This window comes from Lepeophtheirus salmonis, chromosome 4 (genome assembly GCF_016086655.4).
Source record: "Lepeophtheirus salmonis chromosome 4, UVic_Lsal_1.4, whole genome shotgun sequence".
NCBI classification, from domain to species: domain Eukaryota; kingdom Metazoa; phylum Arthropoda; class Copepoda; order Siphonostomatoida; family Caligidae; genus Lepeophtheirus; species Lepeophtheirus salmonis.
The window spans coordinates 48,387,429-48,531,607 of NC_052134.2; the positions used below are offsets into that span (position 1 = coordinate 48,387,429).

Below are 144,179 nucleotides of genomic sequence, written 5' to 3' on the forward strand. Positions count from 1 at the left end.
TTTTGTCAATAAAAAAACAGAAAAACTCAAACATGTCCATTTTCAATTTCACTCAAATTTTTATACGTTAATTTTGTAATATATGCATTTAATTCCATTTAATTACTAAATGCTAAAAACCTAGCATATATATTGCAAAAAAACTTGAGTATAATATTCAGTATATATATTCAGAAATTTGCTCTACCTATGCAGACATTTTCATCTGTAGTATTTAAATGGAATCGAATGCATCTCTAAAAACTATTTTTAAGTTATTAATTTGGCTTTGAATGATCTTAAAACAAACGTTAGAAGTATCTCACATACATACATCTAACTGAGAGGAATATCATTTACAACAAACATTTAAGGCAAAGACATGTTTTCCTAATTCCAACCCACATTACTTGGAATTTTGTTTGTATTAAGTCCAAACACACTCACTTTCTTACACAGGAATATATATTTAAAACAGACCTTACAGGAACACATAATATATATTCTTGTAGAAGGAATTCCAAACAATTACATTAAAGGCAACGTCTTATTAGTGATAATGAAGATTATATTTGTAACATGACATACTACTTATAATACATAATATTATTATATAATAATTCAGGTAATTACATATTTAATGAAGAAAAAAATGATAGAGCGTTTTCCTTCACGTGACAAATGACGTTGTCATAAGTGGAAATCAACGGCATCTTGGTGCTTCGTAGTTGACACTTTTACGGTGAAATAATAAGGATACATTTCTATACCACAGTGATAATTGAATTTGAAAAAATATCTAAGTAATGGAAATTCATCAGAAATTGCTTTATTCTTAGAATAAATTATGTTCCAGATGGATTAGGGATGAATGAATTAGGATAATTCAAGGAATACACTATAAATGGAACAGATACTCTTTTCTTTGACCAACTAATGACTATTTTTTATAATGTTCTAGGTTTTAACTAAAAGAGAAAATAGAATGGGGCAATACCCTTGTTTACCCATAATATTATTTAATTAAAAATAACAATACAATATAAGGTTAGACCATTGTGTAATAAGTCTTCCTAGAATCTTCAATTTGATGTACCGTAACAACTGCTGGGCAAGACTGACATATTTTGACGTCATAGAGTATAACAATGGTATATTAAGAGCATATAATACTAGAAATTATTTGATTAATAGTAAGAATATATACTCTTTGACGCCATCATTAAAAGGTGTCGTGTAAGTCAAACATCAGTCCAAAAAGCGTTCTGGTATAACCTTGTATTTATATTACCCTTGAAATAACTTATTTTACTCACACATACCGGCCTAACCTCCCTAACTCAAAAGTACTCTATATATTTTGTTATCCGCTGGCGACCTCCTCTTCTCAATACATATGTTCCGTTTCTAATAGGACATGAATACAACCTCTTGTTGATCCCTAGTGCTATATATATAAATATATTGGGCATCTTATTATTTCTATGAATTTTTTTGGTTGTCATACACAAATAGACACAAGTATAGCCACTCTTTTAATCAAATATTACCAAGCAATATCGTGGTATTGTATCGAATTAAATACTAATAATAGAACAGTGATAATCGGGGTGTACTTAAGAAATAAAATCAGTATTTAAGTTCATACTGTAGTATAATATCAGTTAATAATATCTTATTAAAAGTGTTAGCGTTACATTTCTATTTAAACTTTTCGGCTAACTACCACATGATATCGGCCCTTTCTTCTATATCTTTTTTGGAAGAAAGGTTGTGTGATACTATAAAGGGAACGATGTGAAAGAAATAGGGTCGTGCAAATTCTTCTGAGAATATTATTCTACAATTTTTATTTTAAACAAGCTACTGACTCTCAAACCACTTTGCGGATCGTTTGCATTTTTTTTTGTAGTTTGCTCAAGCCCTATTAAAACAATCGTATAAGAAATATTTTCGGGATTTAACAGATTTTTCTTTTATTAATTATTAATTTCTATAAGGTACAATAAATATATTAACCACCATGTTTATAAGATTTCCTAATACACAATTTTTTTCAATTGAATTTCCACCTTTATTTCATAACTATTCTACTCTTTAAAAAAAGGCCTTAGGTTAGTCCAAAAAAGTGGGGTTTCCATGTAAAGAGTGCTCCTTGGATAATTGGGGGAAAGATAACTGATCTTTGCAAATGTTGTAAGTAATTTATTGTCTATACTATGTAAATATGATCATACAATGCTAATATAAGTTATTGGTAATCACTATTAGGGTAGGTATGTTAACTAATTTAAAAAAAAATAGATTAAAAGGTAATAATTAGAGTCATTTGTTTGACAGGAATTCTGACGTCCTTTTCTCCATCTCTATCATTCTATCGTATGATTTTTTGGCATATAATATTGCATACACGGCCATTGTCAAATGATATTTTAGTACGTGAAAAAATTTCAAAAGAATATAACACTTTAAAAAATGAAGTCCTACATGATATTATATCAATCTTGAAATTTTACGAGTAAAATTTCCCTCTCACTCAACACTTTAAAATGTTAGAAGCGCCTTTTTTGTTGTTAATAGACTTATGTATTTTAGAATATCCGAATATATAATAAAGCTAGACATTGGGGAGATATTTTGACTTTAGACTGTAAAGGTTTTTAGTTCTTTCATTGGTGAGTCCCATTTTGACATTCAAATACCATTGTCATAAGAAAGAAATAGAGTTACGATGTGAGGAAGAAGTTGACGCCTTTGTAGTTGACCAAAAAACATTCAAATGATACTAGAAAATACATAGTTCAATGTTAACAACATAGAGGGCGCTTCAAATATTTGAATGTTCGTTCCTCACTGTATTTTACGTCTGATTATATATTTCTTTATGGAACTCTTCAGCTTTTATAGAAGTATAGAATCAGATTCCCTACAATATCTTGAGTGATTGATTTATAAATAATTATATTTTCTATTATTTTGGTCAACTAACTTTCGGCTTCAAAAAATGTATCTTGCATTTGCTCAGTGTAAGTACAAGGAGCGTCCGTAGGATTATATTTTTGAAGGGTTATTCGTTTTTTTTTTGTTTGTTTTTTTGAAATTTTTTCGACAAAAATTTCAAAATCTAAATTTCCAGAGTTTACAACTATTCTTGTTTTTTTTTTTTGTAGAAAAGAATCAATAATTGAAATTTTGTCAAAAACCAAAAAATGTTAACAAAAAAATCAATAATTTTTGAAAAAATTTTTGTCAAAAACCATAAAAAAAAAACCTTTGTTAACAAATATTGAATTATTAGAAAAAAAAAAATTTTCAAATATTATTTTTTTAGCTATTAACAAAAAAACATTTCTGTGAAAAAAAATTCAAAATTTTACGGCTATTTTTTGTTGAAAAAAATTCGAAAATGGAATTAAAAAAAAATCAAAAAACCATAGCTGTTAACAAAAAAATTTCTAATATTAAGTTAGAAAAAAAAGATCAAATATTACAGTTTTTCATTCTCACTCAAAAAAATTATAGTCCTGAGCGAAAATTCCTTGCTTTCTTTGGGGGGTACAGCACCTTCAGCCCACACCCTGTAGACGCCCCTGAGCACTCTTTGTATTTTATCCCTATGTTAAATAAGCGGCAATTACTAGTTCACCCCGATTTCACTTAATCTGACTAAAAAAATGAGTTAAAGTTTTTTAGACCCCTTTTCCAAGAAGGCCGACAACAATGCTGACGTCACATGAAGAAAACGCTCTACATTAATATAATGGAGGGATGATGATGGGCATATATAGAGAAATAGATTTAATGATGACACATTTCATTGATTCGTTTAAAAAATATATATATTAATAATGGATGGGTCATCTTGGATCATCTTGGACTGGTCAAATGATGATGATGCTGATTTTGGGAGTGGTGAAGATTATGTATGCTCTGCTGTTGTTGTTGTTGTGTAGAAGAGAGGCTGTTTGTGCTACTGGCTATTGACTCATTGGTTCTTGGAGATGAGCTGGTATTGTAGTCATATGATCTTGTAGCAGTCGGACCGTATAAATTACCGATTTCTTCACCAGTTGATCCAAAGTTCGAATAATACATGGCGTTACTCCCATTGACACCTCCTGTAGTAGCCGCAGCAGCAGCAATAGATGAAGAGAGATGAGACGGTCTTGGATATGGAGATGTACGAGATGATTTGGAAGAGGAGTATCCCCCACTTGTGCTGTAGTTATACATTGGACCATAGTTCAAATCCGAAGAACTGTAATTTTGATGGTGGTGGTGGCTGTGGTGAGGGTTGTGGGGGTGATGGACATGTGGTAGGGCATGATTGGAGGAGGGTTGATATGGATGATGGAGTCCAGTGGATTGATTGGTTGATGAGATTTGAGCTATTGGAAGATAAAATAAGGGAATTATTTTGACTGGTGGACCATGAAAATAATGCTAAAAATTATTTCCAAAAGTTGATTTACGACTAGTAAGTCCTTATTTAGGACCGAGGATCACAGTTCAGTCCCACTTGTTGTTATTAAGGGTTTATTTCCGAATGTTATGAGAATAGGGAACACTTAACCAAGGCCTGCTTTTAAACATGACTCAGACTTGCCTCGGTCTCGGAAAATATGGGCTTGAATATAGCCCATACTTATTGTTCCTTCGTCCGGGATAAATCCAAGTCATTTATGGTCTGAATTATGAGGCTAAATCCATAGAAAAATATTTTGGGTCATTTTTTGACCTCAGGTGCTCTCCCTTGCCAGCTTTTTATGTTATTTTTGAACATTGAATTATATCTTGTACAACATAATATTAACACGTACCTGCATGGCCCAAATTGACCACTGAGGAAGGGAATCCCATTGCTGTTCCTCCAGGGCCATTTGAAAACAATCTAGACATGGCTGCCAAACTTGAATCGAATGAAGAGTAACCAGTTTCTGGATTCAATATTTCATGACCTATAAATTACATTATGACATTTAATTTTAGGTTTTAATATGTAAATCTATAGAAAGTAGAGGGAATAAGTATTTTATCCCTTACACATTTTCTTAGTTTGTCCACAGATAAAGAAAGAAACAGTCTATAATTTAGATTATATATTATTTTAATAGTGAGTAAAATTTAATGAGCAAAGGAAAAGTGTTTGGCGGTAGAAAAATACTGAGTGTAACCCTCTCAGAACAGCAAAACCCGTTGGCAATAAAGACCCATTACACCACCTATATTCATTATTTTATGTTGTTGTGGTAAAGTCGACCTTATCCACTGGAAGTGGATACATTATGTTTTGAGGGTATGTCTCCGATAAAGAGAAAGATAATTTTATTTTACCGAAAGTAAGATAGACGATGAGGATCCCCATCCTCCAGAAATCTTGGGGGAGACAACCTCCTTTCCTGAGGATAGGGTATTTAAAATGGGTCATGTCATAGGTCCTCCAGAACAACAATGACTCAAAACATACGGACAAAGGGGTGGCTAAAAAGAAGCAGATTAAGGTCATATAGATGCCTTGCCCGTCTCCGGACCTTAATCCCGTAGAAAATCTTTATCAGTGGGCACATTACAAAATTTGCAAGGGATCAAACAACTATTAAATAAATATATATATAAGTACTATTAATATCTCTCCACATGAATTATTTATGTAATTACAACATTCGTCATATTAATTACCAACTATTAGTCGATGCTTTTAATCTATTAAACTTGCATAGTTAATCAATATTCAGCAGTAGTATAACTCTCGACATTAGAACTTTATAACGTGCCAGAGAATACTTGACTATCAATTAGTCATTTTCACAAAAGTAGTCAAAAGACGATTAATGTATCAATCATTTAAGGGGCCAGTGGTTCTTAAACTATGGTACGTAAAGGAGTAAATATGGAGAGTTTTACATCTATTTATATAAGGTCATTAAGTCTTTTTCTTTTGTTAAAAAAAAAGGTCATACCACAAAAACCAAAATTCTTATAATTAATATCAAAAAATTTCGAATTACAAAAGTTTTTAATTAAGCGTAATAGATGGAAATCTTGATATTATATCTGATGGTACGTAATGTCAAACGTTTGAGAACCACTGCTATAAGGAATATTCAATTATGATTATTGTATTGTCCCACATTTAAAATGATTCATTATATTTTTTGCTTCTTGTAACTTGGTCAAAAAATGGCTTCCACATATACAAACATTTAATTGCATTTAAAGAACAAGTGATATTAATGGTTCTACATCATAATTAATGATGTGTAAAAGTCATCAATTAAATATATACATATGTTCAATGTACAGGGTGAGAAGGTGACAATGTCCAAATCGTTAAAAAAAAAAAAAATAGGTGCCAATCTGATTGATAACATTATTTATTAACAAAACATTCGAAATCTTTTTTTTCGGAAGATTGATCAAAATTTGACTAGTAAAAATGAGTTAACAGCAAAGACATAGAACAAGTTTCTTCACACCATATATTTGAGTCAGCAGTGGTATTGTATCGGTCCTTCTTTAGAACCAAGGACCGTGGTCTAGTCCGGTCACATCTAGTCCAGCTCACTTTTTGGTCCTTAAGACCGTATAGACACTATTGAACATCTTTGTGAGGTTCTTCCAATGCAAATAGGAGCTAATTTATTTTACCTTGTTTAAGGATATTTAAGGACGCCAATTTCAAGAGTTTTTTCAACTTTGGCAACTTCGTGGGTGGATCTCCTATACTGGAGTTCCCAGCTGTCATATTGACAGGGTATTTGATTATTTTCAATTGCCTATTTGCAACAAATTCGCACTTTTTCACTATAAATATAAAAAACTCGACGTCTCAAGCTGACAAAAAATAATGGTGTGTTTTTTTTTTCATAAGTCTTCAATGAACAATTTTCTGTAGTAAATAATTATTAAAAAATATATTCAAGTGATATGATACTGGCAAGGATAGTTTTAAGAGTCAAAATTTAAAAAAAAACAGTTATTCGGACAAATTTTCCAAAAAAGTTGATATGGTATTTATAAAAAATAATTATGTAATAAATTTGTCAAAAATTCTAGTCACAGTCCTGATTAAACATCTTAAAATGCTGGAATAGTAGGAACTGAGATAGTCCAATCAACAAAATCCGCTTATTACATTCTAAGAATTGATCAAATATCAGAAGAAGACAGTCACTCGTTTAGCCTTGTACCACCAGGCTTAGGCCCAGAGTTAAGGTTGTAATCAAGGCATTCTACATTATAACTCATAGAAATAGAACAAATGCGTCCGTTGCAAAAATTTTTCAGGCATTGTATCAAGGACAGAGATATATAGAACTTTAATTATTGAATAAAAAGTGTTCAAAATTAAGTTGTGTTTTGGGTATGATATATTAAATATAATTTCAATTTTGTTCCAGTTTATATATAAGGGTTTCTGTAAAAAGAAATATTATATACAAAATTTCATTGCGCCTATTAAATAAAAAAAAAGGTGAGATTTTTATCAAACTGAACATTTTTGCAGGGGCACCTTGTATGAACAGACATGATAATAATGGAAATTTGAGTCATTTTGAACAATTTCCAAACATGAATTATGTAATATATATATTTTTTCCCCCTTCTTGAGGAAAAAGAAAGATTAAATAAAAATAAAAAAAACGAATAAACAATTAAGAATGTAATTATTCTAGTCTACATAGGTGATATGTTAATAATTTTTTTCCCCAAAAATAATAGGCAGTACAGGCAGCACTAGTGCCTTGTATACAAACCTTAGAATGTATCAGAATGGCTGTTACTATGATTTGGATCTATGTCAGCTATTATAACTCAATATTATTCATGAGATGTGTCAAATTGGGTACTTTCTATATGATTACCCCTAGTGTTGGGTAGCTCCATTATTTGTCTAAGTCGATCATGTGATCAACTCACTCGGTCTGTCTAAAAAAAGGAATCGATAATAAAAGCCTAGTAATGTGATTCTGTACTACATCGGTCTGCAGACTGAAGACGTACAGGGTGCAGCTTTACAATTAAGAATTTTCGAGACCAGGACATAAACATTTTTATTTCTTAAAATAGTTGAGATATTTTGAATTCCATTTATATACAAACGTAGGGACCCTCCATGGACTTAATCATTCAATCCAACCACTCTCAGCCTCAACCACAGTCTCCAATCTAGTGCACAACTTGTTGGTGCCTTGATCAGGTGATCGCTATTCATATTGCTAACAGCCTCAATAACGGAGGCTCTCAGACAAGCCAAATTGTTGTGAGCACGCATGTTGGACTCCCTCTCTAAGACTCCCCACACGAAATAGTCCAAAGGAGTGCAGTCCGGGGATCTAGGGGCCACATTTCCTTAGACCAGAGTATATCCAACTTCTTCGAAAGCCAATTTTGTAAGCAGATTGATCTGCCTTCTTGCTTGCTGGCCTTCCCATCCCTCCAGAGTCCTTGAACTCCTTTGTGACTTTGTACACGACAACTTGAGAAAGTCGATGATCTCTTTGGGGACACGACCAGCACGGAGGGCGACAATGAGTGCTGCACAACGAGTAACATCAGAGGACATTTTCAACACTTTGTAAACAGAACTTATACGAAATTGTCAGCTAAATCTGATAAACTAGTTTTTAAAGCTGTACAACTAAGGGTTCCCAAGAAAAACCGGTTTGAAAAAAATTATTAGTCGTAAAACTGCACCCTGTAGACCACAAAAAGAAACCTTTAAAATTATAAACCGGCCTGGGGAAACATAGGAATGTCCTTTTGGAAATAGGAACTAAATGAATTATCATAATTCATATATATCTTATTTGAAAAAAGTGAGTGACGTCAAATGATTTCTTTTTCTAATTTTCTAAATAGTCGGTCCGGTTCATTCAGTCCAGATCGACCTAACACTATTTACCCACACACAATACTTTCTCTATCCATCTTTGTAATTGGAGACCGCTATAGCGGAAAGTTAAAGTTAAATGATTGCAACCCTTTAAAAGAATTAGAATATAAATTCGCCAGATAAACGAAGCGACGACACAATGCCAAGAAAATAAGGAGGAGAGGGACTTTCGGAGGATCCTGAAAGACGATGGAAGGTCTCATTAGTTGGAGGAAGTTGTAAGTTTGTCACTTAGTTATGGGAGTATCTACGACGGGCGAAGAACTTTTTCTTATTACACATAGAGGTTGCGATAGTTGAACTTTAAATTTCCGCTCTCGCGGACTTCAACTTCAAGATAGAAAGAGAAAATCGGGACGTTGCGGTAAAAATTTATAGAATGTATTTGTCAAATTGTCGAAAAGACAACGTTTATCGTTAAAAATTAAATTTGTTTGTTTATATATATATATATAATTTGAAATAAACAATATTCATTGTAGTCAGGCTTAATTTTTAAATTTGTCTTTTATGAAAAATATTCTATAGTGTTAAAATTTTGTTATATCCAAAAGAAAAATCCTAGTAACTTTTTTAAAAAGAGTGGATTGGTCTAAAAGATTTGTACATCATGCGAATATGAAGACACCATTTAAGAGCATTTATAAGCTCTTCATAAATTGGTTCACCGATTATTACAATTTAAAATTATAGAAAAGCTGGGGCTTAAATTGACTGATTAATATTTTATAACAAAACTGAATAAGAAAGATATTTCTAAAATCAAAAATTCCCCTAAATTCCAGCTGTGAGTATATCGCAAATGTTGTTACGAGTTATATTAAGAGGAAACTGCAAATATTTCCTCATATTTTTAACCAACTTTTACAATTTAAAAACGAATGAAACTTGAATTAATGTTAAACCATTGTTATTTTATAAAAATACTAAATAGGAATTATACTTCTAAAGTAAAAATGCCTTTAAAATTCAGTTGTCAGTATATCTCCTAGATTATTGCGAAGTTAAGAGGTAAATGTGGACATTTCCTTAATTTTTGAACCAATTATTACGATTTAAAGTTGAATAAAAGTGTGAATTTATGTTGAATCAATGTTATTTTATAACATAACTGAATAGAATAGATATTTTGACACTAATAATGTCCTCAAAATTCAGTTGTCAATATCCAGTCTATGATTTTACGAGGTACATTAAGAGGAAAATTGGGATATTTTCTTAATTTGTTAACCAATTATTACAATACAAAAATTTAATATTCTGTTAATTGGTATAGATTTTTGAAATTAAAAAAAAAAAAAATTTATTAGAATTTTTTTTCCGAAAAAATTTCATTTTTTGTAGACAGCTGTGGATTTTAGAAATTTTTTTTCAAAAAAAAATTTTATTACAAATTTATTTTCCGAAAAAATTTCATTTTTTGTAGACATCTGTGGAATTTAGAAATTTTTTGAGAATAGCTGTGATTTTTGAAAATTTTTTGTGAATAGCTATAGATTTTTTGTTAATAGTTTAGATTTTTGAATTTTTTTTCCAGAAAATGTATATTTTTGTGAATAGCAGGGGGTTTTTGCAATTTTTATACAAGAAATTCAAGAGTTGAAATTTTTTCCAAAAAAATTAATTCTTCAATTTCTTTTTCCAAAAAATTATAAAAGCCAGGCCTCCCCCTAAAAATATCGTTATTATGAGGAAGATGCAAATATGTTTGGCGATAACATAAAAGCAAGATGGGATTTTTTTTGATGAATCAGAGATACACGCATTATAAGTTTTTTACTTCAATAAAAAACCGAAGAGGATTTTTGAAAGAGTCAAATACAATATTAAACCCCTGAAACACTGTTCAACAAGTTATAAATATGATTGATATTTGTTTAAATGTTTATTTGAACATATTATATACAAATTCAGTCAATTTGATCGTGCGCTATTTGAACTTTAAGCCAAATTTTGATATCATCAGTATGATCAATTTCAGTTGGTGAGACATGGTCTGAACAAGTTAATCCCTTTCTAATTTTTGTTATTCTCGCAACTTATATACGCTTCATTCAATATAATTTTTACGTCATGACGTCACAGTGTCTTTTATGATAAGGTTTACCAATTAACCGATGTCTATGAGGTTCAGTTAACCTTAAAAACTTCGGCTCCGAAGGACTTTATCACTTTTTTAAATTAAGATATATTATAGTACTCATATCAACGGATACATTTATCATACTCTCGCAATATTGAGGACAAGTATCCCTGCTTGCTTTTATGTTATCCCCACACATAGTTCCTTTATTTGCAATTCAAAATTGAGTACATTCTGAAAGAGTCTAATGTTTACCCTGAGGTACAATTGGGAGAAAGGTAAGCACTGATAGAACTCAAAGAGAAAGGAATAGAGAAAGGAGAGGCACTCGCTGTACTAACGTATAATAGGCGTACTTTTAAGATCTTGTTTGGACACCTCACTCTCTCCCGCTAGTACATTCCCTCCTCCCGCCGATCCGCTTAATAAATTTGACGTCGCCTCATTGCTGTTGTTTGTCACGGAGGAGGGAGATAGCGGAAGAATGCTTCTGCTTGAGCCCGAAGAGCAAGTTGTTGATGACGGAGAGGATGAATGGCGGTTGGAAGAGGGATGGAGAGGTGTGTTGGAGGGACTTTGATTGTTATTGATATTAGAGCTATGGTTATGATGATGCTTCACAGAGATGTTGTCTGGATAACTGCTTGGGCCAACACTGAAAAAAGAAAAAGAAAAAATGAATTTATGTTTACGTTATGATTATATTTGGGCTTGGTTTTTGGAATTTTTTAGTATTTTTTTTTTTAAACCTTACTACCTTTACAATCCAATATTTCATAGACTTATTTTGGTCAGTTATAATAGGCTTGTTTGGATATGAGTTGAGAGAATACACAAGCAGAATGTTAGCTTTACGCCCCTTTGTTTGATTTATGATACTTAATTTGTAAGTCCACTCCTAGAGCTTGGTATGATCCATTGCCAACGTTCATGGCATGCTGGATATTACAAACGGTGCTTATATGAACTCCAACGATGGTTTTTATAAGCTATATTGGGTAGGCTTCAGAAATTTGTAGGAGAGCTTGAACCCCACAACCCTTCAAAAAAAAAAAGGGGCAAGTGACGCAAATCATTCCGTCAAAATTGTTACATGTGATGCTTAATCGGCTCTATGAATTCATTTCGACGACTAAGGTATAAATAAATGATGGTTTTTTACCATTATCAGTAGACAAAAACTATTGTCGGAGTCAATGTGAGCAGAATTTGTAACATTGAGCATGTCAAGAACCTTGTAAAAGTGAAGTACAGAGCTCCAGATAGTGGGGTTACAAATTAAGTATTCTCATATTACCTTTCAAATACATCAATTACATTTTCTTTAATTTTGGCGAATAACTTTACCAAGGCATATGTGTAGTTTTGGGTATTAACAGGGGCGGTCGCGGTGTGTGTGCTGAAGGGACTCTATCCCCTCTCCAACTTAAGGATTTTTTTCTTTTTACAAGAAAATTTAAAATTTTAATTTTTTTTTTCTAAAAAGTTAAATTTTTTATGAATAGCTATGAGTTTTTAAAAATTTTCCACCAAAAATGTAATATTTTAAATTTTTTTCAAAAAATTTTTACATTTGAAATATAATTTTTGCAATTTTTTTCAGAAAAATTTAATTTTTCTATAAACAACTGTGAATTTTTTAAATTTTGTATAAAAGCTGCAAATTTTTGACAAAAACGTTTAATTTTTGTACATAACTGTAAATTTTTTGAAAAAATTTAATATTGGAAATTTAATTTTTGAAAAAAAAATTCAAAAAATTATTTTTTTAAATTATTTTCCGAAAAATTTCTAATTTTTTTTCTTACAAAGTGTTAATTTTTTGATTTATTTTCTAAAAAGTTTTAATATTTTGATTTTTTTATAAAAAATCCAATAGCCAAGACTTTCTAAAGTATAAACCTGCAGACACCCCTGATTAAACAGTATGTTGCGTCAGTAAAGGATACAATTGCACCAAATCCGGGCTCACTTTTAAGAACAATTATTCTGGATTATTTCTGTGTTTACAGGCTACATAGGGCATACACAAACTAACAAATATTTATTTTTTGCAAGTTGGTGCAGTGATCCTGATAGTAAACAAGCAAATGGGTAAACAAACTACTAAACTTGCTGTGTTTCATTTCATAGCTGCAAGATGGCACAAAAATTGTATGTAAACAATCAACTTACTATTGAATAAGGCTAAGACTATTGAATGGACTATTGTACGGCTGTTTACTTGTGTTGTTCAATATATATATGTTATTTGTTTATCAGTGTCAAAAGTGCCACTAGCCTCTTGGTAGGGGGCCTCAAGCCCTTTTAAAAGTTTCTCTTAAGATGTTGCTTCATTTTTTTTATCATGTGATTTTGTCATAAATAAGCTTAGTTTTGATGGAATAACCCAATAAATGAGTGAACAGGAGTCAAAAATCATCGTGTATCCGACTTGCTTGACGCACATAGAGATAAAAAAAAACATCGCTGCCGTTGCTCGTGGGGGTCAATGTGAGGACTGTCCGCAATATCTAGCATTCCAGGAATGTTGGCAAAGGGACGTACAGAGCTCCAGCATTGGAGTACTACAACTAAAACTGATTTTCGTGTCCAAGGACATGTGGCCTTCGTCAATCTCTGACTTGAACCCCCTTTAATAATTTTGGTGGGTCGCCAAAGAGGGCATCTTAAATGCAACTTCTCACCAAAATGTGGATGATATGAAGTCTTTCATCTACAAGATTTGGGCCGACTACTTTGAGGACAAAATTGTCAATCTCTGTACCAGCTTCAGGGACCATATTGAGTCTATTATTGCTTCTAATGGAAGCCATATGTAATAAGATGAAGCCACTGCGATTTGCCAACAGCTTTTGTAAATATATTTTATTTCAAATCAGTTCATAAGATTTTGATTTTGCTCACCGGATTTTTTTTCATTTGCTACCTGTATATATATGTAACTTATTTATAGTTGAGTTACTTTAGTATTGATAATTTTAAGCCTCCACCCCATGACGAAACTAGCACCGCTTCAAAACAGTACTTTCTTCATTAATAAAGCCAAGTTTGTCTGTATGCACATATGTATATATACTCTTGGGTATGTATTAAAGCATCAACTCTTGCATCCATCAATCTAAAACGGTGTCGATGTTCCATTAATGGAATTAAGGAATTGCATTATGTTAATATAATACACAATTTGTGTATTGGGTGAGTCGATATAATATGACTGGATTGAGTAGTTTTTTTGTAAAAAAAAAAATCGTCCCATTTGTTGTGCAAAAGTCTTTAAAAAGTAATTAAAGGCGTTTTACATGTAGTATGGAGCGTGCGGTTAATATTCAAAAAAAGAAAATGAGTATATTATATAAATTATAAAATAATGAATGTGACTATGGATGACGTTTAGCGAAGAGCGTGTGTAGCTAAAGCTGAGCCAGGTAGCGCTCATGAGACTAAAGTACTCTCTCACTCATCATGGGGTGAGAACACCAAAGTTTTGAGTGGCTAATTACGAGTGTGCTCATTAAAAACGGGGGATTTGTTGGGGAGATATCTTTTATATTATTAAAGCAAAGCTTTTCAAGACTTAATAACTTCGAGCAATGTCGGGTAGTGCTGTTAGAACTTAATAACTATCCTTATTTTATTTTTGAAAAAAGATATTTATTGATCTTTAAAAAAATGAAGTTAAATCTCTGAGCTAATTAAGTACCCACCCCCACCCAAATCTACACAAAAATCCTACCAACACATCTATTAGGGCATATGTTTGTCTGTTCGTCCCTTAATAATATTTCTGTTGTATATTGTTCATCGGAAAAGTACCAAAACGTAATGAATTACTGAGTACAACTTTGATACCATATCCACGTTTGGTAATGCATTCCAGCCCCTACCCCGGCAAGTATGTAATTCAAATAAAACTCGTAATTAAAGAACAAATAACCCCAAACATAATTACAGAACTCGTATGTCGAGGTTATATTGAGTAACAATAATAATCAAAGCTATAAATTAAGTGGCAAAACTATAAGTGTTAGTAGATTCTTTGTCTGCGTATAGTCTATTCCCTCTGCAAGATGCCGCTTTGTAAGATACTCCAGATGAAGAAAGTAAATTCTTTTTTTCTTTTCTCTCATGACGTATGCAACATTTTATATCCTTCTATTTAATTTACCAGGTTAATATTCAATTAAAAGAGGCTGCTTGGTTAATTATTTATAGTGTAATATTCATAGCTAGGCCTGCGAATTTTGTTGAGATGAGTGAGCACGCCTGCAATTATTATGTAGGATGCTAAGAGGCACTCGATAATAAAAGTTAGTCATATTTATCTAGCATCTGTAGACAGTAACTCACAAATGTTTTCAATCAAACGACTGTTACAAGATAGTTGTTTTTGACCAAAATATAACATCCTTTTAATGATCTCTTTCTACGTATATCTGTTTTTACTCTCTTCTCCCTCTGTCTCCTTTCTTCTACCTCCATTCTTTGTTTCTATTCCCCTCTATTCAGCCCTGCAATGCAGATACCATACGCTAATATATATAAACAACGTATTTATACTATATAATAATATTTCGGTGTTGATAATTTTTGGGTCTTTTTTTAGTCACCTCTATTAGGATCACATGGTCATGGTTTCAACACACGATTTATAGCTTTGATAATTATTAGCAAATGAAAATAAAAAACCTTACCATTCCTCAGGATCGCAGTCCCGAAATCCTTTAGCAAAGGGATTGCTGGCAATTTTTAATTGTGTGATCTGTAATATGTAAATATATATATAATTAGGAATCATTATTTGAGCGTATACATTAATAAATCAATTTACAAGGAAATACAAATTGTTTACATATTATGTGGTGGACATTTTGATGTTGTGTTTATATAAGAAAACGAGTAATGTGTGTGTGTGTGTATTGGGAAGCTTAAGAAGAATTCCTAAGATAAATAAATAAATAATGGAACTTTAAACTCTTCACATCATCTTCTTTATCTTTAGTTCCAACTTCAAGTTCTTGAAAATCATCATGAAATCATAATGATTGCAAAAATGTAAGCGTTGAAAAAAGACTCGCTGACGTTTATATCATTTTAAAACGATATCATTGTACCGGGCGTCAAATAACTATAGGGTTTTGAATGGAATAAAAGTAGCTGCCTCTATTTTTTATTAACTCAAAAATTGTATTATTACATATGGTTTTGATTTGTCTATTAATTTATATTTATCATTAGATTCGTTTAGAATTTGCGTCATTTTCAACTCAGTCATAGATTCTCATCTTGATAAAACTATCAATATAATGCGCATACCGTTATTATTTACGTATCTGCGTGGAGCGTGCAAAAAAGATCCCGAACTACCTCAAGGGAACCTGTAGACTCATTCTGATCTTTTTTGATGAGAAGACCTTTACCATTGATCCTGTCTTCAACATGCAGAATGATCGTATAGTGACATTTGGGGATGTGGCAGAGGAGAACAGAAATGTATCCACCATCAAACACTCTGCTTCAGTGATGATGTTAGATCTGGTTACATCCAACGGGAAGGCCATGAATCCCATGTGGTTCCCTTTAGGATACAAGATGAAGGCTGATTTGTACGTCAAAACAGCTGGACACCAGAGTTATCCATGGATCTAATTCAATGTTGGTAATTCCCTCTGGGTATTCCAACAAGATGGAGCATCTGCCCTCGCCGCAAAGAAACCCCAAGACTGGCTCCAGACCAATAAGCACTTCTGGGAAAAGGGCTTCTGTCCGCCAAAGAACACATACTTCAACCCCCTAGACTATGTCATTTAGGTGTACGTGGAGTCCACAACAGGAGTTCCCGTCCCCTGAAGAACTCTGTCAACATAATTTGGGGTTCCATGAGAGCCGAGTACATACAGAGTGTCTGCAGGAGCTTTCACCACCACTAGGAGCTCACCATCATTTATGAGGCCGGGTACATTGACTAAAACATGTTCTTTGGCTTTCAATTAATAATTAATAGTAAATAAACATGTTTCCTAATGCACCCAGGATCCTCCTATGGACTTTAAAACTTTGTCTGTTAAAATGGGTAAATAATAACGGTTGGCCCCCTACAAAATAATTAAAAGTTGACAACTTTATATTTTGTAAAAAATGTCATTTTCCTTCTGACAGTCGAGGTTGCAAGAAATAATTAATAAGTTAATTGTTTTGGTCAACTAACTTTGGGCAAAACAAAAAACATCCCTTGTTTTTACTCAGCGTACGCATTCTATGTGTTTTATATCTACGGTATTCTCTGATTGACAATCATAGACTTTACCAAGTTCCAGCTAGAACACATTCCTTGCAACTGTCACATGCTATATGTATATCATATATTTACTTAAAAGTTTGCTCCCCATAATTGCGAACTTAATTTGGACAGCTTCAGCCTTGATAATGACAGATACTGAAGGAGATGTAGGCCCTCCTCGCAATGACCTTTTCACTACTTACATTAATGGATACTCTGAGAGCATTGGTATTCGGCTGAAGCTTGCAATAGGCCTTGCTCTCAACATGCGAACGTAAAAGTGGTATTAGGGAAAAATGTTTGTCACATAGTCTTGTTCCAAAAAGGAAATGGCATCGACAAGGAAGCCTTGGGTGACATTGAAAAGTATAAGGAGATGATTGTAGCGTGATTGGGGCCTAGGCTAAAGTTAAATGAGCGAGGCCATCTTTTTTTTAAATATGATTATTTTCACCTGAAATATTTTCCCTTTGTAGCAAATTAAATGTGGACTCTTTCCATTATTTCAAATGAAAGAAAAAATGTCCTTTTTTGAAAGGGCCCAACCTTCTTTAAGTCTTTTTTAATAAATTGTGGCTATATTTAATTTAATGACTTTTTTTTAGAAATTTGTATTCCTTTCAACTTTTAACTTTTAAAACAGCCTTTTTTATTATTAAAAAAAAAAAATCAATCATTTGCCTTCTTATAAACACAATTTATTATGTTTATATTCAAATTTTCGTCGAGTTACATTCAATGCAAGTCCTCCATTCAAGAATTGGTCCTGTGGTTGCGAATTTCTCCTCCACAAAACCGGCACAAGAAGTTGTATAATGAACACTTTCTTCCTTCGAGTTACACCCGAAGTTATAAGAACAAATCAGTCATTGTTCATTGAATGTAGCGTAATTGTTATATTTATCACAATATAACTTTTTAGACTTGTTTAAAAAAAGAAAATGTCAAAATGTTCGAAAGAATGTTAACTCTATTTTTTTTCCTTTGAGGCCAGTTCATGTCGATCTTCTCTATAGGACTGAATTAGTTCGGTCTATTAACAATTTTGATGGTCTCAGACCGGTTTAGGAGATAAAAACGAAGTGACTTGCTAACAAAAACTTATCTAGTACATTTTGTTGTCAGCTGTCGATGTTAGTGCTTATTCAGGTTGATACTTGGTTGAACTTGTATTACTTCTCATTAAAGACTTTGAGTAATTCCCAATAATTAAGGATTAAGAATTGTTTAACTACCAACAGATTTTGGGAATTTTGTATGTTACTTCTCGGTATGAAAGGTTAAGTAATACAATAAAAGCAACGGCTTGATCTAGACAAAAAATTCTTGGAGATCGTTCCAGGTCAAAGTTCGTTAAAGGACGGAATTAGTTCGATCTACATGGACCGGTCTAGAAGGTAACTACTAATTTTTTGTTAAAAGAAACATATATATCCAATGGTCAACTGGCGATTTTGGGTTTCTTTTCTACTTATCTGTAAACTAAACGTTGATTGGTTGAATTATAATTAGCTTTCTTAGGGTCTGAACAATTCACAACAATTATTGAATGCTAATTTCATAGTTGGAAAGAATTGTCTAACTACTACTACTAAATGATTCAACTTTTCAATTCATGGTAAAATTGTTCTAATGAACTCACGGAATTTCGATAAATAGCTTTTTAATATAAAATGGCTATAAATAGCCGTTTAAAACCCGGTGTACAAAAGAAAGAATTATACTCGAGTTCTTTTTTTATAAAAATATAAAGTCAAAAAAATTATATTTATTCATGTATGAACAGCTGTTTTTTTGTTTCTCATTTTCGTTTCTAAAATAAATATGAATATCTATTAAACAAATACACACACACACATTCATGGAAAATATCTGTTTGGAATCAAATCTATGATTTATGATGTAATTTTGATTATTGCAAGAAACACACATTAACTATAAACATTAATGTATGTCTACTAAGTAGGGCTTGTATCTGTAGGCATAGGAGCCGGAACAGGGTGTTGGGGTCTATGTACTGAGTTTAGTATTGTAATATTATACGTGCTAGATAATTTCATTCTATGTAAACTTATTTTCTGTCAAATTTATCCCCGTAAAATTAATTCCCACTTTAAAGATGGATATTTAGAGATGTCAGACGGTGTTTATCAAGAGCTGAACTTACAGGAGATGAGAGGTAGTGATTTGGGAGGAGGTAGTGAGGGGCCAAGCAAACTTTGTTATTATTAAAGAAGGGATATCTGTTAAGAAAAAACTAAGTTTCCGATTAGAATAGGAGAAACGGTTGATGCGTGTGATCTTTCTTCTTTTTTGTTTCATTATTTGATGGGTCGTAGAGGTGGTATTAACATCTCCCTCTAAAAGAAGAATTCTCGCCTATCTATGGTGTAAATTGATTTAAAAATGCTTAATCAAATAAATATATATAAATTCCAATGTAATCGTAATAGTTTCTCTTCGGTTATGTTTCAAATATATAGAACGTTATCGTCTTTGTAGGAGGAATTTATTTTCTACCTCCACAATCATAAAACAGGTAGCTGAAATTAACAAAGGTCTTAATTCAGGAGTAACACCTTCCCCTCGTGCTCTTAAAGAAATTCCATCTCTACCTACTATTAATAGAGATGGGATTTGAATTTTTCTTTTAGAGAGAACACGCTCAACTGTTTGTCCTTTGCTTATCACTATACTTCGTTTTTTCTTTACACGGATCCCTTGAACAATAATAAGCAATTTTTATGATTTTTATCGGAGCAAACTAATTTTGGTCCTTTAAAGATGTTTGGTCAAAACTAATTTTATAGACTAATTGTAGATGACGTCAGTTGTGTTTCAAAATTGGGGAATGAGAAAACTTAGTACGCACTTTATAAGGAGAGTGTGTCAAATAAATGTGAACATCGAAAAACCGGGTTGCAAAAATGAAAAAAAAAACTTACATACATACTTTGTGCATGGCACCTTATGCTTGTGGCCACTGGCCACTACTACAAAAAATATTAATATTAGCACGACGTAGCTCAATGTACAACAAGGTCAAGAAGAATTTATTCTCTTGAAATCAATATGCGTAAATTTCCGTCACTGTGGTTCATCAAGAAGGAAATTGTCTTAATGTATGTCCCCTTACATGACAATTTCTAAGTCAAATGGAGTAAATCTAATACTATAATTTTTAATTATACTTCATTAGTGTAACACCATCGGACCAATTAAAGGAACATTAAAAAAAAAGAAGATATATATATGAATCTTACTCGTTGATTTTGATATGCAGTTACGGCTGTAAACCTTGTTTCAGGGAAAATAAAGGTTTTGAAAGTCTGGGTGGATTCCTGGTCTCCATTCCCTCCACAGCAAACATGTAAACGGGGCTGATAGCGATGCATGGAGTTCAATATCAGCTGTAACATATTAAAATGAGACTACATTTTTTTTAAATAAATAATTATAGAGCGTTTTAACTTATGTCACAAATGAACTTAGTTCAACAATATCTACTACATATTGCAAATAAAAAATATCCACCTATGTGACACTGTCCATACATTGTGACGTCGCGTGAAAATGCTCTATAATCAACCAAAGTAAGGAACTTACATGTCCATTATTGTCTAATTGATGATTGGTGAGCTTTAATTTATCAAAACTAACAACTTGTTTCATCCATTGTGAGCCTTTAGCCGATGAATCCGGATGGACATGCATACGTGGGGGGAGAATTAGGATCCGCTTTTCCAGCTACGATCCAATGGGATGAATGAAAGGCATATCTATAGCGTTTATCATCCACTGGTACAAAGTCCATGACTAAATTGTAATCTTCTAAGGGATCCATTCCGTATAATCGTACTTGAAAGGTTGGAAACATTCGCCTGAGGAAAGAAGAAGAAATAATTAAGAGACTCTCATTGAATATATGGGAGTATAAAGACATAATAACAAAGAACATTCAAGAGTGTAATAAATGTTGTAATGTAACTAAATTACCAGGTATGTACGCAGTGAATGAATAAAGGAACTTTTGCTTTGATCTAGGAAAACTGGGCAAGGATTTATTTTCTCAAAAAATATCATTTGATTAAATTTTGCAACGGAGCAATTTAAAAAAAAAATTGCTGGAAAATGTGAGCATAAATATATGACCTCGTTTTTATTAAACTCCCCTCGGCTCCCACCTTTTGAATTGGTACGAGAGACCCTGGTAATAAGTGAGATTCCAGGAGGGAAACAATTTATAATTATAAGTAACGTTATCGATAGTATTTCTTGCTACTGAGTTTGAAGGTCGGATATTGACAAAAAACTTAAGTACACATCCAAATACTTATTTTTAAATTCTGCTAAGAGGCCTGTTTTTTTTTTGTTTCTTTTCTATTTTGGTATTAAGTAGTGTTGTGTCGACCCCTATTTAGGAACAAGGATCATGTTAAATAATAGAATAAATTATATAGCTAAGTAAAAATAAATTATGTTCGTATTATATTGCATTATAATGAAAACATGAATATTTTTTGCAAGATATGTGCACTGATTGTAATAAATATCTCTTTGGCGTAACAAATCATTGAATTTTTTTGGAAAAATTCCAAAGAACAATAAATTGGTGTGCTTGTGATAAGAACAAACAGTCTTAAAGACCGATAGGACCTGTCTTAAAACTGAACCGAATAAGTTAAAACTGACACAACACGGGTCTTAAGTGATTTTTACCCCAAATTCAAAAATTTTAAACGTTTCTAAGCAATTTTTTTTTGTATCTTCTTTAAAAAAGCGTCATTTTTGACAGTCAATTTATATTTTTTAATGCTTCTTTGATTGGGCAGATGGAGTTGCACTGATTAGGTAAAAGTAAACATGATGTAATTACAATTACCCCCAAAGACCTAGGAATGGTCTTTCATCTCCATATACATAATCCGGGAATTCTAAACAAATGGAATAATCTCGGATGTATCTTAGTTTGTTTTTCTTAATCTCCCCTCTTGAAGGACATAAAGTGAAATATGGCACAGACTCTTTTTTTCCTTTTTTTCAACCAATAAATCCTTTTATATTTTCCTCATGTGGGAATTTTAAAAAATACGCGATTATTTCCTGTCTCTAGAATTCCATGACATAATCTACATATATCCTCTTGTAGGAATGGCCGCATATTGAACTTCCACACATGGAGATCAAGAAAAGTATTTCTCCCGCGTGCGTTGTCCATTGAGCTACCATCGTTCCATACTCAAATGCATTTTTTTAATAAAAAAAATGACGTCCTATCAAATCAAGAGACAATCATATAATTTGTATACGGAATGTAACTACAAAATCCGTCCAGACCGAAGTGGGAGCATGAACATTGTTTACTTATTATAGATTGTAAACAAAACGACAGGGAGTGGCGCCACCTTGTGGCAAAAGTTATACAACTCCCAGAGTGATATTATTGTTTTAAATAAAAAGAGATGTATTTTACTCACAGAGAGAGCCCTGTACAAATTCGTATGAGACTGCACCCTTTTTTAAACGACAAGTTACAGACTCTCATACAAACTTGTGAATTATATGTATTTTTTTAGTTTACCCTATTTTTAAAATTTTAACAATCATTGACCAGATTTCCAGAACGAATCACAACACTAGTAATTACCTCCAAGGTAGTCATTTATGTGGATAGTATACTGGTATTTTTTTTACTTTGATCTTCAAAATACAAGTCCAAGGATCCGGATATTTTCCGGACTCATCCCTAGTCATAATCGTTAATGATATGCTACTATTTTTGTGAAATATCATTTAAAGTCATTATGTTTTATAATTTATTTCTTTATGAGGTGTTGATGAATAAGGAAATAACGTTCCAATTCCCCTATTTTTTCTCCGTCTCTCTCCCTTCACTTCATCTCTTTCTAACACATCATAAAATATCCTTCAAAATCAACCTCATAAAGTATCATTGTAACGACTTTTATAAGATTTTATATAATACATAACATCACTAGGGTTGTCTTCAAATAGAAACTCGCCCTGTCTAAAGCTCACAACTTCCTCAAAATGACAATAGTGTTGTTACAATACCAATATTTTCGAACCAGTACTAAGAATGATGTTCGTATTCAGTGTTGGAGACAGGGGGAACTTTTTCCCTGGGCCATCAATGCTCTAAATGGGAGCTCTTGAGCAAGGAAAAACACACACCCACAAAAGAAAATACCCTTCACACCTAGAAAGATACCAGTGTTCCAAAAGAATTCAAATGTGAACAACGTTTGATGTATTCATTAGAACTAAGCTGTACTTTAAACATAGATGTCTTAATGTTTAAACAAACATATAATTGATTACTAAATCATTTTGACTGGAAATACAAAAGATATAACAATTTAAAGTTGACATTTTTTTTTACACGTGTCAAAATGATATCATTCAGTAGCCAAAAAAAAAAGTTATAACTAACGTTTAATGAATCATTATGAAATAATGATTATTATATTTTTGTTTTAAAAACTAGGAGAGTAATCAATATTAAATTTTATGGGACACTAGGATCCCCTAGGTAGGAAAGGGCTTAGGTATCTTGTCCATTTAAAAGATGTTACTAAAAAATATTCAACAAATGAAATAACATAGTTAGTTACTACTTCATTTCAGTTGTTATGGTTACAATACAAGACTGATAAGGGCCGGATCTAGGACTGACAAAATTTTATTCAGGACCTGACTGGAGTTTTTTTAGTTTTTTCAGAGCGATCCAACACTTTTGAGTATCAAGACAAGGCCAGTCCGCACATCTTTGATGACGAACCAGAAGATCTAGGAGCTAGGATGGAATGTTTTTATCGATCAACACGAACTTTAGTCCGGACCTTGCAGCAAGTAACCTGCTTAGGGTTAACGCGCTTGAAGGTACAAAATTTGACATCAATATAGGGCTGTGAAAATTGTTTTTTTCTTTGCCAATAGGGGCAAAGGCTTCTACATGAAGGCATTATCAATTTGGATTCTCGTTGGCAACAAGTTATCCAAGAGAACGGGGCATATGTAGGCTAGACTTAAGATAAAACATTGAAATAAGTCGAAAAAAATGAAATTACTTGTTACCCAATCTAATATTTAAAAAATTAAAATCCTTCAATACCTTCCAGCTTTGGTAACAATCATCTCCGTTCCAAGTTCATTGAACTCATCCCAAAGAGACTTCATTTCTAATTGAGCAACAACGGACACCAGTTTGGGATGAAGGACTTTTTTATTCAATGTTTCATTATTATTGGAAGACGTTGAAGAAGTGGACGTTGTTCCACTCCGTTGCCCTTTTCGTACTTTGGTAGACTCTTTGTCCTCACTGGAGGAAGAGCCACTCCCTTCCGATCCGGGGGATAATTGACAATTCGGACTGGAATTGGGTGCATCGTGAACTGTATGCTGTTGCTGTTGTCCATTGCTACTATTTGGGGATGGGAGACAACCTAAAAGAAAAGAAAGATGGCAGGTTAGGCATGATTTAACGAAGAAACAAAGGAGAGTTCATTATTTTGTGTCGTATACGAAGTAGAAAGAACACACACGCGCAAAAGTGACAGTTTCAATTAGCAGATTTTTATTTAACATAAATTTTAAACAAAAAATGTACAACATTTTTTTTCCTTCTCTTTCAAGTCAAGGGGTCAGTTCACTATGCACAGGGTGCGGTTCATAAAGTGACAACAAAATGACATTAATCTCTGACACACTTTAATTAACTAGTTACTCATAATTATAGAAAATTTTATAAATATATATTTCAAATAACTACACTAATAATTACATTTTGGCCGTCTACACATTTGTCTAAATATTATTTCTTTTGGATCAATTAAGGCCGGCGATTCCCATTAAATGGAGGCTTTGAAAGCTTCAACATTTGGATGACTTGTTGCACAATCTCTGCTCTGGACAAAGCTCTAAAATAATAATCCAGACGGTTTAATTCTGAAGATCATGGAAGCCAGGATAATCTGTTGTTTATATTCCAAAAACATCCAAACAATATTCTTCGGTATCTATCTCCATCTGTTTTTATTTCTTCCTTTAATTTGTCGATAAGGTTGTACGGATTAAGTATAAATAAATATTATAGTATTACAATACTTCCGTCTGACCTAAGAATCTTCTTTCAAGTCCATACACATAAGGTACACTTCCTTGTCTAGGAACGACCGAAGGGCGAACCTACGCACTATTTAGCTACGTCGTTCCATTTAATTATATTCATAATTGATGCATGAAGAATCTGTTTTTTCCAAAAACATCTAAGGATTATATTTTAGATTTTTATATAAGGAAATTCATATTTTTCGTCGGAATAGGTCTTCCGGATCAAAGAAACAAACATATCTCGGAGTACACCAATGTACACCACAGAATTGACCTCTGGACCGTTTACCGGAAAGAAATAAGGGGGCATCACCTTCCTACCGTTCCCAGCATGGCTACAATTTCCCTTAGGGAGCATGTTATACAAAACTTCCCACTTTCCAGGCCCAAATTCTCATTGGATCCGAAAAATTGGGGTTAACGACGACTAGTGTTGTGTTAGGCCTTATTTATTTGGTCCAGTCCATTCTTAGGACCGGTCCTTCAGACTGTCAGTACTAGAACTGATTGATAAAAAGAAGAAATAAAGTTAATTGACGTCATCAAGGACAGAACATTACAAGTTTATAAGACTGATATCCAGAACTGAACTGTACGTTACTGCGGTCTTCAGTCCTAAATAAAGATTAACACAACACTACGGAGGACCACTTTCATCGTCGTAAAATGAAACTGTATGTGTACGGAGTAAATAAAGGACTCTTTGATTGTGTTGCTTCGGTATCAAACGTGTAATCGCCACTATAAAAGACTCTTCGATTTGGGGCAATTGTTTTGTTTGACCAATAGATAATCAATAATTAAGGATATAAATTTGCTGTCATTTTATGAACCGCACCCAGTATATGTCTAACGCATTAAACAACTAAAACTTTTAATTCTTATAACAGGAGCATAACTCCCTAGAAAAGCTACTATTATTTATGAGATATCTCAAGAGAAAAGATGTTGGGTTAGTGAGAAAATAAGGGTAGGGAAGTTATTTTCATTGCCCAAATATTGGAGTGACAAAAATATTTAAATTAATTCAAATAATAGGAATATAATTAATGAAAATTCAAATTGTTCTTGAGAATAAAGATATTATGAAAGTATAGAAACACTATTGTAGGGGAGACCGTGGTCATTTGATAACCACTTTTTGGTAGTGGCTCCCCTACTTGGAGTTGGATTGAGCCCAAAAGATATCAATATCTCAACGTTACCTCAGGAACCCAAAAATTTACATCGTATTTTGTTGTCACCTCTCAATATTTCAGCTTCTTTTTCTCTAACAAGTGTTCTAAAAATTGATTGGTTGAATTCAAATGATCCGCTGTTAAGCTCTGAATAATTTTCAACAATTGGTTGACCCAGCACAAAAACATACAAACTGGCAAAAAAATACCAAACAGAGGTTAATACCTTTTGTAGGTAATCATTGATGGAAATTATACTTCTTCATATTTTTTTCCCCCCAAAAATAAATATGTTCTTATATTTAAAAAGTGAAAATAAGCTCAGGGCCATGTACGATGAATTTATTCAGTGCAAAACACTGCTACGTAATTTTAACATACAGTGAGTGGAAACTTATCAGTTTCAAAAGCTATACTGTCTTGCATGTGTAGAGATGAATTGCTCAACAAGAAAGCTCCAATTTCCCAGATTTTAAAATGACATAAATTGTGACTATTGATTACGGACACTTAGCTATGATAAGAAATAAGTTTGAATCTACTAGCTTCAATATTAGAGAGGATATAGTACCCAAAATATTAAAAGTTAAATATCTTAGTTCTAGCTTTTGTCCAAAATGAAGGATTTATACTAGAGTTAACATTTTTGAGTATCTCAATTCGTCCCATAAATTAAGAAACAACGCTTATAATTGTGGTTTTTTTATGTTTGAGAGCAAAGGTAGATTCAACTGTGCCCATTTTCCTTCAATTTGTGTTTTGTGGGTCCTTAGTTATTTGGTCTAGTCCAGTCCAGTTTTAGGACTGGTTTTATCGGTCATTGGGACCGTGGGTCCTTCAGACTAGTGTTGTGTTGGTCCCTATATATTCGATCCTGTGCAGTCTAGTCTTAGAAAAAGTCCTATTAGTCCTTGGGAATTATCATTAAGACTCTCAGTTCCTGGGATTCATTAAAAAAAGAAGAAAATGAAGTGAGTGACGTCATCAATGCCCGAGCTTTATAAGTTTTTAGGACAGATATGCAGGAGTGAACTGGACGAGACGGCAGTTTTTAGTACGAAATAAGGACCAAGGAAACACTACTTATTAATGTTGTGTAAGTCTTTATTTATTCGGTTTGGTTCTAAAATGTATTCAGTCTTCAGACCTAAATAATGATCCAACCAACACTACTTTGGACTGTGAGTCCTAGAACTAATTAAAACAAGAATAAATAAAGTTCAGTAACATACTCATTTGCATGACTAAATTGGACTGGACCCAGACTGAAATGTCTCCTATCCAAAAACAGGACCGACACAAGACTCCTCCCACATATGTCATGTATGTCACCATGGCTTTTCATACATTTCACACGATTAAATGGCCCATCTGTAACAGCATCTTTTCTCTTCATTACCCCCTTCATCCCAGTTATACTCTCAAAGAATATAATGGAGAACACACAAGGAAAAACATAAATTGGGGAGTAAGACATTATTCTTCTTACAAGACACATAGATGTATGTATATATGTAAATATATACATCCTTTAATAATAACATCAAATTTGATAAATCGACTACAAGTCAAACATCACGTGAAAATACGGATGAACTTATTATAAAAGGTGCAATTCCCATTAATTTTTTACAAACTACAAGTGACAGAAATAATGGATGAGGCTCAATCAGGGAGATTCATGGAGGTAAATTATGTGTGGCAGGGGTAGAACTCCAGTCCGGATTTGAGTCATTAGTTCTTGGACGACTCGGAGCTGTTGTGTCATCAGACGACTATTAATACATATGTTGTTTTTTAACATAAAAACAAATTAAAGAAATAGAAAATCAAGAAAAGGAGAAAATCCTAATTAATTTTTTTACTTGATACAGCCCAATATTCCATGGACTTATTTGAGTCAATAATAGGTTTATATGGCTGAAAATTGTTAACTTAAGGGACTCTTGTACCGTAGCAAATAGGATGCTACAAGTTAAAAGTTGTATAAAGATATATTGATAAAGGAGTGAGAAACTACAAGTCATTGAGCAGCACATTAAACTATTAAAAATATTCTGTATCAGGTATTTTGACTGATAAACTGTAATATTAAAAGGACAATTTTAGATTCATAGCGCCATATTTGAGTCAGTTCAAGAGGCCTACAAAAGACCAAATTCGAATAAAAAAATCCATTAAAATGGCTTGAGAAGTTTCAACCTTTTGCCTGAGTCAATTTTTAGATAAATCCTAGCAGGAAAGGATATATCAGGGAGGTCATAAAATAATAACACAAAGCGAAGTTAATACGAGGCTTACATTGCCAGAGATGAAAAAAATATGATAATAAGTTATTTTTGTAGTTGTAAAACTGTTGTCATTAATTATTCTTTATAAACTATTTTGCCTAAGGACATTTTACCTTGAACCATATCTACTTAGAACATTTTGCCTCAAGGATATTTCGGCTTAATATATAAATAAATGAGTTATATACGTTGTTATTGTTTATTGTTGGTTGAAAACAAAATATTCCATATTTATTCGTATAAAATGCATTCAATGTTAGTTTTCTGATAGAATAATAATGGAATCTGGTCTCATACTATACTTGTTGGTCAATCCTTGAGTCTTTTCTAATATGAATAATCCATCATGGCTAATGATAATTTATTGATTACGGAGAAGTGATTACCACTTCTCCTATTCGAACCGTTTCTTATTATACGAACTTTATTACATATTTTGTCTCTGGTTCAAATTAATTACATAGTGAGATTTTGTTGGTCTATATATTGGCCTTTTGACAGAGGACTCCATCATTTTTCCAACAAACAACAACCATTTAATGCATTATTGATTAAAAAATTCCAAGAAACATCAATTTGAACTAAAAATGACCTATAAATATCATTTACTTATATATAAAGACTAAATATTATTGAGGCAAAATGGCTGTAAGGCTAAATTTCCTATGGCAAAATTACCTAGCGGCGTCTATCCATAGCTAGATAAAATGAAGTTCTGTGTGTATTTCTTTCATCCCATATCTGATTGCAGCTGATCTAATGAAACGCCCTGACAGCTAAGGTGGTCATCTCCCAAACATTTTTCATATTGTTCAAATTCCGGTGGTTTTTTTTTAGCATACCGGAAGATCATATAATTTACATCTATGCACACTACACATCATACATAGGTGCTGAGTAGGAGAGGGGGTGGAAGGTCAGATATACTTCTACATATACACAGACATTGATACATTTATACAAATAATAGTGTTGAGAACTCGATCCAAGACCCCTGTTTTCTCCAGGTTAATATTCCCGTTCAAACCGTCCTCCCAGACTCTAGACACAAATTTCCTCATTTTCAAATAGTATACAGATTGTTTTTGGACTCAAAATGTTTTTCGATCTTGATCGATGAGTCAATTTCTTCCCTTATCCTGATGTATTACAAATATGATTTATGTAACGCATTTAAATTCATATGACGTTATTGTTTGTGAATGGTCACAATTTTGAGGCACAACTGACGTCATGTACAATTCATCTAAAAAATAAATCTACTTCCAACTTTAAATAAGACCCTTCCAGAAATGACTTCTTCAAAGGACCGAATTAATTTGCTCCAATAATAAAACATAGCGTTCTCAGACCGGTTTAGGATTTTCAAACCAAGACCCAACACTAATATATCAATGAGTCCAGATATTTATTTTTCTTCTTCGAATGTTTACTTTACATCATTGTTTATAACAAAACATATTTCAAAGAGAAACTTCACACCACAGATACTCTCTCACTCTTTATACTTCTCCCCCTGGTGTAGAAAAGCAACAACAAACAAGCATATTATAGTATATATCGTGAATAAAGACACATCTTGAAGGACAAATTGGATGCAGTAATTAATTATAAAATATAATGTATCAAATCAAATAGAAAATATGGGGGATGTCAAAATAGAAAAAGTAAGCAAGGATGAACCCATTAATAGCCATAATTTTTGAATAATTCATTAAAACTTGTCAAATTAAATTTTATCTACGAAGCCAGTGGTTCCCAACCTTTTCATCAATCCACAGTTTAGGGACCTAAATACCCAAGTTTTATAACAATGAAAATCCTTTTTTTCATTCCCTCAGTTTGTGAAACATCTTAATTTTGACGTAGTCAATAAATTTGATTTAAACATTCACCCAAATATTAAGCAACTTTTATTTCTTGATACACAGTTGAAATGGACTCAAAATTACGCTAATTATTCTGAGGAACATGAGATGTAGGGATCCATAAGATATACTTTGTGATTATTATAATTTCATTTTCGATTAATACTTCTATAAAATATAAATTTAATTAAAAGCCTGTGGTAATAAAAATGTACTCCTTAACTTTGATGAAATTGAATGTTATATATGGAATAACAGCTGATATTACATTTGTAGCGATAGTTATGCCTTAAATTCAAAGAAGCAAGGATAATGTAGTAGTTTGTATTGTGAGTGATAACAGTCTATAGGGGGCATTGAATAGTGATGGGATGTTTAATCAGAATCGGAGAATTGGATGTTTTTTCTGGAATCAAAATAGTGTTAAATTGGCAATTCCAATTCTTATTTATTGCTGGTATTTAACTATTTATTACTTTGTTAAGTTATGAAAAAAAAAAAAAAAATCAGGATTTTTTCCTTCTTTTCAAGAAAATTTAATATGTGAAATTTAAATTAAATTTTTAAATTATTTTCCATAAATAAAATTTTCTGTGAATAACTATGTATTTTTGAAATTTTTCTCAAAAAAAAAAAATAATATTTGTAGTTTTTTTTTCATGTTTTTTAATGTATTATAAATTTCATTATTCAAACTTTCCGCCAAAAAGTCTATTTTTTTTTGTAAATAGCTGGGGATTTTTGAAATTTTTTGAGAATAGCCATGGGTTTAAAAAAAAAGTTCCAAAAAATATAACTTTTAGTGAATAGCTATGGATTTTTGGAAAAATTTAAATATCCAATTGTATATTACAATATTATTTTCCAAGAAATTTAATATTTAAAATAAAATTTTTCACAAAAATTTCAAAAAAAAAAATTATTTTTGGATTTTTTTTTTATCAAAAAAAATCCATAAGCCCCGTCCCAATATAATTCTGTGGACGCCCCAGATAGCAAAATTGTATTTTTTAGTTATTTTTTAAAATAGTTTAGTATCTGAATCGGCATCAGGAATTTTTACTAGAATTGCATCGGAATTGGCATCGGATTTTTTTAAACCTTCCCATCACCAGCATTGATGTCCAAAAATAGGAACCCCACGCAAAATGGCGTCTCCTTCAATGATCACATCAGTCAAAACCCTCTACATTGGATTTCTAAATATTTTTTTATAAATATATTATTCCAGATTGTTTTAATATTGACACCCCACAAATATAGGCAAAATGTAAATTATAAAGGGGGAGGGGGTATAAAGGGGGGACAACAACAAAAATAATAAATAATCAGGCAAGACCCTGCTGCTTTCGTGTTAGAATTGCACTTTTCTAAGTGTATCTTCTTCCTCGTATTTTATACGAGAAAGGGGTAAGTGATGTGTATTTATGAGTCTTTCTTGGGCCACCCAAGAAGGAACAACACTTCTTTCTTTCCTTTTTGTCCCCTAAAATATTCTAAATATTTCTTAACCCCTCATTGATTAAGGTAGAGAGATGAGTCTTTCTCTTCCATCACAAGAGATGGTAAAATCGTTTACAAACTCAAAAACCCTAGCTAAAAAAAAATGGAAGGGGAAGCGAAAAAAAGATGAAGAACAAAATGTCTGCAGATCAAATATATCACAGAATTTTGTACTTATTATTTCTATCAAACTTGGGAGAAAAATAATTTAATTAATAAATGACTATTTTTGCATTCTGTGGATCAGTGGTTCCCAAACTTTTTTGAGTTAGACCCTCAATATACGTAGTTAGATAATGTGATGCCCCTACACCTCTCACTGAAATATGAATTTCATGCATTTTATGAAGATAAATCACCTGGTTTTTGGAATTCTTACGAAAAAATTTCAGAAATTTGAATTTTTCCTCTCCTGCAAAATTTGAGCCAAATCAAGCTTAATAGAAATACAAGGCTAGACCATTATGTCATCGGGCTTGCTAGAATTTTCAATTTGATGTATCGTACCGACTGCTGATCTAGAAAGACAGACTTTGACAAAACACGCAACCACTCATACACGTCAATATTTAAAAGCATGGTGGAAGTCAAACATTAGTCGTTTATACGCGTTATAAGCTTACATTTGTATTAACTTTGAGACGAATGACTTTTTTTTAGAGAATAAATCCTCAAAAAAAATTTTACCTCTATTTTGCCGTAAAAATGTTTCATCCTGACAAAAAAAAAGTTATGTCATAATACAATTTTTTTTTTTTTCAATTATGTTGCGACCTTTCTGTTGTTTCCCAAGACCCCCACTTTGGAAACCACTGCTGTAGATCAGTGGTTCCAAACCTTTCAAATATAGAGACCCATTTTAGAGTAAATAATCAGAAAACGACCCCACTTTTTAAAATATCTAATGTCTATATATATGCTTACAGTCATTAATTTTGTGGAAGAAACTGCTAAAATATTTCGATTATCAATTAATTATAGATTATTTATTCGTGAAGCGACAATACTTTCCGTAAATGTTTCATCGGAGATGAAAATCACGCACTCACCATGATGTTTGAGGTAATTAATAAGAATCCTACAACGGTTCATACGGAATTCTTGATACTTTTTATTAAAGAATGTTCTCCTAAGAAAACCTTTTTGACTTCCTACCAGGCGCTTTGGCCACCATTGACACGGTATTTTTATTGTGTATTACAAAAAACCCAGCCACTAAGTGAAATACAAAATAAAACAGATGCTGTCAAATTTGGCCAATCTAGTCCAAAATGGATTATTTTGACAATACTGATAGGAAAATCAACAGCGGTGGCGCGACCAAAATAAAACATAAGCCAAGCATGTTCAATACTGGGCCAAACGTTGTGTTAAGAGACTAAGTTACATTTAATTTCACAGTATGAATTGATAAAAGTGTCTAAATATGTTTTTTACCGTCTTTTGTATAATACACACATTCGGGATTAAAATCAATTAACGCCCACTGACATTGGTTTGAAGACCCCATTTGGGGTCAAGGCCCACCACAGGTTGAGAAACAATACTGATTAACTGATAAATGCATCTACTGAAAGCTGTACCATAAAGATTAAAGAAAAAATAGGTTGCTTTTTTCCCCCGACTTTTTTTTTTTTTTTTTTTTGGAAGAAAAATGTCTAATTCGACGGCTCATTAGTACTTGATTTCTCCCTTTCGATCTATCCGTACTACATATACTCCTATGTAAAAGTATCAAATTTCAACAATTACTGTATCATTTTTTCCCCAGTATTTTTTTTTTTTTAAGGTTTGGTTGTACGATCAAATAAGGGTAACGACGTAATGAACCATTTTTATTACTTATAATCTATATAAATAAAGCAAAATGTGTCTGAATGCATATATATGAAAACAAGTCACCGTGGTGCACTTTATATAGTTCTCCACGACGTATATCATATACATAATTTGTGTATAAGAAATTATAAAATGTGTATTTATGAAATATTCCAAAGACAACTGTTTCCATTTTTTTTTGTTATTGATCTCCAATGAATAGCAAAATTTATGAGCTTTTACAGTACATGTTAAAATTTGAATTAAATATGAACCCTGATATGTTAAAATGAAATTTGTTTGTTTCTAGTAGTGAGCAGTCTAAAGTCTAAAGTATTCATCAAAACATATTAAAATAATTCTCTAACTATTATTATTTATTCCTTGAGGACATAACAACTGTAAACTGAAATTTAATCATTTTCAAATCGTGAAGGAACTTCTTTAGGCTCAATTAGTGTTGTATCAGTACTTATGTAGGACCGAGGACCCTGGTCCAGTCCAACTTGTCGGTCCTAAAAGAAGATAAGATCTATCCATCATGACGTAGTTGAGTGTGTATTTTATTTTTTAAATGTTCATAAAATCAATTATATAACTAAATTTAAATAAAATATATGATGGCTAAATCATATATAGTGTTGAAACTCGGTCCGAGACCGATTTTTTCCATTTTGATATTTAGTTATTATTTCTAGATAAATATACACCAAAATTTCGGTCGTGACTACTGTCACAAACTGTGTAATTTGACATTATTAAAACACAAAAAATAAAAGGACTTTTAAAATCTGCACCCCTGAATCGGGACCAACCTAGGGGAAATTTACAAAGAAATCGATCCAGACCGAACTAGAACCGAATTAGTACGTTCTTACAAAATTTATTACATACTAGGATTTACAAACAGAAAACCAACAATGTTCACAGCGTTATTTTAATTGTAATATATCTCAAAACCTTTCCTCAAAAAAAAACAAAAAAACAGAGAATAGACCCAAAAATCAGTTGATAGCGTGTTTCAACAACTAAAAAAGAGGTCATTACACCTATTCAACAAATCAATGCTCAGAAAACTTATTTGGGGAAGTCAAATGATAGCTGAAAACAGAATATATTGCTAATTTGGTTGTTAGTAAATAACAGCTCGCTTTTTGAAATAAACAAAGATACTCTAATGTATTTTCTTTGTTAGCTATTTTTTTCATTTTCAAACAAGTTGACTCTTGTATGATAAAAAAAGAAGATGACTCTGTGTCTTGTGAACTCAAAAAGGAATTACATAAGATTTAGAACTTTATAATAACATTTATCAATCAAGGGGTTTCGTTTAGAATTCGTGTCATTTTATACTCTGTGGTTTGTAAGATTATCTATTCAATTGATATTTTTATTAAGAACTCAGGGGCGTCCGCAGGATTATATATATATATTATTATTTTTTTTTTTTTTTTGGGGGGTTGCATTTTTGGGACAAAAAAAACAAAAATAAAACTTTTTGGAAAAAAAAATTGAAGAATCCAGTTAATTACAAAATGATACATTTTTTGGAAAAAAATGTAAAAAAATTAAACTTTTTGGAAAAAAATGTAAAAAATTAAACTTTTTGGGAAAAAAATTGAAAAATCCTGTTAATCTCATAATAATATATGTTTTGGAAAAAAATATAAAAAATTAAACTTTTTGGAAAAAATGTAAAAATGTAACTTTTTGGAAAAAAAATTGAAAAATCCTGTTAATCATAAAATAATACATTTTTTGGAAAAAAATTTAATAAATGTAACTTTTTGGAAAAAAAATTGAAAAATCCTGTTAATCACAAAATAATACATTTTTTGGAAAAAAATGTAAAAAATTAAACTTTTTGGAAAAAAATGTAAAAAATTTAACTTTTTGGAAAAAATGAAAAAAATTAAACTTTTTGGAAAAAATTTCAAATATTAAATTGTTGGAGAAAAATTTAATTAGTACCATTTTTTCCCCCAAATAATGTAGTTTTTTTGCAAATAGCTATGGATGTTTGAAAAAAAAATAATTTATTGTTAATCCCTACGGATTTTTCAATTTTTTTGTATTCGAATAGCTATTGACAGAAGATTCAACTTTTTGTTAAAATATTCCAAAAATCCAGTTATTCATAGAAAAAAACAAAAATTTAGAAAAAAATTTTTTTTTGAAAAGAAAACGTCAAATATTAAATTTTTTACCCTGCTGTATATTAAAATTTTTTTTTAAAGTAATAAGCAAAAATTCTTTAATTGGGGAGTGGGCTTCAATCCCTCCAGCCCACCCCTGCAGACGCCCGTGGAAGTATTCTTTAAATAACAGCTGCCTGGCCATATGTGCTTTTTTTTTTCAAAACTTTCCTTTCCCCTTAGACCTCGAGGTTGAGAGTGGATAAAAAGTGCTATTCATGATGAGTATTCCAATTGTCTATGGTGTATTATTTACATATATGACGTCACTTACAGAATTTATAAACAAACAAAATGATCTCTTTTTTTTTAACAAACCAGTGACGTATTTAGTAGAAGAAGTCATTTTTAGGTCATTTGTATGATTTATGGATGTTTTTTTCCCTCCTTGAAACAGAAGCAAAGCATATTTATATATAAGTATAAACCCACAAAATGATTATGTGAGTGACGAAATAAACATTATAAATCTTCTTAATGGACTTGATTTATTTTTTTGTATTCTCAAACACATTTTTTTTCTTCTTGTTCTTCACATTTAGTCAATTCATAATTATTTTAAAGCCAGCTTTGGATATCATATAATATATGTATGTGGCCTTCCAGCACAAAAACAGGCTAGAAGTAATTTTCTTAAAATAGATTCTGAATTACATTTGTACTCATTGACAAATTATCGTATTTTCGTATTGCCTTGGGTTGTGTCGCAAATTGCATTTAATAAATACCAAAAGTTGATCATCACATTAAAAGAATGAAAAATGGATACATTTTATTTGAAAAGGACCATATTGGGTCCAATATAAGTATCATAAATCAAATACAAACTTCAAACTATAGCTGAAATTCTTGTGTACTTTAGCTTCTTCCACAAATTTGAATAATAAGGCTATAATTGACTCGAATAGGTCTATGAAATATTAACATGTTTATATATGTTTATTAGGTTACGAAAAAATTTTATTTTATATTTCCCGCCTTTTTTTAACTAAGTATATCGTTTCCATTATTGTTAATGTTGGATCATGCAATAAGACATTGTAAAGGTGTGGGTGAATACTTCAAACCCTTTTTTTACAGTATTGCACTTGTCCGGTTCAGTCGTGAATTATCGTGCAAAAGTATTAAGGTTTCAAAAGAAGAAATTCCCCATATTTTACATATTTACTACCTGACAAGGAAAAACGTGTCGAAAGCAACCAAGAAAGATTGCAATGTATACGAGGCCGATATTCTTTCGCTTCGTGTTATACAACAGTGATTCGAGCAATTTTTTTCTGTTAAAGTGGAGGTGAATGATACTCCACACAATGGCAGGTCTGTTGTAGAAAATGTTGATAAAATCATGGACAATATCGAGATAGACCGGCATGATGGCAGGCGTAGCATCGCCCATGAGCTGAAAATTGATCGTAAAACCGTTTTGAACCATTTGAAAAAGGCTTGATACAAAAAGAACCCCAAATAAGAGAGAACCCGATTTTCATCAAGACAATGCCATAGTACACACATCTTTGATGACGCGCTAGAAGCTCTGGGAGCTTGGATAGGAAGTTCTTATGCATATATCCTAAAGTCCGGACCTAGCACCTCTTCCTCTATGGCCAGCGTGCTTAGGTTTAAAAATATGGGCTCAATAGAGGTCTGTAAAAATTGGATATCCGTGCTTTTTTGCCAATAGGGGCAAGGGCTTCTACGAAAAGGACAATATGAAGTTGGATTCGCGTTTGCAATAAGTTATTAAACAGAACAGGGCATACTCGGCTTAAATTGGATGATTGTAACACTTTTTATGAAGCATTGAAATGAATCGAAAAATACGAAATTACTTTTTCCCCAACCTAATTTGGACTTTCTTCTAATATTAATTTATGTTCCTGATTGTTTTTAGGTTGACAGACCACATATGTATGCTGATATATATTATGTATTTTCCACTCAAATTTATGTTAATATAAACAATTGCAAAATCAATTGCCACAAACTCATGACGTATTCAATTTGTTTTATTTTTATGTTTGTTATTGAGACGATTGCTCAGTCCTTGAACTTAACGATGATTGAAACTCGGTTTGAGATCTTTTTTTTTCCCGGTTCGGTCTCCTCGATTTCATATTTTTAGACCAATCCGGATTTTTATTTTGATCCAGACTCAAATTCAAGTTATGAACAGAAATTAGACGTACAAAAATGACGTCGGACCCGACGGAATCAAGACCGAATTAGTTAAAGCTATTTCGGTATCCAACAAGTCATGGATTTACAGACTGGATATTTTATAAACTTTTTGGTCAAAAGGTGAGTCTAAAAACTTTCAATGTAATAGTTTTAAAAATGAAGAGGTTCCGTGACTTAAAATGTATATTGTTGGCTGGAAATGAAAATTAAGTTTTAGAAGCACGAAATGAATAACGTGTTTATGTATAAATGTATCTCTTCATGGCATTTTCTATCTTCAAACAAGAAACATTTTGAACTTCTTTATTTTGAAGAGGATAATCGTCCAGGTTTCAAAAATATGACTTTATTTGCAAATTTGTTATTGTACACGATATTTTGGTCCGGACCGTAGTCTCAAATAGTGGGCCGATGTATTTTTAAGCAAATGTCCTATAGATGAGTGATTCTTAACTGGAAAAAGGGAGAATCCCCCTCCCGAGTGGGAAATTTGAAACATTCTAGGAGGGAATTAAAAGTATCGTATAGTACGCCATCTAGGTAAAAAATAAGATACTAATATATTTAACAAATAAATTATTTTGGGGAAAAATTAAATAATTTTGTTGTTAAAATATTTGGCTATTTTTGAAAGAAAGTCATTTAATTATTTGACTTTTATGAATAAAAAAGTTCATTAAATTTCTAAGCAAAAATCTGGGAGGGAATGCATGACTTTATTGAGATTCTGTTGATGGTTACTTCAGGTAATAAGTTCAAGAAACACTCTTCTAAAGTGAGAGTTTTACAACAACGAGCTAATAATAATTATAACATTATCAGATCGGTGAAAGAGTGACTATTTACAACATATTGTTACAAGTGAAAGGTTCCGTGAGTTATTTAGCTATTTTTAATTAATATAATACGTGATCATAAATGCCTCATTGTACAATTATATAAATATAAGAAGGTTTGTTTTTTTTTGATTAATTTTGATTGTAAAGGCAACTCTTTACTAATTGAGTATTACATGCACAAATATTTACCTTCCATGACTAAGTGAATTGATGATATGACCTCTGTCCCATAGGCTTATAAATTGTTATTATTAATAATTATGAGTACTCGTGACAAAATCACACTTCTGATATCCTGGGTGTGAAGAAAGAGTTAACACTTAAAATTTTATTATTTCGGCCAATAATTCTATGATATAAAAACGTTGAGCACTTAAAAACAAGAAAAAAGTATTGCACAAACACTAAACACTTGATAAGATATTTATCGAAATTTGACAAATTTTTTGTTTCATTATGTTGATGAAATTGGGAAAACTCTCTCAGGAGACTATAGCTCACTCTTCATTGACACGTTCGTTAAATCCTTTAAAGTGTGATAAAAAGCATGCTTTAATAATACTTATGTGAAGATATTTTTTTGTTATTTTTGTTTTTTCGCCGCATCGCGCGCGCGATGGGGGGAAAAATTATATATAATATAATTTTCCGCCGTTTCTCAGCTTTCAATCTTCACTCTACGTACAAATATATCGATATATATTTCCCGCTGACGATTGATTTCTTCAATTCCCAAGAATTCTTTTTATTCTTGCAATAAGTTGATGAAAATTATTATAGTTATGATTTTTAATAATAATATATGATTTTCAATGTCAACTAAGTGCAGTATTTTAGTCTCCAGCATTGTCAAAGGAAATATGTATTTCATAGTCCATCACTCAAACAAGTCCCTGACAATATAATTTAAATACAAAATGTGTTGCCGCTCTTGACCAATGAAAGCCTCTAAAGAGCCGGGGGAAATATCTATATAAGCCATTTTATGAGGAAAATGTATATATAGGGCTTTTCAAAAATGATGCTTATGAAACGAGTAGAGGTTGCGTGAGAAATATCCAAATGAAGTCCATATTATATTTGTGTAAAAAGTGTAGTTCTCAAGTGGTCTTTAAATTTAAAGTAGAAGGCTTAATATTCAACTATTATCAATGATCGAGGCCGTTTTTATAGAGTAAGAATTAGTTGTTTTCCTTGCAATAGATCGGCATTTGGATCTTGAATGGCAACTCCGGTCATCTACACAACCAGGCCAAGAAATATGGCCTTTTGATGAAGATGTGTGGGTCTGAATTTGCAGTCAGAGTGACGGTGATTGTCCTTTCTGCAACCGAAACATCTAACATAGGGTGAAAGTCCTGGCCTTAACAAAGAACATACGTATTTTCTCGTTCAAATTAGCTTTTTTTAATTATCATTCTTATTCACTCTATGGAGCGGAGTCTGCATAATACTTTTCAAGCCATTCAAAGCTTGAATGGTACTGTTTTCCATAAAATTCAAACACAAAATTATTTTTCTTCCATTGCTTTGGAAAAAACAAAAGTAAGTTCATATTTAGCAAAATAATTCACAAACTAAAGAACATACTGTGATAAAAATTTAGACAGCTGTCTTTCGAAGGTTGGTACTAACTGAAAATGGAGAGATTTTTATTTAAAATAAATGGAGCCATTTATGTTTGATGCTCGGGACTTGTCCCGCAATTTGTTAAGTCCTACATTATTCTCTTTTCTGTATTTCTCTTTACGACCACCTTGGAACCACCATCTGATTTTTTTGGTGGAATAGACATTTTGTAGAATTGAATGGAATCTAGTCGAAGAGCAGGTCAAACTATCGAATGCACCATGTACTATTTATTAATTAGTAATATTAACATAATAAGCTTCTGTGAATGAAAAAAAAAAGGATTAATCTTATTGCTCGTCACCTTTCCACCATATACTATACAGTAATACTGTTACAAACGAATTAAATTCGATCTTGGAAAGAGATCGTTAATCTAAAAATTCATGTGTTAGACAACAATTTTTTTTTTTTTTTTTTTTTTTAAATTAGTTGAAGAGACTCTCATATCAGGTTACGTTAGTCCTTATTTATTCAATCCAGTCCAGTTCACTTATAGGACCAATCCCATCGGCCCTTAGGACTGGCGGGCATTGTCATCTCTCTGCAACTCTTGGTGTTTGGAATTTTTCACAAAAATATCGATGATTTATTGAGCCAAATAAGATATATCAAATATATATTAATATTATTGAACATACCTTGCAAAAAATATAATTTTTTTTTCATTATAATCAGAGCACATTATGTTATTACTTAGTTATATAATATATTATAACGGAGTATTTCAAAAAAGGAAAAAAACAGCCTCATTCACGTCACTAGAGATCGATTTTACGTTCTTTAAGAACAGTCAAGTGGGACCAGACTGAACTACACCACGGTCCTCGGTCCTAGATCAACACAACAAGTATCGTCCCATTGCCAATTCTCGACCAGCCCGTATCTTAAAAAATCCTATGTTTGGATACTCATATCTAAGGTATAATTGTATATCATTAAAGACATACCTCCCAGGGGAGGTATGAGGGGTTCTTACTCTCTACTGGATTATAGAAATAGGGACTCTGTACTGGGTAGATTTTTAAACAATAGAAGAATAGTCTTCCATTTAAAAAATAACATTCATTTTTCAAGCAAACAAAAAAAGTCATCATAAATATTCAGTTTCTTAAAAATATTAAAAAAAAAAAGTCTTTAAATTAGAGTCCTTCGTCATTTTTTTATATTTTTTTAAAGCAAGGATTCGAAATTAATGTCAAATTTATAACGTAAAGAAAATAATTTTAATTATTATCTACACAGTAACGTTTAAACCGTTTGAATTTATTGGAATGTCTAAGCCATGAGCTCATTTACTAACAGTGGTTTTATCCATGAAATTGTCTTTAGTAACTGACCCTTTAATTAATTTATTAGATTTTTTTCCTATTTTGCCTTATTTCTAGTTTAGAGAGCAATTTTAAATGATTTATCATTTGTTCAATAATGAAGAAAAAAAAGATGGAAATATATTGAAAAGAAAAAGATTTTTCTTCTCATTGAAAATAAAGATTATTTTCGTTAAACCTCCATTTATTAATTCAGTACAAAAAATTGAAATCTACATATTCTCCAATCTATTAATGTTATTTCCCCTTTTATGTACTATTTTTTTTTGGAAAAACGTATTAATATTTTCGAAAGATTATATGTTCACCTCAATTACTTATTTACTAATTACTTTTCAAATACATCTTTAAAAAACAGACTTATTTGCATTTATATTTTATTTAATATGAGCAATCACTTTGTAAAACGTTCCAATGCTTTGTTCTTTGTATGTTGGGATCATGACGTCATAAGGGTGTCAATAATTATTATGGTCACAATGTATCACTTACGATAATAGCGATAATTTCAAAGCAATGTACATCTATAATATGTAGTTTTATGCTCTTCCAATAATACATGAAAATGATTAATTTAAATGATGTCATATAAATACAAATGATGCCTACTTACTCATTTAAAAAAAAAAAATTACGTCACAAGAATTTATGATAGAGACAAGAGTCACATAAATCTATAATACATATAGACCAAGAGTTGTAAAACATATTACCTGTAGGGTTGTTAAAAAAAATTATACCGATAATCAACATGGCGATGATTTGAAGAAGGTTTTAGAGGTGAGTAGTTTAGCTGTCATGACGTTTTATTAGATCCCCTGCAAGCTGCCAAGAGAGGAAAGGAATCAACACAAATCTCACTCCTTATTACCAATGATACAGGATGGAATTACTTCGACGCCGATTTTCAATTCTACTCCGTGTCAAATAGGGTCTTACACTTATAACTAACCAATAAAAAATCTTGTATCTTTCAAGAATACACATACTTAATGCTTATATGTATTCTCCTCAGAATAGCTCTGAAAAATTTGAAAGAATTTGACTACGTCACTCAACTGTATTTCTTCATTTTTGAATCCGTTCTAGTATTGACAGACCAAAGGACCGGTCCTAAGATTTGACGGAATAAATAAGGATTGACACAACATTTTGTTGAAGAAAATATGATTTCCCAGTATATTTTTTTTTTAAAACAAACATTGACCGTGATAATCTAAACTATTTGAAGAATGTTTGAGTGGAGAGCTGCTTAGCTGTTATCCTGTTTCATTAAATTATCTGCGAGCACCTATGAGATGAAAGAAATGAATAGAAAGCCCACTCATTATCCAGCAATGATACAGGCAGAAATAACTCTTATGTGGATCCTCAATTCTACTCCGAGTCCTACAAGAACTTGCACTTATAACTGCTAAACAAATCATCGTGCTACTCTGTATTTTATACTTGGATGACCCTCCTCAAGAATGAAAAATAAGGATAGCAGCTTTGGAAAATAAAATAAAACAGTATATGGTATGCAACACCATAAAGTATCGAACACGTTTTAGGTCATACTTTTTACAACACTAACTCTTTACATGTTTTCATCATTTGTGACTTAGGAAGAAATAAATATAATTAATAGAATATAAATGATATTATATTAAATGCATAGCACATTCGGTACATGTAAAGACATTACTTGATAACAATGTTAAACTGACAACCGACGTTACCAACAAATTTAATAACTAACCTCCCCCCCCCCTCCTTCCAACACAAAAACCTAGAGACGCCTCAGGGATTGCATGTAAATCAGGCATAAGGGTTATTTACTTATATTTGTTTGTAAACAAAGCAACTGAGAGTGGCACCGTAGAGTAGCAAAATAATACAACTCCCAGAATCAAAACAACAACTACAAACTGACACACAACCTTGCAGAAATTATATGCATCTTTTTAGTTTGATCAAGCTCAAGGTCAAAAAAAATATAAGGTTAGACCATTATGTAATCGGGATTACAAAAATTTTCAATTAGATGTATCGTACCGACTGCTGGGCAAGAACGACAGATTTTGACACAATATGCAACCAATCATAGTCTATGACGTCACTATTCCTAGAATTTGCAATTCGATGTATCGTACAGACTGCTAGGCAAAAAGACATACTTTTGACAAAACACGCAACCACTAATTCACTATGACGTCAAATTTAAAAAGCGTGGTAGAAGTCAAACATCAGACGTACACGCGTTATGGTATAACATTGTATTTCTATTAACCTTGGATCATACCCTATTATTGAGACATGAACCAGTAGCACTATTTTGTCCGGGGATTTAGGATGTTTAATTTTAATTTTTTTTTTATAAAGTGAGCCTTACAGAAATAGGTAGAAATTGGTTCTTTCCGGCATATATATGTGCATTAGAACCCTGAGACTAAACGCCAGCTACTTTTGGAAGGATTGTCAAGGAGCAGTGTTAATTTTATCTTTTTTCGTTCAGTTTTCGTTACGTTTGGTAAAGAAAAATAAATATTGTTTTAGTCACATGAAATATTCAGAAAATTGACCATTTCGCCTTTGTCTTGTAATCGTCATGCAAAAAACATTCGTTATTGAATACATTTATTCTAGTCATAGCTGACGAAAGAAACAATCAATTTTGCCTATACAAAAAATATCTCAAAACGGGTTTTACACTAACGTTGCCTTTTTAACAAAAGTTGTTTACCTTTCTTTGGATCCATGGTTTTTGTCTGCAACAGAACAAAGAATCAAGAAAATACATCAACAGATTGGATTACAGCCTAAAAAAATAGTACATATTTAGAACTGATCTCTGATACATAATTGATTCAATTCGGCGGTCAGTATAGTGTGTCTGATCGTTTGAGTATTTGAAGTAGTTTGTTATACAATTTAAAATTTCCAAAACAATTCAGTCCCGTTTAAAAATTTTGTTTCGGCTATTTTTTTTTTATCGTTTGCCCAGAAAAATCAACAATTTTTAAGTATCATACATATTTTTTCTAAAAAAATCAAAATTCCGTACCTCTGTTTTGATGTATATGCATTAACTACAAAAAAATGTTTTATCTTTTTTAAAGCGGAAGAAAAAAGATAAAGATTTGCTTTGAGGGGTATTTGGCGGAAAATAATTTCCCATTAATATCTTGAAGGCTTGAAAAAAGCTGCACTGTTTCTTCAAAATGAAAAATCAGGATTATATTCTTCTGTATCACTTGAGAAATGATTTTTTATGAAACTTTTGAAATTCAGTAACATATCTTTCATTTAAACCCTCTAAATCTTTTTATAGATAGAAAATGTAGTTAAAAAAAAGGATCATTTTCAAATGGCTATACAGTGTTTGCGAATAAATCCTCAATAATGATGTTAGAGATGTTAAATTGTGGCCTGCAGATCTAATGTCCTTTTTTTTTTTTTTTAATCAGTAGGGTTTGTTGAAATCGGCTAATTAAAACGAATTATCCGATAAAAACCAACATTTTTAAGACCTTTGAAAAATAACCAATAACTAATTATTTTTTCAGCTAATGATCTAAAATGTTAAATTAAAGTTTGTTGTTAATTAAATATTCATTTTTTTTTGTATAAAATAGTTATCCTTCTAAAACCTCTCAATGAAAAGTTTTTTTAACGAGAAACAAAATCACGGAGTAGTAAAATACTGAAGTTCCATGTATTGACAATGGGATACGTCACCTATCGAATATGATTTTCAAAACTAATTAAACAAAACTTTATATGTGCTCTATCATCGTAAATTAAAAATAAAACTTTTCTGATTTATGTCACTTGTATTATTGACTTTTGCAAAAAGGAAGTTATATTTTCGCACCCTGTAGATTGCTTGGGTACAAAGTCCAAAACGTTGGAGAGGAAGAAGGGCTCTGTCAAAAAGGCCAAACTGGACCCGGAGAAGTTAAATAAAACAGTCTAGGCCAATCCCATTAAGTCCATGAGGGCCCATGCAAGAGATATTGGCGTTTCACACCAGACTGTCAAGTGAGGTATCAAATACGTGGTTAGAAAGAGCCTTAGAGGGTGAAAAGGCCGCTTTTGACACTAGCAGTGAAAGAAACTTATCTCCTCCGTTGCAAGACTCTTTTGAATGAGTCTTATGAGTTCTGTTCAACTATTTTTGGACACTTTGGGCTCCTCTACATCCCTGATGCCAATCCCCTCGACTACATCTTTTGGGTACATGTCGAGAGGAAGACCTACAGCATTCGACAACCAAACACTGAGGCCCTCAATGGCACTGTCAGTCAGTAGTGGACATCATGACATAGGACTACATCTGCAGTGGGGGTCAGGCCTTCTGCCACCGTCTGAAAGCCATCATTGACCCTAAGAGAGGCTACATTAATGAGTAAGATATCTGAGATACACATCTATTTTAGTATTAATTTTGTGGGAATTCTTCTGTTAATTAATAAATAGTATCTTGTTGAAGTCTAAGTTTAAAGTGGTCAGATTTTAATGGATCACTCGGTAACGCCAAAACTGAGGTAGGAAGTAACATGTAAAACTATTTTTACAAATTAGTACAAACAAACATAAATTTCCAGACAAGTGTGAAGTATATTGTAGTGAATAGTTAATGGACTTTCCTAGGCAGATATGCATAATCATAAATTTAGCAGGGAGTCTGTGATGTAATTACAGATAAGCACATTTTACATAAATGCAGCCAATCCTTTTATTTGTTTACTTCAGGAATTTTGCCCAAAATTAAAGAGTCATCTTGTAGGGGAGACCGGGATGGTTTTGTTTATTAGACAAAACTTTGTGCCCTGTCCATTCTTGTGGGTATAACTATTGAGCTAATAGCTAAACAATAAATTGAAAAACTTTGCCTCCCTTTCTGGTTCTATATGTAGGAACGATTGCCTCATACAACAAAACTAACGAATTATTCTACAATAGCCAATAAAACATGAGCAAACTAATAAAACGTGTATTGCCGCCAGATGGCACAGAGATAAACAAACTATAAAATAAAGAATATTAATACTTTCTACTCAATTATGTATCAAAATGTCCTAAAAACGAGAGCGGTTTTATATAGTTAGAAAACTCATCAGGTTTATTTTTTAATTTCCAAGGCTTCTATAATTATTATTCAATTCTTAATCAAGTAATATCTAAGTATAAAGTTATCACGAGTGCTTTGCTCAAGGTAGGATTAAGGATATACATCGGAGTAATTCCATCCTATATGTCCGTAGTGAGATATGTGCATATTTCCTTCCCCTGGTGACTACTAGAAGCTGATCACCTAAAAGGGTATGATTAGTAATGAAAATCGTGTGTATAATGGGCATGTTAATAAAAAGCGAACATTAACATGACACGATTAACCCAGACAATTTGAGGAATGTTGTGCATGAAATCTGCTACAATCAACTGTGACCATGGAGGGGGGAGAAGGGAATGAACAATGATATTGACAAGAATGACTCAGAAGTCAGTCAATCCTCTATTCTACTCAGAGTCCAACAAGGATTTAGAATTATAACTCTGCAACAAATCCCCAAGGTTACTTCTAGCTGCCTTTTATCACCACAAACAAATGTTCAATCAGGTATTATTTATTACAAACGTAGCTATATATTCAAATGTCATTCTATCATACTAGAAAAATACACATACAAATTCGTTCAAAGAGCCTATAAGTCATTTGTTAGTGTTCTCATAACTTGGCTTGATACATTGGAAGTATGAATTCACAGTCTTAGATAAACAACTTTAAGAATTAGAGTCATTTAGTTAACTACGTAGTGATGCCTATTTCGTTCTCTTTGTACAAGAAAGCAGGTTTATGAAGAGACAAAGACCAATGCAATTTCAGATTGCTCCTACTCTACTTAGCTGTACAGTTTTCCTTGCAGTCTCCAACTACTCTTCATTTGACTAAAGGACTCTAGGCTAAGAGTGGACACTCAGGGCATGAAAGGTAGGATTTAGTAGTTCTCAATTCTGATTGGTTTATAATTAGAAGCTGCTACATGTTCCTCCAGGCACGCAGTCAGTTTGAACATGCCATCTCCCTCTAGTGAAAAGAGAAGTATAAGAGCAACCACGTCACAACAATAACACGACATTATAGGTCGGTGTTAGGATCATAGTCTTCCTTGTTTTTAGATTGAATTGTTTATTTTTCCCTTAACCACTCTTTCCCTAGAGTCCTTTAACTTTGACTACCTGCCCGAATCCTCTCAGTGGGTTGTCACGCCACAGCCAACCACCTCTTCTTCTGACACATCCTGGATCATAACGTAAAGGAAATCGCTTCTCTTGCCTTGTATAATGCAAATGCTGGTTCGTCAATCCAATAGTATTGTCCAATATGAATAATCTATCATGTCTAATGATATTATAATTGATAACTGGGAATTAAGTGATGAGAACTCATCCCATTCTATCGTGCTTGTTTATTTTTCGTAATATATTATATTGGTGATAGGCAAGGTTAATAGAAATACAAGGTTATACCATAACGCGTGTACGACTGATGTTAACCTTCCACTACGCTTTTTAATTTTGACGTCATAGTGTATGAGTGGTTGCGTGTTTTGTCAAAATCTGTTGTTGTTTTTTTGTCCAGCAGTCGGTACGATACATTAATTTGAAAGTTATAGCAATAGTGACGTCAGAAACTATGAGTTTTCTGACTGTTTTTCCAAGCAGTTGGTACAATATATCAAATTGAATATTCTAGCCAGCCCAATTACATGATGGTCTAACCTTGTATTTCTATAAACCTTGGGTTATAGATATTACATCAGTTTAAAAGAATCTTCCCATTACTTTTTCTTTTTTTTCTACGGCCATTTTTTCCTTCACACTTTTTCCGTTGCCATTCTCTTCCAAAATCAGCCCCTCCAGCATCCCCCTCTCCTGGGAACGCCCAGACCAGACCAGAATACTTTTTAAAATGATGCAGAAGAGACTTATAAAAAATATGTACATTTATCATTATTATTTAAGTGTTGATGGAAAAATTAAAATTTTATTCTTCTTTTTTTATAAATCATGTTGCGACCACTCCGTTGTTTTCCGAGACTGTCACTTTGGGAAACTCTGTGTTAGTGGACTACCGAAAATAATCATTTGAAGAATGATTTAAAACGGAAAATAATTCCTTCACATCTCCCTTTGTTTTATGAATATATCCATATGCATGTGTTTTCTTCAAGACAGAGTCAAAAAGAAATTTGAATGTGTTTCTCCCTTAAATATATTTATTTTGATGAAAGATGAAAAATGATTTTCTTTTTGTTTAAGCGTATAATACTCGAACAACATGAGCCATTATTCTTGTTATTTGTTTTTCTTTCTAATAAAAGCAAAAAAGAAAACAATCTCCTCCATTAGAATATATATTTTGCTACTAATGATTCAACTTCTTAAAACAATAGAAACATACAACAATAACAAATCATAGCATAACTAAATATTGCCTCTAGTTGGGTATATTGTTGTAGAGAAAAGGATCTGTTTAAACTATTCTGTTCGGAGCTATGGAAGGAGGCAGGGAGGCGTCCATAGTAAGAAGTTTATTAGCTTCAATTAAAAAGTCAATAATGATGAATAAAGTGGATGGATGTACGAGGCCTTATGAGCCGCTGAAAGGTTGCCTGGATATTTTAATGAAGGAGTTTGGTTCCTAATTGACAACTCAATTTTACAAAGCTTCTTAAAAACCCATAATCTGGTTCGAAGAACTACAGAAGAAACACAGAATCATCCCAAAATATCTTATATAAAAATGGCTGACACATTGAGATTAATAAAAAAAAAAAGTATCGACATAAAACTTAATAGGATTTTAAACGATAGTTATGACCGAAAACATTTATGAAATGTGAAAAATTTAAGCTCAAGGCAAAGCAAGAAACACAAGAAAATGATGGCACGGAGTAAGATAAAACTTTTCAAGCCTTTGAAGGGTATTTTTTCCTTTCAAGAAGGTGTGTAAAATTAAAAAATGATTTTGTATATCCATTGTATTGGAAATAACAAAAGTTGGGTCACGCTTAGCACAATAACTAACAAACAAATGAACAGATTGTCATGAAATTTTTAAAGTTGTCTAAAGTTGGTTTCCCTCTCCAAAGTGCCCAATATAGAAAAGTCCAGTGGGGCCAAATCTGGTGAGAAATGAGGCCATATCTCTTTGGACCAGAATCGAACCATGTTATCTGTGCAGAACTTTTGAGATTTGGCGGACGTGTGAGAGGGGGAGCCGCCTTGAGTCCACACATAGTTACCTTTGGGGTGGGTGGTCTTCAGCCATGGTAAGATGGTGTACCTAAGTACCTTATTTTAGGTCTCCTGGCCGATTTTCAGTAAAACCTTGAAAAAAAAAAAAAAAAAAAAAACCAGAGGCATCTTCTTTCCATCAGAGACCACAATGGCAAGTACCATTGTTTGGGCTAGATATTTGGTTTGGTACATCCCTTAGACCTCTTCTTTTGCTTCTACAAGCGAGCGGTCGTTCCACTGGTTGTGGAATAGATCAACTGTGAAAATCTTTTTTATTTTTCCGAGAAAATTTTCAAAATTTACCCATTTGCCTTGATCTATGTGAGGATTTCTTCCTTTCTCTACTAGAAGGTGGCTTGGAGTCCTAGTGAAAAAAAAAAAGACCCACATTGTGCTTTATAGCCCTCCTGATGGTCCTAGGAGCCACAGGGAAGTGTTGGCGAGGCGATTCATCGACTTAATGGGGATCTTCCTTTATATTCTTCTCCAAACATAACAAGAACTTTATATCCCTCTTTAAATTATGCTTTGCACTTTCTGACATCTCGGAGAGGTCTTCTACATTTTTTTCTTCTTGGCGAACAAAAACCAGGCTCCTAAAACACTTAACAATGTCCATAATCTTCATCATATCAACTTCAGCATCTAGGAGATCGGAGATACGCTGCCTTTTTGCTTGTTGCTCGCTCATGATGATGAAATCACTCAATCACGGCAGAAAGAGAATATCAAAAAATAATCCCTAAACCTTTTCGTAGTAATGAGTAATATTAACAGTCTATGTTTTGCTTACCTACCCTGTACATTTTTGTGTTTCTAACTATTGTGTAAAAAAAGGCAACATAAAAACGGATCGATTCCTTTTCATTATTTGAAAAAATTATTGATGCTCCTTCCGGAACAAATTCGAGCGTAGTTCCGGGATTTTACTGTACATTCCCTAAGCCTTTAAAAACTCTTGAATATACATTAGTCAATTGTGAATTGAATTTATCTTTAAAATAATTATCTCATGTTTTGAATCTTGAGACAACATAGAAACGCTTTGTTACTTTCATTTTTTACGTCTTATTTATTTATTTTACTTCTCAATGGCTTTATTTTTCTTTCTCAAAGGTTTCTAGTTACTAATATATTAATTTTCGTTTACATACACACGTCTTTACTAAAGGAGTGCTTCATATTTTCTCTATTGCCTTGAGAAAAAATATTAACATATGAATATTTTTTCATGAAACACCAGAGTGTCTAATTCCTTACAATCTCAAAACTACACGTATTTGTTTAAATCATTTACAGCTTTTTATATAAAGTGTTATAAAAAGTATCTGACAATTAGGGCGTTTTTACATGACGTCATCATACGGTAAGTCGGCCATCTTGGACTGAGGCATTTACAACCAAAGTTTTTATAATTATATTACTCCATTTTGATAAAGAGAATAGCGAAATACTAAATGATATGATATGATACTGATATGATATTTTTTCAGGAAAATCTTTGTTTTCTTAATTATTTAGCTCATTTCATTATATCACAGAAAATAGGGCATTTGCTCGTAACTGGAGGGGTAGAGTATTATCCCCCCACCCCTAAACGTCTATTGATTATTGAATTTGGTTTTCGTATTTTGCTCCGGTAATTTTAATTCAAAGATACACCAAACTCTGGAAGGCAAATTGTCGAAAATGTGGATAAAATAATGGAAATTGTGGACACCGAATGTCATGTACACACTGTTTTGATTTTTAAAGAAGATAAGTATTAATGTAAAAAAAAAATCCATAAAAAAAATGGGTTTCTTTAAAAACCCCTTTCAATGTACATCTATTCTGTATGGAGATCCGATGCCACTACGAACCGCAACTTGTTCAAATTGTGCAACTTGTTGCAAGTTGTTCAAATGGCAATTTCTTCATCTCAAAATGCATTATTTAATTACAAGTTTGGTCATTCTAATTGCCAACATTTAATTGCAACTATCATTTCATTTTGATCTATTAAAATGTCATGGTTATTATGTGTTTATGAGTAATATAATTCTGGACATTTGCACTTTATAATGTGCAATATTGAAAATTTATATTGAATGCTGATTTATGAAGAATTTGCCAAAATAATCGACGCATCAGTTATAAAATTATAGTTTTTTGACAGATTAATTATTAACTAATATTGATTTTTAACATTCCAAAATGAGTCTTTAAGCCTTTTAAGTATAAAAATTTACAAGTTATTGTTTTTAAATTACGTATCTACTAGGCTGGTATGGTACAGGGTTTTACTGCGGTTTGGTTTCGTACGTATATAATATATATAATTACATATTAAATATTTTGATGATAAAAAAAATTTGTAATTTTTTTGAAATAATTCTGTATTACATATATAAATAAAACGGACGAATTACGTTCGTCATTACATTTTACTAATTCGAACATGTATTTTGACTAATAAATATATATTGTCCCTTAAATATTGATATGATACCTTCGAATCTGAGTCAAACGAAATAAACCATTATCCAAAATAAATAGAAAAAAAGATAATTACTAAAAAAACATAAAATGCATCCCAATTGACAAAAACCAGTGGTATGGTGGAAGTATAATTGAAATAAATTTCCCAATTCCATATGAATTGGCGCAAGAGAACCTCTTGGATCGAATAAAGGTTTACAACTCTTTGACGAAACGTAACAAAATCGATCTGTTTTCAAGCGTATGATGACTGGCGATGAAAAATGTACATATTATTTGAATCTATGGACATGTGCACCTTTAAACTACGACCACTCCGGTATTGCTTCAAGGAAGTTCAGTAATATATGTGGGATACTGCTTGGGGCCTTTCATTTGATCAAGTAATTCAGATGATGTAAAAAAAACAATGAATATTATTAATGTAGAAAAGCTTAAGCTCGTTCTTAAACCCGAGGACAACCTTTATGTACCGTCTGTAGGAGGTGCATTAATTCAAACTATGCTTTATTTTCAATAATATGTCCTTCTGCCTTCCAATGCCAAACTGCTACATGAGATAGCGATGTACTATGTAGTGAAACTCAGACTGAACGAATCCGATCTGTAAATGATATTCTTCTAGTTAAATAGTAATATAATATCCTCGACGAATAGCTAATTTTGCTTAATATTTTGTCTAGAATTTGGTATAAAAATGTTTAAACCTTTATATTCAGAAAATACACTTTTTGTGAAATTTTGATGAGGATTTTTTTATGAAATATATTTCTTGATAACCTCACTGAGCCCTACGTAGACGATGCACCCTAGAGCCCAGAATGAGAATCACCATTGATACTAATCTGGAGAATTTTGGACATGTTAAAAAAACGAAACCAAAGATGAACATGGTAACCCTGGCAATTGTAAGAATGTTTTTAAGGAGAGCAGCTTAGCTTACTTAACGTTTTATTAGATTAGCTACAAGTTGCTGTGACGAGGGGGAGGGAAGAAGGAAATGTACGAGAATATAGTCAAGAATTACTTCGATGTCGATCCTTAATTCTCCTCTGATTCCAGCAAGGACTTACAATTATAACTCTGCAACAAATCCTCAGGGTTACTCTCCGTTATTTATAAGCTCATGCAAATGTTCCATCCGGTTTTATAAAAATTGTATTGAGTAAAAAAAGGGAGATCACTCCTCGGAAATTCAATAATAATGACAACAGCTTGGGAAAAGAAAATTCACTCTTTAGTTTCCCAACTTCTAAAAAAAATGGAGGAGCTAAAAAATGCAAGTCATTTTCATCACTAGGAATCCCTGTCCTAAGGTGACACTGACCATATTTTGATTTCCAAAAGAGAATACTAAGCTTGGGCAGTTAATACTTACGCTTTTTGGACAATATTGCGTATGGCCGGTTCAGTCCTGAATTATCGTGAGTCGATTATAGAGGCCTCAAAGGAAGAAATTCCCCATATTTTACATTTTTCCTACCTCAAAATGAAATACGCGACCAAGAAAATTTGGGATGTATACGGGGCCGGTACTCTTTCGGTTCGTATTGCACATTTTCCCCACGCTCAATTCTGCCCTCTACTGTGAACAACTCGACCGTTTGAAGCTGGAGATCGAATAGAAGCGGCAAGAATTGGTTAATTGGAGGTAACAAGACATCATCAAGACAACAGCAGGCTTTCCATATCTTTGATGGGACGCCAGAAGCTCCACGAGTTTGGATGGGAAGTTCTTATGCATCCATCCTACATCCAGACCTGTCATAAAGTGTATATGGCCAAGATGGGTGGGGGTACAAATAGTTTGCCCTTAATAGAGGGCTGTGAAAATTAGTTCTCCGATTTTTTAGCCAAAACGGACAAGAGCTTCTAAGAAAAAGGCATTATGAAGTAGGATTCTCGTTTGCAAACAAGTTATCGAACAGAACGGAGCATACTTGGCTTAAATGGGATGATTGCTACACTTGTTATAGTTATATAGCATTAAAATATAGCGAAAGATACGAAATTACTTTTTCTCGAACCTATTATTTCCAAATTTTAAGTCGATTTTTAACGTGTACAGTTTATTCTTCATAAAACCGAACACTTAATGAATAAATAAAAACATCCCCCGGACAGGATGTAAAAAGATAACTTGACGTCCGGGGGAAAAGAACAGTAGGTCACCCTATTATATTCTTTTAAAGATGAGTTAATATCACGCGGATATGGTCAATTTCCCATATATAAAAGATCTCTAAGCGTTAAAGTATATATCAATCAATCTTATTGTGAAAATCTCACAGATTGATTCATGTCATCAGTGAGTATCATCAAGTGATGACAAAGAGAAATTAACAATACCGACATACAAAATGATATGGAGCAAGATAAGCCTTTATATTTTTCGTTTTTTTGATTAATAAGGAATCGATAAGCGAGTTTCTAAGGCTATAACAATAAGAACCACAAGGGAATAAACAAATTTTCGGCAGACGTGGCATGCTCCACTTCAGTTATTAAGGGATAATGACGTCCATTGGCAGCACAAATTGTTTCACTCACTTCAAGAAGAATTCAAAAGAAGGAAGAGAAGAGTCGCTTCGTGTCCAGGGATTTTAGGTGAGCTTTTTTGACATTTTTATATATAATATTGATTATTTCGTTGTCCATGGATGATGAAGCAAATTTTATTTAAATACGGGATTGGGATGTCTAAAAGGTTGAGTGTATCTTCTATTCGAAAACAAAGTTGCTTCTTCAACACATGATTGCCATGTTGTTAGTTGAAGAGTCACCCAGTTGTACGTAATAATTCTTATGACTTCCCCCTGTTTCTGTATCTAGTATATACCTTTGCTAAGCGATTGGAATAGTTGCCTATAAATAATTTTTTAGGCAAATGTTACTCTTTTTTTTTTTACTTCATTATTATTCTAAGTCATAAATTCTTCTTTCTAGGTGTGAAATGAAGTTTGAGACGCAAATATTAAAAAAAATATTTTACTTTTTTAAATTGCCGAAGTTATATTTTTTTTTTACTTTTTACAGGTTATTAAGTTTATAATATCATTGATGCCTACTCAGGATATGTAATTGATTTAAATTAATGTCATATACTAAGAAAAGATTATGTAGAAATAGAGTCATACCTCGTGATTCGACCATAATTAGTTCGTTCTTGAATGATTGTGGATTGTGGAGAAACGACAACACTATACTTAAATCCTTCATTTTATATCTCTATATTCATGGTTCAAATAGGAAATGAGGCGATAGTGTTCGACGATCATTTTGCACTTAATTTTCTTGATTCAATTGTGAATGATTCGGTTTTAAAACATTGATGGCTTTGTGCCGTGAGTCTTTTAATTTTTAATCTTAAGGACACTTGAGCTCCTTATTTCTACATTCAAATGCAGAAGGCACTTGTCTGAAGTGGCCCATTTTTGAAATCAAAATTATGTGGAAGTCACACTACAAAGTGATCCAGATAAATTGGGAAAATATTTAAGGGCTTATAACGAACAAACTAGAGGGGATAAAACCATAATTATATTATTATTTGAAAGCTACATTTAATGACATTCAATGGTTTATAATGATATCCGTCTTGATAACCTTGGCCACACATCGCCGGATGCATTGGCAGGCACGGGTGTCTGTGCGCATCCAGCTTTGTCATTTTGCAGATAATGGACTTCTTCAGGGCCTTCACAGACGAATGATACTTGGCACAGGCCTCATTGCTCATTTAGTTCGTTCGTTATAAGCCTTGAAAGTGTTCCCAATTTATCTGGACCACCTTGTAGTACTACTGTATTCCATTTTGATCTAAATATCTATATCAGATCTGTCTCTGTAATATTTTTGTTTTGAATGGGTCCCCATGAAAAATACAATACAATGTTCAAGCACATTGTTCAAGTATATTTTACTAAATTCTTACCCCACTACTAATTATTTATATCCATTTAAAAAATGTAATTTTATTATTGTTATATAGTTTCAATACAACTTGTATTGAGCGTTTTCGCGTGACGTCAGTATTGTTGATGTCGGTATTTTGTGGGACTTAACATCCTAGTTTTATAGCAATGAAAATCCTTTTATTATTTATATGAAGGAAATAGTAAACTATTGAATGTCAAAGTGGGATCAACAAATATATGGACAGTCCCTTACTGTCTATAAATTTTTTAACGCTGAATTCCCTTGTTTTTATTATATATCTGACTCTTAAATGGTTTCAAAATATCTTATTACATCGTTATACAACCTTATTTCTGTGTTGTAGATACAAATTAACTATTTTAATAGGATATTTTCCTCTACTTATCCAACTTTTCTCGTCCCTCATAGATCACGAAATAGTAATAATTGTATAAATCTACCTATTTTGATGGGATTTTCAGTACATATTACTTCGATTCAATTCAAATATCACTCTTTATCATTGGCATCAAGTAGTATCCAATGCAAGTGTTTTGTCTTATTTTATTCATTAAGTCATTTGATGGATTTTTATCAAGATTTATTGGAAATTTGTCCATTTTATCTAGTAAACATTTCAACTTTGAGCCCTCAAAATGGTGTCTCCTTCAATTGTGATGTCAGTGAAAATACTCTATTTCTTCTTATGATAATTTTCTATTTTTTAGGGTTTAAATATATCTATATAGATTTTGTTAACATAAAAACAATCTTGAACAAAATTCAATGGAAAGTGCATATTAGTTTTTTTTACTTCGTTTATTATATATACAGCTCAAAATCCTTTGGCATATTTCGATCAGTTATGATGATTTTATTCAACTGTCTGGGATAAATTGGGATACTCAAGTGTGTTTTCTATAGTTTAGAATCTGTATATAATTTGTAACACTTTATTTAGGCCCGATATGGGATTTTTTGAATTTGTGATGGTAAATTTTTTCCCTCTTTTAACTGTAATTTGGATTGATTAAAATAATACTTTTTGATAGAGAGGAGCGATTCATGTGAAATTCATCAACCTTCTTGTTGACGTAAGACTATGAAACCCAGCACAATTTATTGAAATTACTTTCCATTTTTTAAATATCTAAGAGGATCTTTGATATACATATTTATTACCTACGCTACAAACAAAGAAGTCCATGGGTGAGTTCTAGTAAGCTTGAATGTTCAATCCGACTTAGAATTTAATTGAATGTAGTAGTAAAGAAGTTCATTACCAGGAATGTCAATTCGGTGAATTTTTAGGCTGGTCCGTTTTTTTTAGAATTGGTAATCTGAAGAATGAATTTTCTTTTCCTTGGTATTTGACATTATTATTTAATTCCTGAGTAGTGAACATCCTTTCCTAAATACATTCAATTATATTCAAAACCTGATTGAACATTCGTGGGTGCTCATAAAAGATGGAGCGTAACCCTGAGGATTTACTGCGGAGTTTTGAGATACGAATTGTACACAGGACTTTCATCACTGTTCATTACTCAGGAGTTAAATTACTAATTCCAAAAAAGCGGATCAACTAAGAAATACGCACAATTTAAATTAATAATGATGGATAAGAGATTCCATAGGAAATTTAAAAATGCAATAAGGCTCAGTAGTGTTAAAAAGGCTGAGAAACACTGCTCTAGACATTGATTAAGTGTATTTTTAAATGCTTTTCTGACACATAATTATTTATTTACATGTATTTGAAAAATGAAATGATTGTTGTAGAATTTCAATGCAACTTGTATTCTTATCATAAGTTGTGTGTTTGTTTTACATAATGTTATTGTATATAATCTGATAAGCACTACTTACTTATTTCTTTAGAAGAAGAAAATAATTTTTTTCATTGTTCTAAAAAGATCTCAATCGAAAAAATATGCTACATACTTAGATTAATTGTTACAGATAATGAAACTACATTATAATATTTATTATTTTGTACTTGAAGGGTTAGAACGGCACTTATTGATGGATGTAATACGTATACTCATTAGGCTGACCCGTTTTTGGGTCAATATATTTTTTTTTTACCTTTGTTCTACTTCAACTTTTCTTAATCATCTATATATATAAGTGTTAGCTTTCAGTCTGGAATTCCTAAACCGATCTGAGACTGCTATATTTTTTGTGCGATCGAATTAGTTCGGTCCAACAAAAAGCTTGGTCTGGACCGGTCTTATATAAAAATTCGGTCTAGACCGGTCCAAAGGAAAAATTTGGCATAGTTCGTTCCCCAAAAAAGGAGGCTGAAACTTTGCATGGGTGCCTCAATTGAACCTGGTAAGGCTAAGGCGGTGATGCCAATCTTTGGGGATGCGATAAAAATAAATAATTTTTTTTTTTTTTGGCTCAAGGAGACTAAATAGGGGGCAAGTTAAAAATTAAATTGTGACTGACATTTCAAAAGTAATAATACTAATCAGAGCTTTTTCTAAATTTATTCAAAATCGAAAAAGTTATTGAAAAGAAAATAAATTGGTGAAAATTGCAGTTTTTTTTTGTTTTGTTTTTCATGTGCAAAAAAAATAAAATTATTTTCAATGAAATATTGGATTCGTAGATAGGAATATAAATTTATCTGGAGATTTATTTGCATATAAATTAAACACTTAAAAATTGATATTTAAATGACATATTAGTCATTTTCTGAATAATTTTTCAATTGTTTTCTCTTTTTTTCATCAAAACTCAATTTTCAATATTAAAAAGAAATGCCACCAAAATGATGCATTTTGGACATCAAATTTAAATATTAACAGATATAGTATTGCCAATTTACGGAATATAGTAATAAATAATTTCTTCAATATTTGAAAAATTGAACCAGTTATTATTGAGGACTATTTTTTCGACATTCTTCTCCTTAACTTTTTTATTTTTGCCAGTACGAGAAATTTTTTCTTGGTAGTTTTGTGTTCTTTTTTACAATGCCAATAAATGCTATCAATTACTCGTGTTTGTTTTTTTCAACATTAGTGCAATATAGGTTTTTTGCAAATTTCTTTTTATAAATTTTTTGAAAAAAACATAACTAGACTACTTTTCCTGACAAATTTGTTCATGTACATATGTTGATATGTTATAACACTTTTTTAAATTAAGTCAATCGCATTGAGCATTGTCAATGTGATTACCCGCTCCTTCCTTGGCCAGAGCAACGCGTGGTAACCCTTTGCTACTACAATATAAAATTTCCTTCCATAATTTTTTTTTTATTAAATCATGGAATTATAAATCTAATTCATACCACAAATCTTATATACAAAATATCAACTAGTTAGGGAGTCCCGTACTTTTAAATTTATAAAGATACACGCTATTTATATTATGATACATTCTGAGAAAAAATGTTCCGGGATCTCTTTTTTAATTTCAAAGAAAAACCATTGTCTGTCCTAAAGTCCAGTCTTTTACAATTTATGGCATGCGATATTCCCCTAACAAAAGCCCTTCCGCCCATTGATTCCCATTTGTTGTTTACTGATCTCATATATTGTATTTTTGTAGATTAGAGGACCTGTAATTTCTGAATCTGTCAATTTTTCAGTTCCCTTATCAAATTCAAAAAAATATCCCTTGGTCCAATCTCCCTTCTATGTACAGTTATGTTTTTAAGAACTCTCTTGATCTCTAATTCCTGTAGATAGGTTTTCATTGAATTAATTAATATTATTGCTGTTCATGTACAAAAAAAATTGCCTACTGGTTGCAATCAGAAAAGGGACAGCCAATATTTGAGGCTTCTCAATCCATTTTCATCGGGGTACAAGTTTTGTTAAGTAGTCGGGTTTAATTTGTCTTAGGATTGGTACATTAGGACTGTTAGATCTCCTCCAAATCTGGTAGTAGTCCTCGGTATCAACTTTTTCCTAGTAATCCAAGAAATATGGGTCAATCTTCTCGAGGTCAAACTCTGTCCGGGCCATTACTATGATATTTTTCATTTGGGGTTTTTAGCACATATGAGACTTCCCAGGCCATCTTCATCAGGCTACAAGCCTGATTAAATTTGCAGAGAAATTGCAGAAAAGGGTTTTCTGCCCAAAAATGAAACAGTCTAATGTGAACCGTGTGGTTTATTGAAATCTGAATACTTACTATTCAATCATTATTGAAGGCTAAGATATTGAAAATAGTTCATCTTTCAAGAAATTAAGGCATAAACAGTTAGCTACTAAACAAGACACACCTGAGATGTCCAGCTTACGTACAAGTCAAGATAATGACTCTTGAACTTGATCTACGAATTTCCATTTGTGCACTCCAAGCAATCGGGGGTCTCCGGGACCACTGTCTGCGGCGTCTGCAAGTTCGAAACGTTGGAGAGGAAGAACGGCTCTGTCAAAAAGGCCAAACTGGATCCGTAGGAGTTCAAGAATACAGACCAGACCAATTTCGTTTAGTCCAAGAGGGTCTATGCAAGATATCTTTGGATTTCACACCATTATGTCTTGAGAGCTTTGAAAAAAGTTGGTGGAAAGAGCCTTGTGAGGGTAGAGAGGCACCTTTTGACACCAGCAATGAAAGAAATCCATGTCCTCAAAAGAGTCTTTTGAGTTTGTTTTTTAACTCTTTTTTGACACTTTTGGCTCCCTACAACCCTGATCCCAACCCCTTCGACTACAGCTTCGGGGCGTATGTCGAGGGAAGGACTACAGTATCCGTCATCGCTACGAAATCGAACGCCACTGACTGAAAACCAGATTGGAACAGTAGGTGCAAGGCCTTCAGCAGCCGCTTGTAAGCCATCATTGCCGCTAAGAGCGGCTACATTAATGATTTGATTAAGAGAACTCAGACCCACATTTATTTTAGTATTAATTTTGTTGAAATTCTATTGTTAATTAATACATTATATCTTGTTGAAGGTTAAAATTCATAGTGTTCAGATTTTAATGGACCACTCTGTATTCCCCATAATTATATATTTTGTTGTATTTTTTTCAAAAATGATATTTTCGTGTTTTTTCTTCCTATTTCTATAGCCCCGTTTACTATTTTAGTACGCGGAGGTTATATCTTTCAACACCATCCCCAACGATATATATTTACAATCTGTGTTTCTTCTCCGTCTCTCCCCCAAGTAAGCTTTAAAGAATTCTTTCTTTCTTCCTTCCTTCCTTCCTCCTCCTTCGTTTGTCTCTAGATGTTGAAGAAGATGGCTTGAAACTGATATAATATGTATATCCGCTTGTTTTCAAACATTATATTATGAATATCGTTTTAGCTCCTTCCCCTTGTGTCTTTTACTTCCTCAAAGCAAGGAGGATTATCAGTAAAGATAATATTAGCATTATGATCGTAGGATGGATGTAATTTGAGAAGTTCCCATCGGGGGGAAATGATAATTATTTTGTTAAAGTGAAGGAATTCATAATTCATACTGAGATAAATTCAATTTAACATTCTGTCAAACCATCATCATTTTTGTTATGTATACATCTTTTTACCTCATAAAAGATGTATATTTTGACGTTATTAATGTTTGATTATTAATCACCTCCAATACCGGGTGCCAGGGATAGTCAGATTATGACTATATTATGTATTGCAGAGCTGGGGAAAAGTCATTCTAATACAAGTCAAACGGAGTACTACTCAAAGTTGCAGTCCTTGAATATATTCATTGAGTTCAGTTTGAGTTCTCTGATTTCTTCTGGGCTCATTTCAAGTCCATGGTTACAATCAATTTTAATTGATAATCTGAAGAATAAATTTTATTTTCCTTAGCAGTTGTGATTGTTATTCAATTCCCCGAGTAGTGAACCTCCATTCCTAAATAGGTTCAATTATGTAAATTCAAAACCTGATTGAACCTTCGTGTGTGCTCATAAAAGATGGAGCGTAATCCTCAGGATTTGTTGTGGAGTTATAATTGTAAGTGCTTGTTGGAGATCGACATCGGAGCAAATGTCCTTTTTTATATCCTTCCTCTCCTGTCACAGCTGATTGTAGCTGATCTAATGAAACGTCATGAGTATTATTCTTTATCTCCTCCCAACCATTCTTTGAATTATCAGGGTTACCATGTGGTTTTTCGGTTTCTTTTCTTTTAACATGCCCATTGCACATAGGATTTTCATCACTAGTTGTAATATTTATAGGGCTTACAGTCTTTCTTTAGTTCAGTATAACATTCCCTCAAGTATTTACTTATAAGTTACTCGAATATTTTTATCGCGTTGCGAGTCTTTGAATTATGGATCCAACCTGGGTATGAGAGGTTTGAACGGGATGGTTATTTTATACAAAAAGGTACATAATTTATTTTGCAAGATATCTTATTTTATACTTGCGGATGATCAGTTGATTAGGTAATTTGTAAACTCAGGATTTTTGTACGATTTTTTTGACCAAAATGAAAAAAAAAAGAATCCTAAAATTATGAAAAATGAGCACCCAAAATATCAAAATTGAGCAATTTATATTGAAAGAAAAATACAATTGTAGAAACTTAATTTAAAGTGACTAGTGTTGTTTCATAATTATATTTTATTTTGCATTTATAGAAGATCAGGACATCGGAATTTGGTGCAAAAATTTTCTCCTTTGTGGCAAGATTCAAGGGGTATTGTTCAACAGTCAATTTTGCTCCAAATTTCACGTTTGTCTAATTGGCTGTTCTCGGAATAAGTCTCCTTCACATATTCAATCACGTAATCATAACCCTAACTGCATCATGTACATAGTTTTACCTCCAAAAAGAGATGTTTTTCACTCGAAAAACATCATTAGTATGCAAACTATCTTTATTTATTTCATACCAGTTTAGAAAAATTAGCAATTTTTCCAAAAAGTTCAAAGTGAGCAATTGATTGAGGGATCACTCACAAATCCTAAGTCTAGTAATTAGTTATTGACGATTATTCAAAGGTCTTACAAATGTTGGTTTCTCCATAATAAATCCAGTTTCAATTACTCAATTTTACAAATTACATTTAAAAAATTGTAAAGATGAGATATCAGTAGATTATATTTGATGAATGTCCATTTGATTGGAACTACAAAAAAGTCCCATATATCAAATGAAGGCTTTAAAGCAGGGATGCCATACCCGTGGCCCTCTTAATTTTTAAGTACGATCCACTACTCATTCTCACTTCAAGTAGTATTTTGTAGCAAAATTGTCACAATATCATTCAAAGGCGTACAAGCATTGAAAAATATTTCCTAAATGAAGGAACTTTTGAAAAATTATCCCTCTGGGGAATTTTTTTAAGGATGTATTTTCTGCAAAAAAGGGCATTGGATCAAATTATCCAGTGAAGCTAAATTTAAATACAAAAAAAAAAAAAAAATAACCAAGCCCCCCCAAAAATATATTCTTGTACATATCCTCTGAACGGGCTAGTCAGATTGGCCTTTTTTGAAGCAGTTTGGCCTACAAAAATTAGATTTGGCCTTTTATATTTGGTTTAAATTTGAAATAAAAATATTCTTTTATGAAGCCATTTTTCATGAAATTTAATTTAATAGGTTCTTTGGCCCATTAAAATATTTATAGTGGCAATGCAGTCCACTATATTAAAAGGTTGGACATCCCTGCTTTAAACTATAGTTAAATTTCTTGGGTATATCAATCCATCCCAGGGATTAGGATATAAAGGCCATATTTGATCGTAATAAGTAACATATTTATGAAATTATTTTATACATTTCGTCTAATATACCACGAATATACTCTTCGTAATTCACGTATTTACCCCTCAACACAAATATTTGGAACCAACTTTAAATTGATTTTCTCATTTCCAACTTCACTAAATGCGAATTAAGTCTCCATGAAAAACTAGTCTATCGTTGGAGATATTTGTAGCATTCAAATATATATTTAAATATCTTTTGGGAATAAATCAAACTAAATAATAATATGTTTTTTAAATGTGTTAAAGGGAAGCTTCTCAGCTTTCCTGTTCCGCGTTTATCGCACCTCCTTGCTTTGCTCCACCTCCTTTGAGCGTAAACTAACCGTTCTTTATCGTCAGCGATAAATGTTTCTTACGTAGAATTTATTTTAAAAGCGGTGTGGATATCTTTTTGGAAGGTTTTTTGTATTCCTTGGGAAAGGTCACGCCGTTATCTCTCTACCGAGTGGTTCAATAAAATCTAAACACTTTGAATTTAAAACAAGATATAATTTGTTAATTAACAATAAAATTTCAACAAAATTAATACTATAAGTAGATGTGTGTCTGAGCTCTCTTAATCATTAATGTAGCCACCCTCAGCGGCTATGATGGCTTCCAGGTGGGGGCGGAAGACCTGGTACACGTCATGGCGTCACAGTGCTGGCTGAAAGTAGCTTTGAGGGCCTTGGTATTTAGACACTGCAGGCCTTTCCCCCGACATGCACACAAAAGGTATAGTCAAAGGGGCTGTAGGTGGGCCAAGTGTCAAAAAGAGTTGAGTACAAAATACATTTCGAGTTGAGAGTCTTAGCTAATGAATTCAAATCAAGTCTGTAGTCTTTGATTCTGAGGTGAATGGAAGTCTTAAGTCTTACAAATATGGACTTAAGTCCACTTTCCTACCTCTTGTTACGAGACACAATGTGTTAAGAGCATTGTTTACTTATGTTAGTTTGTAAACAAAGCGACAGAGAGTCCCCGTCTTGCACCAAAATAATAACTCCTTGAATGATAATATTAGGTCGGAGAAAAAGTAATTGTGTATTTCCCGCCCTTTTTTGAATGACTAAGTATATTTTGTTCATTATTGGCTTCATAGGATAAGGCGTTGTAAAGATGTCATTGTATACTACAAACGCTTTTTGGTCAGTATTGTGCTTGGCTGGTTGAGTCGTGAATTATAGTGCGTCGAGTATTGAGGTCTCAAAGGAAGAAATTAGACATATTTCACAAATATTTACTAGCGAAAAGGGGAAAACGCATCGAAAGCGACCAAGAAAATTTAAGATGTATACGGGGCTGATACTCGTTCGGTTCGTGTTGCCCAACAGTGGTTCGAGCGAAAAAAATATTTACCTGCTAAATTCTGCCCTCTACTGTGGACAACTTCACCCTTTGAAGCTGCTGATCGAATGAAAGTGGCCAGCATTGGTGATAAGGAGATATCAAGACAACGCCAGACCGCACACATCATTGATGACGCGCCAGAAGATGTAGGTGTGCGAATGGGAAGTTAGTATGGATCCACCCAACAGTACGAACTTGGTAATAAGTCACCTATTCCTGTCTATGGCCACCGTGCTCAGGGGTACAAATTTGGCCACAATAGAGTCCCTTGAAAATTGAGTGTCTTAAGAGTTTTTTGCCAATAGGGGCAAGGGTTTCTACAAGAAGGACATTTTGAAGTTGGATTCTCGTTACCAACAGTTATCAAACAGAACGGGGCATACTTGGCTTAAATCGGATGATTATAACACTTCTTATAAGGCATAGAAACAAACTGAAAAATATGAAATTTATTTTTCCCCCCCCCAACTTAGTATTATTTTATATAAATATAGCTCGATTTTAATCACATAGAGGGCGCTCTGATAATTATTTTAAGTATATGCTTTTTTTTATAAAAAAAGATCTATTTTTTTATCATGCTTATGAAGAAGTTTAATAGTTAGGGAATGAAACAAACTCTTTCTTCTGCAATTAAGATTCTGGAGGACTGCCCTAATTAATGTTTGTAGTTCATTCATTTTTATGTCTATGTCATTTTCTTAATCATATTGAACCTATTAAAATAAAAAATAAATTAGAATTTAAGTCATTATTTGATGTTTTGTTTTTTTTCCTAAGCTGCTTAGAATTCCGGTGTGAAATGATTTTTATGTGTTTTTTCTTCTTTTCAAAGATACATTTTACTTCTTTTCAAAGATACATTTTACTTCTTTTCAAAGATACATTTTACTTATTTATGATATTGCTCGTCTGATAGTCATTAAAAAAAAGAGTCGAAATTCCAATTACTTTTTTATGTACAGTGTTGTTATAAATAATCACCGTCCAATCGATTATAGACCTTTTCTATCTACTCCTAATTATTTTCGAGATAGCGTTAATAAAAAAGCGTAAGAACATCAAGAAAAAATACAAGAAAAAACTTGCTGTGCGGGTTTAATATGCATTATTAGATCTACCGAGTGGTCCATTGAAATCTGGTCACTTACTAATTCAATCATTAATGAAGATTGAGTGATTGAAAGTAATATATTAAAGCATAAATAATTATTTACAAAAAGAAACAAACCTGAGCTCTCTAGGTTACGTACAAGTTGAGAAAATGATACTTTGAACGGAATTGACGAATTTCCATTCGCGCACACAATGTAGTTGAGTGTCTCCAGGACCACCGTCTACGCCGACAGCAAGTTTGAACAGACTGTCCAGAAAGCTATAAAAAAGGAAGGTGAAAAGAGCCTCGTGAGGGTGGAGAGGCCACTTTTGACACCAGTAATGAAGGAAACCCATGGCCTTTGTTGCAAGACTTTTTTCAATTCAGTCTTTTGAATTCTTTTTCGGAACTTTTGTCCCCATCCCCTACAGCCCGATGCCAACCTCCTCTACAAGACTTTTTAGGTGGTTGTCGAGGGAAAGGCCAGCAGTGTCCCGTCATCCAAACACCGAGGCCCTCAAAGTCACTGTCAGCCAGCACTGGGATTCCATGACAGAGGACTACACCAGCGTGTGAGAGTCTTGCAACAGAGGAGATGGGTTTCTTGCAGAGCCCTTCTTCCTCGGCAACATTTAATACTTGTTGACAGCGTAGACAGTGAGCTTGGAGTACGCAAATGATAATTCGTCGATCACGTTCAAGAGTCATTTTCTCGACTTGTACGTAAGTTAGAGAACTCAGTTCTACTTTGTATTGTAACTAATTGTGTATGGCTTAATAAATGGAAATATGAATTAATTTCCATCCCTGAATCTTCATGATTGAATTAGTAAGTGTTCAGATTTCAATGGACTACCCAGTAATCATATATATTTAATAAACTTTCTGTCATTCTTAATCCAGAGCAAATATTGATTGAACAGCCATTTTTTTTTTACACCCATGTTTATTGATTTATAAATGAACAATGATTCTAATTAATTAATATTATTATTACAATTATATAGAAAATGCTGGATCATGATGTTGATGCAGAAGCCATTCTCAACGAAGTTGGGAATTTTGGAACATATCAAATCATCCACTCCATACTGTACTTCTTCCCTGTTACGTTTACTTCGAGCTTCATTTTATCTATGGCCTTTACTGCAGCCGTCCCGGACTTCAAATGTTACTCTGATGATGTCTATGCTAATGTATTTAATTCCACGACCATGAATTGGAGCCCATGTCATTGTAAAGAGGATTGGTTTGTATTTAATCAAAATGTGTATAAATCCACAATTGCTTCTGAGTGGAACCTTGTGTGCAATAAGAGTCATTGGTTGCCCATTGCTCAGTCCATGGTATTTGGTGGAGTTCTTGTGGGAGGGTTTTCATTTGGAGTAATCGCTTCTACTTTTGGTAGAAAATTAGCTTGTGTTCTGTCCATCTCTATTTTGGGAATATGTGGGACACTCTCCGCTTTCGTATCAAATTTTTATCTGTATTTGGTTTTCCAGTTCTTGGCTGGCATTGGGGAGTCTGGATTATTTCAGGTTAGATCTAGGGACAAACAGGGCTGGTTTTAGCATGAGGGGGTCCTTTTTATTTATTTCCTTCTTTTAAAAAACATTGCGGGGACCTTTTTTTTATTTTTTTCAAAGAAAACTTATATTCGCAGACACTCTTTTTTAATAATTTGTGTGCTTATTTATAGATTACTTAAGATCAGGATAGACAATAGACATGCAACCTCGTTGATAGACCTTTGTAAATAACTAATAAATAATTATTCCATAAAATAACAATTGTAGAACATGGCTTTACCTCGCTAACATAGAAATACCTTATTTATTTTGTTATCAGCTGTCAATTCACACATCTCACTGGCTACGTCATGGCTATTTCATAATGTATTCTTTTTTTAAAATAAAGGACGTAATAAGCTATTTTATAATTAAGCTCCGTTTCCAAAAGGACAGGAATATAATTTCTTTTTGGTCACTCGTCATGTACATATCATATATAAATTGGCAATTTTATTATTTATATGAATAAATTTTGGCTATCATATACAAATAAAAATGTATAGATACGTTTTTTTAATCATTGTATTATACAGTATCGAATAAAATACTATTTAGGATTGTAACATTATGAATATATGTAATCCATTTCAAAAATTGTGGATAGCTAGTATGACAATGATAGTCCAGAGGACTTAAAAGATAAATAACAGTTGGCATGGTTGACCTAGTTGACTAACTACCAGATGATTTTGGGCCTTTTCTTTTTGGGGCTAAGTTTTGTGATACAATAAAGTTAAGGACGTGAGAAGGGATGAATTAATTTTTGTTAAAAAGTGATGAATCATGAACGCAGTCTTATCCCATCCTCCATTGAAAACCTTCATTATTGATAAAATCAATTAATCATTGAGCTATAGAAAGCTGAAAGATTTTATCCAAAAAAGGATTTAATTATTTTGAAGAAAGAGCTAATTTTTTATTTAGAGTTTTCTTATATTCCTTACAAATCTAACTTCAATCCCATATTTCCTTTATTAGTGAGTATGGAAGAAGGACTTCTTATTAAATTTCGTCGTACAAATACATTTTTTGGGGGAGTATCCATAACATAGTTATCATTATTGTTGTGTGAGTCCTTATTTAGAACTTAAGACTGCAATCATGTCAAGTTTAGTTCTGCATATCAGTCCTAAAAACTTATAAAGTTCGTTCCATGATGACGTCCCTCAACTTTTTTATTTTATTTTTCACAATCAATTATAGTACTGACAGTTCGAAGGATGAAAAATTTTAATATCCGGACCCAAGGACTGATAGGACCGGTCCTAAGACTGGACTGATACAACACTTATTATTATCATCTATAGATTACTTTAAATTAAGTGATTCATATTTCACCTATACGGTAAAATAAAATAATTCATTGAATGGAAGTACTAATGGTTATAATTGAGAGGTTGCGTGATTTATTTTATCCATATGTTACGTAATTCTTTACTTATTTCATAAAATGACGGGTTTTTTTTAAAAATAATTACTTATTTACTTTTTTTAGGGGTCCATAGTAAAGAGCGAGCTTCAAGTTTTTGTCCCCCAAAAATCGGCCCTGAGCACAATTGCCCTTTTATTTTATGGCTTTACTTATTTTTTTATAGACATCACACGTTCTCACTGTTGAAAATGTTGGAAAGAATCATCGTGTCTTTGTGGCAGTTTTGCTTAACATGTTCCTTGCCTTAGGATTTTGTAATTTAGCAGGAACGGCTTGGTGGTTGCGTGATTGGAAACTCATAGTGATAGCTACTGCTGTGCCCCCATTAATAACCCTGGTATACTTCCCATTTTTAGATGAAAGCTTTAGGTGGTTGCTATCAAAGAAGAGATATGAAGAAGCCGAAATAATTTTGCGTAAAATAGCCCGGGTGAATGGTCGGACTTTTCCTGAGAATTTGTCCCAGTTTAAAATAATTCATCTGGAGGAATCACATGCTTCTACAAAGGAGGACTCCTTCTGGGATTTACTTTATAGCCCTTCATTGAGATTTCGCTCAATTGTCTTATACTACTCTTGGTTTGTGGCTTCATTATTATACTATGGAATTACCTTGCACTCAACTGCCTTATATGGAGACGTCTATCTAAATTTTTTCTTAGCCTCCCTTGCAGAATTTCCAGGGAATATTTTCTCATATGTGGGTATGTATACATTCTTGATTACACTAAATAACAAAGTTTCAACTTTTTTTTAACCCTTGGATTGAGATGTTCCGGATTGCTTTTACTCTGAGAAACATGAAAATAATCTGTATAAACCGAATTATGCACTCCAGGGTGTGATTTTTTTATCATTTTTTTTTTACATGCATTATGGTGGTCTAATTTGACTTGAATAATTGTCTTTATCTGGTCCAGTCTTAAAAACCGGTGTTATCGGTCCTTAACTGTCGGGCCCTTGGAATTTTTCATAAGAATGTTGATGGTTTATTAAGATAGATTAGATATGTATTCAGAGCATTTGCAGATATCTTGCAAAAATATTCATTTATTCATTATAATGCAAATATATATTATTTTTCGTGACGGTTAGTGTTGGATCGGTCTAAAAGGATTGCAGTCCTAATAAAATTTGACAAACTAATATAGCTTGGTTTTTAGAATTTTTTTTGAAAAATAATCCAAAAATTAAATTTCAAATATCGACTATTTTGAAGAAAAAAAAGTAAAAAATCCATAGCTATTCTCAAATAATTAAATATTTTGGAAAAAAAATCAAAATCCATAGTTGTGCACAAAAAATTACTTTTTTTTGGAAAAAAAAAAAAATCAAAAACTAAATTTTAATAGATAATTTTCTGAAAAAAAATTTCATAAATCTATAGGTTTTCACAGCAAATTAATTTTTTTTGGAAAAAAAAATCAAAAATCCCCAATTATTCTCAATTAGTTAAATTTTTGAATAAAAAAATTCCAATCCATAGTTGTTTACAAAAAATTAATTTTTGTGGGATAAAGTAAAGGCCGTCCAGCCCATCCCCTGCGAACCCCTGCGTAATGAAAGGTTGATCTCTGTAGGCCCTGTATTCTCAACAGTTTTTGAGATGAATAAATAATATCACGGGCCACACTAATGAACCATTGGCTATAATTTTAATTGCAAATCAAATAATATAAACATAAAAGTCATCGACGTTTGAATATTTTTATTTGTAAAACTGTAAAATTTGTCATTTACTCAATTTCTACGTGTAAACTTATTCGAGGAATTGTGATCGATTGAGTCGAGATCTCTTTTCTCCTACTCGAATAATATATTATTTGCTTTACAATGTTATTTCCTTACTATCAAAAGCTTGCAATAATTGTATTACAACCATCCGCTGTCTCTAATTTTAAGATAGAAAGATAATGCATGAGGTATAAGGTCAAACTTATACAATGTACCTTCAGGAAACACACTAACTCAATCCTGAAGCAAAACGATGTTGACTAGTATTATTATATATTTATTCCTCCGTTTAACTGATTAATTATACTTGAAGGAATGAAAACAATTGGTCGAAAATGGACGGTCTGCCTTTCATATTCCTTTATGGGCATTGCGTGTCTGGTTCAAACAGTGGATCTGGAGAATTATTACTTAACAATAGCCATGACATTTATTGGTAAAATGTGTGGTGCTTCAGCCTTTGGGACTATTTACTTATATACCATCGAACTTTTCCCAACGTCAATACGAACATCCGCTGTTGGGGTATGCTCTTTTTGGAGTTATTTAGCAAGCATCCTTACTCCCTATGTTGCAAAATTGGCTCTTTACTATGGACTAAGTAATGTGGATATTGTATTTGGAATAAGCGCATTGGTGGTGGGACTTCTCATACTTAGTTTCCCAGAAACCAAGCACTACAAGATCCCCGAAACCATTAAAGAAGCCGAATCCTTTGGTCGAACTAAGTCATTAGATAAAGCTCCTTTACTTGTCTAAGTCCTCATATTATTTTATGTATAACTATGTAGTTTTTCAAGTCGTTTTATTAAATCCTCAATAAATAACTTTGTTTTAAGTGGGATCACACGAACCATTACAGACTCAATTATTATATGGTTAAATATGAAATGCCGTCTTTTTATGCGATTTTATAAAATTTTACAGTTTAGAGATATTTTATAGAGGAAGCATAAGATTTGTCTCATCAATCAAATCATCATTTTTAGGTTTTTAATCTTTAAATTAATTAATTTTGTTAATATGTCATGCAAAAGTTAATAAAAGCTAGTTTCAATCATTAAAATCGACTCTTATTCATATCACAATATACAGGGTACACCTTTGAAATATGAATAATCAATACTTTCTATTTTAACGAGATATATTCCCTTAGTTAGCCTTTTGAAGGCTTTACACGGCTTTCTTATGTATTATTTGGACATATCGGCCCAGTTTTCGTTAACAATGGCCTTAATAACCATGATGTTTTCGTGCCTAAAGGTATATTCCTGGACTTACCATATGGTGTTCTTCAAAGGTTTGGTGTAGAGTTAATATGGGAGTGTATTTATTTTGGCTAGAAATTGATGGTATTGCTCAGCCATATTCGAGCAACTTTGGCAGTGTGGGCAGGACGCTGTCTTGTTTTAGGACCACATCATCATCCTCGAAGTTAGTCTCTACAGATTCTTTTCTGCATCAAGGAGCCCCGCAGATTTTCACTCGAGTGTCATGTTCAAGCCCCATTTTCTTGATACCTTAAAAAAAAGATACACAAATAAAATGTCAACAGAGTCTTATGAAATTTTTGTTATAAATAACATTATTTATGTCTGTCTCTGAGAAACTCACAAGTAATTCTAAATTTGCCAATAAACTAAAATTCAGATTTCTGTGTCGCACCCGGTAGCACTTGAAAGCAATGGGCTGGGAACTTAATCAAATGATTACGTTATGCAGTGAAATTCATTGAACTTTGATGACCGGACTGATTTTTTAAGGTGAGCTTCCACATTTATCGTACTGGTACAAAAGTTGGATCCTTCCTCACCGCCACTACTTCCCTGAGCATTAAAGATCCCTCCTAATATCCAAAATACACCCAACCCACGGGTTGAGCAAAATAACTGCAAGTTCAAGAGGTGGATCATTACCCACTGCCACCGCTTCTCTGAGCATCAAGAACCCTTTATATGTCCTATAAAAGGGATCAGATATACTCAGCCTAGCGGCGGTGATAGATAATGATCCCCGCCGTGGACAAGCGAGTCACTTTTTTAACCCGTGGGTAGGGTGGAATTATAATATATTAGACAGGGGTCCTTGATACTCAGGATAGTGGTTGAGATAGATTTTGATCCCCCTTAAGGAGTAGCTGTCCATCTGCACAACCTGTTGCCCGATGTATATTTTGCAAAATGAAATGGAGTCTCTTGCGACAAGATCTAATAGGGTTTCTTTTATGTTTGTAGATTCAGTGATGTATTGGTGGAGAAAGGAGTCAAGGAAAGCCTGGATAAGTAGATTTGCTGATTTTGAGAGTATTCCAGTCAACTACAGGAATATTGACACACTTCAAAAAATTCACAAGAGTGTTCATGGAGATTAAAAGCTCTTGTATCATTACGGGAGTAGATAACGCCCCCCCCCCTGGATTTGGTCGATGCATTGCGATCCGCTCGAGAAAATAGTTGTTTAGAAGGACTTCGGAGTTTAATATGATCATTTAGCCAAGTTTCGGTGATATAGATCAATAAAGGCTGGTGGTCGTCAATAATCATTTGAAGTTTATGGATTTTGTGGAATAAGCTCCTAATGTTTATGTAAATATATTTAGTTTTTCCTTTTGATGATTCTTAGCTGGTCAGACCTCCTTACAAGCTGAAAGAGGTCTGGGTTTCCAGCGTTTTTCCTTAAAAATCTTCATAGACCTTCTTGTCGGCGTCTCTTTGGTATTTTGTAAGGCATGCTTTGATATTCACATTTTCTATTTCTTTGCTAATAATAAGTTCTTTGGTCAGGTCATCAACTAACCCTACTATAACTGGGGGGGGGTGCATTCTACTTACTCCTTATACGAAAAGCGTATTTGATTTTACATTTTTCAATTCCGAACTTTTATACAATTACCTCTTTCGACTCCATTTCTGACGAAAGACCATAAATGATCAGTTTTCTTCTATTGCCCTCTCTCTCTCCCGTAGTTCATAATCAGTCCATTGTTTGAGACTACATATCTAGCTCCTTTTCCACATTATCAACTCTCTTGTTGTATGATTGTATTTCATGAGTAAGTGCTTCTAATTTTTTATTCAGAGACTCAAACTTCTGGTCGATAGATGTTCCTTTTTTCATTAGGTCATCAATAGTATACATAGAATGAAGAGAATCAGAGGTCTCCCAGTTTCTTTTTTTCTTGCCATGCACCATGATGATAAGAAGATGATTTTATCTAGGTATAAGCGATATATGGGGAAAAGAGTATAGAAGAAATACTTTTGACAGTTCTTAGAGTTAGTTGCAAGTGAGATTTGAAGGATTGCACGCCCGGTGAGTGCAAGGAATATTTTTCACTTTTGATAGATCTTGGTTCTCCGTTGCAGGTGAATCAATTTATTACAAAACGAATTAATCAACAAGTTAGGTTAGAAGAAGGTACACAGCAAAGCAAAAAGAGTATAGAAGGAGAATAGTAAAAAGTGATAAGATTTCACGGTGTGTATGAAGTAAACGACGAGATATAAAGAAGCCAAAATGGATTTGAATAGGCACTTAGCAGATCAAATGATAAGATAGCTCACAGTCCAGGGAAGATTTGCTATCCGATGTATCAAAATTAAATGAACTATGACCTAAAAATACCACTTATATGTAATTAATATCACAGGTCACACAACACACGTATACAAATAGCGAGTATTTTATTTCTCTCTTGATGCAAATCTTAAATACAAATTTATTGTAATTTTTAGGCCAAATATAATTATTAAGGACCAATACTACTTTAAGTGAAAATGCGTAGTGGGCCGTACTCAAATATTAGGGTGGAGCAATTTGACCCCAAATCCACAGGTTGAACATTCCTGCTCTTGATTATCAAAATTGATTGTAATGAAATGATTACCCACAATAATTTTTCCTGACAATGTAAATGAACGTTAAATTTCCACTCTTGATTGCACGGTCTTTTTGCACATTGCCCGCTCCAACGGGCATTTTACACAATACCCGATTTTCCACATTGCCCGTAACTTATATTGTTTTTTTTGAAAAAATTAAATTTTTGGCTCAACTTTTATTTGAAGAAAAGAAATTCTTGATCAAAAGTTTTCTCTACGGTTTCTCATTAAAAATGTTTTGGCCAATGTGTGATCAATTAATTTTTCAAAAATTAATTTATTTTCATACTATTGTTACAATTTAGCTAAAAATACTACTTAAAGTGATAATGGGTAGGGGGGGGGCACTAAAACATTAAGCAGGCTGGAGGCTACAGGTTTGACATCCTTGGTATAATGCGTATGTTTTTGCTTTATACCCAATAAAACACATTTCATCAGCCCATTCATTATTCATAATTATACCACGGCAGGGCGGAATTTCCTGTGAAATGTGATCTTTTGAAAACAATCATTCATTATTGATATATATTTATTTATATATCAAAGAATAACACGTTAACAAATGCTTAGAACTTACAAACCTACTCTTCATTCTCGCCCTTATTTTCACATCTTCTTTTAAAAATTCGATATTAAGAAAATAATGGATATCAATATAAAATAATAAAAACCGTCATTGCAAATGTTTGTTTTTTAAAAATATAATATAATTCCTTGTCTGAAAATAAATTAACGATTAACTTAAAATTGTAAAAAATTTAGTCTTGTACTGAATTTTCTGCACTTGATAATGAATTGTGTCCATTCAGAGTAGTTCCCTCCTCCTCCTCTTCTTGTAGATTATCTTGATAATTATATGGATTGCATTCCTGCAATTTTTGTATCACCGTGCTACACATGAGGCACTTTCCTCCTCCATCTTCAGATACCAGAGCCACAAACTCAGTCTCAAACGCAGGGAATTTACATCCAGGGCATGTAAGAACACTCTTGTCCTTAGTTAAATGAAAGCCTGATAGGATGCAATAGGGCAAAACCCTTTTACATCTTTGACAATAGAGTTCATCTTCTGGGACGGAGTTGTTAGAACAGTAGGGACAAGATGTGAAAGGTGCTGACGGCTCTTCATTGTCACCACGCTTTCTGACAACGGACTCAATTTTCTTCACATACTTTGAGTCAATTTCGGAGCGATACTCTGGTCGCATGAGAGTTGTTGCATGAGAAAATGCGGACTTTTTTAGGCCACTTCTAGAGCACTCAATCACTGTGGATGTGAGGATTGGAACTATATGTGCTGGGAATTTTGATATATGCTTTGAAACCCGGGAAAGATTGCGAGCTGCGGATAGATGATCTCCTAACTTGATTTGTTTCCGGGCAACTAAATAGGAGTGAAGTATAGTTAAGTTTTGTCTCATTTCACTCGGGATTGGAATGTTTCGTGCTTCTAATTCCGTATACATGTTATAGAGAACATCGTGAGCATTGCGGTAACTTCCACGAGTCTGTTCTTCCCTGGCTATGATGACTGCAGTTTTCCCTGCTTCCTTATAAAGGCCACGAGCCATATACAACCGAAACAGATATTTTGCATCCTTAGGCACGCCATCCGTCTCGCCTAAAAGGAAGTCAACAAGTTGTCTAAAAAGATGATGATCGCTTTTTTTAGCAGACGCAACCACTTCAACAGCGAGATCGAGAGCCTCCGCTTCGGACGTACTTGAGCCTGATACTTTTAAAAGATGTCGTAGTGCTTTGGAGTGCTGTCCTGCCTTGTGAAAGAATTTCCCTGCTTTCAAATAATTCCTTTCAGACTCAAAATACAACGCTATACTAGAATAGTCTTCATGGGAGGCAGAATCTCCGACTATATCCGCAAATAACTCCATTTTCCCTCTTCTTTGAGCCATTTGAAAGGCTTCGTCAATACATCCACTAATTATTAAAAATCTAATAGCTGAATCATAGTCGTTCAGTTTTAAAAAGAATCTTGATACTGACTTTGCACCCTCAGTGCTATTACTTTTTTTAACCAGTTTCACTGCAGACTCAGGATCATCTAAATGATCCAAGTGAATTCGTATGGCGTTATCATAGTCCCTTCCAGCTTCATATGCAGTCGCTGCATCTCTATATTTTTTATCAGCTTCTTTGGCTTTTGCATATTGAAGCTGAATCTTTGGCGATGAGATATTAGGCAATAACTCGCCGATTTTGGTCCAGTTTTTGAGTTTGATATACAAATACGCCGCCTTATCATAGTAATTCCCTGATTCATATATCCGAGCAGCCTCCAAATATTGTTTGATCCCCTCCAATATCTCTCCACATTCTCTTTTAAGTTGTCTCGAATCGATCTCTGTACATAATTGAATGCCTTTCCTTACATCTCCACATCTAATAGCCGTCCGAGAAATCCCCGTCCTGCAAATCAAATTATGTTCTTCATGATTGTCTCCAGACATTAATCCCTTTTCATAATGTGCCAGAGCTCCTCCATAATCTCCAGTAAATTCAAGTTGTTGTGCATACTCTTTAGAAATAAACGGAATTTCATCAGGGGCCAATTTATCTGCCAGTCTAAGGGCTTGATCCCATTGAAGTAAATCCCTTCGCATAACTAGGGATTCAGAAGGAGTTCCACTCCTTAAATACAGAGATTGGGCCAAGTCATAGTCTCCCAAAATCATTGCTACATGACCTGACAAAAGCATTTTATCTTCAATACTTCTGAATTCATCTAATGCCCAAACGAGGCTTGTTTCCCCAATGTGTCTAAAGATTCTGGTGGCAAACTCAATTTCTAATTTTTTCAGGGCTTCTTTTCCCAGCTTCATCCAAGCATCTTTAATCTCCAAAACTTGACAAATAGCCCATGCATTTTTTAACCTCCCTAACGCCATGTTCTTATCCACTAACTTTTCAAGTTCCTCATTTGAATAATCGTGAACGTTGGATCCCATTTCGTGGCTTGATAAGGTCAACTTTACGAGCTTGCCACTTTGTGTCTGAAGGCTCACTTCTCCATCAAAAAGAAGAATTGGATACTGACCTTGTGGCACACAAGTTTCACCTAGATAAATGATTGAGAGCTCATTTTCAGCATAAATATCATCATGAATCATAGAGTAGGCATGTAGTCTATCCTTCCCATCGTAGACTGCAAAAACCGCCCTCTCTTCTCCCATAGAAGAAGCATTATTATGATCCCAGAGTATACGTTTAACAATCCCTTCAGGAAACCCTTTAATAAGCACGGCACTATTCTTGGAACAAGGGTCATATATGAAGCCTTGGGATTTAGAGTCGATGAAGATAATCTTAGTTCCATTATTGGGCTCAGGATACATGGATTTGATGCCGGTATTATGTTTAAAATCATTAAAAGAAACCCAGTCCTCTAGAACAAAGTAACAAATTTCACCCATATCTGTTCCAAATATAAGGAAATCCGTTGTGAGAAAATGACAACTAATAACTTGATTTTTTCCAGTTTCCGGAAATAGCTTTGATTCACGAGATTCACGAGAATTTGAAGAATTTGCCAGGGGATCTTCTTCTTCATCTCCTGCATTGGCTCCTTCGAGGACATGAAGTTGGATTCTGCCACCATCGAATCGAACGGCACAATAGTCTGCGTTAAGACATATTTCCTGGGAAAAAAATAATGAGAACTATCACTTTTAAGTCATTTTTTGTAGATATGTTACACATGGGATTAAAACTCCCTGGCTTAGATGAGCTATTTATCTTTCAATTCACCATATTTTTAGTTAGGTGCAACCTTCAAAAGACAGCTGTCAAAATTTCATGATAATCTGTTATCTAGTTTCTGAGTTATTGGGCTAAGTGTGACGAATCTGCTTTTGTTATTTCCAAACCAACTCATCAAAAACAATATATGTTTTAATTTTACACGGCTTCTGGATAGCAAAAAAACAGCGTTCAAACTAAGCAGTCCCTTGAAAAGTATTGATTAAAAACCCAATTTTGAACGAAAAAAACGTGTTTTCTTTGTTAAGCTTGCGACTTTTGAGCCCATGTGTTAACTTCCAATTAATATTTATTTATTTTTTTCCTCTGCACATATATACTTTTTTGCTAATCGGAAAAATGAATCTTTCAAAGTTTGAGGCCTCTTCGGCCACTTTTGATTTGGTACAAGCCTTTTGATAAGAAAATAATTTGAATTTGCGTGTCAAAGTTCCCTATTTTGAGACCTATTGTACTGTATTAGATGTGATCCATGATTTCCAGTTTCCCTTTTTCATCACGATTAATATTCCTCCTTTCTGTTGTACAATAATATCGTACTTTAACTAGGGTTAATTTTTCCATAATATTATTTCTCATTATCTTTGATAAAAAACAGGAATAACACAAGTAATTAAGGGCATATTTTAAAACAGAGATTTCTAACCAGTGGCCCGTAGGCCACATTGTTCAAGTGTCATTTTGCCCCATTATATGAAAAGATTGGACATCCTTGCCTTGAACTATAATTAACAAGGTATATGTACAATATTTTTAACTTATAAACTAAATGCTATATAATATAGAATGTACAATTTTTTACTCATTGTAAAAATACCATTAAAAAAATAACACTTGTACCAAGCCAAAAAAGGGCATGAGAGAGACCTCAAACTTTGCCCAAAATCAGTTTTTTTATTGTTCACAGAAGAAGAAGTCTATATGCATACAGGAGGTTTAGAAATATTAACCAGAAAATGACCTCACCTGAATACTTCCAAGGTACTCCCTATCTTTGATAAACTCTATATTCATATTTTCAGAATTGATGGAATAAAACCAAACTCTATTATTCATCCCTACACACGCATGGAAGGGTCCCAGAGCGAGAAAGGCGGGCTCAACTTCAGTTGTGAAACTGGATTCCCTCACGCTGTCTTCGTCATCTCCATCCTCGAGAATGTTCACAACCGTTACTTCAGAGAGTGAAGTGAGATATGCAACTTTTGACTGATGAGAAGAGCCCAAGAGAGGTAATTTACTCAGATACACGTGTAAATTACCCTTGGAACTCGTGACAGCGAGCAATTGCCCATCTTCACTCCAATCTATACTCTCCAGTGCTCTTTCATCATCCAATCTAAGAACATTGGCAGTGTCTTTCAGATCATGTAGTTCGTGTATTTTAACTGTGTTGTCCCCACAGGAAGCTGCTTTGCCAATGGGGGAAGAGATAGCTATACCAGACAAAGACTCTTTGTGATTTTTGATTTGAAAGAGTTCTTGTCCTATTTCTTTCATGTGGGTTGATATGACAACAAAATATCCAGCAGAAAAGCCAATTAGGATATAACCATCTCCAAACCAATTATAAGAAACTATGGGCCCGTATCTTGTTTGAAAGGCGAGCTCAATGGGGTTGTCAGGATCGAAGAGATTAAATAAGTAGAGTGTTTTACCCCCAACAATGAGAGACACGGTATTTTCCCCATTTGCGGAACGCTCATCCTGTTTCATTTCGGAAAAGCGTACCTCGGATGGCTCTGCTCTTAGAGTTGCTACTCGGACCGTGTCCCCTTCCGAATTAGATATACTAAGGGTTCTATCTTCGGACCCCAGGGCCAAAAGACCGGATCCATCACTCCATGCTCCACATGTTATTGCTTTAGAATGTTTTCCAATAATAGGAACACGTCTTGACGTTTTGTGATAATATATCATGAGATTTCCACGGTATGATCCAATAGCCATTGTAGGGCCTTTTTTGGCCCATATAAGAATGTTTAGTGGATCTCGAATCCCTGAAGACAAAAATATATACTATAAGTATCATGTATGAGTATAAATAAAATACATTTATCTGGACTATTTTAAACCTTATCTAGAATGTGCTTTTTGGAAGTGTAAGATTATCTGTTTGAGAACAATTTGTTCTCTCATGTCAAATAAACAATTAGTATTATAATAATAAAGGGCAAAGTGATGCAATTGCACATTAGCTCACACCAGTTTCTGTCCAAGTGTAATCAAAAACTTCTATTAGGCCTACAATTGAAAAGGAATGCAGGGATGTTTGAAAATTCCACAAGGAAAAAAAGAGAACTTCTATCTTTGTTGATGACTTTAAAAGGTTCATCATATCAAATCCTGGAACAGTATCCTGGCCAAAAAAATCTGCAATTAGACCCATCTAACTATCTCCAATACCATTGTTTGGGACTTAAATATAAAGACCTACAAATCTTAACAAAAAAAAATGTAAAAGTCATCGATCCCCACAAACGGTTAAAACTGTTCTTGTGGCCATTAGATGAAATTTACTGCAGACATATGTTCAGAATGATTTCTGAGTAGCTGAAGTACTAAAAGATGATTTTTCCATTATAACTCTGAGCGTCATTCGGAGTAATAACAGTGAACTCAGCTTATAGTATTTTTGAACTCGTGTTGGGGGAATGATTGCTATTGAAATTCATAATTTTATGACTATAAGGATCATTGACTATTTTTTTCTAAAAGTTGTTTTAAATTCGTGTTTAAAATAGTCTGGACCTATCTAATCGATCCTGTTTACACTTATTAAACCTTACCTGAATCAATATAAGTACTTTTCCGTGTATTTGCATCCCAGAGCAAAATGTCAGAGGATTTATCGTTGATAACAGCCAGCAAGTCTCCATCCTTGTCCCATCCAAAGCAACAACAAATACCTTTCAGATGAATTTCCGAGACAAGTTCTGCTTGACGGTTATAGATATTCACAGACTGAAATTTGCGCAAAAATGACTTTAGTTTTCATAAATTTAAATTTGCAAATTACTTGATTATAACCCGTTGTAGCGAGTAGACCTCCAGATGTTCTTTGCCAGGCAAAAAATACTCCACCCGGTCCATGAGGATTCGATAACGTAAATAGTTTTTTACTAGACGTCATTCTTTTCGACGAGGAGACATTAAGAATTTATCAAAAGTGAATAATAATAATTTTTTCCCCGACGTAATCTACCTGCTTTCCTTTCCAATTTCGATTATCAAAACTTGTGCATCCTGGGTAACAGGTACTGCTACCCAGGACAATGTTTCCTACCTCCTTCCTTTCTCAATGAGGTGTATACCTCTATGATATTCATCATTCCTGTAATTGTTAGACGTGATTATTCATAGTAATAATGGGTGATCCAGATATACTCATTCGAGCAAGGATTCATTACTATGCTCGAGAAAAGTATTTTCATTCGATGCAATTGGCAGCTGTAGAAGGAATAAAGAGATTTAGTGGGGATCCAGCCTATAAATTCTATTATGGCATTGGTCTAGTTTTAGAAGGAAGGATTCAAGAAGGGATTCGTGAGTTGGATCCTCTACAAGGATACTCTGAGGTAAGGATTCATAAATAATAAATATTTCAAATGCATGAAACAGACATGGGGACTCTAGTTGCTTTTTTATGACCTGTGACAGCTGACTTGAATTTAATTTCTATGTTCTTCAGGCTTAACATGGAGTTGAGATTATTATGCTCTCGTTAGTGTTAGGTAGGTCATTATTTAGGACCGTGGTCCAGTTCAGCCCCACTTGGGAGCCCTTTTATAGAATGTAAAATCAATCCCTCGTGACGTCATTAAGGGGGTTCTTCCTTTTTTAACTATTCCGTTACATAATAAAGTCAATTATTAGTTGCGTCCGAAGAATTATAGATATTTTTTTTTTTGAGGGGTTGAGTTTGTTTTTGGATTTTTTTTTAATATGAAAATATCCAAAAATTCACATTTTCTTTGAAAAAATTTGAAAAATTTTCAATTTCGGGGAAAAAAAATTGAAAAAGTAAATTTTTTGCAAAATCAAATCAAATATTTTACAGATATTTAAATTTTTTGGAAAACAAAATCAAAAATCCACAGCTAGTCACAAAAACCTATAACGACTATGCTTTGAAAATGGCAGAAACTTGTTGATTAACTCTCAACAGATGCTATATATTTTTGATTAGCTTTTATTATCCAGTGCTGTCATCTTTATGTTGAGATAGGAAACTTTTCAGACCACCCTCGTATGTTAAAAAAATGTGTTTTTTTTTACTACAAAACTATCTCAAAAGTACTCTCAGTTAATGTTGTCGTGGCCTTTATTTATTCGGTCCAGTTCAATCTTAGGATTGGTCCTAAGGACTGTCAGTACTACAAGTGATTAAATAAAGATGAAATAAAGTCAAGTGATGTCATCAAGGACCGAACTATTTAATATTTAGGACTGATATGAAGAACTGAACTGGAACGGACCGAGTCTAAACTGAAAGGGACTGCAATTTTCGGTCCTAAATAAGGTGGGACTAACACAAATCTCAGTCATTTCTCTATTCAGTTATGTCATTATCGGTTGTTACTAGATACGGCAGTGATACTCTAGCCCAGGGGTAGGTAACCTTTGAGACATGGAGTACCAACTTCAACCCTTCTAATCAATGAGTGTACCACTATCAACAATAACTGTAAAAAATACACACAGACTACGGGAATATGTTCTAATTTGTGTATGCCAATGAATATACCTATGTGTGCCAGCAGTGGCACACGTGCCATAGGTTGTCAACCCCTGCTCTAGCTGAAAAAAAGGTCCTACAGGTACAGATAGTCCAGAACGATTTCAATTCAGGCCTGTACAATAGCTCCCTTTATTGACTCCTCACTTTCAGTCTGACATTATCTACATGTTGTCACCTCGACCTGTATATAGAAGGAATAGCAAACGTACTACAAGTACTGTCATCTTCAAGTTGAGGCGGAAACTTTTCAAACCTTCCTCGTACATTTTGGCGTAATTATGCGTCAACGAGAATAAAAGCTTTGCTGTAATAATAAAGAAGATACGTCGGTAGGAAATCTTTCCTGTTCTACTCCATTTTTCACGAGCCCACCCACACGTAGCTACTCAATACTTATATATTATCTCATCAAGAAGAAAATGTTATTAATAATAGCGAATAAAAAGTGATTCGGAGTACGGACCAAATATTGGACATGACAACACTAACTCTCGTACTTAACTTGACTTGAAACGTATACGGATACACTGGAAAATCAATCATCAACATAATGAAATAAGATTCTGATAAACTGACTTTACTCACTTGACTTATAATGACTTGAGAAAATATGAAATATTTGTGACTTGTACATCAGGCTGACTTGGTCCCATGTCTTGCGTGATATATACTTTAAATTCTAAAAGGAAGTTGTGATTGTTTTATTTATATAAAATTAACTTTTTTTTATGTTTTCTTTCATTTGGAAATGTGTTTTAATCTAAATGGTTTTTTTAATTGTAAATTAAATGCAACCAATTAATTCCTTAGAGTAGCCTGGTGGTGATAAATGGTTCTAAACGGATATTACCCCATGTTCAAAGATCTTTAAAGGTGAAATGTTAAAATGATCTATTTATAACATATTTTGTATCCAGATTTGGATCTTTCTATTTGATGTAAGTAGTTAAAAGTTGTATTTTTAAGAAATATTTCATTATGTTTAGCAGAGTTTACCGGTCTCTTTACCAGTGTCGTTGTCTGTCCCTTTTTTATCACACATATGTAATAACCAATTGATATACAAGATATAGTCCATGAAAACCTGAACACTTTGAATTTTAAACATCAACAAGATATAATTTATTAATTAGGAAAAGAATTTCAACCAAATTAATATTATAAATAGATGTGTGTATGAGCTCTCTTGATCATTAATGTAGCCACCCTTAGCAGCGAGTATGCCTTCCGGTCGGTGTCGGAAGGATTGGCACCTGCTTCCAATGTAGGCATCTGTCATTAGGTTCCATTGCTGACGGACAGGGACTTTGAGGGCTTTGGTGTTTAGATGCAGGCAGGCATTCCCCGATATTCAACCAAAAGGTAGAGTCGACGGGTTTGGTATCAGAGCTGTAGGGGGGCAAAAGTGTCAAAAAAGAGTTAAAAATAGTCTTGAAACGATGGAGATGGGTTTCATTCATTGATAGCATTGTTGGTGTCAAAAGTGGCCTCTCCACCCTCACAAGGCTATTTTCACTCACTTTTTTTATAGCTCTCTGAAAAGTCTGGTTTGAAGTCCTGAAATCTCTGCATGGGCCCTCATGGACTTGAGGAGATTGACCTGGGATGTTTTTTTTCCTCAAGGTACAATATGGCTACTTTCATAAAGCCCTTCTTCCTTTCCAACGTTTTGGATTTGCTGACAATGTAGATGGCGGTCGCCCAAGCCCTTGGAGTGCGGGAATAGGAGTTAACCAATCACGTTCAAGTGTCATTTTCTCAACTTGTACGTAAGCTAAAGAAGTCAGGTTTGTTTTGTTCTGTAACTAACTGTTTATGCTTTAATATATCGAAATATGAATTAATTTCAATAACTTAACCTTCATTAATATTTGAATTAGTAAGTGTTCAGATTTCAATGGACCACCAGTAAGTAATACTATTACTCTAAAAGCTAGCTATGCCCCTGCTCTTTACAAATCATAGCTATATTCGGGGAATAGTATGCATAGGTGGGGACTTGGACCATATATTGAAGATGGCCACTCGACTTCATCTAACAAATATTAACACACACCTTGACTTAGACTAGAAAACTTTTTCATACTGAATTTAAAAAATTTATTAACACTATGGGAGCCTATATTATAATTACCTCCGGAACGAAGTTGACCGGAGGTTATGTTTTTGCCTCCATATGTTTGCTAGTTAGTCATCAGGATTACAGCAAAAGTTACAAATCAATTTTGATCAAACTTGGTACAAAGATTATATATGTTTGAGAGATCAAGATCAAGGTTTACACAAAACGTTAATTAAAAAAGCATAATCGACCATAACTTTGGAACATATTGTGATACAGAGCTCAAAATGGTGTCTTTATGCAGTTTTAATAATGATTAGTGATGTACCGTGAGCTGAATTTTACTACATTGATATTTTCGAGTATTTAAAAAAAAAAAATACTCGAGGAATTACGAGTTTTACTCGTTACTCTCTTGAATACTTGGTACACCAAGTGGGGAAAAAATATATATATATATAATGCTCCGAATGCCCCTCCCCGTCAATTGTACGTCACAAATGTAATTCCCCAATAGTATTTTAAGGGACGCGGTGTACTCTAGAGTGGTAATGGCGTGTATATAGAGCAATGCTTGTCGATAGGGAGTGATATTTGGTATGCACGATTTTACTTACAAATTAGATTTGCGTTGAAGGCAAAACATTTTCCGTTCCGATCCCATATTTTACAAATGATTGAATATACCCATATCCTAGAAAGCACTTTTTTTTGTCACAGTTGGTTTGTTTCTTTTGCACACTGATTCATACCCTAAGGATATAATATAAATAAAAAATAAATAACTTATTAGTATCTAGTGTTGAATCGATCCAAAGACTGATTTCCTAATCATACTTTTTTTTTATCAATATGATGTATGTATATACTAGTGATCCTATCATTTAATATGCGTTTTATGTATTATAAAGTACTTATTCGTTATTTCTTATATTATCTTATTCCCCCAAGATTTATCTCTTTAATTCTCTCGGCCATTCTGGATCCCCTTGTTGGAGTTTGTGTCAAGTAACCTCGCTGGGCACAACATTGGCGATGAGAATGGCATACGGACAGTGTGACCTCCCGGCTATGGGATCAATGTTGCGTCTGACGAGGTTATTTGACACAAACTCTAACTAGGGGATCCAGAATGGACGAAAGAGATCACGGAGGAATAAGATTATATACACATGAATATTATACTACTCGGCCGCTCACAATCTTGTCAGGGTATTTATAATAAGAAATACCAAGTAAGCAGTTTATAACACATCAACATAAAACGGATATTAAAAGAAGAAGGGGGACCACCTTGATCCTATGGATCCCCTTCTTAACAAATGAAAAACTGATAAATGTAAATAAATAACCCCCGGTCCGATCTTTTTTACCATTCAACGGTCCAAAGAACTGATGGAATCAAATACCTTCTGAAAATCCCTTCCGTCCTCCATTTTAGCTTTCTTTTTATTTTCTTCACTCCTAGCTAAGATTGAATAATAATAAATGATAGCTAGAACGTATAATAATACGTTCAAGCCAGAAACTTCCTATTTTAAACTCAAGGTCTTTTTGAAAGAAGTTATGATGAAACTTCAACTTTAATTACTAGCAATAGATTGAAACAATCATTTCATTTTGATATATTAAAATTACAAGTCATCAATGTGGACTGAAGTATCGCTGGAGGGGCTATAGATCCCCCTCTAAATAATGAATTTTTAGTTGTTACTGGAATTTTTTTTGGTCAGAATTTCAAAAAATTGCGTGAAAATAGGGGTCAAATTTATTATTTGGAATTTTGTCTGAATAGTCAGGGATTTAAAAAAAAAATTCGTAAAATTTAATTTTTAAAATTTTTATTTCAAAAAATTAAAGTTTATGTGAATATCTATATCTTTTAAAAAAATTTTAGTAAAAATTAAATTCTTAAAATTTTTGTTTCAAAAAATTAAATTTTTGTTTCAAAAATTAAAGTTTATGTGAGTAGCTATATTTTTTTTCAAAAATTCCAAATACTTTAATTTTTTGTAAATAGCTATAGATTGTTGAAACTTTGTCCAAAAATTTAGTTTTTTGTACTTTTTTTTCAAAAAATTGAATATTTGAAATTTCATTTTTGAATTTTTCTCCAAAAAATTAAACTTCCTGTCTGTAGCAATAGGTTTTTGAAATTTTAGTCCAAAAAATAGCTATGGATTTTCTATATTTTTATCTTTTTTCTTAAAAACAAGCTCCCCCAAAAAAAAAAAAAAAAAAAAAAAAAAATATCTCTCTCATTCTGCAGATGTCCCTGTTATTCTTCTGCTTGAGCCAGTCAAACTTTCTCCGGATTTGTCAGTTAGAGCCTATTTGTTTATATGTAGTAAAAGAAAGGGATTATTTCTTTTTTATGATTTTTTATTAAAAATTGCTTTAATGTTGATGCACCACATATATATTAAAGCATTATATTTAAGGTTGTTGTTGTTTTTTTGATGGTTTTTTGTATGGAAAATTACACAGCTACTGAGTGATGGCACGGGTTATTTCATAATATTCTCATTTTTTTGTTTTATTTTTTTGCTGGAGATGCCTCTCATTTCATTTGTAAAAAAAATGGATGCAGATAACTGAGAAGACAACATTTGATTTTAAATATAGTTTATTACTCTACGCAGGTAATGTTGGGCGCGCTGCTTGCTCTAATCCACGCGCATAAAGCTTGCCTAACTGTGGACAAAGAAGCCGTTGCTGCATTGGATGCTAAACTAAAGGATGAGAGGAAAAGAGCTGATGATCAAAGCCTTTATTTTGCTGGTTTATTTCTATTATATGCTGGAAAACCGGAAAAAGCAAAAGATTACTCGGATAGACTCCTTAAAATCAACGCACAAAATAAGGATGGTCTGGTTTTAAAGGGTATGATGATACACTGGGGATAAGCGGAGGGACACGACTTTTACAGGGAAGGCCATGTGTCAATTTTAGCACTCCCACGTAACATTATTAAAATATGTGTACAAAAAAAATAGGGGTATTTCGGATGTTCTTTCGAATTTTAATATAACCTTTATTTTTTAATAACAAATAAACAAATATATTTACAAAACCTTAAGGCAATTGTAGTATGCTAAATCTATATGACATGGAACTAAAAGAATATTTAAATGAATGTAAATTTGTCTCTCCACAATTTTAAATTAAATTTTGGGGCTGCATTCAAATTTGGGTCAACCAAATACCAATGCCGAATACTGATAACGGGATGTAAAAAATTTGGGCACAATGTTAGTGAAGATATTACTGTTGTGCCCAAATTTTTTAGATCCCGTTATTGGTATTTCGCATTGGTTACCCAAATTTGAATGCAGCCCCAAAACTTTTTTGTAATCATTTATTATATATTGACGGCCATTTCATAAAAATTTGAGAAAAATTGAAATATACCATGTTTGCAATTTTTAAGGTCAAAGATTTTACCTCATGACCTTATAAATGACTGTCAATTTGTTTCTCCACAATTCTAAATTAATTATCTTTTTCTAATACTGTGCCCAAATTTTTTATATCCCCTTATTGGTATTTCGTATATAGAGTTTACCCAAGTTTGAATGGATCCCCAAAACTTTTTTGGTAATTATTTAATATATATTTATGGCCATTTCATACAAATTTGAGTAAAATTGAAGCTTACAATGTTTGAAAATTTTAACGTCAAAGATTTTACATCGTGACCTCAAGGTCAAAGAGGCAGTATATTGGGTAAAAATATAAGGCATTCAATAATTCATTGTAAATACATATCCAATTAAGTTTAAAGCGGTTTAAAATTATTAAAAAAAAACAGTTCAACAGTGTTGAACATACACATTTGGCCATAATAATATAGAAGATGAAACGCCAATAAATCCTAGATATTACTCTTCGTTTTTATGAGCACACTCACACGTTTCTACTCACTCAATACTTAGACATTCTCTCCTCAAGAATAAAAAATAATACATCTCCCGTTTTTTGGCAAGAAGAAAAATCCGCATTGTCCAGAGACTTTTTGAGAATTAAAACCCGTAAATGAGACAAATTATTTTTCAAAGGACACTTTTTACTTTATTCCTTTTGTACGATTAGGACATTAAAAACATTTTATTCATAATAAACTATTTAAAAGGATGTATATTTATTTTTTTAGAAAATACTTTTAGCTATTATATATTTTTTAATTTTCTAAAAATGTGTTCCCTCCCTTAACTTTTTCCCAGACAATAAAATATTCATCGTGACGTGACTATGGGTCACGTTTCCCTCTCCTGCCAATGTTTATTGTTCTATCTTGATATATTATTTTAGGTTGGATAGAGATTTATCACGTTTTAAAGCACCGAGAAATCCATAGCAAAAATGCTCTTCAATACTTTGATAACGTTCTCAAAACAGACCCCCGGAGTATAGAAGCCCTTTTCGGAAAAGCCAAGTACTATGAGCTATGTGGAAATTATGAAGAAACGAATGATGTACTTAGTATTGTGATTGTTATATATCAAGAATTTATTCCAGCATTGATAGAGAAAATGAAAGTGGAGTTATGTTTGCAGGTTAGTATGTTTAATAGAGTGGCCCTTAATATATATATATTTTGCATAGTCCAAAAAAGTTCCTTACATAAAAACTGAAGAAATACACTCAAAGTTTGTATTAGGTCAAGCAAAAAGTTCTGAGTTTTTTTTCGCTAGTTGTGTTTAGTGAGATATATCTCACGATGAATACATTTCATACAGAAAGCTTTAAGTATTCTTAAAGGTATATTTATTTATTTTTACTTACAAAAATACCAGTGGCAAAAATGTAGACGGGAAAAATTACTTAGAACCCATTTTTTCAAGACAAATATTCATGTTAAGGGAAAAATATGTTAAATCTTTTGAAAGAGTAATTAATTAATCACCTAAAATAGTTAGTATTTATAAATCACTCTTTTTCGCCTATATTGCCTTTTTTCAGGTAGCAAGGATTTTATTTTGTCAAAAAATAGTCATATTTAGAAACTTTATGGGCGAAGCGTACAAACTCTAAACTTTGATTAATATGGCTCAATCATTTTATTTCTTCATTATTAATAAAAAGAATTTTTTATAAGCATGCATCTCTTCCCCATTTAAGGATCACTCTATTTTGTATCTTTGGAAGCAAGGATCCTTGAATCCAAATATATCATTTTTTCCCTTCCTAGAACTGGGATCAAGCCATTGATGAAACAGGTGATAGAATCCTAACCACTGACTCGCGAAACATTGAAGCTCTTCGATATAAGCTTCTAGATAAAGTATGCCGATTAGGTGACTATAAAGAAGCTGAAGTTGGACTAAGGAGACTTTATTCAGAGTTAGAAAGAGCTGAGCCTAAGAATGCTTGGCAATTTTTGAGCAATGCTCAGTTATTTTCTCGAATTTGTGGAAGGGATAAAGGAATTCTCGAAGTAAGCTCAATCTTTGCGGAAAAAGCGGCTTCCATTGATCCACACAATGATCTTTATATGTGTGAAGTGGGATATCAACGACTTTTAAGAGGTTTGAAGGGATTGTAATCTATAAAAGAGTATCTAAGAAATAGACAGACAGACATATCAATATAAAAACAATCATTACTTTGAATTATGATAGGTTCAAAATAGGTTCATCTTTTGTCTCGCGTCATTAATAGGACTAGGTAGGGCTTATGGATGAGTGCGAGGAGAGGGTGGGAGCGAGACATTGATTAAATCTTATTATTTTTAAATTAGCTGGTTACTATTAATGATGGGACGATTCTAAAAACAAAGTCACGATTCTGATGCGATTCTAGTAAAGTTTTCCAATGCTAATATTTTAAATAGTTATTAAAAAAAATATTATTTTCCTGTAAAGTTATAAGAATTATAATTGATAAAATAAATTGCCTTCCTTATTTAATGTAAATTATATTTACTTGCAATGCAAATTTTCCCAAAGCGAGTAATCCCACGGTAAACTTTCCCACGGCAAAAAATCCAAAAGTGAACTTTCCTACATCCAGAAATAAATCGTTAAATAACAGTAATAAATAATCGTACATCAGAATCGGAATCGTAAATTAAATATTATTTTCCCGATGCCAATACCATCCGATTCTGATCCGATTAATCGTTCTATCACTAGTTTTTATGTTATGGCTGAAAAGGATAGAATATGAAATGTTTCTACTGAAGAAATTAGAATCTTTTATATTTCAAATAGCAGCAGACTTTTTTCGTCATTTCACTAATAATATCATATTAATTACTAGGGGAGTCAGCCTTTGTTGCAGGTCTGAATAGAGGGTAATAGAAACAAAGAATGAAGGTAGAAGAAAAAAGAAAAGAGAGGAATAGACATGATCAAAGAAAGAATGGAAATAAGGTCTTGTTTCGGTCAAAAACAACCTCTGAATAACCTCACATATGATAACACTAAAACAGGCTAAGAAATGCGTGTACGAGTAGGTATATAAGATATTACACAAAGGTCGGCGGCAAACTATGGATTTTTTATTAGAAGGAGATGTTATCACAACAATGCTTTGGCAAGAATGAACAAAAAAAACAACGAACAACAACAGTTCTTCCTTTCCTAATCTTAAAACAGTTATCTATACTTACTTTTTAAACAGCTTCAGGAATGGAATTACAGTTTAATTCTCCTCGTGCTGTACAAAGTTCCATTCCTATTCATTTTTTGATCGAGGTTGTGAGAATGAGTGTATATAATTTAGATTTGTTTATTATTATTATTTTTTTTTTCAACTGTCTTGTCGACTCTTCTTTGGAGGCTCCTTTATAACGTACTTTTTTATATATTTAATTAAATATGTTTATAGGCAAGGTAAAAGAGGCTCAACGTTACTATAAGGCAGCATTGAAGCTAGACGAATCTTCAATAATGGCTTTAAGTGGAATAATTGCCTGTCAAATACAAGAGGGCCAGTATGAGCTGGCTAGAGGGCAGCTCGATTTTCTGAAAGAAGTTCAAACAGGCTCCAATCAATCTGAGATACTCTATATGAGTGCTGTTCTCCGAAAACTCTCCAATTCAGGTAATATGCATGAAATAAAATGAAGTACATAAATATATTTACTATTAGTGTTGAAACTAATAGTCTGAACCAATTTGGTCTTATAGTTCATTTTTTTAGACCGATATTTTGATTGAGTCTCAGGCTGTGTCGTGGCCGAATTTTTGCCCCATGGATCCATTATCTCTGCATACTAGTTATGCAAGATACACTGTTATAAAACACTTTAAACGTCATATGACGTCATTATGTTTACCATTTGGAAACACACATGAATTGTCATCAACAATTCCTCTATCAAATCGGTCTAAACCAAATTTCCCTTTAGGATCGATCCAGATCAAATTAGTTCGTTCTGGCAATTTCATTACGTCATATATGAATTGTCCTACTAATGACGTAACCCCAAAATATCTGATGTGACAACCTCCCTCCCAACAGAAACAAAAATGTCCAAATTTATGTATAGATAAAACAAGAATTGAAATGGTATTTTAAATTTAAAACAAGAATTGAAATTGTATTTGGATGATTCCAAAAAATATCACAATGCCCATTCCGATGCGGTTCTAGTAAAAATTATTGATGCTGATTCTTTAATATTTTAAATATTATTTAAAAAATACAATATTGCTATCAGGGGCATTTACAATATTATATTTATTTTTTTAGGGGGCGAGGGGTTGCAATTTTTTTAAAAATCCAAAAATCAAAATTTGTTTGAAAAAAATTGAAAAAAAAAAATTTAATGTATATTGTGATTTTTAAAAAATCCCACAACTATTCACAAAAAGTTGGACTTTTAATAAATAAAAATTCACAAACCCATGGTTATTCTTAAAAATTTGAAAAATCCCAATTTGCTCACAAAAAATTAATTTTGTTAAAAAAAAATTTCAAATATTAAATTTTTTCCATTATGTAATATAATATTTTAAAAAATTTTTAAAATCTAGGACTGTTCACAAAAAATTATATTTTTGGGAAAAAAATTCTAAACCCATGGCTAGTCTCAAAAAATTTCCAAAATCTACAGTCGTTCACAAAAAATTAAATTTTTTGAAAAATAATTTCCAAAAGCTACTGCTATTCCCTAAAAGTTAAACTTTTTGGAGAAAAATTTCCTATATTCACAGACATATTTCTTGTATAAAAATTTTAAATATTACATTTTCTAGTAAAATGCAAAAATTTAATTACTTAGAAAAGGAATACACAATTAAATAACAGAAATAAATAATAATTGTAATCGCAAATTAAACATTACTTTCCCGAGGCTGATTCTCCAATTAACGATTCGGACTCATCGTCCCGTCACTAGTATTTTATATTTAAAACTACAGTTAAAATAGTATTTTGTGCTTAAAACAACTCATTATTTAAGCAAGCATACCTTCTCAACCCCTTTACCCAAACGTTTACGTATTTTTATGTTAAATTTTTAGCCAACAGCGATGGCCATTTTGGTACCGGAGACTGTATGCAAATTTTGGTATCGGTGCAACACTATTATGCTATTTTGTAGTATGGCGTCATCTTTTGTTTTCCGGTCCAGTTGAGTCTCGGCCCAGTCCCGTTCAGTCCTGCATATAAGTCCTAAAAATCTATAAAGTTTGTTCCTTAATGACGTCGTTCAACTGTATTTATTTTTCTACAATCCGTTCTAGTATTAACATTCCTAAGGACCTGTTCTGAGACTAGACTGGACGAGACCAAATAAGTAAGGACTGACTGAAAATTACAATTAGGGGAGAGTGAGGATACGTGTTACGGAGGAGACATATTACACTGCCTATAACTTCAAAATGTAAAGTTATCTAACCACCACCCTGTTCTTATACAATTGAATGTTTTCCTTTGTTTATCAAATCAACATACAACCCGGGTGGGTTGCCTTATGCTTACAGTTATAGAGAATGTCAACATTCAAATTTTGACAAAAAAAAGTAAACATTTTAATAATGTGTTTCTTGATATATATTTCTATTATAAAACATGAGATTTTAATTTAATTTTATTAAATGACATTAAATGTTATTCAATTAATTAACATGTTTCTAATAAATTATAAGTTTCAATATTCAGTTCACATCATCTATTCTGATTCCAACACTATGGAAGAGACTTGTTAGACCCCATTTTTACTATATGCATATACTCGTACTATATATACTTAAATATATTATATTTAAGTATGTTTTTTTTTTTGTGTAATTTAATGTTATACTTTAATTCCCAATCACTATAAATAATAAAAAAAAAAAAAAAAATTAATTTTTTGATAAACTATGTTCTATTTATGAAAACTGTTTTATTTGTTTATCTTACATATGCAATTATATGCATTTACTTCAATCTGACAAACTGTAATAAAAAGTCAAATAAATGCTTGAATATACCAAATGGCTGTTTTTAAATGTTTCCTCCTGTTGTATCAGGTATTCTACTTTTGGTTAGTTTCGAAAACACAAATAAATGGCTATTAATTATTGCACTACGTCAAAAATACTCTGGAATTATTTATCTTGGCTAACTACCTATGGCAGCTGACCCAGGCGTTGAGTTATCTTTTAAATTGTGAAACTTATGACAGTAACAAATAAAAGATTTTTTGTAATATGTCCCCCACTCTCCCCTTAGTCTATTAATTTCTACTTTAATCCCTAGTTTCCGAAGGAGGAGGAGACAATGCTTTAACAATATTAAACGAGGCAGTTGACGTTCATTTTCGATCCGTGCGAGGATTTCCATTTGGGATTGAGTATCTCAAAATTATGAATCCGGACTACGTTTCCAATCTGGTAAAGGAATATTTACTCTATGTTCCAAGTGCTGCCACACCTTCTGGTTCGAAAAGTAAATCTACTGTAATTCCTCAAGCCCTTAAAAAGACACTACTGATACTGGAACCCGTGACAAAAGCATGCCCTGGTCTGAAAGATGCTCATTTCCTTGCATCAAAAGCAAAATTTCTTTCAGGAGATACCAAATCTGCTCTGAATTCATTAGAAAATATCCTGGATAAACTTGATCCTTCAGACTCTGAAGCCTATTTGCTAATGGCTCAAATCAATATGCATGAAGGAGATTTCTCTCAAGCCCAAAAAAGTAAGTCAATCCTTAATTCATACTTGATATTATCTCAGGAATGTTCTATGCATTGGATCTACTAAAGCAGTATTCTTTGGACTCGGACTAAAAGTAGAGTTAGGGTTAAAAATCGTTAGCCTTTCCATTATGTAAACATTTGAAGAGTCTTTGAGAGGAGAACAGCTTAGCTGTCATAACGTTTTATGCTAAAGTCAGCTTTGAGGAGAAAAAAATAAACACAAATCCAACTCCATAAGTTCTAACAAGGATAAAATCAGGAATTACTCCGATGTCGATACTCAATTATACTCTTAGTCCAACAGGACCTCACATTTATGATTCTCCAACAGATCCTCCCTGTTACTCTGAGGTTTCCATGCACTCGTGATTACTTTATACTTGGATGTTCTCTCCTCAATAATGAAAATACTTTAGACAATAAATAAAAAACAAGACTTGCACACAAATAAACGGTTAGGATTTACAGTCCTAGGTATAGTTGTAAAAAAATATGGCATTATACGAGAGCAAAACTTTTTGTACCTGATGATAGTTTTTTTTTTTTTTTTCTGAGACTATGTTACGTCATAAATTAAATGATAACTAGTGATATTTTTACTGTATGAAATAAACCTATTTTATAGCACTTTGAGGACGTAGAAAGGCGTTTGAGCAAAGAAATAACGCAGTTTGAAGCTCTTTTCAAGAAATTAGACTGTAGAAGGGCTTAAAATAAGGATATTTTTTTATGAAAAATCCAAAGTCCGTATTTTATTCTTCAATTCTGGAGAGAGAAAATCAAAATATGATGGGCGTGTATTTATAAAAGACGATGAGTAACTCTTGAAGATTTGCTGAGAGTTATAATCCTTTGTTGTACTCGGAGTAGAATTGAAGATCTACAGTCATTTGCAAAAGTTTAAGACGAACTTGGATATTTCTTTATTTTTAGCATAAAAGAAGTGTGTTCCGGATATTTCTTTTTAAGTTGAACTATTTGCTCAAACGAGGTGAAATATTGTTGACACTTACTTTGTACCCTTTTCGAATCAAGTAAGACAGAATTTTCCCAAATTTTGCAAAAAAAAAAAATAATAATAATTGATGGCAATGTAAACAACTGTCTTGCTACAACACATATCTATGGTAATTTGTCTCTCAGAATCGCATTCTTCGTGTAACGTGACTATTTTAGCACTTTCATCATCAGCAAAGGCAGCTTTTTTGCCATTTCTTGAAGACCATCAATCACATTTAATATGTGAGCACAACTTTCTTCTGCAAGAGTCGTAAGGCAACAGGTTTATACACACACTAGACTCAGAGGAACATGACACGTTCCATTCTTGTATAATTCGTGTTCATACATGTCGATTATTATTGAATTAGGTGAAATACAAGAGGTGTTCTTAAACTTTTACAAATGACTGTACAGTGGATTAATGCCTGTCCATGCTTTTACTAGATAAGGCATAGAATACTAGAAATCTGTAAACGAAGACTCAAGCGTACCTACTACAAATGGGGACGAAGAACTGAGGAATTACTACAATGACATAACATATATTCAAAAGGCTATTTGTCAACCATTTGTACGCTTGAGCCTTTGGTAACAGGTTTCTAGTATAAAGAGAGTTTTTTTCCTATCTCGCCCTCTAAAAAGCTCCTGTCAGCTATACTACTAATAAAACATCATCTTCTCAAACATTCTTCAAATTAGCAGATTTCCACATAATTTTTTAACATGCAGGCAGATAATATTTTTTATAACTCTAACAGAGGTCTATTTTGCTACTTGTAGAATAAAGGGAGCGGGGATCAAATTGTCGCCAAAATATTTTTCTACAAAAAACAACACAAAATATACATTTTTTAACTTTTATATTGAAAATCAAAACTGTGACGAGCATATAGGTATAGAGTAGCCGTTCATTCGATATAATCACCGTTGGCATCAATAACAGCCTCAATACGGCCTCTGAACTGGCCGCAGGCTCTTCTGACCATCTCATTGTCCATGTTGCCGAATACCTCCTTGATGGAGTCCATCAGGCTGGCCTTGGTGCTATGGGGATGTCTGTTGGTATGTCTCTCGACATAGCCCCAGACAAAATAGTCCAAAAAGGATTAAGGTCGGGAGAGTTAGGAGGCCCCAAATCCTTGGTTACGACGTCATAACAGTTCTCGGTTAACCACTGCATGGAGATTTTGGACACATGGCAGGGTGCTGAGTCCTATTGCCACACCCAGGGCCTGTCTCCGGCCTTCATGGACCTGGTAGGGTCATCCTCAACCATCTTCTTCACCTTGTCGACAAAGTCGGTTTCCCTGACCTTCCTGTCGGCGCCCTCCTCCTTGGGTGCCCTCTTTATGGTGGCACCAACATCCCAGGTATCCTCTAGCTTCTTACGGATACGCTGAACAGTCCGTAAATTTACTCCTAAGGTTGAAGCAATCGTTGAATGGGAGATTTCACCTCCCTTATTAACCAATGCCATGACTACGGGTGACCTCGAAAGCTCCTCGTTCCACTTATAGCTCTTTGTCTCCTCATATGATGACGGCATGATGCTAACTGAACTACGTATCGTCAGCTGACGAAAATAGCTTCCCTATTTGGTAACCGGTTTTTTATTTGATAATGTCGTCTTCAAGTTATCAAGGTTTAAAGTAGGCGACAATTTGATCCCCGCTCTCTGTATTTATGAAAGGAAAGAGAGAATTGAATTAAAAAAAATTGTATAGTGTGTATCTTAAGTAATTAAAATAACTTTTTTTATTAACTTTTAACACATGCATTATTACACGATTGCTTTAATTTGATTCTCTCTTGTATTCTTTTCATAGCTATTATATTCTTATAAATAGACCTTAATTGATCCAAAAAAAAAAGGAAACAAATAATTGGATGTTCCATGTATAGATTATTTGTTGTATTAGCCTACTAAAGTCTCATTTTGAAAACGAAAATAGATCTGGAGATTGGACTCAGCTTCAACTTTCAAGTTCAAAACCATCCCATGTACCATTTGATTAATGCCAAAGTTTTGAAGGAAAATGAGTCAATTAATGAGGCGGTCAATACTTTGAAAACAGCACTAACCATTCTTGAGTCCAAGGAACCATCATCTTCTTCTGAAAAAATTAATTTCACATCAGCCGATAAAGTATCTCTCTACATTGAATTAGCTGAATGTCTTCGACTATCAGGACATCCAAATGAGGCACTCAAAGTGATTCAGGACGCCATCAATGAGTATAAAGGAACTCCTGAAGGTTTGATCATTAATTACTATGTAGAGTGTACAGTAGAACCCAGCAACTTGAAACTAATTTGTTTCGTAAGTAATCCATTTTCCCCTCTAAATTATTAAGAAAAATGGATTTAACCGTTCTCAACCATTTGGTTTTCGCCCTTACATAACCTTCTTTTCTTTTCTTTTTTTAATTCTGAGAAATATTCACCGAGATAACTTTTTGAAACCAGAAATGACCTACTGGTCCTTGGGATGTAATAAGTGAGATAGCTCTACCTGGCAATTTTTTATTTTATTTTTAGCCAACTAAATTGTTTCCCCTATAAAATAATTGTTGTAATAAAGTTACAGAAAAAATCGTTGAGATAATATCGACCGTTGTAAAATCGTTGTGTACATTATCATTGTGTTTTAACTTCACTATAAGAATTAATATTGTGAGTTATGTTATTGCAAGATAATATTATCCTGTGCAAGTTTATTGCAATTATATTATAATTGGATAATTGCAATGGGTCATTGATGCACAAAGAAGCGGCGGCTTGGACATTTAACCGACCTTAGAGCCCAGGAGTTCAGCTACACAGCCCGTAGTCCGGGTGTATTGTAGCATATTAGAAGGGATATTTGATGGTAGTGGAACTTAAACGTCACTCGGGGACAGCATTTTACATGCACTACCAGGAAGTCATTCTGTATTTTTGGATATTAAAAGGGTTCGATGATGGTGAAGGAAGTGTTGGTGAAGGTTTTTTAGTATTCAGTAGTTGCTTCCCTCAATATAATGTAATGGCAACGAAATTACTCAAAATGATGTTGCTTCACGATGATATTCCAAACAATAATTTTGTCTCAGATAATGTACACTACGGTTTTACCACTAAACTATGTTATCCCAACGATTTTTTCTGCAACCTTTTCACCACAATCGTTCTCACGTCTGGACGTAAAGTTAGAAACACAAAAGTACAACATTTTAGCCATTTTTGTCCTCAGGCTTTATAGTCTTCTAAAGGTTCAGCCATTTTTCGATCCCAGGCTTTATAGTCCTAAAGGTTCATCAGATTTTTTAAATACCTGTATTTTGCAGGTTTTTGAAGATATCGTTCTACTTTAATAACCATTTAATTGATAATTGTTTTATCCTTTTTTTGTATTTTATGGTATAAGCCAAAAAAATAAGTTTTATCCAAAAGGATAATATAATTATATATTATATAGTTTTTAAAGGGGATTGATATTTTCAAAAACATTCAAAATACAGGGATTTAAAAATAATTGAGGATCATTAAAATAAAATAGTCAATATCCAAACTTTAAAAGCCTCTAAATCCTGAACTGGAGGGAAGAAAGGCTGAAATTTTGGATTTTTGAGTCTTTAAATAATATTAAAATATGTCTCAAATTTGAAAAAAAATAGAAAATGAAGCTGTGAAAAATACCCTTTTTTTTATTAAATTCATTTGGAAAGGACCCTTTAAGCTTTACAAAAAAATCAACTGGATCTTTTTTAAGACCCTGAAATTTCAAGTACCCGAAGTTGGTTCGGATCTAAATTTTTTTCATACCACGGTACTTTGGCTCTGGTTCCAAGGCTCGTCATATCTATTGTTCCAGGGTTCTACTGTTGAAGGATTTTATGCACATTATATTGACATATATTTTACCCATAGAAATTCGTATTATGGTTGCAAATGCAGATTTTGCTCTGGAGAAAGGAGATATTGAAAGTGCACTTAATATTCTCCGTTCTGTGACCCCAGAGCAGCCATATTTTTTGCAAGCCAATGAAAAAATGGCTAAAATATACCTTAAAAAGAGAAAGGATAAAAGATCTTATGCACAATGCTATCGGACAATCGTAGAAAACTCTCCAACGTCTCAAAATTACATTCTTCTTGGGGATGCCTATATGGGGATTCAAGAGCCGGAGAGGGCTTTGGAAGTTTATGAACAGGTGACTTTGTTTACCGAGTGGTTCATTAAAATCTGAACACTTTTAATTTCAACAATAAATAATTTATTTAGTAACTTTTTACAAAATTAATACTAAAATAGGTGTGTTTGAGTTCTCTTAATCAGTAATGTACCTGCCCTTAGTAGCTATGATGGCTTCTAGGGTACGGTAGAAAGCTTTGCATCCGCTGCGGATGTAGTAATCTGCCATGACATCCCAGTGCTGGCTGACTGTGGCTCTCAGAGCCTCGGTGTTTGGATGACGGACACTGCATACCTTCCCCTCAACATACCCCCAAAAGGTGTAGCGGAGGGGGTTGGGATCAGGGCTGTAGCGGAGCCAAAAGTGTCAAAAAAGAACTCAAAAAGTATTTCAACGGAGAAGATGAGTTTCTTTCATTGCTGCTGTCGAAAATGGCCATAATACTTTTTCCATCCACTTTTCTGGGGTCCTAATGGACTTGAGGAAAATAGCCTGTGTTATTTTTTTTAACTCCTCTGGATACAGTTTGGCCTTTTTGACAAAGTCCTTCTTCCTTTCCAATGTTTCGACTTACTGACGGCTTCCTGGAGACGCCCAACTTTATGGAGTGCACGAATGGAAATTCGTAGGTCACGTTCAAGTCTCATTTTCTCGACTTCTACGTAAGCTAAAGAGCTCAGATTTGTTTCGTTTTGTAACTAATTGTTTAAGCTTTAATATATTGAAATATGAATTAATTTCAATTTCTCAACCTTCTTTAATGATTGAATTAGTAAGTGCTCAGATTTCAATGGACCACCCGCTATATTTAGTTTATAATTATTAAGTAAAAATCGTTTGTCCTTAAGGCTTTAAAAAAGAATCCCAAGGATTCCCTTTTAGCAGCAAAAATGGGACAAGCTCTCCAAAAGACACATCAGTATGGGAAAGCCATCAATTACTACAGGGATGCCATGAAGCAAGACAATAATAATGATCTAAGATTTGACATGGCTCAACTTCAAATGAAGCTCAAGCAATATGAAAAAGCAGAGAAAACTATTTTATTAGCCCTTGAGTTGGAATCTAATGGGAATCAAAATTCGGATTTATTGAGCCTGGAGAACCAAGCTAGATCATATACATTACTAGCAACAATCAGGTAATATCTGGTTTGGCACGGAGATGTACATAACACATGGGCTGAAAAGACACTGTCAAAAAACAGCTGTCAAAATTTCATTACAATTTGTTCGTTAGTTTGTGAGTTATTTTACTAAATGTGACACTACTTTTGATATTTTCAAAAGATTGGCTCAAAAACAATTTCGTATTTTAATTTTTCACAGGTTGATTGGAAAAAATTAGTGATAGGAATATCAAAATGCTGATTCTGACATGATTCAAGTCAAAATTTCAGATCCTGAGTCTTTACTATCTTAAATAATACTTTAAAAAATACAATTTTGCTATAAATTTCTAAGAATTATAATTGATAAAATTATAATTCTATTTATTTAATGTAAATATTATTTACATTAAATAAAGGTAGGCAATTATTCCACCAGGTGAAGTTGTACTGATTAAGTATAAGCAATCTTTTTTGTAAATTACATACATATACAGTATATTTATTCTCTAGGAATGACTTGGGCGCGAACATACGCAGTCCAAGAGCCTTAACACTTACTTTAATTTTGTCCTAGTGCCTGTAAACACTGGTCCCAAGAAAACTCGGCCAAACAAGGCATTTTCTGTTGCTGAACGACCTTGGAATGCCAATAGGCATCCTAGTGGGTTTTTACTATCTGTATCAGAACTTAGACTAGCATATTTATCATATTAAGGTACTAGATAGGAGTTGTATTCAAGAGAATTACTTTTCCCAAGTGCGTTGTCCATGAGCCACCTGCTGTCCTCTATGACAACATATGTACATTAAATTTACAAAACTTACTCCACAAAAATAACAATTGGTGAACATACTCTCTTTAGAAAACGTTTACTCAAGTTTAGTCTCTGTGTTTCATTTGTTTATTCTCAGTTTTGAGCAATTTTTATCATAAATTATTTTTGTATTACATTTCATAAAATTATAAGACTCAAGTCATAAATGCACATATTCACTTTTTGTATCCAAACAAATATATTTCCTAATTTTTATTTTTTTTTCTCCACTGGAAGGTCTTTATTTAAATAGATAAATACAAACAGGAAATTTGCGTAATATATGCAGACATAAATAAACGTTATAGTTTAAAATTAATTTCCTATTTAAAGACCTAAATTTCTTGGCATTGCTTATCATTACGTAAATAATAAAATAAAATAAACTATTCCAGATCCTCCGACTTCACGACATGCTTCTTGTAATAGTTGATAAAACGTTTTAACATCTTCAAATGCCTAAGTTGATGGGAAGTATTTTATTAATCCAAACGTGTATCTCCAAGATGAACATTTTTTTTATAACTTAACTTAGAAAGTAATAAATAGTTCAATACCAGTAATATATAATAATACGTAAGAATCGCAAATTAAACATTATTGTCCTGATCTCCATTCCCGATCCCGGTTAATCGTCCCATCACTAGAAAAAATATAATTTTTGGAAAAAAAATTTCAAAAATCTCCTGTTGTTGTCAAAAAATTTCAAGGATTAAATTTCTGATATATAACTTTTTTAAAGAAAAAATTCAAATATTACATTTTTAGGAGAAAAATTTCAAAAATACATAGTTATTCAAAGAAAATTACATTTTCTGAAAAAAACCTTGAAAAATTAAATTAAATTTCTAATATAAAATTTTAGAAAAAAAAGCAATAATTATTTATTTTGGAGTGCTGTTTTTATTCAGAACTTAAAAAAGTAATAAATAGATAAATACCAGCAAAATATATAATATGTACATATGAATCGAAGTCGGAAATTAAACATCAAGTTCCTCATACCGATTCACGATCCTGATTAATCGTCCCATCACCAGAAATAATCCCACTCAAGCTCATTAAACCCCTGAAAGTGTTATGGGGACTTCCCTTCATAAAGCAAATAAAAAATGATATTAATAATAATTTAAAAAAAAAAAACAATGCGTTATAAACCCAATCAACATCACCTAATAATACGTATTATTATTTAATATCAGGGAAAGACAACGACACCCCAATGGAAACATGGAGGCAGCTACAAAAGCATTAATGAACGCCAAAGAAATCCGAACCAAGATGCTCAAACGTGTTCAAGTTGAAAGGCCTGACTCTATTCAAGAACAAAGGCAAATGGTTGCTGATATTTGTCATCGCATGGCCGAGTATTCCATCTCTTCTCGAGAATTTGATACGGCCATTCAAAGGTTAGTACGGGTTCTGCTGTTTTTTTATCATAGAAAAAGAAAAACATAGATTTTTAGATTGGATAACAGTAGCCGCACTTGTTGCATCTTGCAACCTTTGCTCCAAAAATATCAGGTACAAAAAAAAGATCCCTAAATCAGTTAATAGCTAGTAGTTTCTTTAATAATTATTATTTATGGTGTTATATATATTTGTTTTTTTTGGGGGAGGGGCGGGAGCGGGGGAAGAACATGGGTTTTGCAATTTTTTGGAAACAGCTATTAACAAGAAAAAAAAAAAAATTGTTTAAAAAATTTCAAAAATTCATAGTTAGAAAATTTAATTTTTTGAAAAAAAAAAATTTTTAAATCCATAACTATTAAAAATAAAATAAATTTTTTTTTTAAATAATTTAAAAAAAAGTTGTAAATGAAATTTTAAATATTAGATTTTTGGAAAATATATCCGAATAGTAAATTATTCCGAAGAAATTTGAAAAATCCATAGTTACTCACAAAAAATTTAATTAACACGAAAAAAATTCAAATTTTGTACATAAAAAAATTCAAAATTATAGTGCTATGTACAAAAAATTAAATTTTTTGTCTATAGCAATGCGAGGAAAAATTTGAAAAGTCCACAGCTATTCATAAAAAATTAAATTTTGTGCTAAAAAATTGAAAAATCCCCAACTATTCACAAAAAATTAAATTTCAGGAAATACATTTCAAATATCAAGTTTTTTTGGGGGAAAATCATAATTTTTACCCCCTACGGACACCGCTGTATATACACATGCCTGCAATATTTAATTAATATTTTATTTTTGAGATCAAAGTATATTTATGATATACATCATGGAGCATTATATACAGCGCAGCTAGTGATATATTCAGACAAACTTTGCTTTACAAATTTAGAAATTAACAAAGTAACTTATTGGGCCAAAATTATACAACTCTATGAATGATAATTTCATTCATTATAGAATATAGGTGTATATAGGTGTATGTTACTCACATAGAGGGCTTTGTGAAAATTATTTTTAGAATGACCCATTTTTTTAAACAACGAGCTACAGACTGTCAGGTTTCAATATTTTCTATATCTTACAATTGAATTTAACAGCGGAAATCTGTAGATTTACATTAGAGCGTTTAGATTTTCAACATTTTTTCGAATTTCGATTACGGTTTGTACGGAAAAGTTTTGATATGATATGAAAATTACATATATCTTTAGGTCGCACGTCTAATTCAAAGTTTGAAAAAAGCAAAAAGGTCTTTACTTTGTGAATATCGATAGTAAAAAGACATGTTTAGTTATTTTGCATTAAATAATTTTTTTTAAACTATAAAAAGTGTATTGAAAGTTGTTGTTTTTTTCTAAAATAGTCAAATAGAAGAAAAAAGAGAAATAAGATAGGAAAATTTGATGATCTGCTTATCAGCCAGAAAACTGTTTGGAACCATCTAAATCGCATAAATTTAAGTATGTTAAATTTTTTGTCAAAATAAAGCTAAAAAACGCTTATAATTTTTTACTCCAATAACTTTAGTCTCCTTTCAAATTTTGAACTTGATGTGCTACTTAAAGATGGTATCGTAGAAAAATGAAATTTTGCATAGGTTGTTTTCATACTGTATCACAACTTTTTTGAACTACACGTAATCGAAATTCGCAAAAAAAAAATGAAAAACAGCCCACCCTAATTTACATATATGCTATACGTGGATATGAGATATATGAGGATATGGAGTTTATATATATACTTTATTCTACACGCGGAGAATATAGAATGACTCTCATATTAATATATTATTATACACAAAATACACACGGAATATTTATACATAGGTCACCAAACCTATAGCTATGAATATATATAACATCCCCTTTTCCCCCCAGGAGAATGATTACAAAATATAAATCTAAGTTATATGAAATGAAATCCGCTTGTTCCCTTCTGTTGAATCCAAACGGATGAATCTCCTATTACGATGCCCAAGACTACCATTTTTCATTCGTATGAGATATCGCCTTTGAGATTCCTCTGTTTCAATTGTACCTAGATGGGTCCATCTTTTGGTTATATAATCTTGTATCCGAACCGATTCACCGATCTTCAATACCGATAACTTCTTCCCATCTCCTTTTTTTTTAAATTGGGGTTAGAACCTTACAAAGTTCTTGGCTTCTCTTTTGATGGAATTCAGGTAGCATAGGTATAATAGATCTAGTACTACGACCGAAGACGATTTTAGTTAGACTCAATCCATCTTCTATTCTCGGAGTATTTCTCATTTCTAAAATTCCAAGATTGATTTTTGACTGATCTATCTTATTTCCATTCATAGTTTTCTTTACTAAATATTTTAACTTCTTCACACAAGCTTCCGCCAAACATCGCCATTCAACTCCCCAAAAGGATAAAAATGATTTAATTGTCAATGACAACGTGATTTTGCATTGGAATGAAAACGACTTATGAAGGCATGGATATATCACATATAAACATCTAATAAATGTCTGAAAAAGTTGTGATCATTATGCATATTTGATAATTTGTATATTAAACTACTAATTCAATTCGCAAATCGATCAATTAAGATTATAATCATAGAAACGATCAAATTAAATGATTGTCAAACAGTGGATAAAATTAAAATACATAAAATATTAGTCATTCAATGGACATTAATTAAAGTTTCCCCATTTTTCATAAATAACAAGGACATAAGAATTTGAAATTAAATTTCCTTTACAAAAATTCAAAGAATGTATTTTAAATTCTTATGTAGTATTGCATTTATATCTGTTGTGCGTCAACATAAAAAAAACATTGAATAAACATCAAGATAAAGTTTCTCAATGTCTGTAGGAATATATTTTTGTGGGGTGGGGCTTGGTTTTTTGATTTGTTCAAGCTCAAGCTAATTATGAGGCTTAACTGGATGATAATGCACAAAACTTTGTAAATACATTTCCCCTAAGACAGTGGTTCCCAAACTTTTTATGCCCAAGGCACATCAAAAGACAAATAAAAATTTCTTGACTCACCTATTTTAATTAAACCAATCATTTGGATTATTATAAGCTATTGCATATAATGTAGGGTTTCCACAAATTGTGACAACAAACACTTGAACTTGCAATATATTGAATTTAATTGAAATCATAAAAAGTTGTCAAATTCAAATACACTTATACAAGCGAAAAAATGAGCAGACTAATGCTCTAATGATATGGTGTCATTGAAGGTTGATTTTCACAATTTTCAAACACCACTGACGTCATCAACAATTATTCATTTATAGAACCTACCTAGACTGAATTTTAAATGAGACCAATTTTTTTGTAAGACCATTCTAGACCGATTTTTCATTTAGATAATTTCGGAACAAACTTCTTCAAAGGAACGAATTAGTTAATTCCACTCAAAATCATAATGATCTCAGACGGGCTTAAGATTTTCTGACCGAAGCTCAACACTAGGCCACTATTGGAAATGTGTGAGTCGTGCACCAATTGCCTGATACTAGAGAGCCCTATTTAAGTTGTCTGTTTTATATTGGAATTTACAAGGTAAAGCAAAATGGTAGCATTTTTACTTATTTGTTCATTACTACAGATAATTAGAAGGGGGACCCCCTTTGTGGATAATAATTTGTTTGAGTCTGATCATATTCCATTTATTTTTTTCAGATACAAAGAAGCACTTCAATATTACCCTGAAGATGAAACTGCACTCTGTGCACTGGCGAGACTTTATTTGACAACAGATGAGTTGGATCAATGTCAATACACATGTATGACTCTTCTAAAAAAAGATGGCGACAACGAAGAGGCGACTGTAATGATGGCAGATTTGGCATTTAGGAAGAATGACTATGAAACTGCTACCTTTCATTTCAAACAGTTGTTAGATAAACGACCCGATTACTGGGTTGCACTCTCTCGGTACGTTTTGCACTAAATGAGGTGTTTAGAGTTGTAAATTATAAGCACAGCCAATATCTTAGCTGTCCTTAGCATCCTTATCTTAACTCACTAACAAATCTTCAGTGTTATTCATAAGCAGTGATGCCAATCGGTTGCATTTTGGGCATATAAAGAAAAAAGAAAAGAAAATCAACATGGTAACCCTGACAACTTGAATAAAAGAGAGGCGGAGAGGGAAATAAACAGGGAGACAAGAATTACTCCGACTTTGATCCCCTCTGAGTCCAGCAAGAGCTTGCAATTATAAAACTCCGCCAACAAATCCGTGGAATCAACGTAGCTAATGGACAATGAGCTCGAGAGAAACTATTCTCTTGAACTCAACGTGCGTAGGTTCGCGACCCGGTTATTCCTAGAGAAAGAAATATACTACATGTATATGGACTTCATAGAAGATTCCTAGGTTAGATGGAGTAATTTTAATACTATATACTTAATCAGTGCAACTCAATCTTAGCAATAAAATGAACATTTAAAAAAATCTTCAGGGCTTCTCTACGTCGTGTATGTGCACACACAAATGTGCAATCCGGTTTCATATACATCAATGACAGCTTGTATGCCGTAGAAAAGGTAGTTTAATCCTCAGGAATTAAATAATAGCAGCTGAGGAAAAATAAAATGACTCTTCAGGTTGCCAACTACAAAAAAGGGATAGCTAAAAGATGCAACTGATTAACTTCATAATACACGAGGAGTGATAAAAATCTGGTGGATTTTTATATGACCCATTGTTTTGGAATTGGTAACATGAAAATCTGAAGAAGGAATTTTCTTCTCCTTAGCAGTTGACATATTATTATTTCACTCCTGAGTCGTGAGCATCCTTTCCTAAATAGATTCAATTATATTCAAAGCATGATTGAACATTCGCGTGTGCTTATAAAAGACAGAGTTTAACATTAAGGATTTATTGCGGAGATATAATTGTATGTCCGTGTTGAACTTTGATTAGAATTGAATATCGCCATCGCAGTATTTCGAGCAAATGCCCTTGTTTAGATCCTTTTCTCCGTCCTCTCTTTTCACAGCTCATTCTAGCTGATCTACTGAAACGTCATGAGCAATATTCTTTCTCTTCTCCGAAACATGCTTCAAATTATCAGTGTAAACATGAAGGTTTTTGGTTTCTTTTTCTTTTTTGAGATGCCCATTCTATCCTGGATTTTCATCACTGTACATGAACAAACGTACTAGTGATTGATTACAATTCACTAAGATGTTCTCTTATCAAGGTTTAAATAATAATGATAACAGCTTTAGAAAAAAGAAAAACAATTTTTTTAGGTTACCAACCAGAAACAAAATACAGGAGAGTATATGCTTATAATTTACAAGTCTAGGATTTATGTATGCAGATTGTGCGTATCTAAATTTTTCTCTGTAATTCTTTAGATTAGTCGAAGTGATGCGAAGAACTGGATGCTTAGAAGAAGTACCTGAATATTTAGCCAAGAGTGAGGAGTATGCAGCTGGAGCTAGCCGTATTGATCCTCCTGGGTTGAGCTTTTGTCGTGCCATGTATGAATGGTACTCGGGCAACACGTACAATGCGCTAAAACTCTTTAATAAAGTGAGAAAATAGTTTGTTCGTTTATTAGCAGGGATTGAGCTGATTAAAGCATATATTTAATTCCTCAATAGGCACGTCAAGACACGGAGTGGGATCAAAGAGCTGTCTATAACATGATCGAAATTTGCCTCAATCCAGATAATCAAATGTTGGGAGGTGAAGTCTTTGAATCGAATGGAACAGTTACATCTGGAGACTCGAGGTTTTTTTGTATTCAAATACGTAAATATATATTGCTAATTAAATGATTTTTTTCCCGTCAATGTAGCTCTGAAGAAACTGCTCTTAACACAGCAGAGAAATTACTCAAAGAATTGAAGCCTCGTCTTGGTCAACAAATGATGAGCTATCAACTTCTACAAGGAATGTTGCAATTGGCAACGAAAAACAAAGCAAATATTGAAAAATCTCTTCAGGATTTTATGAACATTGCCTCAGCCTCCAGTGCACAAGAAAATCGAGAGAATGTTGGGGCCATCCTTGGTATGGCCACTGCTTATCAACTTCTCAAGCAAACTCCAAAAGCAAGAAATCAGCTGAAACGTGTGGCCAAACATTCTTGGAATTTTGAGGATGCAGAATATTTAGAAAGGTGTTGGATACTATTGGCCGATATTTACATTCAAGGTATTATTATCAATCTCATAAAGTAAGGAATACTCAACACCTGAAAAGTGGACTCTTTTTTTCCCCTATCTTTTTTTTGACCAACTGAAGGCTATTTTTCTATCAAAAGAAAAAAAATACGCCTCCAAACAAAAGAACAATTAATCATTACAATTATTATATTGTTTTGAAGGATTGATCATCATTAAATAGATTTATTGTAGTAAAAAAATAGCCCTTACTTGGTAAAAAAAAGAAGGAGAGGGAAAAGAGTGTGCGTTTCAATTACAGAGCATTTTTTTGCATACAATAATTATAAGTGATGCAAATCCTGGATATTTTGGGCATGTTAAAAAAACAAAAATTATAAGGGTAACCCTGAGATTTTGAATTATGTTTTGAAGCGGTGCAGCTTAGCTCTCATGACGTTACATTATATCAGCTACAACCAGCTGTTATAAGGTAGGAGAGCAAGAAATAAATAAATAAGGACATATTCAAGAATTTATCCGATGACAATCCACAATTCTATTACGACAAAAAAAAACAATTACAACTCTGCAAAAATCTTCAGGCTTACTCTCTATCTTTTATTTTGTTTAGGTTTTGAATGTCATTTAATGTAGTAGGGCGTTGCTAACTTTCATCATTTGGGGGCTTTGCCTCGAAAATTATTGACATTTATTTTACTTATATAAATAAATAAATATATATATATACTACCAGAATTCCAGTGTTGAATATAGGAGAATAGAAACAAAGAATGAGGGTAAAGAAAAGAAAAGAGTCTGAGAGAGGGATGAAGAAAAATACAGAGGGAGAAGAGAAGGAGAGAGAGTTATAGAAATTAAAAGGAGGTATTATTTTGGTCAAAAACAGGCTCTGAATGACCTCGGAGACCTAAAAAAAATATCATAGGAACATGCTGGGTTATGTTATAAGTCTACTCACTAAATTTCAAACTGATCTTTTTGGCCATTTTGGATGCTGTATGTGTTAACGCCAAAAATAGACATATAAATATATATAAGATATTAAAATTTTTTGGAGGGGGTCTAGTGATGCCACTGATACTCTGGAGTTAGACAATAATTAAATAATAACAGTTGAGGAAAAACAAAGCTATTCTTTAGATTACCAATTCCAAATAAAGTGGGACAGCTTCAAAATACACACGACTTACATCACTATTAATTATGTATTCTGTAAATATTATCAAATTTATTTAGGTGGTAAATACGATATGGCAACTGAGCTGATACGGAAAGTCTTTCTCCATAACAAGTCCTCCACCAAAGCCTATGAATATATGGGGTATATCATGGAAAAGGAATCATCTTATAAAGATGCCTCTCAAAACTATGAACAAGCATGGCGATTTAGCAATAAGTCCAATCCAGTGATAGGCTATAAATTAGCATTTAACTATATGAAAGCCAAGAGATATACGGACGCCATTGATATCAGTCATGAAATCCTTTCCAAGTTTCCTAATTATCCCAAAGTTAAAAAAGAAATATTAGAGAAATCGAGAGACAGTTTAAAGAGATAATTAATTCATTTTGTATTAACGTACGTAATTATTTGTAAATATAATTATATTATTTTGATCTTAAAAATAAAATAAGATTATTGATTTGTGACTTTTAATCGCAATCAAGAATTGGAGAATCGGGTTTGTGTTTTTTTAGAATCGGCCTTGGGATAAGAATATTTAATTTGCAATTCCGATTTCTTATTTAATTATTTATTACTTTTCCAAGTGAAGAAAAAATAACCTCCCCCAAATTAAGATTTTTTTTATGTTTTCTATGAATAACTATATATTTTTGAAAATTTTTCAACTAAAAATTTAATATTTGAATTTGTTTTTCAAACAATTTTATATTAGAAATTTAATTTTCAATTTTTTTTTTCAAAAAAATTATTTTTTTTCGGACCAGCTGGGGATTTTTGAATTTTTTTACAAAAAATTAATATTTAAAACTTTTTCCCGAAAAGTTTTATTTTTTTTGTCAATAGTTGTGGATTTTAGAATTTAGATTTAGAATTTTTTCTCAAAAAATTTAATTTATGTAAATTGCAGTGGATTTTGGATATTTTCTAAGAATAGTTATGAGTTTTTTGAAATTTTCAAAGAATAGCTATGGGTTTTTGAAAAAAAAAATAATTCTTTGTGATTAGTTGTGAATTTCTGAATACAATTTCAACATCAAATTGTATATTTGACATTATTTTTTTTTAAATTCCAAAGAACAAGCCCCCTATATATCCTGTGGCCGCCCCGGATAGCAAAAAGGTATTATTTAAATATTAAAGAAATCGGCATCGGGAATTTTTACTAGTATTGGGATTTTTTTTTAAACGTTCTATCACTAGGCTGGTTATATTCTGTACCTCTATCAAATTTTTGTTATACTATAGCTTTAAAAAAAAATATGACAAGTGAAAATTGATTTCTAACTGCAATCTGAAAAGAATTTTTAATTTTCCTAAAATATTATAGATATTCTTTTTTTCTTGAAGATGGGCAATCCATGTGAAGTGTACAAACCCTCCTGCCATCACCAATTTTTACAATTTTTGGTAATTATGTATATCCTATTATAGAAATAACATGTGTAAAATGTCAGACCTGGAGAGGCGCGAGTACCCGTTTGGGAGTGCCTCAAAGTTTGGCCTCCTTCACAAACAACCTTCAAACTTTTTTTTTTTTTTTTGCCTTAATATACATTCAAAAGTACAAGCTTCAACTCATATAATAAAAAATGGCATATGTGCAAAAAAAGACTATGAAGACAATATTGCAAAATATAAAAATAGTGCCCACGCTAAGCTCCAAAATGGATTTCACCATTTTTTTGTAAGAAGTTGAACCTACTCATATTCGATATGTGTGCAAAAAATAGAGTGGAATACATGCGTTAGATATAAATATTTCACAATTTTGTGAGGGGGCTACTGCATAGTCTATACATGAAACATACATGCATTAGCCTCCTATAAGGAAATAAATTTACCACTCCCAACTTCGAAACTACAATTTTTTTTTCAGACATTTCTAAAAATTGGCAAACAGTCGGCTAAAATATCGCAAAGATCAGCTAAGTCTTCCAGCTATCAACTAAATAATATTTTTTCAAGCTATGCAATTGAAAAATCAGTCAGATCTAGCCAAAAATCAGCTAATCTGCTCGCTTCCAGTAATGGATCGGTCTATAAAAAAAGACTGCAATTCTATCAGTCCGTTCCTGACAAAATTTGTCAGTCCTAGGGCCTGTACTTATCGGTATTTTATTGTAACTACGACAGGTAAAATGACGTAATTAGTAATTATATCATTTCAACTGCTCAACATAACCTTTTTTTAAAGACAAGATAGCTGAAGTTTAAAGTAAATGTGGCTAAAACTTATTATTTCTACGCTCTAGCTATTATTCATGATTTTTTTGTATTAATATTCTTCCATCTTAGCAAGAAGTGAAGAAAATCAAAGATTGATATGTTGGTCTTAAGGACAAGTTCGAACTGTTGAAAAAAAAAAAAATGAAAGAGGGTAGACTTAAAATGATTCACAAGTAGTTTATTGAGTTGCGTTTTGGTAATGTTCCACAAGAATCAGGCCGTCCTATTTAAGTAACCTCTCTGGAAATGATTATTAAAGTCCAAGATGTTATATTAAAAGATGTATCATTGAAGTCACTGTAGATGGCAAACAGACTTGTATCAAGCAGTATGATGCCGTTTTGAACATTTTGAATAAGTATTTACATCTGTTTTTCCCAACACTTTTCAGTATTATCAACATTCATTGGTTGAATTTTAATCATCCCTTGTTAATCTGTCACAAAATTCCTAACGATTATTAATAAAGAATAATTTGATAGTTGGAAGGAATTGACTACATTTATTGCCTTTTCCATGTTTCTTTTTGGAGAAAAGCTGTGAGACACAATCAAGGGAACACCGTGTTGTTTTACAATTAACAATTGTTTGTTCCTTTTTTGAATCATCATATATATATATAATACTAAGTAAAAACAAAATGTTTGAATTATCAAAACCAGATGTTTATACAGCTCAAAAGTTGTAAAGTTAATCTATTTAAAAAATTGGAAATTGTTTCTATAAAATAAGATGATGGAAAGGTCGATCAGTAAGATGATCTTGATATACATCCTTGTTCTATTTCAACTCATATCCAAAGGTAAAATTCGATATTTCAAATTAATCTACGAAATTCATTTTGTCATATATGTATATAATCAGGACATGCTTTAATCCAATGTGGAGCAAGAGATCCGAATGAGCATGTGGAATCACGAAACATTATGTCTGGAATAGGATCACGATGGCCAAACTCCACTGTACCGTACAAGATAGCTATTACACTTAGCTATTACACTATTACAATAAAAAGAGCAATGCAACATATTGAATCAAATTCATGTGTTAAATTCGTCCAACAATCAAAACAAAAGACTTATCTCAATATTATTACTGATAAACCTACATACGGATGCGCTACAACCATTGGATATAGTACCCAAAGAGAAAATTTCGTACATTTGAAATTTCCTGAGTGTCTGGTAAACATAAATTTTGTATTAATATATGTATTTATTTGCTAACATTTATTGTTCAAGTATTATGGTGTCATTGTACATGAACTATTGCACGCTTTGGGATTCGATCATGAGCATAACAGATATGATCGAGATGAATATATCCGTATACATTCGGAAAATGTAATGCCTGGTGGAATTTTGAATTTTTATAAATCCAAAAAGAAGGGGGATTTTTCTGTCATACCTATTTGCAATACTCAATCATCAATGGATATTGCAAATTGCTATAATGGATACTCATTCGAGACTTACGGCTATGCGTATGATTATGGATCGATTATGCATTACAGCAGAACTTCGTACGTAATATTATTTATACAAGATATAAATTAATTAAATAATCTGATATAGTAATGGACACGATGAACGAACCACAATTACTCCAATAAATGATGAGAATCAGGAGCTTGGTCAACTACGGGGCATGTCAGAATTAGACATTAAAAAATTAATGGCTGCATACTGTGGAGGCAGGACTTTAGAAGGTAAGAATGGATGAGTCCACAAAATCATACTTTTTCTAAAATATTTTAAATTCCATATTGAATTCGAGTATTAAGCACTTGACGCGCCGATAACAAATCTTCCATTATTTTTTCGTATCAAATCAGATTTTTGACTATTTGTTGAGCATTTAATCTCATTTAAAATATAAGCACATTCATTTGAAATTAACTTGAAATTGAGAAACAAATAAATTACTTTTCCTGTAAATGGCATACTCTTTTTCACTCAAAAGTTGATTTGAAAACCATATATGCTACAGGAAGAAAAAAAGTTATAGATTCCTAATCAGCATATCAAGTACAACTGAGCCAGAATATCATTTGAAGACAGAACATCTGTGCAACTACTAATGCGTCTGCTATCATGTAAAAATTGGATTATAAAAAATTATTAGAATTCAAAAAATATCTACTTATATCTATATCTTTCATTCAGCTGACATCAAAATACCACTTGTATTTTGTTGTGAGCTGTCGATTCCCTCCTCACGCTTGATACGTCATGGCTATTTCATAATTTATTCTTTTTGACAAATAAACAAAGTCATAATGTATTATATAATATTGCACTGTTTCTAGAAGGAACAGAAAACTGTTGATCAAGGTTGATCCTTCGTCTTTTATTTAACATAGTTATTGGCCATTTTATTATTTCTATGAAGAAATTTTGGCAATCAGACACAAATACAATTGTAAAACTACCATTTTAATAAAATATTACTGAACAATATTATAATACGGTATAGAACAAATACACTATAGATTTTAATCATACGCATTTCATTTTAAAAATGGCGATGAAATAGTCTGGGAGTTCATTAGATATAAATGGCAGTTGGTATGATTGACTAATTGGAAAAGTACCAGATGATTTCGGGCCCTTTTTCTGTTTCTTTTTGGAAGAAAGGTTGTGTGATATAATAAAGTTAACGACGTGCTAGTTCTACATATATTTCCTTTGGTGTACACGCACAAGATGGGCTACTCCACCTTTAGAATTTAATATGGAACTTGCAATAATTTTTATTTTTTTCAATTGTGTTATTTATTCATTAATTGATTATTTGTAACATTCAAATTCTTCTTATTCTCTTCATAATATTTACATAGAGTCCTGTTTGGATAGTAACAAGGATTGCCCTCATTGGACTAGACGTTGTAATACAACATCGTACATACGAGATATGTGTGAAAAGTCGTGTAAAGTTTGTCAAGTAGGGGAATTCAAACTTCCTCGACCATGATGGATCAGAACCGTGCCGTCGGAATTGGAGGATTGAGAAGGAATATTTTTTATTTATATTTTCTGCAACATTATAAGCTACATTTAAAATTATTTATCTCAATCCTGAGTTGCAACTTTGCTTATACAAGTTACAATATGTATTATGTATTTGTGTATTTCACTATCCATAGTATGAATGTTGTGTATATCTTTATTAATAAAAGTAATGTCTGTTTGTTTGTCGACCATTTATTTTTTTAGTGTTTGCTTAATACAGGTGTTTGCGTCCAAAACTGAAGACTCCTTTAAATTTTACGCCATGCACATATTCGTGATTTTATTGAGTAGAAACTGGTCTATACTTCGAGGCAAGGGTCTTAACTAGTTATAAAGAAATCTCCAGCAAATCTAAATAGCAACAATGAAGCAACAGCCGATAATATGGACAGACGTCAAGTCGACATTTTGGAACTTTCCGCGTGGGGAAAAACTCCCACTGAAATTGCCAAGGTTCTGAACTGCTGCCGCACCAATGTTTACAGCGTGGTACCCAAAAGGACTGCTGAGGTGATCCCAAAGTGTAAATCAAGGCCTCGAAGGTCAGACGAAATGGGTGCTGCCGTGTGTGGAGGACCAGAGAGGCAAGGTCACCGTCAGCGGCCTCTCCAGGGAGTTCAACGACGGTAGAAAGACCAAGAAACGGCTAGTTAAGAAACATATTGGCCTTAAGGTCTACAAAAGAACCCTTTGTCAAGCCCTCAAGCCGTAAAAATTTAAATTTAAGACCATCATTAATATCAGTTACCTGTTATATGATTTAAGGGGAGGAAATAAATTACTGCAATAAAGATGAGAAACTTTTACAATTAAAATAGAATTAGTGCAGGGAAAAAATTATATTTAGATTTAAATTCATATGAATTAATTTTATTATGCCTTTTTAAATCAATTTACACCAAAGATAGGCGATAATTCTTCTTTCAGAGGGAGAGGTTGACACTCCCACGACCTATTAAATAATGAACAAAAAAAAAAAGAAGGAGCACGCGCATCAAACATTCTTCCTTTTTTAATCGCTAAACTTAGTTTGTTGTTACTAAAAATCCCTTCTTTAGTGACGGGATAATAAAATTGGATTGCATGAATAAATGTATATGTACAACGATTCTCTAAGTGCCCATGGCCCGAACCTTCCAGCCTAATATTTATTTCTAATGTAAAATAGTTCCTATACAACTAATCGAAAGTGGGTTGTAAGAGCCTTGTGAGGGTGGAGAGGCCACTTTTGACACCAACAATTAAAGAAACCCATCTTCTCCCTTGCAAGACTCTTTTGAACTTCTTCTTCTTTTGTTTATTTTTTTTACGCTTTTAAACCCCCTTCCCCCCTCAACTTCACCTTTTGGATATATTGGGATGCCATAACAAAGGACTACATCCTCAGCGTGTGTCAGGACTTCCATCGCCGCCTGGAAACAATAATTGCCTCTAAGAGCGGCTACATTAATGATTAAGAGAGCTCAGACACACATCTATATATGCTATTAATTTTGTTGAAATTCTTTTGTTAATTAATAAATTATATCTTGTTGAATTTTAAAATTCAAAGTGTTCAGATTTTAATGGACCATCCGGTATATAAACTTATCAGTCCTAGGACCTGTACTTATCGGTATTTTATTGTAACTACGACAGGTAAAATGACGTAACTAGTAATTATATCATTTCAACTGCTCAACATAACCTCTTTTTAAAGACAAGATAGCTGAAGTTTAAAGTAAATGTGGCTAAAACTTATGATTTCTACGTTCTAGCTATTATTCATTATTTTTTTGTATTAATATTCTTCCATCTTAGCAAGAAGTGGAGAAAATCAAAGATTGATATGTCGGTCTTAAGGACAAGTTCGAACCGTTGAAAAAAAAAAAATGAAAGAGGGGAGACTTAAAATGATTCACAAGTAGTTTATTGAGTTACGTTTTGGTAATGTTCCACAAGGATCAGGCCGTCCTATTTAAGTAACCCTTCTGGAAATGATTATTAAAGTCCAAGATGTTATATTAAAAGATGTATCATTGAAGTCACTGTAGATGGCAAACACACTTGTATCAAGCAGTATGATGTAGTTTTGAACATTTTGAATAAGTATTTACATATTTTTAATTTGGCCGATGTGTTTGTTGACAATTGATAAAAAAAAATTAATGACTTACAACTCGGAGTTGGGTGATTGTAGAGAAAAAATTCATACGATTCCAGATGGCTAACAAAATCAACATTTATTTGTAATAAAACTTTTTAATAAACGACCATGGCTGATGAGCGGAAGAGAATTTAGGTAGTTTCACTACTTCCTGCCGGACTCTCCTTTGCTGATGTCATCAAGGCTACTAGGGCATACTGGCCTAGTGTTTTTCGAGCCTACAGGATGGCCACGATATGACCACAAAGTGGTAGGAATAAAAAATTGGACTCAAATGAGCTCAAGAAAGTTTTTCAAGCAAATTCCAAAGTTGGCCATGTCTGCAAAGGACAAAGCTCTCAGCTACACTACAGTGTCCAAGGCTATCAAAAATAAGGAAGGGGCCACTCTCCGAACTTGTGAGTAGCCTTTCTCACATAAGCTCGCCTCAAAATTGACGTGAACGCTGTAGAAAGCTCCTCAATGACCTTAATCATGCACCAGCCAAGCTATGATTTTCTCAGATGAGAAGACTTTCTATGCGGACCCAGTCTTCAAACGGTCATCAAACTGGTTTGTGGCCTTCAATAACAATCAGGAGAAAATGGTCCTATAAGCTTCAGACGGTGTCCACTACCAGACATCCACCCTCTGTAATGATGCTAGGAATTGTGGCTTCAAATGGAGCAAAAATGAACCCCATCTGGTTCCCAAACGGCTACAGGCTCTCATAAAAGAACTATTTGGATATCTTAAAGGGCAAGGTCCTGCCATAGCCCTTAGAGATGGCCAAAGGATCCAAATTTGTGTTCCAGCAAGAAAAGGGTTGGTCAACAACATGCAATTGTGGGACAAGAGCTTGTGGCTACCACAAAGCCCAGATCTCAATCCTCTTGATTGCTCTATATGATAGAACATCGAAATTCAGCCCTGTCAATTGCACCCTACAAATATTGAGGACCTTAAGTAAAAAACCAAAAAAAAAAAAAAACATTTCTTTGAAGTAGAAAAAAAAATACTAACCCAATATTATTTAAAACTATATATATGTGAATAATATTCTAATTTGACTTTGTAACTAGTATTACTAATTAACGAGATTATATCAACTTCAACTCTATTGTACATATAAAATGAGATATTTGCTAAAAAAATTAAATTAAATGGTGTTTAAAGCTTAAAAAGAAAGCTAGGAACGTAGGACAAAAAGACCGATGTATCGGACAAGATTGCACCAAAATGCAGACTGAAATGAGGGAGACAGATTAAGAAATCAGTCGTAGGACCAATCCAAGCCTGCTCCCAACTAATCTAATGAAACATTATGACGGCTAAGTTCCTCTCCTTCCATATATTATTCAAATTGTGAGTGTGGCCAGACATATATTTTTTAATTAAGGCAAGGCTGGACCTTTGAAAAGTCGTATTTTCTCCATAAATGCTTTTTTGAGTTTTGGCATGTTTACCAACCTCAAATTCTCATCTTTAATTATCCGAAAGCTCACAATCGAAATCTATCTCTAAAATGTTGAATTTTCACATCAAAATGGGCTGATAGTTACACTCTTTTGTTTCAGACAGCTCATTATATATTTATTATCATTGTCATGGTCTCCGAGAGATTGATAATAAGTGTTTGAAATATTTCTATGTACCGAACAGAAGAGTGTCATCAAAATGCAGGCGTGCACGATCCCAAAATTCTAAGTCTCGGAAAAAACTCGTTTTTATGACAACTATTTTTTCACAGTTGACCTGTCAATGTTTATGTCACTGTTAATCAGCATGAATTGATCCTATTTTTGGTCTGGTTATTATTCAAACATTGTTCTAGGTGCTAAATATCCCCAAATTGAAATTGAAGACTAAGTACAATTTTACTACACTCTTCAATGCAATGCTCAATTATGCACAATGCGTGTACTACTGATCGACAAAATCCTTCTATCATGTGAATTTTTATGAACCATTGGAAAATGGTCGTTTAGCACCTAAGTTTCACTTCAAGTCTGAGCCTGTGTAGTTTCGAGGAGTAAATTTCAAAAAAAAAATCATTTCAGTACTATGTAATTTGGTTTCCAAAAATGTACTTTCCAAACGTTACATGCACAATGGTGCACATTTTGAATATTCAATTACTAATTATTCTGAATATTATTAAATATAAAATCAGTTGACTATGACAAAAATATTGATTAAGACCGTAGGACTCAAAGACTGATGTATCGGTCCTTAGTTATGGGAAAAAAGGAAATCGGTGAAAATTGTAATTTAATTTATTTCAGGTGCAAAAAAATGAACTTCCAATGGAATATGAGATTAGTAAATAGAATAAAATTTGTAGGAATTTGTCTGGAGATTGCCTTGCATATAAATTTGCATAATAAAAATTGATGGTTAACTGAAATATCTGTCATTTTCTGAATATAAATAAATTTTTTTCATTTTATCATCAAACATCAATTTTCAATATTTTTAAAAGAAATACCACAAAACGATACATTTTGGACATAAAATTCGCAAAAATGAACCAGTTATCGAAGGTGATTTTTTCGACAACATTATATTTCATAACTTTTTTTTTTGTAAGTACGAAAAAAAAATTGTTGGGTTTATGTTTATTTTACAATTCCAATCAATGCTATTAACTATTTCTTTTTTTTTTTTTAAATTAGCACAAAAAAGTTTTTTGCAATTTCGATTTGGGAATTTTTTGAAGTAAATAGAAAATGGACATAACATCTAGACAATTTTTAGATGTATATATGTTATTTGAAGTTTATAACACATTATTTTTTATATATATTCATAATACTAATACTTAAGTTGCATGAGGCAATCATAAGAGTTTTTTTTGTTTTTTTCGGGGAGAGTGGGGAAGTTGCTATGAGAACTCGCGATGAGACGTTGTAAATTGCCTTACTTAACCGGATTGATATAGTTTGAAGAATCCAAGAGAAATATAATTAGATTTATCAGGAGCTTTATCGACAACAAGGAAACAGTCATTTATAATTATTAGTATATGAAGTATTTTCTGAATATATTTTTTAATTTTCTCAATTAATATGACAATTTTGAATGTGATTTCACTCTACCTCCTTAGCCGATCAACGCAGGGTAATCCTTTGCTAGTTTTATTATATATTTCCTTCCTCCCCTCCTTCCATATCACAGCTGATTGTGGCTGATCTAAGTAAATGTCATGACAGCTAACCTCCTCTCTAAATCATTCTTTAAGTTGACTGGGTTACTATGTTAATTTTTACTTTATTTTTTTAACATACATATTTATGCTTCCCATCTCTATCACTGCCCATACTGGGATGTCTGTCGGAAAAAATGAGAAGTCAGTCAGAAAATTTGAAAAAAAGAATCAAAAACCCCTCAATGAAAAAACTGCTAGCGACCCTGGATGGATATATCTTTCTAAAAAAAGTTATCTTCTGGTATAATTGGCCTCATTTAGTGATGTATTCGGTGCAATCCAGTCTTAGGATCTGTCCTTAGCAATGTTTGGACTTGGAAGATCGCTTCTCTGCTTACTCGGTTAAACAGGGTTCTCTTGATTTCTAGATATTTTCTAATATCAATCATTGAATCTTTGTTATTAGTTGAAAAAGATTCTGGACGGAGTCTCAACACTAATAGTTGTCCTGTATCGTGTATTTGTTCCAAAGGTATACTTTCCTTTGTGTTCTGCAAATATTGACTGAATTCACACGTCTAATACAAAAACGTTGGCCAATCCCTTATCTCAATAAACACAAAAAAAAATACAATGTATTTCATTATCAGCTATATATTTTCTGTTTTTCCCAACACTTTTCAGTATTATCAACGTTCATTGGTTAAATCTTAATCATCCCTTGTTAATCTGTCACAAAATTCCCAACGATTATTAATAAAGAATAATTTGATAGTTGGAAGGAATTGACTACATTTATTGCCTTTTCCATATTTCTTTTTGGAGAAAAGCTGTGAGACACAATCAAGGGAACACCGTGTTGTTTTACAATTAACAATTGTTTGTTCCTTTTTTGAATCATCATATATATAATACTAAGTAAAAACAAAATGTTTGAATTATCAAAACCAGATGTTTATACAGCTCAAAAGTTGTAAAGTTAATCTATTTAAAAAATTGGAAATTGTTTCTATAAAATAAGATGATGGAAAGGTCGATCAGTAAGATGATCTTGATATACATCCTTGTTCTATTTCAACTCATATCCAAAGGTAAAATTCGATATTTCAAATTAATCTACGAAATTCATTTTGTCATATATGTATATAATCAGGACATGCTTTAATCCAATGTGGAGCAAGAGATCCGAATGAGCATGTGGAATCACGAAACTTAATGTCTGGAATGGGATCCCGATGGCCAAACTCCACTGTACCGTACAAGATAGGAAATGGTCTTATCCATTACTCTAGTATGATAAAAAGTGCAATGGAACATATTGAATCAAATTCATGTGTTAAATTCGTCCAACAATCAAAACAAAAGACTTATCTAAATATTGTCAATAATAAACCTGAATACGAATGCTTTACAACCATTGGATATAGTACCCAAAGAGAAAATTTCCTACATTTGAGATTACCTCAGTGTCTGGTAAACATAAATTTTGTATTAATATATGTATTTATTTGCTAACATTTATTGTTCAAGCAATTTGGTATCATTGTACATGAACTATTGCACGCTTTGGGATTCGATCATGAGCATAACAGATATGATCGAGATGAATATATCCGTATACATTCGGAAAATCTAATGCCTGGTGGAATTTCTAATTTTTATAAATCCAAAAAGAAGGGGGATTTTTCTGTCATGCCTATTTGCAATGCTCAATCATCAATGGATTTTGCAAATTGCTATAATGGATACTCATTCGAGACTTACGGCTATGCGTATGATTATGGATCGATTATGCATTACGGCAGAACTTCGTACGTAATATTATTTATACAAGATATAAATTAATTAAATAATCTGATATAGTAATGGATACTATGGACGAACCACAATTACTCCAATAAATGATGAGAATCAGGAGATTGGTCAACTACGGGGCATGTCAGAATTAGACATTAAAAAATTAATGGCTGCATACTGTGGAGGCAGGACTTTAGAAGGTAAGAATGGATGAGTCCACAAAATCATACTTTTTCTAAAATATTTTAAATTCCATATTGAATTCGAGTATTAAGCACTTGACGCGCAGGCAACAAATCTTCCATTATTTTTTCGTATCAAATCAGATTTTTGACAATTTGTTGAGCATTTAATCTCATTTAAAATATAAGCACATTCATTTGAAATTAACTTGAAATTGAGAAACAAATAAATTACTTTTCCTGTAAATGACATACTCTTTTTCACTCAAAAGTTGATTTGAAAACCATATATGCTACAGGAAGAAAAAAAGTTATAGATTCCTAATCAGCATATCAAGTACAACTGAGCCAGAATATCATTTGAAGACAGAACATCTGTGCAACTACTAATGCGTCTGCTCTCATGTCAAAATTGGATTATAAAAAATTATTAGAATTCAAAAAATATCTACTTATATCTATATCTTTCATTCAGCTGACATCAAAATACCACTTGTATTTTGTTGTGAGCTGTCGATTCCCTCCTCACGCTTGATACGTCATGGCTATTTCATAATTTATTCTTTTTGACAAATAAACAAAGTCATAATGTATTATATAATATTGCTCTGTTTCTAGAAGGAACAGAAAACTGTTGATCAAGGTTGATCCTTCGTCTTTTATTTAACATAGTTATTGGCCATTTTATTATTTCTATGAAGAAATTTTGGCAATCAGACACAAATACAATTGTAAAACTACCATTTTAATAAAATATTACTGAACAATATTATAATACGGTATAGAACAAATACACTATAGATTTTAATCATACACATTTCATTTTAAAAATGGCGATGAAATAGTCTGGGAGTTCATTAGATATAAATGGCAGTTGGTATGATTGACTAATTGGAAAAGTACCAGATGATTTCGGGCCCTTTCTCTGTTTCTTTTTGGAAGAAAGGTTGTGTGATATAATAAAGTTAACGACGTGCTAGTTCTACATATATTTCCTTTGGTGTACACGCACAAGATGGGCTACTCCGCCTTCAGAATTTAATATGGAACTTGCAATAATTTTTATTTTTTTTGACTTGTGTTATTTATTCATTAATTGATTATTTGTAACATTCGAATTCTTCTTATTCTCTTCATAATGTTTACATAGAGTCCTGTTTGGATAGTAACGAGAGTTGTCCTCATTGGACTGGACATTGTAATACAACATCGTACATACGGGATCTGTGTGAAAAGTCGTGTAAAGCTTGTCAAGTAGGGGAATTCAAACTTCCTCGACCATGATAGATCAGAACCGTGCCGTCGGAATTGGAGGATTGAGAAGGAATATTTTTTATTTATATTTTCTGCAACATTATAAGCTACATTTAAAATTATTTATCTCAATCCTGAGTTGCAACTTTGCTTATACAAGTTACAATATGTATTATGTATTTGTGTATTTCACTATCCATAGTATGCATGTTGTGTATATCTTTATTAATAAAAGTAATGTCTGTTTGTTTGTCGACCATTCATTTTTTTAGTGTTTGCTTAATACAGGTGTTTGCGTCCAAAACTGAAGACTCCTTTAAATTTTACGCCATGCACATATTCGTGATTTTATTGAGTAGAAACTGGTCTATACTTCGAGGCAAGGGTCTTAACTAGTTATAAAGAAATCTCCAGCAAATCTAAATAGCAACAGTGAAGCAACAGCCGATAATATGGACAGACGTCAAGTCGACATTTTGGAACTTTCCGCGTGGGGAAAAACTCCCACTGAAATTGCCAAGGTTCTGAACTGCTGCCGCACCAACGTTTACAGCGTGGTAGCCAAAAGGACTGCTGAGGTGATCCCAAGGTGTAAGTCAAGGCCTCGAAGGTCGGACGAAATGGGTGCTGCCGTGTGTGGAGGACCAGAGAGGTAAGGTCACCGTCAGCGGCCTCTCCAGGGAGTTCAACGACGGTAGAAAGACCAAGAAGCGGCTAGTTAAGAAACATATTGGCCTTAAGGTCTACAAAAGAACCCTTTGTCAAGCCCTCAAGCCGTAAAAATTTAAATTTAAGACCATCATTAATATCAGTTACCTGTTATATGATTTAAGGGGAGGAAATGAATTACTGCAATAAAGATGAGAAACTTTTACAATTAAAATAGAATTAGTGCAGGGAAAAAATTATAGTTAGATTTAAATTCATATGAATTAATTTTATTATGCCTTTTTAAATCAATTTACACCAAAGATAGACGATAATTCTTCCTTCAAAGGGAGAGGTTGACATTCCCACGACCTATTAAATAATGAACAAAAAAAAAAAGAAGGAGCACGCGCATCAAACATTCTTCCTTTTTTAATCGCTAAACTTAGTTTGTTGTTACCAAAAATCCCTTTTTTAGTGACGGGATAATAAAATTGGATTGCATGAATAAATGATTCCCTATGTACAACGATTCTCTAAGTGCCCATGGCCCGAACCTTCCAGCCTAATATTTATTTCTAATGTAAAATAGTTCCTATACAACTAATCGAAAGTGGGTTGTAAGAGCCTTGTGAGGGTGGAGAGGCCACTTTTGACACCAACAATTAAAGAAACCCATCTTCTCCCTTGCAAGACTCTTTTGAACTTCTTCTTCTTTTCTTTTCTTTTTTTTACGCTTTTAAACCCCTCCCCCCTCAACTTCACCTTTTGGATATATTGGGATGCCATAACAAAGGACTACATCCTTAGCGTGTGTCAGGACTTCCATCGCCGCCTGGAAACAATAATTGCCTCTAAGAGCGGCTACATTAATGATTAAGAGAGCTCAGACACATATCTATATATGCTATTAATTTTGTTGAAATTATTTTGTTAATTAATAAATTATATCTTGTTGAATTTTAAAATTCAAAGTGTTCAGATTTTAATGGACCATCCGGTATATAAACTTATCAGTCCTAGGACCTGTACTTATCGGTATTTTATTGTAACTACGACAGGTAAAATGACGTAATTAGTAATTATATCATTTCAACTGCTCAACATAACCTCTTTTTAAAGACAAGATAGCTGAAGTTTAAAGTAAATGTGGCTAAAACTTATGATTTCTACGTTCTAGCTATAATTCATTATTTTTTTGTATTAATATTCTTCCATCTTAGCAAGAAGTGGAGAAAATCAAAGATTGATATGTCGGTCTTAAGGACAAGTTCGAACCGTTGAAAAAAAAAAAAATGAAAGAGGGGAGACTTAAAATGATTCACAAGTAGTTTATTGAGTTACGTTTTGGTAATGTTCCACAAGGATCAGGCCGTCCTATTTAAGTAACCCTTCTGGAAATGATTATTAAAGTCCAAGATGTTATATTAAAAGATTTATCATTGAAGTCACTGTAGATGGCAAACACACTTGTATCAAGCAGTATGATGTAGTTTTGAACATTTTGAATAAGTATTTACATCTGTTTTTCCCAACACTTTTCAGTATTATCAACGTTCATTGGTTGAATCTTAATCATCCCTTGTTAATCTGTCACAAAATTCCTAACGATTATTAATAAAGAATAATTTGATAGTTGGAAGGAATTGACTACATTTATTGCCTTTTCCATGTTTCTTTTTGGAGAAAAGCTGTGAGACACAATCAAGGGAACACCGTGTTGTTTTACAATTAACAATTGTTTGTTCCTTTTTTGAATCATCATATATATACTCCCCTTCGGACTCCCCTTCGCTGATGTCATCAAGGCTACTAGGGCATACTGGCCTAGTGTTTTTCGAGCCTACAAGATGGCCACGATATGACCACAAAGTGGTAGGAAAAAAAAATTGGACTCAAATGAGCTCAAGAAAGTTTTTCAAGCCAATTCCAAAGTTGGCAATGTGTGCAAAGGACAAAGCTCTCAGCTACACTACAGTGTCCAAGGCTATCAAAAATAAGGAAGGGGTCACTCCCCGAACTTGTGAGTAGCCTTTCTCAAATAAGCTCGCCTCAAAATTGACGTGAACGCTGTAGAAAGCGCCTCAATGACCTTAATTATGCACCAGCCAAGCTATGATTTTCTCAGATGAGAAGACTTTCTATGCGGACCCAGTCTTCAAACGGTCATCAAACTGGTTTGTGGCCTTCAATGACAATCAGGAGAAAATGGTCCTATAAGCTTCAGACGGTGTCCACCACCAGACAACCACCCTCTGTAATGATGCTAGGAATTGTGGCTTCAAATGGAGCAAAAATGAACCCCATCTGGTTCCCAAACGGCTACAGGCTCTCATAAAAGAACTATTTGGATATCTTAAAGGGCAAGGTCCTGCCATAGCCCTTAGAGATGGCCAAAGGATCCAAATTCGTGTTCCAGCAAGAAAAGGGTTGGTCAACAACATGCAATTGTGGGACAAGAGCTTGTGGCTACCACAAAGCCCAGATCTCAATCCTCTTGATTGCTCTATATGATAGAACATCGAAATTCAGCCCTGTCAATTGCACCCTACAAATATTGAGGACCTTAAGTAAAAAACCAAAAAAAAAAACAACATTTCTTTGAAGTAGAAAAAAAAATACTAACCCAATATTATTTAAAACTATATATATGTGAATAATATTCTAATTTGACTTTGTAACTAGTATTACTAATTAACGAGATTATATCAACTTCAACTCTATTGTACATATAAAATGAGATATTTGCTAAAAAAATTAAATTAAATGGTGTTTAAAGCTTAAAAAAGAAAGCTAGGAACGTAGGACAAAAAGACCGATGTATCGGACAAGATTGCACCAAAATGCAGACTGAAATAAGGGAGACGGATTAAGAAATCAGTCGTAGGACCAATCCAAGCCTGCTCCCAACTAATCTAATGAAACATTATGACGGCTAAGTTCCTCTCCTTCCATATATTATTCAAATTGTGAGTGTGGCCAGACATATATTTTTTAATTAAGGCAAGGCTGGACCTTTGAAAAGTCGTATTTTCTCCATAAATGCTTTTTTGAGTTTTGGCATGTTTACAAACCTCAAATTCTCATCTTTAATTATCCGAAAGCTCACAATCGAAATCTATCTCTAAAATGTTGAATTTTCACATCAAAATGGGCTGATAGTTACACTCTTTTGTTTCAGACAGCTCATTATATATTTATTATCATTGTCATGGTCTCCGAGAGATTGATAATAAGTGTTTGAAATATTTCTATGTACCGAACAGAAGAGTGTCATCAAAATGCAGGCGTGCACGATCCCAAAATTCTAAGTCTCGGAAAAAACTCGTTTTTATGACAACTATTTTTTCACAGTTGACCTGTCAATGTTTATGTCACTGTTAATCAGCATGAATTGATCCTATTTTTGGTCTGGTTATTATTCAAACATTGTTCTAGGTGCTAAATATCCCCAAATTGAAATTGAAGACTAAGTACAATTTTACTACACTCTTCAATGCAATGCTCAATTATGCACAATGCGTGTACTACTGATCGACAAAATCCTTCTATCATGTGAATTTTTATGAACCATTGGAAAATGGTCGTTTAGCACCTAAGTTTCACTTCAAGTCTGAGCCTGTGTAGTTTCGAGGAGTAAATTTCAAAAAAAAAATCATTTCAGTACTATGTAATTTGGTTTCCAAAAATGTACTTTCCAAACGTTACATGCACAATGGTGCACATTTTGAATATTCAATTACTAATTATTCTGAATATTATTAAATATAAAATCAGTTGACTATGACAAAAATATTGATTAAGACCGTAGGACTCAAAGACTGATGTATCGGTCCTTAGTTATGGGAAAAAGGAAATCGGTGAAAATTGTAATTTAATTTATTTCAGGTGCAAAAAAATGAACTTCCAATGGAATATGAGATTAGTAAATAGAATAAAATTTGTAGGAATTTGTCTGGAGATTGCCTTGCATATAAATTTGCATAATAAAAATTGATGGTTAACTGAAATATCTGTCATTTTCTGAATATAAATAAATTTTTTTCATTTTATCATCAAACATCAATTTTCAATATTTTTAAAAGAAATACCACAAAACGATACATTTTGGACATAAAATTCGCAAAAATGAACCAGTTATCGAAGGTGATTTTTTCGACAACATTATATTTCATAACTTTTTTTTTTGTAAGTACGAAAAAAAAAAAAAAAATTGTTGGGTTTATGTTTATTTTACAATTCCAATCAATGCTATTAACTATTTCTTTTTTTTTTTTTTTTAAATTAGCACAAAAAAGTTTTTTGCAATTTCGATTTGGGAATTTTTTGAAGTAAATAGAAAATGGACATAACATCTAGACAATTTTTTAGATGTATATATGTTATTTGAAGTTTATAACACATTATTTTTTATATATATTCATAATACTAATACTTAAGTTGCATGAGGCAATCATAAGAGTTTTTTTTGTTTTTTTCGGGGAGAGTGGGGAAGTTGCTATGAGAACTCGCGATGAGACGTTGTAAATTGCCTTACTTAACCGGATTGATATAGTTTGAAGAATCCAAGAGAAATATAATTAGATTTATCAGGAGCTTTATCGACAACAAGGAAACAGTCATTTATAATTATTAGTATATGAAGTATTTTCTGAATATATTTTTTAATTTTCTCAATTAATATGACAATTTTGAATGTGATTTCACTCTACCTCCTTGGCCCGATCAACGCGGGGTAATCCTTTGCTAGTTTTATTATATATTTCCTTCCTCCCCTCCTTCCATATCACAGCTGATTGTGGCTGATCTAAGTAAATGTCATAACAACTAACCTCCTCTCCAAATCATTCTTCAAGTTGACTGGGTTACTATGTTAATTTTTGCTTTATTTTTTTAACATGCATATTTATACTTCCCATCTCTATCACTGCCCATACTGGGATGTCTGTCGGAAAAAATGAGAAGTCAGTCAGAAAATTTGAAAAAAAGAATCAAAAACCCCTCAAAGAAAAAACTGCTAGCTACCCTGGATGGATATATCTTTCTAAAAAAAGTTATCTTCTGGTATAATTGGCCTCATTTAGTGATGTATTCGGTGCAATCCAGTCTTAGGATCTGTCCTTAGCAATGTTTGGACTTGGAAGATCGCTTCTCTGCTTACTCGGTTAAACAAATTCTCTTGATTTCTAGATATTTTCTAATATCAATCATTGAATCTTTGTTATTAGTTGAAAAAGATTCTGGACCGAGTCTCAACACTAATAGTTGTCCTGTATCGTGTATTTGTTCCAAAGGTATACTTTCCTTTGTGTTCTGCAAATATTGACTGAATTCACACGTCTAATACAAAAACGTTGGCCAATCCCTTATCTCAATAAACACAAAAAAAATACAATGTATTTCATTATCAGCTCTCTATTTTCTGTTTTTCCCAACACTTTCCAGTATTATCAACGTTCATTGGTTGAATCTTAATCATCCCTTGTTAATCTGTCACAAAATTCCCAACGATTATTAATAAAGAATAATTTGATAGTTGGAAGGAATTGACTACATTTATTGCCTTTTCCATATTTCTTTTTGGAGAAAAGCTGTGACACAAATTAAAGGGAACACCGTGTTGTTTTACAATTATCAATTGTTTGTTCTTTTTTGAATCATCATATAAATAATACTAAGTAAACACAAAATGTTTGAATTATCAAAACCAGATGTTTATACCGCTCAAAAGTTGTAAAGTTAATCTATTTGAAAAATTGGAAATTGTTTCTATAAAATAAGATGATGGAAAGGTCGATCAGTAAGATGATCTTGATATACATCCTTGTTCTATTTCAACTCATATCCAAAGGTAAAATTCGATATTTCAAATTAATCTACGAAATTCATTTTGTCATATATGTATATAATCAGGACATGCTTTAATCCAATGTGGAGCAAGAGATCCGAATGAGCATGTGGAATCACGAAACTTAATGTCTGGAATGGGATCCCGATGGCCAAACTCCACTGTACCGTACAAGATAGGAAGTGGTCTTATCCATTACTCTAGTATGATAAAAAGTGCAATGGAACATATTGAATCAAATTCATGTGTTAAATTCGTCCAACAATCAAAACAAAAGACTTATCTTAATATTGTCAATAATAAACCTGAATACGAATGCTTTACAACCATTGGATATAGTACCCAAAGAGAAAATTTCCTACATTTGAGATTACCTCAGTGTCTGGTAAACATAAATTTTGTATTAATATATGTATTTATTAGCTAACATTTATTGTTCAAGCAATTTGGTATCATTGTACATGAACTATTGCACGCTTTGGGATTCGATCATGAGCATAACAGATATGATCGAGATGAATATATCCGTATACATTGGCAAAATCTAATGCCTGGTGGAATTTCTAATTTTTATAAATCCAAAAAGAAGGGGATTTTTCTGTCATGCCTATTTGCAATGCTCAATCATCAATGGATTTTGCAAATTGCTATAATGGATACTCATTCGAGACTTACGGCTATGCGTATGATTATGGATCGATTATGCATTACGGCAGAACTTCGTACGTAATATTATTTATACAAGATATAAATTAATTAAATAATCTGATATAGTAATGGATACTATGGACGAACCACAATTACTCCAATAAATGATGAGAATCAGGAGCTTGGTCAACTACGGGGCATGTCAGAATTAGACATTAAAAAATTAATGGCTGCATACTGTGGAGGCAGGACTTTAGAAGGTAAGAATGGATGAGTCCACAAAATCATACTTTTTCTAAAATATTTTAAATTCCATATTGAATTCGAGTATTAAGCACTTGACGCGCAGATAACAAATCTTCTATTATTTTTTCGTATCAAATCAGATTTTTGACTATTTGTTGAGCATTTAATCTCATTTAAAATATAAGCACATTCATTTGAAATTATCTTGAAATTGAGAAACAAATAAATTACTTTTCCTGTAGATGACATACTCTTTTTCACTCAAAAGTTGATTTGAAAACCATATATGCTACAGGAAGAAAAAAAGTTATAGATTCCTAACAGCATATCAAGTACTACTGAGCCAGAATATCATTTGAAGACAGAACATCTGTGCAACTACTAATGCGTCTGCTCTCATGTCAAAATTGGATTATAAAAAATTATTAGAATTCAAAAAATATCTACTTATATCTATATCTTTCATTCAGCTGACATCAAAATACCACTTGTATTTTGTTGTGAGCTGTCGATTCCCTCCTCACGCTTGATACGTCATGACTATTTCATAATTTATTCTTTTTGACAAATAAACAAAGTCATAATGTATTATATAATATTGCTCTGTTTCTAGAAGGAACAGAAAACTGTTGATCAAGGTTGATCCTTCGTCTTTTATTTAACATAGTTATTGGCCATTTTATTATTTCTATGAAGAAATTTTGGCAATCAGACACAAATACAATTGTAAAACTACCATTTTAATAAAATATTACTGAACAATATTATAATACGGTATAGAACAAAATACACTATAGATTTTAATCATACGCATTTCATTTTAAAAATGGCGATGAAATAGTCTGGGAGTACATTAGATATAAATGGCAGTTGGTATGATTGACTAATTGGCAAAGTACCAGATGATTTCGGGCCCTTTTTCTGTTTCTTTTTGGAAGAAAGGTTGTGTGATATAATAAAGTTAACGACGTGCTAGTTCTACATATATTTCCTTTAGTGTACACGCACAAGATGGGCTACTCCGCCTTCAGAATTTAATATGGAACTTGCAATAATTTTTATTTTTTTTGACTTGTGTTATTTATTCATTAATTGATTATTTGTAACATTCGAATTCTTCTTATTCTCTTCATAATGTTTACATAGAGTCCTGTTTGGATAGTAACGAGAGTTGTCCTCATTGGACTGGACATTGTAATACAACATCGTACATACGGGATTTGTGTGAAAAGTCGTGTAAAGCTTGTCAAGTAGGGGAATTCAAACTTCCTCGACCATGATGGATCAGAACCGTGCCGTCGGAATTGGAGGATTGAGAAGGAATATTTTTTATTGATATTTTCTGCACAGTTATAAGCTACATTTAAAATTATTTATCTCAATCCTGAGTTGCAACTTTGCTTATACAAGTTACAATATGTATTATGTATTTGTGTATTTCACTATCCATAGTATGCATGTTGTGTATATCTTTATTAATAAAAGTAATGTCTGTTTGTTTGTCGACCATTCATTTTTTTAGTGTTTGCTTAATACAGGTGTTTGCGTCCAAAACTGAAGACTCCTTTAAATTTTACGCCATGCACATATTCGTGATTTTATTGAGTAGAAACTGGTCTATACTTCGAGGCAAGGGTCTTAACTAGTTATAAAGAAATCTCCAGCAAATCTAAATAGCAACAGTGAAGCAACAGCCGATAATATGGAGAGACGTCAAGTCGACATTTTGGAACTTTCCGCGTGGGGAAAAACTCCCACTGAAATTGCCAAGGTTCTGAACTGCTGCCGCACCAACGTTTACAGCGTGGTAGCCAAAAGGACTGCTGAGGTGATCCCAAGGTGTAAGTCAAGGCCTCGAAGGTCGGACGAAATGGGTGCTGCCGTGTGTGGAGGACCAGAGAGGTAAGGTCACCGTCAGCGGCCTCTCCAGGGAGTTCAACGACGGTAGAAAGACCAAGGAGCGGCTAGTTAAGAAACATCTTGGCCTTAAGGTCTACAAAAGAACCCTTTGTCAAGCCCTCAAGCGGTAAAAATTTAAATTTAAGACCATCATTAATATCAGTTACCTGTTATATGATTTAAGGGGAGGAAATAAATTACTGCAATAAAGATGATAAACTTTTACAATTAAAATAGAATTAGTGCAGGGAAAAAATTATAGTTAGATTTAAATTCATATGAATTAATTTTATTATGCCTTTTTAAATCAATTTACACCAAAGATAGGCGATAATTCTTCTTTCAGAGAGAGAGGTTGACACTCCCACGACCTATTAAATAATGAAAAAAAAAAAAGAAGGAGCACGCGCATCAAACGTTCTTCCTTTTTAAATCGCTAAACTTAGTTTGTTGTTACTAAAAATCCCTTCTTTAGTGACGGGATAATAAAATTGGATTGCATGAATAAATGTATATGTACAACGATTCTCTAAGTGCCCATGGCCATAACCTTCCAGCCTAATATTTATTTCTAATGTAAAATAGTTCCTATACAACTAATCGAAAGTGGGTTGTAAGAGCCTTGTGAGGGTGGAGAGGCCACTTTTGACACCAACAATTAAAGAAACCCATCTTCTCCCTTGCAAGACTCTTTTGAACTTCTTCTTCTTTTCTTTTCTTTTTTTTACGGTTTTAAACCCCTCCCCCCTCGACTTCACCTTTTGGATATATTGGGATGCCATAACAAAGGACTACATCCTTAGCGTGTGTCAGGACTTCCATCGCCGCCTGGAAACAATAATTGCCTCTAAGAGCGGCTACATTAATGATTAAGAGAGCTCAGACATATATCTATATATGCTATTAATTTTGTTGAAATTATTTTGTTAATTAATAAATTATATCTTGTTGAATTTTAAAATTCAAACTATAATGGGCCATCTGGTATATAGAGGGGTTATTTCGGAAAGTTCTATTAAATATTTATGAAAGTATTAATGATATAACTAATTTCATAATTTGTATATAATTATAGACATAGGTTGACACAAGTTCCAAAAACATATGACATAACTTTCATTTGTCTGTAAGGAAATGCCTTTCATAGAAGCGGTATGACTTCATCCTCAGTGTTTATGGCTCTGGAGACTGTTGAACGGCTTGCCTGGTGCTTTTTGGCAAAAAAATCAATTGGAGTCCGAGGAGATACCTTCATGGACCGTTTCATGCCTACGATTAATCTGGGAGTGTGTTTTTTTATCATCCCGGGACTTGTGGGATATTCTCTTATATGTCCCAACCTCCTTTCTGAGGCTGTAGACATCGTAGACTGTGCTTTTTGGATACCTGAGCATCTTCTTAATGTACGACGTACTGTGTCCCGCGCAATCCAATTTGATGAATGTGTGTTTCTCGGAGTCTCCTCCATCGTAAATATTTGTTTTGAATTAAAAGTCGCACAACTAGCCTAAAGCTAACGCTCAACCTTTCCTATTAACCGAAACAAACGAGTTAAATCCTTTCCTTATTGTTCAGCATGTAGTTAAAGATAGTCCAGATTTACCTGAGCGACCCTGTATATTGGGTTGTAAATTCCAGGCATTTTTCAGAGTATGAGTATGTTGTTTTTGGTATCCTAAATAATGTTGTTGTTTCTTTTTTTCCCAAGCTGCAATCATTCTTCTTTTTTTTAATCTGGAGGGGAGAACGTCTAAGTATTGAGTAACTACGTGTATAGTGTGCTCATGAAAAATGAAGAGTAATAATGAGGATTTGTTGTGAAGTTATTTTCTATAGCATCATAAAGCAAATTATATCATTTATGCCTAAGTTTGTCCATTCGTCGAATAATAGTTGAAAAATACGTTCATAGTTGGTAGTAATTGGCTAATATTTAGTAATTTTTGCCTTTCTCATGCATCCTTTTTGGAGGAGGAAAGGTTTGGATATACAAAAAGGCGTACAAAGTTACTTTTCACAAAATTATTTAAGGTCGTATAATGCAGGGATTATCAACCTTTTTTTTAGCGAGTACCACTTGTAAAATATTTATTTAACCCAAGTACCCACTTACCAGCGCAAAGCATTTTTAGCTTCAGTGACAGGGGCTTCTGCAGGATTATATTTTGAAGGGGGGCTTGGTTGGTGGGGGCACCTCCTGCGCACGCGCCTGAGTTATGCATCGCTTGTAAAATCTCAAGTACCCCCGTTTGAGAACCACTGTTATAAATTATAACTTATAGTATACATCTTGATACAGACTATAATAATTAACATATATTATATGTATCCTCATTATATGAATGAATAGATAAATACTGTTTATTATGCATGCAAACAGATTGCAATTTGTGACATTAATTAACTCAAAGTTAAACAAGCATACAAGAAGGGAATAGATTATAAAGTAACAAAGTTCGGTATGCGTGTGAGTCGATAAATAATTGATTAATTTAGAGAATACAGGCATGAAATACAATTTATTTATTTTTTTCGATATTATCAACCACTCTTAGAAGAACCCTGTTCGAACGATTTTGCCATCTTTTAAAGTCTTCATTAAATTCCGTTTTTTCATACTCCAAATTATTCTTGACATCCTGCAGAGACGCAAAACATTGGCAAGCCAATTTCTTTTTACTTCAGTGAACAAAACAGTCAAAAGAGAGCAAATTGAATGCAATTAAAAAGATGTTATTCGACTATTTTTATTCACCATGATCTTTAGACTCGATAAACTTATCATTTCGGTAGAGGGAATACCTATTCGATCACTCGGTTCCCTCTCGTTTCGGAATTTTCTACACAATTCTTCTGATTTGGTTTATGGATATACTCCGATCTCCATATAACTCATTCAGGATGGTCTTAATATCAGAAGATGTCCTTGATCTCAATGGCAAGGCAGCAAGAAAAGGATTTCAATTAACTGGGAGGGGTAGGTTTTGATAACAACTTTTGATAGTCTACAAAGGCAGTTAAATCTGGAAATCTCATCGTTATTATTAAGTGGAAACTTATTCATTTTGCTCAGAAGTAAAAAATACTTTTTAGAAATTCAAACTAGCAAACGTATATATATCGAGATATTAGAAAATAACCTCGTAAATCATAAATAATTAGCTTTTTATCAAATAAGAAAAAAATCCAAACGAAAATGTTCGACATTGCTATTTATAATTCCTATAATATATATGATTACACTTTTTGACACAATAATACTTGCATTTATATATAAATATTTGATTAGGTATATCAAACTACTAATTATACAAATATACATACATATCTTAATGAAAGCAATGCAAATGACTTGAATTGCCTGTTAAAAACAGTAGAAACTGCCTAAACATTGTTTGAAATACTAAAAAACAACTATATTTAAATCATGATAATAAAGCAAGGCATTTGAAGATTTAAGTAATTAATAATATTGACTTTGTGGAATGTTGTTCATACCCGGAAAGATTACAATCTTAGGAATGTCTCAACTGACCGGAACAAAGTGTTGGCAATGTCCCATAATAATAATAATTAATTAATATTCGCAGGAACCGAAAGGAGAATAGGAAAGGTTTTGTTTGAGCTGAACACATATATGTAGATATAACTGCAATTACTTTGGGAGAATGAGCATTAAATTTTTTGTTTGTTTAACTACAAGGGTCTTTGGGATTCTAAGAGATCAGAGATGAAAGCATTTACATCCAACTATGATAATAGTTACGCATAAAATCAGAAAGGGAATGTTCTAATCCCTTAAATATTTCATCTTCTCTCCTGATACACAGGAGGAACAAAAAGTATATTACTCCTTCCATTAAATTTTCTTTTTGGAGTAAATGAACACGATATCTTCATCCGTACCATAAGCCTTTCTCGCCTTTTCAAACTGTGCAAACGATGCAACATTTCCTGACTGTTTAAAACTTGGGTCTTGAAAGTAAATCGTTTTCTTTTTAAGGTCATATCCGACAACAAGGATGTAATGACCCTGATAATGCGCAACTTCTATACTATTTGTCGAAGATTTGAGCTCATTGGAGTTGACTAATACAATGATGGGTCCAGCTTTAGCAAGATGTGTAAGGATTTCAGAGAGAGAAATACTTCGCTCCTGGATGGAAATGCAATTCCTTTCGGCCTCATCAAACCTTCTAAGTACTCGTTCTGTATCCTTTTGAAGGACTTTATTATAATAGGCCTAGAAGAAAACAAAAGATATTTTGCTGTAATTACATCATTAGTTATTCTGATTAAATTTACCTCCTCTGAGTAGCTAGGATCCACTCCTTTTGTAATTGTTGTGTAAAGAAATGGGATACAAAACTTTCTAAGGAGATAACAGAGATCAATAGTCCAAGTGGATTGTGCAAATCCCTCTTCAGCACATAGTTTTGCAATGTTTTGATCATTGAGGACCCATTTTCTATCTTTTTCATTCAGAATCATTATGAAGCAAGATACTCCACAGTCCCAAAAGGATGTCTAATATAAAAAAAGGGATACAAAGTAAAATGAGAAAAGGTTCAAATTAAAATAATACTTGTCGATAATGAGGACGAGGCTGGTGCACAGAGTTGGGAATGTTGTCCAAATATTGAATAACCTCCATTATAATGACTTTTTTAATATTGATGTACGTCTTGCGGTTTAAAATATGAATAAAAATTTTAGAGCAATAAATTTCCACCGTCTAGGGCGTTATTGAAGGACATATCACATGAATATTCCTGGGTGTCTGAAAGTGTTTCATTTATGTCAAACTGCACTCCCCCCAATTATATAATTAAAATTGATACAACATTATTATATCATATGATAAAATAATATATACTATCCCACTCTTTTTTGTACGTAGATAAAGTATTTTCTTGTATTTCTAGGTTGCTCAGGGAATAGAGAACGTCGAAGCAGTCAACTACACAACAGAACTGTTTATATCTATGTAGAGCTTAAAGATAAACTAACATTTTGACGTAATAATGTAGAAAGTACCTACTACTAATAAGGAGATTGAGAACGCACTGTTTTTGTTTACAATATACGCTAGTTTTGTTTAATACTCTGATAGAGAGAGTACGAGGACTCTACCTCTTACTGTTCATATTAAATATGCATTGCTTGAGTACATTGACAATCCCAAAATGTCAAAGGCCTACAAATAAAACAAAATATAACATAAATACATATTAATTATTATACAGGGCTCCAAGATAAAATCCGATCATTCTCTCGTATTTGCAAAAAACATCATAAAATCCATAATTTTTAATATTTTTATTTCAAATACAAAACAAAAGTCATTGTAGGTCATGTATATTGAGGCTTACTCGATATAATTCCCATCACCCTCGATCCCGTCCTCTGAGGGGTGAAGCAAGCCTTGATGACGAGGTCTCTTGTCATGAATGCGAAGTGTTCCTTGATGGCGCCCACCAGGCTTGCATTAGTTGTGTGAGGACGTCTATTAGTGTGTGTTTCAAGGTAGGCCAACATAATATAATACATCAGATTAAGATTGGGGGGTGCTTGGGACCACTGGTTCTTGGTCACGAGATTATAGCAGATCCCCTCAAGCAAGGCAAGAGACTTGTTGAAAATATGTCTGGGTGCAGAGTCCTGCTGCCATATCTAGGTGCAGCCCCTGGCCACCTGGGTGAACCAGAGAATCACAGTCTGTTCCATTGATTAATTAGATATAACTACAGCGCATCTTCCTTCCTTCTCTGTGAACTGAATCTTCGGCAGCTCCGAGTATAGTACATTGTAACGAAATTAGACTGAAACAATGTGTTTTGCCTACGCTGGATTTTAAAAAAAAATCATATGAGAACGAGATTTGACTCCAGGACGACCCAAATAGGGCGTGGATTTCCTCCTCTTCAAGACCTGTATAAGACAATATATTATTTACAATTTTGTATTTATTTACTTGCATTGGGAAGTGGATGTCTTAGCTTGAATGACGTTTCCTTTGTCATGGCAAGGAATTTGGATCAAATTAAACAATGTTTATTATTTCATTTTAGTACTAAGTACCTTGACGTTGGCCTAGCTTCTATTCGTTACAATAGCTACACTTTTTGTGTAGAGTGGTCCATAAATTGGGGAGGGGTAATTTTTTTAAATGTTGGAGGGACATAGTCAGAGATTCAAAAATATGAAACAACGGTATGTTAAAAAAAACAACGACGGTAAACGTGGTAACCCTGACAATTTAAAGAATGTTAGTGAGAAGAGCAGCAGAGTTGTTATGGTGTTACATTAAATTAGCTGGGAGAAGCTATGATATGAGAGGAAATAAGCAATAATATTGCTAGGAATTACCAGTTATGCTAATTTGGAGCATTTTGGGGCATTTATTAATACGGGGACACCATCTCGACCCAAGGGCAAAGCTATATCAAAATTTTGTCTACTATTGTAATAAGATATATATTGATTTTCCTAGTATAAATGAAAGAAGTAATTTGTATCTACATCTTATATTAATAAAGCAAAGATTGTCTGTCTGTTTATTTATTTGATTGTCTGAAAAAAGATCAAACTTACAACGAGCAGCTTATCTATCATGACGTTTCATTAAATTAGCTGCAAGCAAGGAAGTAAGCACAAACACTACACCACAATGTTGTAAATCCGCTGTGTTTTTGAGCTGGCCTGTTAATTTGTAGTATAAAGAAAGAATTTTCTTTTCCTTAGCAGTTGTAATTTTATTTAATACCTGAGTAGTGAAAATCCCCTCATAAATAAATTCAATTATATTCAAAACTTGATTGTATATTTGCGTGTGCTCATAAAAGACGGAGCGTAACCCTGAGGATTTGTTGCAAGTTATAATTGTAAGTCCTTATTGGTCTCAAATTAGAATTGGGAGTCGGCATCGGAGTAATTCTAGCAAATGTCCTTGTTTATATCTTTTTGTCCTTCCTCCCTTGCCACAGCTGATGTAGCTGATCTAATAAAATGTCTTGAGCATTGTAATTTATCTCCTCCAAAACATTCTTCAAATTGTTAGGGTTACCATGTTGACTTGCGGTTTCTTTTTTTTAACATGCCCATTCTACACTGGATTTTAATCATTGCCACTAAATATCTAGCAATGATATTTTCAGGAGTTACCAATAATGCTAATTGGGAGAATTCCTCAGAGTTGTCTTTCACGAACTAATGATAATTTGATAATTATTGTTCTCTCATAAAGAATAAAAGAATAATGATAACAGCTTTGATATATAAAGAATTCCTTTCCGACTACCAATTACAAAAAGAGCGCGATCTTCAAATTATATATTTTTATAACACCTAGACATAATCCAAAAATCTTCCTTTTGATGAATAAAAAATGAAACCATATTAATCCATGTTTAGATCTTGCGCATCGCCAATGAAGTTGCTAACTCACCTACGGAGTAGTCCATATAAATCTAAAAACTTTGAAATTTAAACTTCAACAAGTTTATGTTGGGTTTTTGTTCAGAAAAAGGTAAATGAATCTGGATTACTTTTATGTTTTCACCTTATCACTATTAAAATAAAAATAAAATATGATTGATTCAAATACAATATGGGAGACGAATGAAGGCTCAAGACTAGAGCTAACACCCATCAAGGTATCTCAATTATCAACCTATCCCATAAATTTGAATATGAAGTCCATGATTAATTGACTGAAATATTATGTGAATGAAATAATGAGCCGTTTATGAAGTAAATAAATATTTAAATTGGGAATTTATCATTTTTCTGATTTTTGTTTCCGGATTGTTTTAGTGTTGATGCAACATACATACATGTATTTAAAAAAAAAAACAAGTTCAACAATTCAAGAACAATTAAAAACTATTGAATTTACTATTTATTATTCAAGCATACTTATCCTCTTGTTTCTTTTATGCCGCAATTTCTTCCAGAGAATTCTCACGAGTCAGACGATTATACACGATCCCGTGGCCCACTCCCAATAAATATAGAATGACTCCACAAGCCACTCACACATTTAGATCCCATATATCCCCCCATGTAGTTGTAAATCCTCTTTTCTCCAAGATGAAGTTCGTATATTAGGTCTCTTTTTACACATCCATGATTTGTTTTGATTATTTATTGTTTGTTTTGAAGTAGGAAACTTGACGGCTGACATTTAAAACAGCTAACAAATGGCTAAAAGTCGTACATGATAAAAATGTTAGCTATATTAATGTTCCAAACTAAAAAAAAATAACACAAAATTTATAAAATCCTTATTACTTATTATGACTTCATTAATTGACGGAATACATTAAAATTATCTTCACAAATAATTTAATTAAATTAATAATTATATTGTATCATATCATTGGAAACTAGGTATTCATTTGTCTTTTACACTGAGCTGGGTAGTTTTGTGATAGTATGATCGAAACTACGAAGACTTTATTCCTTTTTTATCATTGCTTAATTAATTATCACATTTTGTTGGGGATATGATTAATGATTATACAATGAATTCTTAACTAAGAATTCATTGGATTATAATATGAACTAGAGCGGCTAATTAGACGATCGATTAGTACTAGTGGTTAATATATTTTGAAATTAATATATTGAAGAATAAAGTATTGATAAATAAAAGACATTTTGTTCAATTTTTGAATTAGGCTATTAACTTTAAGGGTAATCATATTTGGAAATCCAAAAAAGAGGACACTTTAATATTTAGACCCATTATTTATTGACCAGTCATTATAAATAACATCTAGATATTTTGGGTTACTTCCCGGATAATATACAGGAGGTTCATAAAGTATTAATCAATACATATATGATCGAAACAAGCTCAGAGATCCCATTTTCTATTAGGCTCTGGAGCGATATAGTATACAGCGAAAAAAAGTTAGTAAATCACTTTAGGAGGCCGG

The 144,179-nt window shown here is 32.8% G+C and overlaps 7 protein-coding genes and 1 long non-coding RNA gene across 13 annotated transcripts; 4 read left to right on the forward strand and 4 right to left on the reverse strand.

Moving 5' to 3' along the window:
- Nucleotides 1-3,830: 3,830 nt before the first annotated feature.
- Nucleotides 3,831-39,776, reverse strand: LOC121116099 (uncharacterized). Its single transcript, XM_071888001.1, is given in 9 exon segments — nucleotides 3,831-4,367; nucleotides 4,800-4,937; nucleotides 11,300-11,613; nucleotides 15,653-15,720; nucleotides 20,502-20,648; nucleotides 20,845-20,961; nucleotides 20,963-21,119; nucleotides 24,374-24,704; nucleotides 39,431-39,776. Coding segments are annotated over 9 exon segments (1,800 nt in total). The 5' UTR covers nucleotides 39,438-39,776; the 3' UTR covers nucleotides 3,831-3,846.
- A 15,633-nt stretch (nucleotides 39,777-55,409) lies between these two features.
- LOC121116100 (solute carrier family 22 member 1) lies at nucleotides 55,410-72,820 on the forward strand. Its single transcript, XM_040710316.2, has 4 exons — nucleotides 55,410-55,578; nucleotides 68,025-68,555; nucleotides 70,184-70,724; nucleotides 72,068-72,820. The coding sequence occupies exons 2-4, from the start codon at nucleotides 68,028-68,030 to the stop codon at nucleotides 72,511-72,513; spliced, it is 1,515 nt and encodes a 504-aa protein (XP_040566250.1). The 5' UTR covers nucleotides 55,410-55,578; nucleotides 68,025-68,027; the 3' UTR covers nucleotides 72,514-72,820.
- A 3,503-nt stretch (nucleotides 72,821-76,323) lies between these two features.
- Nucleotides 76,324-82,865, reverse strand: Oseg6 (intraflagellar transport protein Oseg6). The gene is made up of 4 exons (XM_040710317.2): nucleotides 82,435-82,865; nucleotides 82,205-82,379; nucleotides 80,382-81,415; nucleotides 76,324-79,294 (listed from the first exon to the last, which is right to left on the reverse strand). Exons 1-4 carry the CDS (start codon nucleotides 82,546-82,548, stop codon nucleotides 76,397-76,399), a joined length of 4,221 nt encoding a protein of 1,406 aa, XP_040566251.1. The 5' UTR covers nucleotides 82,549-82,865; the 3' UTR covers nucleotides 76,324-76,396.
- LOC121116102 (tetratricopeptide repeat protein 21B) lies at nucleotides 82,716-112,694 on the forward strand. Its single transcript, XM_040710318.2, has 15 exons — nucleotides 82,716-82,993; nucleotides 88,861-89,101; nucleotides 90,530-90,774; nucleotides 91,410-91,746; nucleotides 93,050-93,265; nucleotides 95,912-96,352; nucleotides 99,308-99,610; nucleotides 101,265-101,548; nucleotides 102,379-102,671; nucleotides 104,659-104,865; nucleotides 108,551-108,805; nucleotides 110,243-110,420; nucleotides 110,492-110,622; nucleotides 110,689-111,047; nucleotides 112,256-112,694. Exons 1-15 carry the CDS (start codon nucleotides 82,784-82,786, stop codon nucleotides 112,576-112,578), a joined length of 4,023 nt encoding a protein of 1,340 aa, XP_040566252.1. The 5' UTR covers nucleotides 82,716-82,783; the 3' UTR covers nucleotides 112,579-112,694.
- LOC139905234 (uncharacterized) lies at nucleotides 84,571-86,967 on the reverse strand. Its single transcript, XR_011779872.1, has 3 exons — nucleotides 86,836-86,967; nucleotides 84,742-84,835; nucleotides 84,571-84,683 (listed from the first exon to the last, which is right to left on the reverse strand). It is a non-coding gene; the product is annotated as an uncharacterized lncRNA (long non-coding RNA).
- A 10,999-nt stretch (nucleotides 112,695-123,693) lies between the features above and the next one.
- LOC121116103 (hatching enzyme 1.2) lies at nucleotides 123,694-126,196 on the forward strand. Its single transcript, XM_040710320.2, has 5 exons — nucleotides 123,694-123,806; nucleotides 123,869-124,188; nucleotides 124,246-124,526; nucleotides 124,579-124,712; nucleotides 125,845-126,196. The coding sequence occupies exons 1-5, from the start codon at nucleotides 123,737-123,739 to the stop codon at nucleotides 125,976-125,978; spliced, it is 939 nt and encodes a 312-aa protein (XP_040566254.1). The 5' UTR covers nucleotides 123,694-123,736; the 3' UTR covers nucleotides 125,979-126,196.
- A 6,099-nt stretch (nucleotides 126,197-132,295) lies between these two features.
- On the forward strand, nucleotides 132,296-134,836 carry LOC121116104 (astacin-like metalloprotease toxin 5). The gene is made up of 5 exons (XM_040710321.2): nucleotides 132,296-132,447; nucleotides 132,510-132,829; nucleotides 132,887-133,166; nucleotides 133,219-133,352; nucleotides 134,485-134,836. The coding sequence occupies exons 1-4, from the start codon at nucleotides 132,378-132,380 to the stop codon at nucleotides 133,254-133,256; spliced, it is 708 nt and encodes a 235-aa protein (XP_040566255.1). The 5' UTR covers nucleotides 132,296-132,377; the 3' UTR covers nucleotides 133,257-133,352; nucleotides 134,485-134,836.
- A 3,598-nt stretch (nucleotides 134,837-138,434) lies between these two features.
- On the reverse strand, nucleotides 138,435-143,391 carry LOC121116105 (uncharacterized). 6 transcript variants are annotated; one of them, XM_071888005.1, is made up of 6 exons: nucleotides 143,155-143,391; nucleotides 140,610-141,168; nucleotides 140,279-140,434; nucleotides 139,823-140,220; nucleotides 139,543-139,764; nucleotides 138,435-139,480 (listed from the first exon to the last, which is right to left on the reverse strand). In XM_071888005.1, the coding sequence occupies exons 4-6, from the start codon at nucleotides 139,889-139,891 to the stop codon at nucleotides 139,097-139,099; spliced, it is 675 nt and encodes a 224-aa protein (XP_071744106.1). In that variant the 5' UTR covers nucleotides 139,892-140,220; nucleotides 140,279-140,434; nucleotides 140,610-141,168; nucleotides 143,155-143,391; the 3' UTR covers nucleotides 138,435-139,096. The 6 variants fall into 6 exon arrangements, with proteins under 6 accessions (XP_071744106.1, XP_071744105.1, XP_071744108.1 ...); XM_071888004.1 differs by having other exon boundaries at nucleotides 140,275-140,434; XM_071888007.1 differs by lacking the exon at nucleotides 143,155-143,391 and adding an exon at nucleotides 141,319-141,423.
- Nucleotides 143,392-144,179: the final 788 nt, after the last annotated feature.

Excerpts from the sequence above, each read along its gene's own strand:
- Oseg6 (XM_040710317.2), bottom strand. The coding sequence starts at position 82,548 with ATGACGTCTAGTAAAAAACTATTTACGTTATCGAATCCTCATGGACCG. Across the intron at positions 82,380-82,434 it reads CTACAACGGGTTATAATCAA|TCTGTGAATATCTATAACCG; the intron begins GTAATTTGCAAA and ends CGCAAATTTCAG. Across the intron at positions 79,295-80,381 it reads AGTACCTTGGAAGTATTCAG|GAAATATGTCTTAACGCAGA; the intron begins GTGAGGTCATTT and ends TTTTTTTCCCAG.
- LOC121116103 (XM_040710320.2), top strand. The coding sequence starts at position 123,737 with ATGATGGAAAGGTCGATCAGTAAGATGATCTTGATATACATCCTTGTT. Across the intron at positions 123,807-123,868 it reads ATTTCAACTCATATCCAAAG|GACATGCTTTAATCCAATGT; the intron begins GTAAAATTCGAT and ends GTATATAATCAG. Across the intron at positions 124,189-124,245 it reads TGAGATTACCTCAGTGTCTG|CAATTTGGTATCATTGTACA; the intron begins GTAAACATAAAT and ends TTATTGTTCAAG.
- LOC121116102 (XM_040710318.2), top strand. The coding sequence starts at position 82,784 with ATGGGTGATCCAGATATACTCATTCGAGCAAGGATTCATTACTATGCT. Across the intron at positions 102,672-104,658 it reads ACATTACTAGCAACAATCAG|GGAAAGACAACGACACCCCA; the intron begins GTAATATCTGGT and ends ATTTAATATCAG. Across the intron at positions 104,866-108,550 it reads TTTGATACGGCCATTCAAAG|ATACAAAGAAGCACTTCAAT; the intron begins GTTAGTACGGGT and ends TATTTTTTTCAG.
- LOC121116105 (XM_071888005.1), bottom strand. The coding sequence starts at position 139,891 with ATGGAGGTTATTCAATATTTGGACAACATTCCCAACTCTGTGCACCAG. Across the intron at positions 139,765-139,822 it reads CTCGTCCTCATTATCGACAA|ACATCCTTTTGGGACTGTGG; the intron begins GTATTATTTTAA and ends TTTTTATATTAG. Across the intron at positions 139,481-139,542 it reads ATCCTAGCTACTCAGAGGAG|GCCTATTATAATAAAGTCCT; the intron begins GTAAATTTAATC and ends GTTTTCTTCTAG.
- LOC121116100 (XM_040710316.2), top strand. The coding sequence starts at position 68,028 with ATGCTGGATCATGATGTTGATGCAGAAGCCATTCTCAACGAAGTTGGG. Across the intron at positions 68,556-70,183 it reads GGGAGTCTGGATTATTTCAG|ACATCACACGTTCTCACTGT; the intron begins GTTAGATCTAGG and ends ATTTTTTTATAG. Across the intron at positions 70,725-72,067 it reads GAATATTTTCTCATATGTGG|GAATGAAAACAATTGGTCGA; the intron begins GTATGTATACAT and ends TTATACTTGAAG.
- LOC121116104 (XM_040710321.2), top strand. The coding sequence starts at position 132,378 with ATGATGGAAAGGTCGATCAGTAAGATGATCTTGATATACATCCTTGTT. Across the intron at positions 132,448-132,509 it reads ATTTCAACTCATATCCAAAG|GACATGCTTTAATCCAATGT; the intron begins GTAAAATTCGAT and ends GTATATAATCAG. Across the intron at positions 132,830-132,886 it reads TGAGATTACCTCAGTGTCTG|CAATTTGGTATCATTGTACA; the intron begins GTAAACATAAAT and ends TTATTGTTCAAG.